Source organism: Mercenaria mercenaria, chromosome 12 (assembly GCF_021730395.1).
Source record: "Mercenaria mercenaria strain notata chromosome 12, MADL_Memer_1, whole genome shotgun sequence".
Classification (NCBI taxonomy): Eukaryota; Metazoa; Mollusca; class Bivalvia; order Venerida; family Veneridae; genus Mercenaria; species Mercenaria mercenaria.
Genome location: NC_069372.1, coordinates 26,297,274 through 26,415,058, shown reverse-complemented (window position 1 = coordinate 26,415,058; position 117,785 = coordinate 26,297,274). Strand labels below are relative to the sequence as shown.

The window sequence follows — 117,785 nt, the reverse complement described above, 5'->3', positions numbered from 1 at the left end:
AGAAAGCGTCTGCAGAATAAACACCCTACCTTTACTTTTTCCAAGTAAAACAACTCACAAACATGCAAATATTAGCAGAAAAGTGTCCTATATTATGTACAATTCATTCCACGAGTGAAATAGATATCCCTCATTAAGCCCCCGATTTTACACGCAAAAAGCGCGAAAAATAAGAAAAAAAATAAATCTACTGCTTTCAATACACCACGGAAGCACATTTTTGACACGAATTACTGCATAATCCTAAAGAAACAAAATATTATTAAATCAAAATTGCAATTTTTAAATACATGATATACATATTAGTGATTTACAGTCAAATTAATATAGAAGTAACAACTGATGTTGCAGCAGCAATAAAAAATGAAAATCTGATTCAATCCAGGTCTTGAAAATTGAAGTTGAAATGTCATCCAAGGATGAAATTGCCCAGGAATCCGGTAAGGAATTCTTGTATAAACATTCAGCGATCCTCATTTGATCTAAAATGGCCATTTAGAACTTATGGTTAACGCCCAATAGAGATCACACCTACACAGATGTGAATTATAACCTTATAATCACACCATGTCCCAAAGGGACAATCTAATTACGCCCAATTCCTACTTGGTACACTGCCAATTCCATCAAAGCAATTTGGTTGTTTTTCTTTTTTTCACTTTCATCAACCCAGCTTTTTGTTCTGGACCGCAGTTTAATGACGTTTTAAAGCAAAATCTAAAAACAATCCGATCAAACACCTTAGACCAACATAATTCAAAATGACATAACAAATGTAAATATGCTATTTTTTATAATACTGTTCATTTTTATTCAACGTATTTGTAAGAAACAGTTGAAAGATGCAAGAACTTATATCATCGATAGTCTTGTACTTTTCAGAATAAAAAATTTTTACATAATTTCAAATGAACCTGAGAACAGGCAACAAGGGTCTGGGTCTTAATTGCGGTATGATAACCAGGAATAAGAAACTAAACAGCACTATTTTGTAAGATTAAAGTCATTATACCGCTCTCCTTTTAAAATAACGGTTTACAAAAAGGCCACATCGCTGGGGCGCTACGCACTAACGACGCTTATGTTTCATTTTCAAAGTGAAAAAACAGTTTTCCATTTTTTAAAAATGCAGTTGAAAAGTTCTAAGCGGGATGGACTTATAAGATTATTGTGCAAAATATCAATCCAGTAGCAAGCCTAATAGAGTTTGAGATATACAAATTTTGAGTGTTATAATTGTAATAAGAAATTATGTCTAAATATGTACAATAATAGTATCAATCTGTAAAACTGTAAATCAATAATGTAAAGGGAAAATGTATACTGAATTAACCTATGTCATCATGCAGAAAGAAGGTAAATATGAGATTTTATATTTTTTTCACTTATTAAATATCTATAAACAAAAAGTGTCAGGCAACATGATTTTTCGTGAGTTGATCTTTTGATCATTAATTCATTTGGATGATTTATAGAAATGTTATGGAAGATTAATAAGTTATATTTTTTAAAGCAGTGGTAAACACTATTTCCTAACAGGACTCATCTACCCTATATAGCCGGAACTAAATAAAGATAAAACAACAAGCTTTGCTTATTACAATTGGAAACTCCACAGGTCCCTCAACACAACAAAAACGAAAAATGTTTGCAGGCTTGGTTTGATCGAGCCTGTTCATGGACGGAAGAGAAAAATGCATGCAAACACTATTGCCTAAACAATACAAAAAAAAGTATGTTCAAGGTACTATTGTTACAAATAAATCTAGAATAACGTATAGTCCAAGTAAAAGAACAACAAACTGTTTTAATGTCATAATATAATACAATTATGACTCTTGAGCCATTTGGATATGAGTGAATATTCACCGGAAGATGGCAATATTGACCGAGGAGGATAGCAGATACACATGATAGCTTGATTTCCCATTGTTCATAATTTTAACTATAGCAACATGACAGTTCAACTCCATTCTAATTTTAAAAAGTAATGTATAACTGGGAAAATCCACTAACCCAAGTAAACATGAAATATATTTTGAAAAGATGATGGACCGGTTTTCGGCCAATGACACTCAGGTAATTTTTTAGAACTATAATAAACAATATGTACAGTATAGACAAGCTCCTAGTCTATGATATAACCATTAACATTTTATGAATGAATATAGTGAAACTGAGCCAGTCTAGCCCAATGTCTAATTCAGTGTCAGATAATATTTACAATTCAGTTCATCTGTGAAAATATCTAAAAAGACCTGGTTTTTGTCTCTGTGAAATTGAATTCGACAGAAAACCAGACTGTCCGTAAGACAGCAAAGCCTGAGACAAATCGAAATACTTGTCACAGAGCAGGATAATTAATACCCAAAATGTTAAATCTCAAAAGAGTTTAAGTTCGGAAGGGACATAATTTGACCAAAAAACGTATCAGAGTATGACTATGATGCTATAACTAGTATTTATAACCCCGAAGGAAAACATGCTAAGTTTCAATTCAATATCTGCATTATTTTTGGGGATAGTAACTTGCATGTAAACTTTAACCAGAATTTTCTTCTAAGTCCAAAAGGGGGCAAAAATTTGTTCACCAATACATGTTAGAGTTATGGTACTTGACCCAGCGCGGTATGGAAATTGACCTAGAAAAAGAATAAATAAGTTTCAAAGCGATATATGCCTTTGGTAATAGCTTAATGAATTTGCCACAAGCAAAACTTTAACCAGGATTTACTAAGTCCAAAAGCGGGCATAATTTGCCAAAATACATGTCATAGTATGGGACTTGGTGCGATCAACTAGTTTAATAACCCCGAAGACATATGTGAAGTTTCAATTAAAATATCTGTAGTAGTTTTGGAGATAGTAACTTGCATGTAAAAACTTTACTAGAAATTTCTAAGTCCAAAAGGGGCATAATTTGCTCAAAAAACATTTAAAGTTATGGAACTTGACCCAGTGAGGATTTGGTAAATGGACCTGGAAAAAGAATAAAAAAGTTTCAAAGCTATTTAAATGCCCATTTGGAAATACAGTAAGAATTAGCCCACAAAACTTTAAACCAGGATTATCTAAGGGTCCAAAAGGGGGCATAATTTGCCCCAATACATGTCCGAGGTATATGGGACTTGGTGCTATCAACTAGCTTATAATATCCCCGAAAGACACATGTGAAATATTCATTTAATATCTGTAAGTAGTTTTGGAGAAATATACTTGCATGTAAAACTTTAACCAGATATCAAGACCAAAGTGGTCATATTATTTGGCCCCAAATAAACATGGTCCAAGTAATAGGAACTATGAACCCAGAAAGGTAGTTAATTGATCAAGTAAAAAAGAAAAAACTAAGTTTCCCACAAAACTATATGCCTTTTATAAATAGCTGATAAATGTACTTGCACACAAAACTTTAAACCAGAATTATCCTAAGTCCAAAAGGGCAAAATTTGGCCAAAATTAAAGGTCAGAGTTATGGATTTGGTGCAAATCACAACTAGTTTTAATAACCCCGAATACACGGGGGGGGGCGTGAATTTAATTCCAATAGCAGCAATATTTTGGAGATAGAAAACTTGCCATGGTACACTTAAGCCTGAATTTTCTAAAGTCCAAAAGGGGCATAATTTTGGGCCAAAATACCTGTCAGCGATATGGGACTTGACCCAGATGAATGGTATAATATGATCTAAGGATAAAAGGAAAAATAAGTTTACCATAATCTTATATGCGCTTTTATAAAATAGCAACCATTATGTACTGGCCGCGCAACAACTTTAACCAAGAGTTTCGGGAGAGTCCCCAAATAAGGGTGGCCATAAAATATATGGCCAAAAATGAGGTTAAGGATAAGTTGACTTTCGTGCTAACAACAGTTTTATAACCCCCGAAGACACATGGAAGTTTCAATTAAAGTATACTGCAAATTAGTATTTGGGGAGATAGTAACTTGCATGTAAAAACACTTTAATCCCAATGTACCACACTTATAAGTCCTAAAGGGGGCATTATTTGCTCAAAATACATGTAAGAGTTATGGAACTTGACCCAGTGAGGTTGGTAATTGACTAGAAAAAGAATAAATAAGTTTCAAAGCTATATGCCTTTAAATGATAGATGTATGTACTACATGCAAAAACTTAACTAAGGGTGACGCGACGCGACGCCAGGGTGAGTAGAATATCTAGACTATTCTTCGAATAGTCGAGCTAATAACGCAAGAGTAAAAATGAGACTCGTCTTATTTTAATAAGCTTTAACTAAAAATTAATGGACCGTACTGTAGCTTCTAAATGATATTCATATCATATCACTCCTTGATTAATTAGTTTAGAAAAAAAAAAAAAAAAAAAAAAAAAAACTTTATTATCACTAAAACAAAAAAGAATATATATACATTTACTAGAAAACAGAACGGTTCCGTTTTGTGAAAGATTGACAATATTTATGAGAAAAACTTGAGCGACCTGTGTTTTCGAAAAAGAAGCTGGAAAAGCCAGATGCCTGACCAAGATAATAATAATTATGCTATTTCAATACAGTGCTATCCCATTGAGACGTTGTTGTTTTGGATTTTAACACTGTTTTTTAAAGTATTTCAGATTTGTAACGATGGACAGTAACCTAACCAGTATTTTTAGATTATGTATTCAGTACAAATCTGTTCTCCGTAAGTTATTAAACTGTCAACTTCGCCACATGAATTAAAGGTGGAGGATGAATGAGACACAATGTTTTTGTTGTTTTTTTTCATCACGGAGAAACATATGTCGCGCCTGAGGATTGAACTAATGACCCTGCAACTCGTGTTTTCCCTATTGAGCTAAGAATGCAGGTGATCCATTGAGACGAGAGTCGGAAATATACCCTAAGTAGTTTCATTTCCCCCGTTTTGAAACATTACCCTGATCTATCACTCGAAAATTATTACCCGTGTTTTGAAAACAATGGCAATTAAACTGTTGCCACCATCAACATGTTACATGTTTTTACATACAATTTTTTTAATATATATCTTAATATATAGCAATAATAAGTTAATAGTGTGTGGTATATATTGTAGCTGTTTCAGTCTCCTATAATTTTCTAATAGAATGGTTTTGCATATGATTTTATGTCCTATAAATTGTAAGTGTGAATTGTATTTTAAATGAGAGGTAAACAGAGTATATATATGAGCCGTGTCATGAGAAAACCAACATAGTGGGTTTGCGACCAGCATGGATCCAGACCAGCCTGCGCATCCCGCAGTCTGGTCAGGATCCATGTTGTTCGCTAACAGTTACTCTAATTCCAATAGGCTTTGAAAGCAAACAGCGTGGAACCTGACCAGACAACGGGAATGCGCATGCTGGTCTGGATCCATGCTAGTTGCAAAGCCACTATGTTGGATTTCTCATGGCACGGCTCATATGTACTTACTCGGTCACTTACTTAACATACGTACATTCATGTAATCACACAGTCTCTTACTTAACACCCATACATGTATTATGTACTCACTTCGTCACTTACTCAGCATCTGTATACTCATAAACTCACTCATTCACTTACTGGACATAGGTACTTTCAAGCACTCACTTGGTCAGTTACTCAACATTTTTACACTCATGTACTCACTCAGTTAGTTACTCAACATTCGTACATTCATGCACTCACTCAACATCTGTACATGTGCACTTACAAGGTCACTTACTCAACACCATACATTCATGCATTCATTCGGTCACTTACTCAGCAGCCGTACATTCATGTACTCACTTAGCCAGTTACTCAGCATTTATACATTCATGTACTCACTCAACATCTGTACATTTACTATGTACTTACTCGATTAGCTCAGTAGGTAAGAGCGTTGGTCTACGGATCGCGGGGTCGTGAGTTCGATCCTCGGGCGGCGCGTATGTTCTCCGTGACTATTTGATAAACGACATTGTGTCTGAAATCATTAGTCCTCCACCTCTGGTTAATGTGGGGAAGTTGGCAGTTACTTGCGGAGAACAGGTTTGTACTGGTACAGAATCCAGGAACACTGGTTAGGTTAACTGCCCGCCGTTACATGACTGAAATACTGTTGAAAAACGGCGTTAAACCCAAAACAAAACAAACAAAAAAAAAAACAAAAAAAAAAAATGTACTTACTCGGTCACTAACTCAACAGCCGCACACTCATGCACTCACTCGGCCACTTCTCAACATCCATACATGCACGTAGTCACTCGGTCAGTTACCCAACATTCATGTACTCACGCAACCCCTGTACATGTATCCATGTACTCACTCGCTCAGTTATTCAACATTCGTGCATTCATGTACTCACTCAACACCCGTACATATATTATGTACTTACTCGGTCACTTACTCATTACTCAACATCTGTAGACTCCTGTTCCCACTCGGTCACTTACTCAATTTTCGTACATTCATGTACTTAATCGGTCAGTTACTCAACTTCGTGCATTCATGTACTCACTCAACATTTATACATGTATTCATGTACTCACTTGGTCAGTTAATACAGCAGTGCATGTGTTATATATAGTACATGTGTTATATATGTACTTGCTCAGTCAGTTGCACCACATTCATACATTCATGTACTCTCTTAACTTACTCATTTGATTTGCAACTCTCAGTTTGTTTTACATTGTGACGGTCAAACTGTAATATAAAAAAAAATTGACCAGTGATTTATATAAGGAGTCGTGTTGTAATGAAAGTTATAAACATTTTACATACATGTATTACACAATCTTATTTACCATAATTTTATCATTTGATAAGAGTCAAATTTTCATTTATTTGCTGCTTTGAAATTGCAATTTTATTTGTACAAATCAAGAACTTGAAAGCTTAAAAATATACGTTATGTTCTGTTCTGTCCTTTGTTCTGTCATTTTCTTTTGACATTTATAATAACACATTTGACCTAACACTCTCCACTGTTTCTATTTTTTCCGTGTTTTGTCAGAGTTGTACTGGAGAAAGGAAATATGATGGTTTCTAGACGAATCAAACTCTATGATTGCATACTTGCATTAATCCCCTTATTGTATTAAATACTGAGACTGTATTCTAGAGATAAAAGAAGTATACAATTCATGATTCAGAACATATAAGATGAGTTTGAGTACACTGTCAGATAAGGTCTCAAACCCACAACCCAGAGATAGGTAGATGAATGTTTTTGCTATGCACATGCGACTTGGTGATGATTGATTTATTTATTTTGCTTATGCACATGCGACTTGGTGTGATTTATTTATTTATTTACATTTAGGTAACAGCATAATTAACAAATGTATATCTTGCATTGTTTTTTCGATAGATATATCCCTATTTAATAGGTTCAGGCACCGAAAATTAACTTACCGAATATACAGAGTATTCATGGAGTGCTAGGTCAATACTTGTGGAGAATATATTGGTGCATTATATTTGTATTATTGCATATATAGACAAAACGTTCAAAGATTCTAAATTAAATAATTGTTGATAAAATAATGACAGGACATTAATATGCAAGTCAGTATAGTTTATTATTGAACTTTTATGCTTTCAATGAAATTTAATACCGGTACACTTTATTGAATATATATATATACATCTGACAAATTCTAAACTGTAAAAATCAGGAGATATAATTGTATGCTACTTCACAGAGAACTAAAGGAAAATTGAAAGTCTTGCAGTTCTTCATAGTTTTCTGCTGCTGGGGACCTGGGGACATGGGGACCCCATTTACATGAAATACAGGAAACACTGTCAGAAAGAGTCAGACAGAGTTATAAATAGCATGCTTCTGGGGACCTGGGGACCTGGGGACCCTGATTTGCAAGGTATACAGAAAATTTTTTCTAGAAATATTTGTAATAGAGTGAATATATCAAAAAGTAAATTATATACTAACTATAGATACTAAATAAATAGAAATTAAAAGTGAACTTAGATGATCAGATCTGGGGACATGGGGACCCTATATTGCAAGGTATATAGAAATACTCCGTAACTATTTATAAGTGATAAGGATATCTACTGTAAAATATCTCATGTACTAACTATAGATATTTACATAAATTGAAATGTATAGTTGGGGATGGGGATGAAACATATATAGGGCAAGCTTAAATTTGGTGTGGTCTTACACCAAGTTCTAGCCGAAGAAACAAGATACAGATGCCAAATATCAGTCTGCGCAGATATACATACATACGTTCCTGGCAAAGCATTTCAAAAAAAAAAATCATGTATTAACAGCACGTAAATTGCCTTGTTTGCACACGATTTTTCTCCCGTTAATGCATGTGCGGATCCAGTGACAAAAAAGTAGTTTTATGCAAGAATATCAAATAAAATGTGTAATGTTTTTTAATATAACATCAGTAGCAGATTTGCACTGATTAAAACTATAAAGTTATGTTGGTTGTCTCATAGCGAGGCTCATATGTTTTGCAGAAAGTGGCATATATGTATAGGTTACTAGCTTTTTATCGAGAAATAAAGACGACTTCTGCAGCGGAAATATTTAGACAAGTGCAATATTATTTAACTAAATAACAAGTGCATATGCCTCAGTGCAAAGCTAATAATTAGCTTATATTACATATGTATCTATATATATTAATATTGTAAGATAGTTATGTATTTGTTCAAAGTCTGGAATAAAATTGACAGAACTGACGTAAATAAAAAAACGTAATGTTATACATTCAAATGACGTTACCAACCCGATATTCAGTGAACGAAATTCAGTCGCCGATATGTAAAATATATAATGAGTAATATTTACCTGTGTAACAAAGCGGTGATATAAAAATAAAAATGTAGTATGACAGATAGTCCTATATTTCACATATTTTACAATGAAGAAAAAAAATATGTTTTTTAAATGAATTTTGACTGTATCCTGTATAAGAAGATACATGTATATTAAATTCTATATATGAATCATTTAATGAGAGCGCACATGATGTTTTTGATAAATGTTTTCCAGGTTGCTGTGATTGAATGGACAAAGAAAAGGGTGTTTATTTGAATTCTTGCTGATAATGGTAAATGGAGTTTTCAAAAAGGCCAGTTGGATGCGGTTTCAATATAAATTTTGCATTGCGAAAGCTTAACAAGAAAGATGAACTTGAAATTGACTTCAGTTATATGATACCTAATTTTTGTGAGAAAATCAACAGAGACACAAATTTATTGGCGGAGACGGAAAGGGACTATACCATCAAACGTGTAACAGCTTACTTTACTCTAAGTAAAACACTGTTTGTTTTAATTTATGGACCACAATGAACATATGTTATGATCCGTAATTGTGGCATGTATGCAATTTTGCGTTTTGTTCATATCTGATTCATTTGATTGATATTATTGTGTTGTTTTAGATGCTGTATTGTAAACTTCTATATAACAAAAACTGAATACAAAATCTCTTGCACCATTTATATAGTAATTTGCCTTATTAATTATAAATGTCTACATCTGAAAGGAACGAAAGTAAATCATTCTGCAAATGTTGTAGCTATTTCTAAAACTAAATGTATTCAAAATACCGTTTCCACGTAATATTTCTGTTTCAGAACTCATTTAAATAGAACATTAGAAATCTAATATATGATTTACCTTTAAATTGTTCTATTTGTATTATAAAACATATAACAGGATATTGATCAGCTAACGCGCGTATTAGTATCGTTATGTAATACAGTTTAAAGCACGAACCGTTGTCTTACTAATTAAATTAACTATTTTCTGTTGTATATATTTTACTTGTTTTCAGCATACTTCTGGTTGGTGCAGATTTAACGGCCCGCTTTGGTTTCGAAAGTAAATAGCTATTTATTATACTTGGCACATGACCTTTCCATTCATCATTTCTATAATGATCCTGGTCTGTTCAGCGATAGCCAGTCGTAGATTTCGTAGAGGTGGAGCGAGCTTTTGTTTCGCCAATAGTCCGTCTCTAAATTTTATTCAGTTATCAGGTGACCCGCCTCCTATTATCAAAATTGTTACCTGTATGCAACACGCCTTGCAATTAAGATTGTTAAATACTCTAGTGATTGAACGGTACTTTTATATTGTTGATTACATGTATATTATTATTTTTGGAGGGACATATGTATTTTATATCGATGTGTAATTTTTACATTTTTGCATGTTTTCTTACAAAAAATGTTATATTCTTACTTAATGAACATATGTCAATGTATTTCGTCCTTTTAGATATTTGAGAATTATTTGTTTAGTAATTTTACATATGTTGAATTAACATGAATGTTTTGGCGCGCTGCACTTATTAGTTAAAGCTTTTTTAGTATTCGTGGTACCCCATAGTTTTTGTCTTACATTAAATCTCCGACATTCCTACTGAAAAGATCAAACCCAATTACATAAATATTATAACACTATTCCGTACGCGTAAAGCACTTTGTTTTTACACTTTTGACACGGACGCGCTTAAATAGCATAGTGATCCTGCATTACATGTAACCTATCATAAAACAATACTAGGTTGTCTGGCAGCTAAAACCAACTCACTTAAAAACAAATATATTTTTTTCGTGTGTCCATCGAACTATAAAAAAACGGTTTAAATCATATCATTAACGAAGGCCAAATGTGTCATAATTTACTGAACTAGTGGTACATGTAGACAGGTTATTATTAGAAAATTATCAGAAATTATTTATAATGCATTCATACTGAGAACACTGTTATTGTAAATAGTGTTAAACCTTTAGATCTACGCATCTACATCTAAATAACAGTTCTGTGTGTCCCCGTTATATGACTGAAATACTGTTGAAAAGCGGCGTTTAAACCCAAACGGACAAACAAACTACCGTGTATAATTGTAAAATGTACAAAACTCGTCTTGATAACAATTTATGTTTCATGAAAAATAATTATTGTATTCAAACATGCTTAATTTTTACGTATTTGTATTTAATCAAATAACAAAATCTTAATGTATATGTTTCAATGGTATGACAAAAAAACTAGTGTTTACCTCAACAAAATATTAAATATCTTTTTGTCGGTCTGCTTTTAATGAAAAGCAGTTGGCAACAAGTAAACTTTTGATACAAGATACAGAGCATCAAATATCGACAAAATTTATCACGAAACAGGAAAACAGAGGTTTCCAGCCAGTGTGTTTATATAAGTCAAACCTGTCTATAAAAACACCTTTAGGACAGCTTAAACGTGTTCTTAGAGCCAGGTGGTCTCTATTCAAAGCCGGTCTTTAACAAAGGCTTGACCGTACACACCACATGTACACATTGCAAAGATTTATACTAGTTATATCTTGAACACACACACACATTTAATTAAGTTTAAATTGTTTAAATAAAAGTACACATTTTCATTTAATATATCCAGCTTTAAAGCTGCATTGTCCGTCGAAAATGTAAACTCTATTCAGTTTATTGAATTACTATCCTGGCAAATAATAGGCTTTAATGTCTTCTATTCTTGAACCCGTCTGGTTATGAGGTTCATTCTTTATTCCAGTTTTTGTGATCTGACTAGCTTTTCCCCGCAAATTAATTTCTTTGGTAGTTTGGAAAGTATGATTTACAAAGTTTAGCTTTAAAAACTAATTACACAAACCTAATGATAAATAATGTTTGTGAATTTATTATTCGGTAGTTGATTCGAATGTGAAGCGTGCATGTTTCATATTAAAAACCTGCATTAGCGCCTCGTTCGGGATTTTATATGACAGTTGCGAGTTAATATGTCGTACCCCGTTGATCTATTTACTATTTGTTTCTTTTGATACCTTACACTGACACAGAAGACAGTGTTTCGTGTGCTTGGTTTTGTATTTGCTGAGTTTTAGAGTTGTAATCCTTAGTCAATGCATCAGTTTGGGAAAGACCGAAACCGTTTATTATTTAATGGATTTGTGATACTATTAAGAAGTAAATAGTCATACACTTTACTACTTTACTATACCAAGTTTGTTTAAATTCTTGGATTTAATACTATTTTAAAAAAAGATGGAACTTGATAGATTAGCATTATACTGTAAAATACACTAGCTGTGTAAGATAAACTCTATTCTGAATTCTGTTACTTAATAGTTTTATACTGTTCAACCTCAACTGTTTACTTTTATTGAGTTACCTATTGAAATGCATAGTCATTGATTATGTGATAGCTGGCACTTGTAAATATGCTATGTATGCATTGCAGGTGATGCCACAATAAGCTATATCCTTAGGATGGCCGGTACATATTTATGCAATCTCGCCAGGCATATGTGTGTTTTTGACAACACAGAAAATGACATCACTCGACCTTCAGCTATTTCCGGAAGTAAATAAAATGAAAGTAGAAATGCTAAACTTGAAATTTCGATTCGTAGATAGTCAGGGGTCATGCGCATGGGTCACCCCGTCTAAATGTATGCGCGTGGATTTCTCTTTGTGAATTTTTTTTTTTTTTTTTTGCTATTGGGAAGTCAATTTTCAGCACGTTATTACGAATTAACATTACCTGGGCTTTAGTGCAGCATGTCAGCTTTTAATCTATGAAAAAATATTTGAGCTCTGGATAAACAGAAATCCCACAGGGGTCCGTGCATTGATAATTTTGGAACTTCATTAAATCGCTCAAAATGTCATTTTTGATGTTGTCTGAGAGTGTCAGTATATGCCTCAGATGTAAAATATAACCGTATTTGAGAGCTGCAGACCTAGACATTTCAAAAATATTTTCAAAAAAGTTTCGTGTAATAAATGTTGTTTCTACGGAAGCGTGAAGGGGACATCACACGCTAATACGTTTTAGTATGTTAAGGCTGCGGAAAGGATATTTCTGTTTTGTATATTTATCGTATATTCTTAATCATTATTTTACAATACATGCGCGATTATGCAAGGCCGCCATGCCGGCTTCTATATTCAAGCTGTTAGGCCGCCAAATTCAGCAAAATGCCTTTTCTGTTTCTTTTGTTTATACATGGTGCATTCAGGATCACGTGCATAGAATTTTTCATAGAATTAAGTTCCTTAATTTCGTTTAGACAATCAGACAGCGGCACCCCTTTGCAGCGCCTTCTTGGCTGTCACATGACTTTTCTAGGGAGCCTTGAGATTTTCTGACCTTTTAGCCCAGTTTATGTTTTACGAGTTAGCGCTTGGAATTTGATCGTAAAAAAATCCTCCTTATCCTCCCTTAATTGGCATTATCTGTTAGGTTTAATTTTTCGTTATAGCTTCTCTTTTGTGGGCCTACGCCCCGAGGCTGTGATTCTGGTGTTCTGGGTTTCCGAGAAATCTACCCTTACCTGTTATCTTTTGTACATCTTTTCTGTGAATTAAACGATAATTTGTATTGATCATCAAATGTATATTATATTCTATTATCGGAGGGTCACGTGTATTTTATAATGTTGTGTAAATTGAAGTAATTTTGTTCATATACTTTCCCCATGCTTTGTTATGAATTATTACTTAAATAAATACCATATGTTTAGTGTTTCATGGGTTTGGTTATGCTATAATTATTTGGTTAATAATTATATAGTTAATGAATTCACATTATATGTATATTGGTGCGCTACGCATATTAGTTATATTAGTAATACTAGTTTAAGCTGTAGTTAGTTTAAGGCAATAATAAAGCTCACAGTTACACCCTACTTGGTCGTTCTTTGTTTGTTTAAAAACCAAGCAACTTAATTTCTTCTTCTTCTGAATTTCAGAGTAAATTGCTGCTGTTCACTACACCACAATTATGCATAACGTTTAAAAATGGAAAACATGGAATCGAAATATTTGGTCGGGAATTCCCGATGAAATCCTACATGCTGGTACTTGAATAGTTTAAGTGAACATTTCCGTATGAATAACGTTTGAAAAATGCAAAACATCGAATCGAAATATTTGGTCGGGAATTCCCGATGAAATCCTACATGCTGGTGCTTGAATAGTTTAAGTGAACATGTCCGTATAAATAACGTCTGAAAATGGAACACATGGAATCGAAATATTTGGTCGGGAATTCCCGATGAAACCCTACGGCATTTGGTGATCAAATTCGTACAGACTACACAAAATGTCATGTTTTGTTATAAAAATGCCTTTATTTTGACCGCTGAAATACATTTTGGACCAAAACAGAAAAAAAGATTTTCCGTTTCTATTTTGGACAGTGATATATATATTAATTTTAAAAACGGTGTTTCGAAACAAAGAGTCATACTCGGTAAGGATACGATCGAGGACTAAATTCAGTATTACATTGTTTATAAACACTAGCGATCTATTTTTATTTAATTTAAACTTGGATTTATTAAAAACATGTAATGAATTTCACATGTCATAAGACGATATAAGTGCATACTTAATTGTTTGGGCATCATTTCGTTTTGTATCATGATACATGCATTATTTCAGTGCAACTGTGCTGGTTATTAAAGTATTTCTTTTATATTCTTGAAGGAGTTCATTTAGTTGGTAAATCCATGGTATGAAAGTTCTTTTTTCACAACTAATTTTGGTTTTTACCTGCTGACTGTTTCGGACAGTTCTCTGTCCTTCATCACGGGCACTGACTTCCGGTCATCTTCGACTGTTTCCGCCACTGCACGGGTGAGCGGCGAAAACGAAATCGTAGACGCATGCAAGCTTGTACCCCCCCCCCCCCCCTCGTCACGGTTCATTGTCGAAGATTGGCGCTTGATGTACAAGTGAAAGAGGCAATACATATCAAGCGCCAATATTCGACTATGAACCGTGACGAGGGGGCGTACAAGCTTGCAAGCGTCTACGATTCCGTTTTCGCCACTCACCCGTACAGTGGCGGAAACAGTCGAAGATGACCGGAAGTCAGTGCTCGTGATGAAGGACAGAGAACTGTCCGAAACAGTCAGCAGGTAAAAACCAAAATTAGTTGTGAATAAAGAACTTTCATACCATATTTCTTTTATATTTATTAATCTGGTTGAAATGTACTTTATTGCTTTGTTAATTCACGGCATGGTTGCATATAACATAGCATGAACTATTGATAACACAAATTGACTGGGTAACAAGTTCTCTGAACAATAGTTATAGTAGTTAAATATCGTCCTAGTTGTCTGATCTGTATTATACGTATTGCAAACTGGTGTGATTGAAATAAATAAAACATATATTTCATTAATATATTTAAAAAGTGTAAACAATAGGCAATTTTTTTATTCTAAAGGCCGTGTACATTTAGTAAATACGACCTATCCTGCGGTACCTTGTGCTACTCTGGCGCCACCGAAAGAAGTTCCGGTTCCGCCTTTCTTACCTGATGGATCGCAAGACAACCACATTTACCCAGTGGAAAAGACGGGTAAATAGTTTGTTTACTTTATAAAACATTATAATAGTAATGCCATTTCAATTTCGGGGGCCCTGTGGCCGTGTGATTAAGATCGCTGACTTCGAATCACTTGCCCCTCACCGCTTTGGGTTTGAACCTTGCTTGAGTAGTAGAGTTCGTTCACATGAAGAAGCCATCTACATGTAGCTGGCTTACGGTAAGTCGGTGGTTCAACCTAGTGGGCAACTCGTGCCTGACATACGGCCCAGAGGGGCATCCATGTAATTATGCCGTTGTCAGGCTAAACCCATTCAAACAAAACAGCACATTTTATTTACAAAAAAAGCTAGACAAATCAATTCTTGTTCGAAGTGTATGCGATAACAAAAGTGTAGTGTATATATTATATCAGGTTGTTTCAAAATTCGCCTTATGAAAACTGTCAATTGTTGGTTGTTTATATTCGTGTGTGAGTGTCTGTTATACATTTTTCTTGACTAAATGAGTTTACCAATGTTTCAAATACCAACATAACTGTACATACGTTCATTTTGTATTCACACTGTTGATTTTCCTGATGGTAAACATAGATACACATAGTTTTATATTTATATTTTTCTACACTAAAGTCTTACTGCTTTTTTGTAAGACATACGTTTTCTACCCATGAAAAGTAATATGTAATATGATCTTGATGAATAACCACTTGACCGTACCTGTAGGTTGTTGGCTAAACGTTACAAAGTGCAGAAATCATGCTGCATCTATTGGGACATACAGGGACATGTACGGTGAGAGATACCGCCATGCCGCTGACAATGAAACCATGTGTTTCCGACGAGCTTTAGAACAATGGAAGTTTTGTGGATCGCACAAGGATGAAATTGTTGTAGCAATTTATGGTCCTACTGGTAAATACAACGTGTCTTTGATCGTACGGTCAAGTAAGCTTATATAGTAAATGCAGCTGCGCATTAAAATTTGATATTCATATGTGCCTATTCATATTAAATTCGGCAAAGTGAAACACTTGTCAGCCATATAATACTTATATTTTATGTACTTCTTGAACCCGTGCAAATAACTAATAGTGATTATTGACAGGAAATTTCACTTGAAAAATTCATGTAAACTTTTACTCAGACATAAGGGCAAATTAATCTTTATCGTATACTAGTTTATCTGTGAATGTAACCAAAAGGTTATAAAGGTTAAAGTAATAAAAAAGTTATAAAGATAAATGTAAAAAAATGATTTTATCGGTCAATGTAATAAAAACGTTAATAAGGTTAATGCAATTAAAAGTTATAGTCACATGGCGTAATGTCGGTTTTGCACTAAGCCTATGGTCTTGTTACAATATATATATAGCCACTTTTTTCGTAATTTAATAGTTTGATATTGAGTGTATACATATACAATAATCCAATTAGTCCGACCTTTAAAAAGTAGATGCTTTTCTGGAATCACGAAATATAATGCCACACATTGAAATTAGAATATATGTCTTCATATGTATGAATAGATCACTTTCACTGTGTGAACATCATAAGGAGTGGCGTAGCTACGTGCGAAAATGTAAGACGTTGAGTTCATGTATGATAAATTTCTGTTATCTTACATGTGAAACAAAAATAAAATAATTTTATTTCATATTTTAAGGTATTTCTGCACGTCTGATAAACCGGAAGTATTGATGTAATACCATTTATCCAGATAACGTACAATCTAATATAAAAGAAAGTCGTTTTATGAATTAATGGTTACCTGTGAATAAATGTACTAATTGTCTGACTTAAGAAAGAATCTAAATATAAAAATGTAAAAACGTTTGACACGGTTAATAATTGCAAATAATGTTTAAAATAAGCTTGTAATGTACTGATCTTTTAAACAAACGCAATTTTCTAAAAAAAGAAAAAAAAAAAAACTCGCAAACCTTTACATTTTATTTCACCATATTTAAGACCACATGTTTATTTACGACTGTGAAAAATTCCACTCAAATCTACATCGTTAAAGAAATTATTTGCATAGATGGCCACTATAAATACTCAAGCGTGATATAAAGTTTTCAAATGACTATCAAAAGAATCAAACACACGACCATATTTTTATTTTACGATTTTTTCTAAGAATATTTTGAAGTTTTCTTTAGAAAAAAAAACAACAGGGTTTAATCAAATTCAGCATTGCAGAAATAATTTTGTCAATACGTGCATAATTATCTTAACTTAATATCACCTATTTCAGTCCTTCTTATTACCTTTGCATGTTTTAGTGTTTCATTCTGCTGATTTATACATGAATTAAAATATTTCACAGTGAAAATACGAGGTATTTTAATTACTCCAAAGTTCTAAAACTTAACTGTGAATATTTAATGTAACTGTCTTATACACCACTTGATAAACCATTTGATTAGGCAATGCTACCCTTGGCGGCGAAGGGTGCTTTATGGCATGGTACGGCTGTCCTAAACATGGAGGGCCGGCTGATGGTCATGTTAACACAACATACGGACGATATGTTCGTGATGGTTCACCTAGAGCTACAAATGAGGCGGGATGTTTAAGTAGAGCTAAAGATTTCTGGCGGTATTGTGGATCAAGCCCTTATTATCCAGTTACAGCTATATACCTTCCAACAGGTCAGTAGATAAGAGTTTAAGGAAGCCATTTAGATTTGCTAAAGCTATACAAATCAATGTACAGTAAAATTCCTACTTACGACCACGCCGAAATTACGACCGCACCGCTAATACGACCGATTTTGCAAAGAACGGAATATTTCCTTCTTAAAACCAATGGTCGTTTGTCCGAAAATGCGGCCAGACCGCTAATCCACTAATGCGACCACCAATTTCAGAACTGTTTGATTTTTTCACACTTAATTAATCACCGCAATTACGACCACTCAAATTTTTCTGTATGTTACTGCGAATCGCCGCGGGAATTAACACATGCGACATCGTGTTAACACGTTAAGCGTGTACATTGTGTATTTATCCGTTAATTGCTAACAAGTCTTTAAACGTTATCAAAACAACGTATCAAACTGTTTGATTGTCTGAAATTGTTATTTAAAGATGTTTGGTGTTTCACATCGCTATTTTAACATAAGAAATTGTTGAAATGATTAATTTGTTTGTAATTAGACGAATGCCCGCTGATCGAATTGACTGGATTAAAACGGATTTAATTAGATCTAAACGGTGTTTGTTTGTTATTATTCATAAAAATACGTTTGGGATTTCAGCGGAGAATGAAGTTTGAAAAGGTTTGATATTGATGTAATTGTCTTTAATTGAACAAAATTCAAATCATTATCAGTTAAGTGCGTCCTTAATTAATACACAGTTTGATCCGTAAGAAAATAAAGCTACATATAAATTGAACACTGTGTTTGCGGAATTCTACATGTATACTGTTTGTAGTCAATTTTAGTTAACTATAAATTGTTGTAATTAGCGATTTGCAGCATATGTCTCACTGCATTTAGCTTTCTTTGACGGTTAATATAGTTTGTTTTTCCTTGATGCTAAACATTATAATTATGCAATACAACAAAGATATTTTTTTCTACATGATTTCATTTTATAAAGGGGCAAAGCGTACATCAGGGAGCGGGTGTTGGATTACTCTGGACAAATGTCCTCAGAGAAACACACAAAAAATCTTTTATGACATCCAAGGAGCAACGTACTATCAAACGGGTAACAGTCTTTTTAAAACAATTTTATCGTCCAATTTTTCATAACATGATACAGTAAATGGTTGCGTAGGGATGGGGATAATTATGGTCCTTAAGTTTTATATTGTCGGAAATACAAGAGTGTACATATAAACTAAATTTAGTGATAAGAATATTCAGGGATAATAGTACATATAATAATGTTCACTCCTAAAAGCAATTTATACTTGTTTACTAGTCCGTCAATACATTTTACATATATCAACATCAAAGGTGAGTATTCTAGGTAACAACCTCTATTTTTAAGCGATTTGGAGTTAATTCAAATTAAATTCAACTATTCAGCATGTCTTATATTTCCAGTTTTATCATTTTTTGTCATTTACAATGTTCATATAAGCACTCATGTACCCTTACAATTTCTTTCTTTGTAAGAGTGGACACACTGGTCTCTTATCATTTTCTAACAACGTTTTCTGGTATTAAATACTAATAATTGTTCCTGTTTGCAGCTAGAACATTTTCATAAACATTGCTAACGATTTTATTTCCTGCGTTGCCGTTGTACGCTTGTTGATTATCAAGTAACTGCATTTGAATTAAGTTCCTGTTTGCAAAATAATAATATTTAGTTAAGTTCCTTTACAATTACTTAAATAAGGAATGAAAGAACATTTCATATTTGTAATACGTTTAAAAGAGTGGTATATTGTACATTATGTGAATGATCTACTATTATACCAACTTTATTTTGTTATAACTTATTTACAGCTGTAGCTTTCGGTTTGTTTTACAAGTGTTGACTCGTCGCCCTATTAGTAAACGATATAGAATTTAGTACCTGTCAAATTTCTATGTTCATTAAGTAACAAGGGAGTAAGTTTTGAATATTAATACAGCAAACACTCACTCATTTGACATTCATTTAAGTATTAAATCTATATCACTTTAAATGTGATGACATTTATATATAACAAATAAACAGTTCTTTTTTCTTAAACAAGGGTGAACGCCTCCACAAAGTGATATAATTCAGCACTGTTTGGATGAACGTGATGATGATTTAAATCCACACAAAAAATACAAAGACGCACTTAGACACTTCTGTGCAATCCAAAACAATAAACAATACCTTTTCTATGTTAAAGCATTCAAGTGTACGTCATTCAATATTTAAGTAACTTTACTACTAGCAGGTTTGAGTGGTGTAATTTTTTTTTAATCGTAATATCTTTTATTTATCTTTTTGTTGATAGATGAACATGAGTTTGCCTGCCTACAACGAGCCGAGTATTACTGGCGCAACTGTGGTTCAAACCCGAAATATCCTGTCACTGCCACGTACCGTCCAACTACTGCCAGCCAGACCTACCCATAACATGACAGCCTAGCCTTTATGTGTTTTTGTCGACGGACGCAGTATTAAAATAATAAAGTGTTCTACGTATTACTTTCAAACTGTTTTTATTCTTTATCAAAGCTGAATATATTTTTCATTATACTTTAATTTTTCTGGTAATACCTAAGACCTTTGTTGGAGGGTCCTGCAAAATGTTCTGTCATTGGTTCGGATTTCTAAAGTGCTACCTAAGTTTTATCAAAATTATTTTCATTATAAACCTTCAAAGTATTCTCCCTTTACCGAAACACGTTTTGTAATCTTTTTACCCAACTGAAAAAGCAGATTAATAGTCTTCGTTTGGTATCTGTTTGAGGCACTGACAAATTGAACTGCCAAGAGAACTCCTTGGTTTATATTTCTAAAAATTCTAAAGTTTATATTACAGAAAGCATTTTCTTCAGCCTTGGAAATATAAAAGTCACTTTGACTCAGGTCAGGTGAATAAGGCCTAAAAAAAAATTCTTTGTTTCCGGTAACAGGCGGAAAAAAAAATAGGGTACGTAGGTCGGATTTTTTTTTTTTTTTTGGGGGGGGGGGGAATATTTTTTATTAAGGGGGACTTTTCGGAAATTATTTTTTTGTCAAAAAATTATTACAAATAAGGGGGTTATGCCTTTAGAGCATCAGTAAGTTGATTTCTAACATTACTGGCTATGTTTAAAGCATAAAAAGTGCAGTTTTGCATCTTTTTGTTAAAAAGTTGAAAAAAATATTCTCCAAGGCCATAGGGTCGGGCCAAAAATTTAGGGTAGGTCGGGATACCGGAAACAAACAATTTTTTTTTTTACGCCTAAGGTGGATGGTTTACAGCTTCAGCCAAAAAGACTTAACAACATCGCACTTTTGAGAGGAGGCGTTGTCGCGTATAAGATGGACTCCTGACCATCCTTTGCTTGGACGTTTCTTATTGTAAAACATTTTCGCTTTCTTCAGTACAGAGTCTTTGTAGAATCGTCCTGTGTCCAGATGGACAAAACACTTGACAAAAAGTGAAGAAAATGACGTACAACATCTTTTTTTCGAATCTACGGGTCTCTTGGCAGTACAGGGGCGTTTTCGATCTTTTCGCTTCCATTACTTATTGTCAGCACTTCTCTGTGGCTCAAACATGTACACCCAGGTATTGTCATTTGTTTAACAAGTTAGCAGTATTCCGACTATCACAGCCTTTGTATGTTTTCAAAAGTTCCCGGGTACATTTAAGGCGTTGTTTCTTTTGCTCCTTAGTGAGCAAATGTGTTACCCACCGAGCGCAAACTTAAATCAGGGCCAACCCTTTTTTAAAATTGTTTACACACTGCCTTCTGATATGCCAGTACAGCTGGCTATATCTTTCGCCAACATACGCACAGCCTCTCCGATCGCAACTTTTACAGCAGCGATGTTTGCCTTGATAACAGAGGTTTTAGGCCTATCAGAACGGGTATCATCTTCGACAGATAATTTCCCTAAAAGCTTTAACTTACCCGCCTAAAAACTGCGCACATTGAAATGGTTGAGGTCCATATATACTACACAATCCATCAAGTATCTTTTTTGAATCTATATCAAGCCTAATGCATTTTCGTACATTTTACAATGTGTCAAGTAAATTGTTCAGTGTATATAACTGAATGCATTTAAATTTGAAATAACTCGGTCATTTGAAAAGCAATTTGCACCATATAAAGGATATGTTTAGCAATGGACCTACCATTCAAGTGCAATGGGGCATTTTAAAAAATACTTGCAAATGGGATAAAATTACAGAAGATCATTAGTGACAGAACTTTTTGCAGGTCCCTCGTAGCCGCAAATCATCTTTCTCGTAAACAGATCTGGTCATTAGTAAATAACAAGTCGCGATTTATTGGCAATAAACTGAAGAGTTTTCATTTGGTTTTACTGCGTTAAGTACATATATTAGTCATTCATACAAAAGAAATATATGCAACCATCTTAACACGTCATTCTTTCATGCTAGCATAAGACTGTCCCTATGTTTTAAAGAAGTTGTAGATATATGTATTGTGACATGTTTGATCTGTCTTACCATAGATTGCACTTGTTTAATTGATACTGTCCTTTAATCTGTCATTTATTTACATATCTACATATGAGCTGCACCATGAGAAAACCAACGTAGTGCATTTGCGACCAGCATGGATCCAGACAAACCCACGCAGTTTGGTCAGGATTCATGCTGTTCGCCTTCAAAGTCTATTTCAATTTGAGAAACCTTCAGCGAACAGAATGGACCCTGACCAGACTGCGCGGATGTGCATGCTGGTCTGGAACCATGCTGGTCGCAAATGCACTATGTTGGTTTTCTCATGGTGCGGCTCATATATTTATGAAACCCTTGTACAAGATGGCAAAATTGTCCTGTTTGCTTAGCTTAATTGGAATGAATTATTATGTTCGAATATTATTGTCCATTTAGCATGAATTTGTTATTGAGTTAGAGGACACTCACCATTAAAATGGCGATTTATTGTCGAAAAAAAAATGAGGCACAATAAAGTTAACGCTACAAAACAGACAGTACCATAATACAAGCAAAAATCAAGAAAGAGCATGAATAATGCTTTTTTTACGCTAACATACATTTAAAAGATTGTGGACGCCCTCTCCAGGAAGCTTGCATGGCATTAACACTCAGCACAGACAACTGATAACATATTCAGAAGCGTTGCATGTCGCCAAGTAAACCTACAAAATTATTTTCTTTTCGAAAAACACCGACCGCTCAAGGTCGCAAGGGGACATAAAGAAACTTGAGACCAGATGAACTGCTCGGGCGAGCCCAAGTGTCCAAGCCTTTTGTTCTTGAGCAGATGGTGTTTCACTGTACACAAGTATTTTCTTTTCGAAAAACAAATTACATTGTATCTGTACATGGTAATATCTGTACCTTCGAGTTCTCTATCAAAATAGTTAATGTCATAAACTTTCAGCTGTGAGAATTTAGCTTTTACCTAATTTTGGATTCTTATCACTAAACTGAAATGAGAAATTATATGCGCGTTTACACTCGTGACGACCTTTGCCTTGGTCATAAGGAGTTAGTCTCCAAACATATTCGTGTCTAGTTCGAAAATAAGCCCAGAAAGTGTTTTTTACTAAGCATAAAAGTAAATAAGATACATCATTAAACTGCCTGTTTTAAACTCTTTCTTTAAGTTTAGAGACCTACTAATGGGATTTTGTCAGCAAACGCCATCCTGTATTTAAGAATACTGATCTTATCTATATATTGCACTTCTAATGACACACAAAATGACCGATTTATTCATAGACAAATGTCTATGCCACAACAATCTCGATTTTGCAGCGTATGGAATGATTGTAAGTACTCTAAGCCTCTTTCTGTTTTTTTGGGGGGGGGGGGGGGGGGGGGGGGGGGGTGTTGATTAACGTTGTTAAAGCTAATGCAAATGTAGTGTAGAAACAATGAATATAATGATCAACAAATAGTAATTTAAACAAAGTCAAAGAATACATACATGTAATAATAAAGGGTAAATGATTTGCCGTAGTGTGATGTTTATTTAGATATAGTAATTGTTATAAGATTGGCTTATAAACGAATTGATATCTGCATTCTCTACATTGCAATTTTCAGAAATATGTTGAAAAGCGTAGTGTTGTTGGTTTCCTGCTTAACCTTTCGAACTAGTTTAGTTGTTTGTGATGTTCATGTTTTCGTAAATCCGCAGGGATCGGACCACAATGATGGGTACGTGAACATTGTAAACGAGTAGGGTAAAAGTATGTTTAGATAAAAAAAATACCATTTTGGATGATAAGCAGGAAGTTCCATTATCATTTGTCAAAGAAGAATTTTTCAAAGACATTTTAAATTATTCCATATCTGTTTGTTTGTTTTCGGGTTTTACGCCGTTTATCGACAATATTTTAGTTATGTAACTGCGGGCAGTTAACTTAACAAGTGTTCCTGAATTCTGTACCAGTAAGCACCTGTTCTCCTCCAAGTAACTGCTAACTTCCCCACATGAACCTGCGGGAGAAGACAATTGATTTCTGACAAAATGTCTTTTTATCAAATCGTGACGGAGAACATTAAGCTTCTCCCAAGGATGGAAACTCACGACTTCGCGATCCGTATTTCTGTGCTCTCCCTATTGAGCTAAGCTGGCGGGCTATATACCACAATATACACATTTTATGAGGAATGGGTAAAATTTCTAATTACATACAGTGGTAAGGTAAATATATACATATATAAAAATTATTCTTTTGCATGTCCAGACATTCGGATAAAGCGCCGGTAAAATCCATTTACAAAGCTTTGTCAGTGGCTGGTCAGTCAAAATACAACAATGAGAGTAAGTTATGAATGTCTTTGTCAGAATACATACACTGCTGCTGATTTCAAACAATATATATTCACCCATGTTTTATACTGTTTTATTTTATGCTTTACAGTGGAATACTGAAATTTATCAGTGAAATAATATTGATATTTTCACTGTTTCAAACAGTGAAAATATAGTTTTTATTTTTCACTGGTACGGAACTACACTTGAATGCGAAAGAATATGAATTATATAGATAATAGGTAATTCCTTGCAAAATATACTTCAGTAAAGATATAGATGTATAGAAATACTAACAGGATCCTAAATATATACATTCTATCATAATAAAATATAAAAGAAATCAGGAAACGTTATAGAACTATTTATAATTTTTCTTCAAAGATATCCTGACGTCACGACATAATGACGTCATGATGCGATGCACGTGACGTTGCGCGGACAAACTGGATATGTTTTTGTTAAAACCATTTAAAAAACATAAAATAAATAGAAAATTTGTTTGTTTTTAGTGTAAGATCGAAATATATTTCTCTCGTGAACACCATAATTTACATTTTCACTCGTGGCTGCGCCACTCGTGAAAATATTGCATTATAGTGTTCACTCGGTGAAATATATTTCGATCTTACACTAAAACAAACAAATATCCTCTATATCTTATCATTTAACTGTTTCCAGGATAAAATAATATTTTAGTTCGAAATTTGAATAAAATTTGATAGTATATGTAAAATTTTACCTGCTGAGAAAAAATCTTATAATTTAAATTTTGTTTTACTGCGTGCTAAAGAAACAGAGTAAGCGTTGTGTCTGTCATTTTCAGCCGTGTACATTGAACTGATGAAAGGGCACTATGACCTTTACAGAACTTTGGTTATTTCAAGAGATAACACAATCATTCGGTCTTACAATCACCAGGAAGTGCATGTGGTATATATCATTGCTTTATCTTATACACGTTTTAATACACATTGGACAAGAATAAAAAGAAATACAACAAACAAATTGTCTTACATGAATATAACTACGATAAGAGATATTTCGTTTAACCGACCATTACTCTGTTTATTATAGAAATTAAAGCAGACTTGCATTTCATAATTTACCAAATGTTACCTTAATTTTAGTGGAAGCACTCAACAATAATAAAACAAAGTTACGTCAGGGCAACAGAGCTGTATAAGCGTTGGTAACTTTGTGCGAAGATCAAAATGTATAGATAGCTAAGTTGTGAATATAAATTACTAGTATATTGTTTGTTTGCTTGAATGCTTTTGGTTTTTCGATAGTTTTGTAACGGCTGGCAGTAACTTTAACAGTTTCTTCTACAATCTGTACCAGCACTAACCTGTTATCCGAAAGTAACTGCCAACTTTTCCACATGAATCAGAGATAGAGGACGAATGATTTCTGACACAACGTCTTTTATCAATACTGGTTTCCCAGTAGTTTCCGGACCGAAATCGCTATTTTGTGCCAGTAACTTTCAAACAAAACATAGTAGAAACATAAATTTTCACAGAAAAAGCTAGGTTCTTCGTTAACACCATGCAGAATTCGTATTACACTTCCGTTGATAACACAAATGTAGATGAGGCCTCAAAAGGGGCAATTAATTCCATTAATATCTCAGTTAGTCCGAGTAGTTTTACGGACCATTCATTGTAACAGTTGTAACCTTCCTCTAAAAGCAAACATTTCCGATTTCGTTATATATATTCAAAATTAAAACATAATTCTAAGGCGTGATGATGATTTGAAAAGAATATTTCAAGAATTTAACAAATGCTAGATTTATAATACGCTCATTACAGTTACGTCTAATTACGTTTGAATGACGTTTGCAACGTCACGATAAAAATGACGGGACGTATTGAGCGGACTGGTAATATTACAAAAAAGAAATTAAGAACTTTTAATATAATTAACAACTTTAAAAAAAAAAGGAACAAGATCGCGGTCTCAAAATTGGTAGTGTAACGCCCTGACCACTCGGGCATGGTCACTGCTGCTAAACATTCGATTGATAGACGGTATCGTGGGTAAATCCCTGTCTATTTTGGTGCCTGTTTTTAATCGATGATTTAATGCCGTAGTATACTGTAGTGAATAGGTCGATTTTTTTCTGACTTTCATTGTTTTATTTTATTACTATCGGGATGTTTTTACTGTATAGTCTGTAAATGGGAGCATCATTGACTGACGTTTACCTTCAAGGGGCCTCAATTTCTGCGCATGCGCACTGTAACTGGAATTCCCCTGCAGTTGACAATCTCTTGTGTAAATATTACATCGGAGTAAATTAAAACAACCGGGATATTCAAATAATAAATAAGTTTGGTAATGGTAGGTTTTCGCTGCTATGTATAGGCAACAAAGGTCTAGATGATATTATATTGTTACCCAGATGCTTTACGACGGCGTAAAGTCTATACAGCACGAAATGTAAAAGGTCCGGAAAACTACTTGGGTCCGGAAACTACTGGGAAACCAGTAGTCATGGGCAGCAAACGTCTTGCGCAGGGATCGAACTCACGATCCACGATCTATAGATCTGCGGTCTTCCTATTTAACTAAGCGGATGAACGAAACCATAACTCAAATCTGTTTAAAAGGCAGATTATAAATCTTTATTGTACAGACAGGCGGTCATCGGATTCCAAGTACATTTGTGAAGCCCGTGACTGACCATGCCATTCTTTCAAGACTGCCAGCTAAAGCACATGCTCATGTAAGTAAAATTGTTAAGTACAGTGATGGAATGTATTTTTTGCTAACAAACGTTGACCTTTCTTATGTTTTTTTTTCTAATTTGGCTCATTTAAACAAAAATAAGCTAGTTCTCTTTTGCCTTTTCACACAACTTCATTATAACAACTCCTAGAACCAACTGAAGCAAACTGTATGGCGGGTGATGGCATGGGGAGGGGGGGGGGGGTCCAATTTGTTTAAAGAAATGTCAATTGTTTTCAGACGGAATCTATATATTAAGACGGTATGTTGTAAATGAAGTTTCAGTAAAACAGGTTTGGTCGAAATCCCTTTCTAGTTCATATTTCAACAATTTCAGTTTTTTTTTGTGTGTAAAATTTGGCATTTTTCTTACTAAAATGGAACTAAAGCCATCTCTAATTCATTATTTTAACCTCTTAAACATTTATGTTTTCGTTTTTGTCATTTAATTTACTCGTTGACCCAAACGAACCTTAGATAATAACAATGCTGAAGCAGGAAAACGTTTAACGGTAGTCATGAGGATTGCCGAACACTTCAGATTTTGCCAGTTGTCAGAATAAGCTCCTAAAGGTTGGAACGTTGTGAAAACAACATAACTAATGTCTTTGTGGAATTGAAGTTTTGCCTATTAAAATAAGTTTGACAAGGAAACAGATATCACTGTTGTAAAGAACTCGAAAAGAAACAGAAGAAGGATAGCAAGCATATAGTGGGTGTTTATCCTTTTTCCAACAGCCCTCTTGAATTAAGGCGGCGGTCTGTAAATATAGAATTAATCGTTTTTGTTTTTTTTCTTCACAGTTCAGCAGTTATCAGTATTTCGTTTTAGAATCAGTTTCTTAAATCTTTTTATAGGTTCGTGTTGTCAATCTACGAGATCTAAATGTTACTAATTTTGGGCAGATGGACGAGTACGGATCAAATGCGCACAGACATTCACCACTGGAAGTTTTCTATAATGGAGAACCTCTTCACCTGGCGAGATGGCCTGACAATGTACTTTCCTTCTGTGCTTATTCAGAAGGATTGTTTTGTATTGTTATGCCCCCGAAGGGAGGCATATAGTTTTTGAACCGTCTGTCGGTCTGTCAGTCTGTCGGTCTGTCCGGCTGTCCGCAATTTTCGTGTCCGGTCCATATCTTTGTCATCGATGGATGGATTTTCAAATAACTTGGCATGAATATGTACCACAGTAAGACGATGTGTCGCGCGCAAGGCCCAGGTCCGTAGCTCAAAGGTCAAGGTCACACTTAGACGTTAAAGGATAGTGCATTAATGGGCGTGTCCGGTCCATATCTTTGTCATCGATGGATGGATTTTCAAATAACTTGGCATGAATGTGTACCACAGTAAGACAACGTGTCGCGCGCAAGACCCAGGTCCGTAGCTCAAAGGTCAAGGTCACACTTAGACGTTAAAAGATAGTGCATTGATGGGCGTGTCCGGTCCATATCTTTGTCATCGATGGATGGATTTTCAAATGACTTGGCATGAATGTGTACCACAGTAAGACGACGTGTCGCGCGCAAGACCCAGGTCCGTAGCTCAAAGGTCAAGGTCACACTTAGACGTTAAAAGATAGTGCATTAATGGGCGTGTCCGGTCCATATCTTTGTCATCGATGGATGGATTTTCAAATAACTTGGCATGAATGTGTACCACAGTAAGACGACGTGTCGCGCGCAAGACCCAGGTCCGTATCTCAAAGGTCAAGGTCACACTTAGACGTTAAAGAATAGTGCATTGATGGGCGTGTCCGATCCATATCTTTGTCATCCATGGATGGATTTTCAAATAGCTTGGCATGAATGTGTACCACAGTAAGACGACGTGTCGCGCGCAAGACCCAGGTCCGTAGCTCAAAGGTTAAGGTCACACTTAGACGTTAAAGGTCATTTTTCTTGATAGTGCATTGATGGGCGTGTCCGGTCCATATCTTTGTCATTCATGCATGGATTTTAAAATAACTACGCATGAATGTGTGGCACAGTAAGACGACGTGTCGCGCGGATGACCCAGCTCTGTAGGTCAAAGGTCCTAAACTCTAACATCAGCCATAACTATTCATTCAAAGTGCCATCGGGGGCATGTGTCATCCTATGGAGACAGCTCTTGTTTAATTCCAACTTTAGTGCTAAATATCATTTTTTTGAGAATTAAATTCCTAATATAATAGTATTGTTAACAGAGTCGTATTTACAATATATTTTTTGGAGAGCTGTATGGTCAGCTGCTTTCTTATAATTTAGCTTCTCCTTTTGATCTTCTATTGATCTTCTGTCATTATTGTCTTTTAAGTTACACAATACACATCGTAAGTTTTCTTCCGAAACAATGAGTTACAATGAGTCTAGGTTCATCACAATGAGGGGCGGCTCATACTTCAAAGATTCTAGTCAGTGTAATAAGTGCAAACCTTTGACACATGCCTCTCACGTATCCATAATGATTATGTGTGTTTTGATAGTAAAGTAGTGAAATGCAGGAGCATATAACACAATGTATGCTTATAAACACAATAGCAAATATATTATTTTAATATGTGTTTAATACGTGTTTAATCTGTGTTTAGGAATATTTGGATATAACGGACGTCCTTGATGGAAGAAATGGTTTAAGATTTCGTTTCAATGCAACAATACCGGAATCCTGGCAAAATGAAAGTGATCCATGGGCATATGGCTACTGGTAACGTCATGCTTTATGATTAGCTCTTAATTATGCCACTGGAATAAGAGTCGCTTCCTTCGTGATTCTAAGAATATATACAAATATTATATCTCATGATGAAATGTTCGTAGCTGTTTCATATTACTTTATCATACTGGAACAATGGAATTCATATGATATTCTTTGTAACATTAGGTATGTTGGCTGGGCAGATCGTGGTGTTAAAATAAAATCGCTACATCCCGCCACAAAGACGGTTACATTGGTCCATAAGACACCACATGGTCTTCGCACAGGTTTGTAATTTGCACATTCTTGAGTATTTTAATGATATTCAAAGATTGGGCACACCGTGTACATAAAATCTAATGATCCCACATAAGATATATTCTAGCTGCAATGCCAATCTGACTTAAGTACTTGATCTTCTAAACGAAGATCTGAGAACGACTCATTCACATACGTCTTCTTTATATTTTGGATTTCCAGTATTGTTATTTTTATTTTTACCAATCAGACAACTTGTTCGAATGCCAAAGAGTAAGAAAAATGAGCAGTCATTCTAGGATTCGAACCCGGGACCCCTCGCTTACAAAGCAAGTGGCCTACCGACTGAGCTAACCGGCTATCTGACACAATACGACATAAAAATGATAAAAACCAAAAGATAAGGCTACAGGTAGATTTGCAAAACGTTGTAAGCTAAGCTCTGATTGGCTAGCGAAAGGGTCGTCAGAACGAGGCTATGAATAGGTCGTTCTCAGATCCTATGCGTAGCGTAATAGGAGATGTACTTTAGTCAGATTGGCCGCAATGCTAGGCTAAGTTGTCTATGAACTATTCCAAGCATCCATAATGGTTAACTTAATTTCAAGTCAATGCTGCAAAAAGCGCAGATCTGTATATTTCAGAATATGAATTTCATCTGAACTGAACTAGATTTTATGTCGAGTTTTATGTCGTTGCATTTGCTTTTGTTACCATCACGTGTGTTCAGCTTTCTGTCATGTGTAACCTTGTGTATTAAGAGTGGTGTATTGCGCAAAATTGCCTAATTCAAACTCTTCAGAAGTTATATATTTGTAACTTACTGTTTCAAAGCGTCAGTGTCCCACTGTGTTCAATTATTTGTTTTTTGTCTTCGTTTTACTATGTATGAATCATGTACCACCCATATATATCTATCCAATATAATTATATATATTGCTGTATGATTTTGTTTTAATTCATTTGTCCTAAGAAGATGGATGCTCCTTTTCATTCTGTACTTGTAAATTGTGTTGTTGTCAACGTGAAACTATGTTACGTATTTAGTTCCTATTTCCAGTTCTTGGTGCTTTCATTGTCATAAGCTTATCAGCAAAATAACTAAAACTGAATGTCGGGCATGAACAATGATAATTTGTCAGCCTATGATAAAGTAATACAATGTCAGATGTTTCCCCTATATGTTATATAACATCTTTGATAACACACTCGTACATATTTATCATCTTCTAGGTCACATGCAAGAATACTTAAATGGTGTTTCGAATAAAGAAGGCGGCTATTTTCACTTCGTTAACATATTGGGGGCGTTAGACCAACCGGTATGTTGTTCTTATTATCAGAACGCGTACCTATTTTTAATCTGATAGATATAGGGACTTTAGAGCTATAGCTAAACCTGAGTTAGCGGTGGCTGCTTGTAGTAAACAGCCACTTTCCTCTAGCAGCTACTCGGCTAACTTGCCAAGTTGATTTTTTGTTCTAATTTCAATTTATCTCAAGCAGCCAACTGCGATATGCAACCTGACAGTCACTACCCTAACTGACTGTCTAACACAGGTGCTGCTGCATATACAACGATTGCAACCAATGTGTATGGATTATAAAGAAACAAAGGAAAAGTAATAAGCTGTGCTTGAAACTTGTTGTATCAAATAACCGTGACTGACAAGTTTGCTTTCATTGTTAAAGCGTATTGGATAGCAATGTAACCTTCTATGCAAAATAAAGAACACTAGTTTATCCAGGAAAGTATATAAATAGTGAAAACTCGATTATTTGATTTTGCTGACAAATAATTTCCTCCCATATCATAATAAAGGTCATACACGTAAAAGTGATCTTATCTCTATATTAAGATAAAATAGCAACAAAATATGGTAAAATGCGTGCAGTAATGTTTTATATGAATATGACATAACTGGTACAACCAAATTATTGTTTCATCTATACGGCTACTTTTATAGATAGATTAGTAACCAATAATTTCGACAAGAAATCGTATATCATGATATAATACATTGTATTTATAAGTAGGTCGGCGTGGCGCCATCGAGATTATAATTTACCAAATCGCATTGTTTGACAAAATAGAATCTTTAAGTTTTTATACTCTGTCGGAAATGAATAACATCTTTTTGCACATATTTGTTTTATATTATTTAAGGGAGAATACTACATGGACAGAGTCAGTGGAAAACTTTACTTTTGGTTGCCAAATCATGATGGAAGTGCGAAAGCATCGGATTTCATTTATATTTCCATGATTAATGACTGTATAATGTGAGTCTTTCTTTTATGTAATGCTTAAACCTTACCCTGCTAAATTACTATGATCAACTTGTCCATCTTTCAATTTGGACAGTACCATTAACTTTTAAAAGGGGTGCTTACCAAAAAGATACTGACTGAGTGGCGAACAGTGCATGCACGGGTCGCAAAGGCAGAATCACTTGCCGCCAGCAGGCTAAGGGTTAAATATTCTAATATCTGATTCGGGTGATGACTGCTTTGTGAAGCACACTCCAACTAACATATTTTATCTTGCCTTCGTTAAATGATTTTAAACAGCATAATGACCGCTGTATAACAATGATAAACCTACGTCGAACTTTGAGTGGATGTATGTCGGACCTGTTAAATGAAATATGTCACACACATCAGCGATATTTCAGTAAAAGTATTTAATAGTCACACCGAACATTGCAATTTCTTCGATACCATTGCGGATGAAATTTGATGTTAACAGTCAATATACACTTCACATGTCTGTACCATATAGCGTATGTAGCCACGTCAAAAGCATATATTTGCAGAGAGTGTACGACATTAATTCTGAACCGTTTCTTCCTAAAACACGATCGAACAAAGCCAACATTGTTAAATGACTAACTCTAAACTAAAACATGCTCATAAGTTATTAATTTTAAATACAAATTCTCAGTACGGCACAAAATGGCTTATCATTTGTCTTGTGTAATGTAAGCAAAGTGATGTTATATATTCAACATATCGAAGTCGTTTTATGCTATGTTATTCTATATCTATTTCATTTATCTAATCGTAACGTTTATTTGCAACACGTGACCGTACAATATATTACCATATTGGACGCACGTGCGTACAAAAAAAACCTGTATTTTTTCCGTATTTGGACGGTTCAGCAGTCCCATTTTAAACATACGATAAAACCCGAAACGCGTGAAAATGTTCCGAATGTAAATCGGGTGAAGTAGGCGCTCTATGTACAGAGTTTGATTATGCGTCTTGAAAATACAAAAAAGGCAGAAATACAATATTCAGTGATACATTTTTAATTTAAACTAGTAAGATAAAATAGATATAGAATAAAGATGTTATTTAACACTGTACTGTACAATACGAGATATCATTTACTTTCAAGGATTAAGTCCCACACACAAAATGTGCAGTTGCTGGATTTTACTGTTGAAGTTTGCCGAAGAAGTGGTATTTATGCACCTAATGCGAACAAGGCGAAAGTTTGTAATTTGCAAATTCGAAATACAGGTAGGTAAAACGTACTTTAAATACTATGGACGAAGTATCTGCAGTTGTAAAGATACAGCAGTTTAAGTTGAAACTCGTATGCATGTCATTATAATAATACAGAGTTTCGGTTTAGCTTTAAGTGCCATGTGGTGTATGTAGTATTGTTATATTTTCTGGTCCTTTGTGTTCAAGGAGTCCGTGCAATACCCTGATAGGGGTTTGAAGAGTGTTGAAATTACAATTAACTCACATAAATAGACTCAATCAAACCGAATCTGATATTATTTTGCTTGTTTGGAGTCTATGCTTTCAAAGGATCAAAAAAGTTTATTCTGTATGTATATGCCTCAGACAGTACCTGTCTTCGACCATCTTGAAGGTCTCATTTACTTTATTCCATACATTTGTTAAGTGCCAATTTATTTTTATTGTATACAGTTCTAACATGTAATTGGCCATTTTCTTTTATTGTTTATGTTAATTATTTTCATTACATACAATTGTTAAATAACTATTTACTTATATTGTATACAGTTATTAAATGGCCAGTTACTTCTATTGCATACAATTATTAAATGGCCAATCTATATAAATTCAAAGACTTGTTTTCCCGGGGGAGTGTGGGGGTGGGGGTGGGGTTCCAGAATATACGGGTAATATACGGGGTTGTATATGAAACACATACGGGAAATATACGTCCCGTATTTTCGTAATATACGGATTTATGTATTCCCGTACATCAGACATATACGGGAAATATACGGTGTTGTATACGATCAGAATAGCACTTTTTAGAAATTCCCGTATTTCAATAATATACGGGGTATCGTATACGGAAAGCCGTATTTTATTAGCATACGGACTTTTAAATATACAAGCCCCGTACACGCCCGTATTTTAGTTTTTCCGTATTTCTTCCCGTATATGGGTAATATACGGGATCCCGTACACTCCCGTATATTACCTCTTTTTTCGCAGTGTTGTGATATGAAAAGGACACCCGTATCATATAGTAGATTCGATTTTTATGTTGTTATTAAATATTTCCTAGTATAGATCCCTCATATTATCATTTTTCAAGACAGTAATTTGCGTTTTTAGGTGGGATTGCAGCAAGTTTTACCGGAGCTTCTAGGGAAAGTGAAATTTCAAGATGTTATATACATGATACCTGCGGTGGAATTTGGATGTTTGGTAATATTCCTTTTATATTCGTTGTTATCGTTGTTATGCCAATTTTATATAGCACCATTTTCATGATAAAGTTCAAATGTGCCATACAAACAATATCCGCAGCCATTCATGGCACCAAAGTCACCCTTTATCAGTACAGACATAGAAATGCTGACCAGAGGAACAAAACGAATGGAAGTCCCCAAAATAAGAGAGAAAAATCTTTTAGATGCAGCCATGTCTGGCTAACTCAGCCTAGCTCTTTGCAAATACATAGCCTGGCTCTTTAACGTGATCGGTGTATAGCACCGGTACACACGAAGCCCTCTTTCCTGGGAAGAATCAGTTGTTGCCTTATAATTTTCACAGCTGGATACAGTTTAAGAATTATAATGAAACTTCATTTAAAAATTACTGCAACATTTTCATAAATTTATGTGCAAAAAAGGCCACTGTTAACAAAAAAATGTAATGAAAATTATCACCGCGGCACTTTTGGGCCCAGCAATAAGACCAACTTTACGGACAAAATCATTGAGATGGCTTATGCTGCTATGACTAACTTAATCAAATGTTTATAGAAAGGATTTAGTTTGTATGTCTCTTTTTGTTGCATATCAGTCTATTAAGTCTATATGATGATAACAAGAACTACCTTTATTGCTGTATCGCGGTCGTAAAAATCAATGTTACAGTTTCCAAGTACTTGCTCTCAGTACTGTTACATTTAAAGGCTCGTAATTCCTTCGCTTGTAATGTCGGCTGCCACATTTTTGGTTATGACCATAAAATATGCCCATTCCTCATTAAATCTAGTTTTCGATGATTGTTTTCTGATATTGTTTTTAAAGATTTGAATATTGATAGGTATAGTGGAAATATTAGTGAATCCAATCTTTATGATTACCTTCTTTTATTGCTTTAACTGAATAAGTAAATGTGTAATATTGAAAGTTAGGTAAATATGCATTTCATCTAAATGGACAGTTGCTTTATCAGTTTTTAAAATAAAATTAAAAGCCTTATGGAACTTTAATGGAATCTCTTTGTTAAAGAGGGTGCTAGTGGGTGTGTACGGTATTTCACATTTCATTACCGCTCATAAACAGACTCGGTCAGATCAAGTCTGCTACAATTTTCCTTACTTGTGTTCTGTGCTCCTTAAACATCTTCATAAGGATTTTACTCATTCGGATGAAATGATAAACATGTTATCAAAATACATTTTCAACCAATATACCTTGTGAATATAATATAAAAGTATATGATCATATTCTATCCCTTTCTAATATCAGATATAGAGTAATTAAATGGTGGTCTGTTTACATATGGCTTCACATTTTGTGAGTTTTATACATATACCTAACGTTAAAGTTACAAACATTTACAATGCCTTTATACTAGAAATAAAGGTTTTTGCCAATGTTACATTATTTTGCTTTGTTGCGTTCTGTGTTTTCATCTTTCCTAAGAATCTTCTTACAGATTGTATTGACTTGACTTTAATTAATGTATTTTTGAATTAAGAAGTCTTAAAACAAAACAAAGACAAAGAGTTATCTAATTCCATACTCCGTATGTTTTCGTTACAAATTAAATAATTAGTAATTTCAACCTTGCCACGAAACCGCAGAATCCATTTGTTATTTTTGTATTCTGTCATAGGTGGTAATAGACAGAAACTGGAGTCGTCAGGTAATGCAATCACCAATAACGAAATTACACGGTTTTCTCGTGTTGGAGTGGTTGGAAATTACGCTGTTACATTATATGGGATAGGACATTCTGTAAAATATAATCATATCTACGATGGAGGGCACGGAGCTATACAATTTTTGGTAATATGCACTATTTGCTGTAATATATACAGACGTGTTTCAATAATCATAATATTGAAAATGTTCTTAAAGGCAAAATTAAGTTGAAATTTACATAACATATTAAATACGAAAACAATGTAATATGGTGTAAAGCATTATAGACTATGAAGTGTGAAAGATGAACCATATTATGTCGCCAGCTATTTTCTTATGCAAGTATAGTAACTGAGAAGTAGAGACTTTGAAGTATGAACTATGAAATATGAACCATGAAGTGTGAACTATGAAGTGTGAATTCTGAAATTTCATTACTGGTCTTTCGTAACTTTGTAAGTTTGAAATAATCATTTATTTTCCAAACACTGAGACTCAGAAAATGAAAGTCTAATCGTAAGATTGATAAATCCCACCTGCTTTCTCCACGCCTCGCCACCGCTCCGCCCCGCCGCCGCCCCTCCCCATTCCTAAATTTGTGGCATTTGCCCATTAAGCAAGTATCCATTAAGCAAGTATAATGGAATGAATTTACTATTCCTTATTCCAGGGCAATGATATGACGATGGAACACAACTTGATCCACCACGTGTGTAAGAACACTGCCCTTTGCGGAGCTATCCGAACCGGAAATGACTGGACCTTTGTATGTCTTAAATAATCTTTACTTATCAGTTGATATTTTAAATGGAAACACAGATGCAAGTTCCACTCGATCTTTTCCTTTAAAAAAAATAAAATGAGCTTTTATTGAATTTGACCAGAAACAAATGCCTTTAATTGAGGAGAAAACGAATTCCAAGACAACGGTACGCTACATACATTAAATAAATATACATTGTATACTTATGTTCATAAACAGACACGTAAACAGGAATAAAACTATATAATAGTGTAATAAACGTGAAATAAGTTGAATACATTAATGTTTTCTTTACAGCGAGGCAATACAATACATTACAATATAATTCATCATACGTTACGATATGTTCCTGGTGTTACATGTAAAGCGGTACTGCTTGATGGGCAAGCTTCCGGCACCAGTGTTATGTTCAACTCTTTCTACAATGTAAGTTAATGTATATTTTCGTGTAATTCTGCATTAAGAGATATATGATTTAATTTTCTTAAAATGTGCATAGCTTTAGATTTGGAAAGTAAAAGACACTAATATTAAAGTACATCGTGCTAATTCAGTTTTATGTTAAATATTATAATCTTTTACAAATGAGATACATTAGGTGCAAAGAACGCAACCAATCAAAATGATGGCCTGCTAGGTTTGTTCATGAGAGGCAATAAAATGTGCAACACTCCTACGAATCTTTGCACCGACTTGTGTGGAATTCTTTTATAGATGAATTGAATAGACTCTACGATATTCAATGACCAGAAACTATAACAACACATAACACAGTATTTACCCTAAGGGATACCAAATGTTTAAAGACTCTATAGTTTTCACTCAGTTTTATTAACGTTTCGGCCTTAAGGTCTTTATCAAAATGACAAATTCCGAGAATTGCTCTACATCATGGCGTCTCATAATATAACAATATTTGAAATACAAAACCGGAACTGACGTAACATTATTAAACGTCAACGTCAAATCCTGCTAAAAAGCGATACACATTTATGATGCACAAGGACTGACAACTGGCCTCATGATATATGATTAAAAAGTTAGAGACTTAATGTGCAGAAACACATCAAGCTAGTGCAGTCCCAATGCTATCATGGGAGACAAATTAAAATTATATCCTAATCATTTCGTTGGCTGACTGACGACTGACTATTTAAGTTTAATAAGGGTCCATCCGCCCTTTAGGTCACAGTATAGCTTTTGCTATTTAGAGTATAGACCCCATCATTTCGTTGGTAGGACAATGAAAGTTTATATTCCATAGATATATTACAAAAAATAAGCTAAAACAAACAAAGATACCCATAAAATTTTGCATTCAACCATTAGGTCATTACTAAAAAGAACAGAAATAAATTTATAAACGAATAATTTATCATCAAACGAAATAAAAACTATAACAAATAGGCAAATTTTACGTATAAAGGGAAGTAATCACACACACAACCACACACACACACACACACGCACGCACGCACGCACGCACGCACACACACACACACACACACACACACAAGTTTCTCTATTTGTATCGGAACCAGTAAAATATGACAAATATGTATTTGAAACTCACAAATGTGCGTTAAAGGCAGAAAAAAGGACATGATATATAAAAGAAATACATATTAAGAACATATTAATGGGTCGCAACGACAATCAACCAAAATTAATACAAAAACGCTTACTTAAAACCAAAATACCTCCGGAAAAATCAATGTTACTTAATTAAGCATCAATTTGATTGAGTTTATTTATATTCTCTCCAAAGAACCACAAGTTTCGCTTTCGTGTTAAGTTCATTTGGCGCATCTGTCTGCAACTCGTGGATCCACTCAAGCTCCTTGATCTGTCGGTAGTATTTACTGTTTTCCTTCATGTGTTCTAACACCGACACCCCCACATCATCTATGCTATGACCAGGCATATTGAAATGTTCTGCTACTGGATTCGTACGTTTCAGCCGTATGTCCCCGTCATGTTCTCGCAATCTCTCCTTCAGCGATCTTGATGTTTCACCAATATACACAATTTTATCGCACATCGTTTTTAAGTTTATTTTTGTTCTTTTTAGTAATGGAACGCCATGATGTAGAGTAATTCTCGGAATTTGTCATTTTGATAAAGGCCTTAAGGCCGAAACGTTAATAAAACTGAGTGAAAACTATAGAGTCTTATAACAACACAGTTCATTACAACACAGTCTGTACTTGAATGTGAAGTATTATTTTGTTACTCACCTTAAGTATATACAGAAGACAGTGCATGAGTGTCTTTTCGTACTGAATTTATTAAACAATTTGAATAAAATAATAAATGCGAGGCTCTGCCAAGCATTTTACCAAATTTATTCGATGAGTTTATTAAACTCGATACGGGACGACACAAATGTAATATCCTCTTTCAGACAGTTTTTCCCGCTGAAACATAAAAATATCTTCTTTCCTAATAGACCAACTCAATTCGACCTCGACCACGTCTTTTATACTTAAGATGACGTGAGCGTGAAAGCTTTTTTACACAAGTGTATAACAAAAGTTATTAAATGGCTTTATTTCACTCCCATGACGTCAGATGTATGGTGAAATGCAAAATAAAGAAAGGCTGTTGTTTTCTGTTTATAAATACTCATACATACACTTTCTAAAAGTGTTATCAACCTTTTCATTCATTTCTTCACTGTAGTACAATGTATACTGTACGTACACTTGAAAAAAATTGGAGATGGCAAATCTAATATTGCCCTCCTGGAGTGAACCCTTATGGAAAGGAGCTTAATCTGGTGAAAAGTGTAGGTGAGGAAGGTGGTTTTGATTTAAATTGTTTGACTTATGGGAGAAGTGGAGGGTGCAGTCGTTTTGTTTTAGACGTATGTTGGAAAACCCTATGCAGGATAGTATATAAGAAGATTTTTCGCTCAAGACTACTCTTAAAATATTTTTGTATTTTGCACATACATGTAATTAAAACGTACTTGTTGAATTTGTTAAGCAACCCGTCTGCTATATTTTTCCACTACAGTTTCGTTTTGTTGCTGGCCTACCTTGTGATGCATGGCCTTTTGGCTTTCTGCTTCAGGGAAATCTACTCTTATTTTTTATTTTTCTGATTACAAGTTTCTGTCATTAACAATGGAGGACATACTGTATTGTCTATGTCCGTGTGCTCGTGCATGTTTGTGTACGTATGTGCGCCCGTCCGTCTGTGTGTATGTTTGTGTGTGCACTATGTTTGTGTGTGCAAAATATCGTGCCCGGCCAATTACTTTGTTTGGCACTGTCGAATTTTGAAATAGCGATCATAACAATGATTATATTCAAATAATTTGACAAACACATTCACCATAACAGGACAATTTATCACAGTAAAGACCCATAACCGTACCTTTAAAGTGAATGTCACATTTAAAAATCAAAGATAAAAGGTCATTTTATTATCTGCTCTTAAAATGTTTATGCATGCATGAATATTTAAATACATTGGCTCAAATATTCACCATGACAATATAACGTGACCCATTGTAAACCTATACCCCTATACCCCTATATTAAGGTCAATGTCACACATGTAAATTCAATAAATTGCATCTTCTTTTTTAAGCTGATTAATAACCCTTGTATGGATGGATGGATATCCAAGTAATTAAACACAAACATTTACCATAACTGAACAATGTGTTGCGTGCAAGAACTAGAGCTCTAACTAAAAGGTCAAGGTCACCCAAATATTTTTTCTCTTTTTTTTCTTGTTGGACTATAATTTTTGCATTTTTATACACATATATGGATAATGAAACAAGTGAGCACAAACATTCAGTATAGAGAGACGGTGTATAAAGTGCAAGACTCATACAGCTAAATCAGTGGTCAAGATCTTAGATGTTAAAGATTGATTGTAGTCTGGACCGGGTCTTGCGAAACAAGAAGTTACATATAATTTTGTCATTAAATACCTGTCAAAACATCTACATGCTTGTATATATAATAATATAGTTTTGTATACGAGATGGCTGTCATGGTGCTATATTACGTATTCATTCTTAAGGCGTAGGTTGTAAAATGGACAGTCAAATTGCTCTTCCGACGTAATTATTTCAATCAACTTTGTCTCGGCAGAAAATGCACCAATAATACAGCAAAATACATGTATGTGTACAACAACTTCCTTTGTGACTACATTTTAATGACGTATAAAGGGTACAAACCAACCTCAAATGTCATATACTAACACGATAATCACAAATGTCATATACTAACACGTTTATTGTAGAGTTGTAGAATATTTTCACAACCTGCTGCATTTTCCCTTTCTTTGTACAGAACAGATTAGAAACACTAACATTCGATAAAGTTCAGTGGCTTTTATTTCTGTCTGTCTCGTGTTTCTTTATTCAATATCTTATCCAGCATGATTTTTTTTCTTTTTATAATTGCGTTCAAAATCCATCTCATATCCTTACAAACCTTATTACACACAATTTCCTCAGAAGTTAAACCAATTCATGACCTGTCTACGGAAACACTAGTAAGCAAAGATTTACCTAAAGGAGATTAGGAGATTAGCAGTATTATAACAAAAAGGTGCAAGTCCCGGGGAAATAGCAAGGAGCGAAGTAAACACTAGTAAACAAAGAGTTACATAGAGGTGATTAGGAGATAAGCAGTATGCAACAAAAAGGTGAAAGTCCTGGGGCAATTTGCAAGTCCCGGGGCAAAAGCAAGTAGGGAGTAAAGTAACGAAAACATACATAATGAGTCATGTTCTACGTCAGTTTTATAATGATGTATGTTACAAGTTAATAGTAAGACTAGATATTCGATCAACTTTGTCGGCAATGTGTTTGCAAAATTACCAATAAAGCAATTTGCAATATTTACAAAGTGTTCATTATGTACTTTCAAGACATAGACATACAGTTTACTTATTACAGGTTCGTAACTTTATTTCAGAACTCGGTTCATATTTCAATTGGAGGTGGACGTTATAATAAGATTATCAACAATGTGATGTACAATGCTGATGTCCGCAGTATGGAGGTGGATGGCAGAGGGGCATTTCATTACAGTGCCGACCTTCATAAAAAACTACATGTAATATCATAATAAAATCTGTAAGAAGATCATTTTAAAGCATAGAACGCAAACAAACAAAATAATTGTACACTCGGTTTGGTTCAGTTTTTTCATCATAGGGCATGAAAAATGCAGCACGCTCCTAGTGCCAGCTTAAGCTGAATTACATCACAGTACAATTGAATGGACTCTATGATTCAAAAACCACTAGAAATTACATCACAGTACAATTGAATGGACTCTATGATTCAAAAACCACTAGAAATCATAACAACACAATCCAAGTACATGTAGACTATACATATATACAATCGCCATCTATATATATGTACAATCGCCATCTATATATATATGTACAATCGCCATATGTACTTAAAGACAGTACTGCTGTTGTGATAGTTAATAAGATTTGTACCTTTAACAAGATTTTATCAACCATATATGTCATATATCTGAGTTGCACTTAAATGAGATAGATATATTTGTGCCTATTTTCATATAGTGCCTGTATATCATAAGTTATACGCATGTTGTTACTAACAAACATCGAAAAGTATACATCATCTTTAACGATATTTACAAAGATTTTTTTGTATGTAAAGTTGTAACTGAAAAATTAACCCTCTCATATGATATTAAACCTGGCACAGTTTTGCTTTGGAACAGAACATTTTGGTCCTGTCTTTCGGGAATAAGTCAAGAAATTTCAAAAATAATTGTTATATTTATAATTTTCCTTGCCGGAGCTCTAATTTTATTTGCAATGAAATTGTCATAGTTTTTATGACATCGCGTGGGTGTACCATTTTTAATAAGATTGCGTTTATAGTCTGGGATGGTACATGTATAAAAGTAATACATCTGTTTCTAGTTTATGAACTTATTTTTGTCAGGCCATACAGTTTTCATTAGTTTTCGCTGATCAACACTTTGATCGGTATATTTTTCACAGATTTGTGATATGGGTATACTAAGCAGTATCTATCTTTCTTTTTTGTCAAAGAAAGCAGCCATGAGATGTCAAAATATAACAATCGTTATAACACTTCCTTGTCCGGGCTATAATTTTGCCATTGCAATGCTGGTCATATTTCAGTTACAACTATAATTAATGGTTACCAAAATGTTTAGCATGCAGTTGACAGGAACAAGATTCCATTTAAAGTTCCAGAGTAACAACACACAAAACGGATAGGTGCTATCTGGATTTCCAGACATAGCTGTTGATATTACGACAATAATTTCTTTGTCAAGTACAACTGTGTAACAATTACGATACTTTAAAAAATGGCTCTAAATTTTAAAAATTACTTTCCTTTTCAATTTTATGATACGAATTTCAATGAATTAAAATTATAAATAATATTTTATCGCAATATGAATTGTAGGCGATGCCATACAAGAGTGCCGAATGGAAGCTCCGATATCCTCACCTATCAGACATTGATGCCCTGAATGCCAGTCTGCCAGAAGGTAAGAGACGTTTTGCCCCGGATAGACACAATTTAGGTCTACACTTCTGTATAATTGTTATAAATATTGGTAGATGAAGTTGAATAAGGCAGAAGATGATTTCACTGGATTACTCAATTTAGTTGAAAGTTATATATTTACAACATTTCTTAAATGTACTGTAAAACCTTTGAAAATATTGAGAGACTTTAGTATGAACAGTTTCACATGCATAACTCGAGTGGTAACAAGTGTGAGAAATTATTAAAACTCGTAATATTTCATTACATCTTTATATTCAATTAACATGAGTAATACTACAAATGTTCACATGTAAAGCAAATGGGTAGTGTTACAGGATACGCCCTCCATAAAATAACACACCTTAATAAATATATTTGTTCCGATAAAACTTAAATTGTGTTACTTCTTTGTGTATCAATATTTATTTAACTGATGGTTTATAGTTTGATTTAATTTATATGTTATAGCAAAAATAGTTTCTTTCTATGTATATCTATTGATGGTTTTGATTTTAGGCAACCAAATCAGCCGGAATGTGATTTATGCAAGACCGCATACAGAATACATTCATGGAATAACAGGATATTTGACCAAAAATACATCCAGATATTTCAATATAACTCAGACAATATTAGTACGTACCTAAAGTTTGCAATTTCTTATACTTGCTTTGTTTTTGAATAATAATCGTCATTCCGTGTGTAGTTAAAAACAATGTTACACAATAATCGGTTATTTGTTGTGTTGTACTGATCTAATTACACTCCGAATTGATTGGTAAATAAATATAATGCTTTGGAATCCATTCATTTACATGTATATGTAGTATGATGTACTTTATCTGACGTGTGTTGTAACGCTGTTGGCTGTTAAATTTTCTCAACTTAAAACACATGTATGTTTGACATCGTGGGAGTGAAAAAGCCATTACATAAAATTTATAATACACTAGTGGTGTGATAAAGCTTGGACGTCGTATAGGAGACGTTCGTCAAATTGACTTGTTTATAAGAGTTAAAGAAACTTGAATTTTCGATGTTTCGGCAGGAAAATCTAACATGTGATAAAAATAATATTACATTTGTGACTTTCCACATTGAATTTATTAAACTCGAATACAGTTGGTAAATGCTCGACAGAGCCTCGCGTTTTATTATTTTATTCAATTTATTTAATAAGATCAATATGAAAAGACACTCAAATTATATCCTCTTTATGTTTATAGTCTGCGGGAAGCCAGGATCATTATAGTGTAGAAAACGGAGATCTGAGACTCAGATGTTCAGCTGCCGATAGGGCAACAAAAGTGAACTTCAAACAACCTCCGTCACCAAACGCTGTTGGACCAATATTTTTATTTTCAACAATTGGACCAGAGTACTTAAAAAGAGGTGATATAGTGTAAATAATTTTTATAAGAAGCAAAATGAATTCAGTTGAAAAAAGTCAAACATTTCGCAATAGGATTTGCATAACAGAATTTGTATGTCTGGTAGACCGCTGATTCTCAAAATATACACAGCTGCGTTATAAACTACCATTGTAAAAAGTGCATTTAGATAAATGATCACAAACTTTTATCATTTTTATTGTGTACGTTCAATTATTATATGTGCAAACTTCTCTAGGGTTAATAGAATTCAATTTTAGCAACTAAAACATCCATTTTAGTAAAATTATATAATTGTTCAGACCAAGGACGAGAGGCTTTAAAAACTTATTGTCTATTTTTGACATGTACTTTAACTACCTATATCATTTGTTGTGAAGAGCGTTTTACATAATTTCAAAAGTATGTTTTTCTACAAAGTTGTATATTATTGCTAGTCTTGTTATAGTTAAATACTTCGGAGCCAAACAGAATAATAGGAAGCTCGTGATTGAGTCTATTCATGAGACGTAATAAAATATGCAACACGCCACACTCCATTGCACCGGCTTAAGCGGAAGTCTAATATGTGCCAAATACAGGGAAACTAAGTAGTTATAGTAGAGCTTATAACTCTGTAAGACGATCTTTTGGAAGCATAGCACGCAACCAAAAACAAAACTAGACTCTGTTCGATTGAGTCTATACTGTAAAAATGAAATGTGCAACACCTAGGACTGGCTTAAGCGGAATTCAAATACAGTTAAATTAAATGGTCACTATAATTCTAAAGGACCAGAAAATATAGCAGCACTTAGTCCATGTACGGGAGGAGGGGTGGGTTTAGATTTACAATTGATATGCCGTCTGAAAATATACTTTTAATTCATATCATTTACAGTTATGTTCAAAATGTTCATATCCTTTCTGAACTTACAGGTCCGATTAATTTAGTAAATGGAACATATTCATCTAGACCTTGTACTACACAAGCACCGCAAAAGAATCCTCCACAACCGGCCTACCTACCAGATGGTTCACACAACAATGATCTTTACCCTGTTGAAAAAATTGGTAAAAAATAAGATATACTTGAGGGTAGCAATTTTAATTCGGTTTAAGAAATGTAAGTAGCTGTCGCATAAGGATTTTTTATCTAAGTATGTCACTTTTACCTTCTTGTTAAAAGATTTGAAACATTGCCTGCTTGCCTGGTAACAATATGGTCAGTCAGTTCGAAACTTGCAGAGATAATTTCGAAATTAATATATCCTTTATTGAGTAAATTATACCGAATGCTATCAGTTGAAACGAACATGTTTAACTATGTATGCATAATTGTTTACATTTCTGCATAAACATGGTTTGCATCCAAACAATGTCTTCAGTCTTGCCTTGTGTGTGATATACTGGGTTTTTCCTATTTATGGTCATGAAGAGCTATGAAGACCACATGGATAATAACAAGCCTTAGGATAATAATTCAGTAAAAAAAGTCACATTGCCAGAACGCATTCCACCTAAAACCGTTACGCTATATCTACATGAATATTATATATACATGTACACAAACACATAGACAAAATAACAAATGAAGACAACACGGACGAAATGAACAAATAAAAGGAACACAATGATTCACCGACTGAGAATGATCAGTGGAAAAACACCAATTGAGTGCGATGACCAAACACTCATTTTTTATTCCTACGATGTTCCAGACTTACAGGATAAAATTAATCCCTGTCCTGTGCATCTTTTAAAAATATAATGGAATCAATAGATACGACATGTAAATCCACTAATGTTCATTATATATCTTATAAAAAGAAAACCGAATGAAACATATATGCATGTACTCAATGTCTTTACAAAAAGCATAGCACCGAAAGAAGCACCACTAAGGGCCTTATGTAGCAAGTATGAAGAAGAAAAAGACACGTTAAACTCATATTTTGATATTTTCTTTGAATTTATATTCTAACTGATTTTATTGACCAATCTAACTAAAGTACAAGATCTTCTTAAACGTTAGATCTGACCGCCACCCGTTCAATATAATCGAATTTCCAATATTGCTATTTTTATTTCTCCTAATCTATTTTTGTTCCTACAAGCGTTTGGTTTGAAAAATTTTGGCTAACATTATCTTTAGAACTGAAGTTTCGTCATATTATGAACATAAGAACATGAACTTTTGTTTCTAAACACTCTCAAAAATTAAAAAATGCAAAATCAAGAAAACATCACGCCAGAGTAGGGAATCGAACACGGACCGCCGCGTTTTAGACCATTACACCATAGAGGAACCCGTTGGTTAAATATGAAGCTTTATAATTACGGCAGTTACCCCTGGTAACCTGTTGCAAACGCTTTTCAATTTTGAATGGAAAAAATAACAACAACTAATTCTATTTTTTTATTATTTTATTCCTTCGCAAAGAAAAACACGTGGACGCAGCCATAAGAATTATAAACCCGTGATAAAACTGAAAATCCAAGGTTAAATATAGAAATTTAAACTTCTATTTTCACTTTCAAACTGTTGAAAGCGAAGCTCTGATTGGCTTGAGGGAACGACGTCTGAACGTAACTCTCTATAATCTGTCTTCAGATCCAATGCGTGGCGTTAATTGGAGATGATTTTAATCAAATTGTTTTATTGATGTAAAGGTATATCAGAAGAAATTAAGTTAAACAAAAGCTTAACTGCCAACTGATGATTTAAATCCTCTTGCATTGCTTTTTTTATAGTATTGTATTCTTCTGACATTGATTAAAGATTGTCGTTGAAAGGTTGTTGGCTGAATGTTACAAAGTGCAAACATCATCCGGCTGCTATCGGGACATACAGAGACATGTATGGTGAGAGATACCGTAATGCTGCCGATAATGAGACCATGTGTTTCCGTAGAGCCCTTGAACAATGGCAGTTTTGTGGTTCTCATAGGGATGAAATGGTTGCAGTGATATTTGGCCCAACTGGTATACTATTCTAAGAAAACAATTTTAATGACTTGTTAAATGACAGTTTCAAATTATTTTTCTTACGTGTATGTGTTTTATGTATAATAATTCTCGGCGACGATATTGTTCATATTATACGAATGCCATGAAAATCATGAAGATAATTTAAAACATAAACCCCACATTTTTTACAATTAGGTGTACGGTGTTTTCAAAGACTTTAATTTTTTATATTATACAGTGATTTTATTTCCAGTTTTTATGATCTGAAACTAACATTTGTCCTACCTGCAAAGTAAGATCTGTGCATAATAATAATACTACATTGCATAAACAAAACATTTAGATAACAAAGTCAAAGCCACAGTCTCTTAGATAACATTGCCCATTTAAATGTGACGACGCAGTAGATACTCGTATTGCTCAAATAGTGCAAGCTTATCATGTATAATTACAACAAGAGAATGAAACAGAATTTATCCTGTCACTTGCAGTATTTTCGACCCGATATCAGGGTGCCGTATATCTTTCTTGATATACCGTCAGTTGATCATGTGACCAGTGATATACGGTCAGTTGATCATGTGACCTTATGATCGATATTGTTGTCATACGAAATTTTGCAACGAAACCATCATCATTGTGTTGGAAATGTCCGAACTAAGAAAATGAGTGGTCAAATAATGAGTTTTTATTCAAAAACGAAGAAGTTATTGCGATTTTGCCGGTAATCACGTCATTATATAAGTGACGTAATTACGAATATGACGTCATTAAAGCGGTTGTCGCACACTTATTTTTGTAAAATAAATTGCCAAATATCGGAAAATATCACCCGATAACCTCCTCCACCTCGCCAGATAAACTTTCTCATCTACGGCACTAACCTATTATTCTCTATATACTTAGTGTGTCCTTGGTCTTTAAAAACAACCATTAACCTTTTTTGTTTTTTCTACTAGGTTCAACTACACTTGGTGGAGAAGGCTGTATGACCGCTACCTATGGGTGTCCTAATCATGGAGGCCCTATTGGAGGGCATGGCAACACTACACTTGGAAAGTATCAACGTGATTACAATGGCGAAAAACCACATACTGAAGAAGGATGCTTATCGCATGCTTGGAATATCTGGCACTATTGCGGATCGAATCCTAAATATCCAATTACAAACGTGTACCTTCCAACAGGTATATCTTTTTTATTCTTTTTAACTTAGAAAAAATATCAAACATATCTCAATTTTGTTATAGTGGTAACCTAGCTATGTTATATTTTTTTATTTCTTTGGACCTAAAATGGCACCGACATAATTTTAGCAAAATATAGCAACTTTTCCAGCTTTGATGGCTAAAGAGAATATCGTAAGTGCCTCTCAAGCATTATTTGGGTACAGACAGTCACCGGAGCAGAAGCACCGTCATTTGTCTACGGCGTGATGTTTCTGAAAGGCAGCACTATAAAGTTGGGCATTGCGCTCACTGCTACAAGTACACACCCTCGTTGGTATGGCTGAAAAATTGTTAAAAATGGCAACCATTCGGAAACCTATACTCTAAACTTTTTATATATTTACTTTCATTGAATGAAAGCCTTTAACATCAAACTAGAAGTTAGATTTGCAATTCATGTCAAGCGATTTGTCTTTTTAATCGTGTACTACATTTGATATGTGATTCTTTCTTTCAAAGGTGCGAAGCGTACCGCAGGCGGAGGTTGCTGGATCTCCCTCGAACGTTGTCCCGCTGACTCACATATAAAAGATATATTCTACGACGCATTCGGATCAACCAATTTCCAGACAGGTTTATATGATTTTATTGAAATCAGAAATTTGCGAGATTTGTTTAAAGAAAATTCACTGTGTCAAAATATTTGCCAACAACGTGTCAAAAAGGTCATACTTTAACTTATGAAAGACGCATTTCAGTCTAGTGTTATTATTTGGCTTAGTAACGTTTAAAACTCTCAAAAAGTCTTTTTATCTGATTGTTTGTTATGTCAAGATATCATCAAATCATGTTAAATTCAACGTTTCCAATATATTGCAAGACAAGATCATATAGCAAATACGAGGTTTAAGGAAATTTGTTTGTTTATCTATTTTCCGAATATTAGAAATAATATAAGATAAAATAAAATTTACCGGCGTTTATGATTATATGTAGATGACAATTATCATGTGTTTTACTACATTACCAGCAAATACAATAAAAGACCATAATATCTATATAGCGCTACTTTATATTTGCTTTGCCACTATTGTTAACACGATATTTTTTATAGATGACAGTGAGTTTGCTTGCCTTCATCAAGCCGAATACTACTGGAACCACTGCGGATCCCAGGACAAATACCCGGTCACAGCTACTTATCGTCCAACAATAACCAGCAAGACTTACCCATAGCAAACACCTCTTTATAATTCCTTAAAAATAGAATAAATTGTCAAACTCGGGATGTATGAATTATGTATGTATTAAACAACTGCAAACGACAGAACAAAATTCAAAGCACGACGAAGCAGGCCAGGAACAATAATAAAAATGTTTCTTCCCTTGTGGGTTGGGGTTTAGTACTAATTGTTGTGTCCAATAATCAAACATTCCAAAGGAAAAGTATATCGACAAACTAAATGGGGCACACAGTGTGTCTCAAAACAAAACAGTCAAAGCCTCTTCCGTTAGAATGTGTGATACAATTAATGGAAACAAACTGTCAGAAATGGCTATGTCAAAGAATTTTTCGAATTTTTTAAATCATATTTCTATTATCTCCTATTTATTTCGTAACTTTTGTTTCAATTTATCCAGTATTCAAGATTCTATTCTTTATCATAGTCTCAACCTCGTACAAACAAAAAAATCATTATATACACATAAACACAATACGTATATGACTATTTAACAATATTTTATTAGCATTGAAAGACTTTTTATTGATGATACCACAGATAACATTCTTCATATCTTTTTATTGCATTACATTAATTTATGTAACCTCAAACATTGTACTTCCACCGCCTTCCTTCACACGATATCCCTATATCCCTAAAAAGCAATAATTTTTGTTCAAGACTACAGTTTGACAGAAGACGAAATCTCAAGACTCTAAGTAATTTACAAATCTTCTTCCATATATAAAGCTAATGTGTCAGTCACACTACACCGTAAAGCGTTAACGGACGCCAAACGTATAGAAAAATTGTGGCATTTTTCAAGCATCAAGAAGCAGGATTTTACTAAAGTTCTGACAAGGTTGTCAAAAAAGGCTATTTAATATCACTATTATAAAAAGGCTTTTTAATATCACTATTATAAAAAACACATAAAATTAGATGCAGAAACTCTTTTTCAAAGAGGATATTTGTTATGAATTCGAAACTGTGCATAATAAATTCGAGCAGTACAAGATTCTCACCCTCAAAGATACTGTTATTACCGGCAACACAAAATGGGAAACATGTCTATCAGCAGGAAACTCTTCGATATGTTTTTCTGCTCCAGGAAGCAGTGAGGCAACTCCGCCTCTAGATTTACACAAACCTGGTCTATGGCGTTTTAGTTTGATCATAACTAAATAGTAAGTTCTAACTTTGTTACCATATCTACCGGGGCAATCCAAGGAAAACATTAATTAAATTAAGGCAATCTGATAACTTTTCCGCACCTGTAACGTGATAAAACGTATTAGCGTCTGATGGCCCTTTCACGCTTCCGTAGAATCAATATTTATTAAGAAAATATTTCTGAAATGTCTAGGTCTGCAGCTCTCAAATACGGAAATATCTTATATATAAGTCCACGCGCATACATTTTGACGGGGTTGACCCCTGCGCGTGACCCCTGACTATCGACCAATCCAAAGGCGACTTTCGTTTTTTCAAGATTTGCATGTCTACTTCCATTTTCTTAACTTCCGGAAATAGCTAAAGGTCGAGTGACATCATTTTCTGTGTTAACAAAAACATACAGATCCGTGGCGAGATTGCATAAAAATGTGCCCGGTGTCCTAAGGATAAGGATTCTTCAGTATGTCTAGATAATTCTCAATATTGTATTAAATTACATTTACAATTGCTTAGTACAAACATAATGATAGTAGTTTTTTTTACATTTTTCAGATTTAGTGTTAGCCCACACTGTTATTCACTTATTGATTTGAGACAGTCAAAGTCTGAGTGTACCGAAAATCCCACGTCATCGTGCAATGTAATTTAATTAGTAAATCTGATTCTGTTAATATGTTTTTAGCATACAGATCGGCTCACGCGGAAGACCCACTTTCCGTTTTTCCTCGAAGGAAAAATCTTGCATAGCGAGGAATTTCTCCGAGTACTGCCTAATTCTGACTCGGAGTACCGACTGATATAGTTTTATTACTTTAGCGGAATTCCGTCGAGTCACTCCGAGAAATTACTTGACGGAACTCCGAGTCGAAATATACAGGTAACACTTTAATGATTTCCGGTATTTTATGGCCACTCCGCGCGACTCCGAGTCTGTAATAAACAATAAATCGGTCATTTCGAGTGCCGCGAAATGATTTGACGAAACTTCGAGGCAGTATTTCCTTACTTACGGATTGTTTTTACATAATTAGCTTTGTTTTTTTATTTGAATGTATGAAACTGTTGTGAATTTTGATATTGAAATAGTTTCTGACCATGCGAATTAGATTAAGAAGTATATCTATTTAATATGATAAACTAAATTATTAATCAAACGAAATTAAACAAACTTTGAAATCAACGCCGTTAAAGGAAAGTGATTTGTTAAATTTTGATATTTAAATAATTTCTGACTTTGCAAATTAAATCAAAGAGCTATAAAAATAAACTTTAAAATAACACCCGCTAAAAGTAAATTGTTTAGTATGATATTGAAATACATGCGAATTAGATTTAAAAGTAAATTTATGTAGAACGGGATAAATGATCAATCATATATAATAAAACAAATTTCCAAATGAGCGCCGTTAAAGGAAACTGCTTTGTTGTATGATGGTATAGAAATAATTTCTGACTTTGCGAATTTAATTTAGAAATAAAGTCATAAAAATGCACTAAATTATGAATACTTTATAACTAGATAAACTTTAAAATTACGCCCGCTAGAAAAGTAAATTAAACGTAAACAGAATTTCAAATAACTGCTGTTAAAGAATAGAGATTTGTTAAATATAATATTGAAATAGTTTCTGACAGTGCAAATTAAATTTAGAAATAAACTGATGTAAAATGGACTAAACTACAAACTATATGATACTAGATAAACGCTAAGATGATGGCCATGAAAGAAAAGTGACTTTTATTAATTCATGGAAATTATTGGAGAAATGATTAATTTTCATCATGAAAGCGGTCTTTCTTTTATTCATTTGGAAGGAATTATAAATAGGATAAAAATACTACTGCCGTATCACTCAAAAAGTAATAAAATATCATAAGTAAACAGAAAAATTTGGTTTATCTTAAAGTAAGATAAAAATACTTCAGTATTATTTTTATTTACAATTCAGTATTATTTTTATTTACAAATATTGTGTTATGTCGCGTACCACTATGTAAAATATAACCACCCTGCTTCGAGTAATCTGAAATCTGTCCTCGAAGTTACTCGAAGGCTCATTTGAATTTGTATACTAGGTAATAAATTATTCGTCTCGGAGTCACTCGAAAGAATTCCGTCAAGCGACTCGGAAACAAAAGAAACCAATATACAAATGTAGGTGTGTATTCTGCTAATTGGATTTCATCTCGAGTCACTTCGAGGACTTCCTTCGAGCGACTTCGCATAAATCCTCGGAGTCAGATAGCGAAAATCCTTGACGCAAAATGACTGACTCGAAGAAACTTCGAGTCGGAGCCTTGATACTCGTTTTGGCCATCCTCCGAGGATCGAGTAGAATGGGTTTTCCGCGTGAGCTGATCTGTATTTGAACAAACGTTAATGGAATTTGCATATCCTTTAGTCGCTGAAAACAACTATTTTTTAGTTGTGACGTTTTTCTTGACAAAAAAGGGATCTTTACAGATGTCTTTCCCTCACTCCTGACATCTTCTGACATGATAATATAATTATATACGTACGAAAATGCTTGACTTGAAATCACTTGCCCCTCACCGATGTGAGTTCAAGCTTCACTCGGGGTGTTCGATTCTTCATGTGAGGAAGTCATCCAGCTGGCTCTTGGAAGGTCTGTGGTATTACCCAGGTTCCCGCTCATGATTAAATAATGCACGGAGGGGCATCTGGGGGTCTTCCTCCGCAAGTCGCCATATGACGTAAAATTCTGTCGGTGCAACGTTAAACCCAACAAAACAAAAGAAAAACCAGGATGTGCTATACTACATGTATGTTTAAGGAGTATTGACTAAATACAGTCAAACTTGTTCGTCAGACTATGCTTTTTAAGAGAACACTTATTTGGTCCTTTTTTGTATTTTTGTATAATGTTTAATTAAGAGACCATTTGTTTTAAAAGAAATTTTTTGCTTCCGTTAGTTTGTCTCATAATGCAAATTGCACTGTATGCCTTTTCAGCTGTCTTTTCCACAAAAACTGGATTTTAGCAATAGCTTTAACATTATCTCAGTCCTGAGATCATGTCGGTGCGCACATTTAAGCACTCCTTGACGCGCTACCGAGAGTGCAATTTGACACGATCTTTATTAACCTAACAAGGCGCACTTCAGATAAGAATACAAAGACGCATTGTTGATTTAGCCTACGTATGGATGTGTAGATGATGCGGTACAAACTAAACAGTAAGAATTTCAGAAATCTACAACGTTAAATTTCCATTTATGTATAAGTATTATAAAAGTAGTCAAAACTACAAAACTTTTAAAACAAGTCACATTTTTTGTAAACAAAAATTCGGCTACATTAGCCTTCTTCAGGGTTCAAAATACCTACGACTGGATCCGTACTTGAAAGTACTAACGCTATAAGTGGTAAGTAAAACAGATGTTCTTCTAGCAAATTACTTTTCTTTTAACATTCAAGTTTTTTTTATAACAAATTCAATTAAATTCGTCGACCAATATTTCGTGTTATTTTATCTTTTTTATTTCAGGTTGCTTTAGCAATTGCTTCTACGTAACCTTAGCGCTTACTTTTCCTGTCTTTGCAAGTAGGTATCATTAAACTATCACATATTATTTTTCGAAGTATAAGGATTTGTTAGAGCAAGAGAGAGGGAATCATAATTCAGAATCTCTATTTATTTCATCTGTCATATTGTTATTATTTAGACGTTGTTATTAGAATCAATAGAAAACAGAAACAAAATAAACAGTGTAAAAATAAATGCAATAAATCGAGTGAACGTGTACGCAAAATCTTTTTCGTAGTCGAATAAGTTAACTAAATTAAAAAAGTGATCTAATGTTTTATCTTTTATACTTTCTTATTACGATTAGACAGTAAACCTTCCCTTACCTTACACCTTCGCAAACGATTGGCCCTGTCGGTTAAAGCAGGTTGCCTGTTACATTTCATTTAAAATTAGACATGTAGAAAGTGTGTATACAAACTTTATTTCAAAAAAGTGTTTAAACTGTTTGTCTTTAGTACACATAACTGTTTGTCTTTAGTACACATAACAAAAGCGTATTTTTCCAGTCATATACATTTACTTTTTGTACGGTACCTGAAACGAATCTTTCTTCTGAACTGCGACTTGTTCAATCTCTAAAACATGACATATTCACATTATGTTTTCATTTATGATAGACGATTTTAATACAAAACAGTCCTCAAATTATATAAAAATGCTCAGGGTAAATCAGCGATCAAATCGAGAAATGCTCATAATTTGTTTATTATTTGTGAAAAAAACGACGCCAGTCCAGGGGTTATCAGCACGAGAAGGTCGTGTGAGATGCATGTATTTGTACAATTTGGAACAATTAAAATACACCGCATAACAGACTAGCCAGGTTCTGGTAAATGCAGGTCATGCTAACAGAATTGTGCCGGAAATCTCATGTTTTATTGTATATATCATTTTAATCATTTTACATGGCAGACAGAATGTTTCCCTGATGTTGAATGTCAATATGAATTAAGTTGACATTTGCGTATTTGTCTTTAATATCAAGGTGGATTTATGCTGGACAAAGATGCCCCTGTACAATCAGGAAATCAAACGCAAGTCTGGTCAAAAACTACAGGTATGTGAAAAATTTCATTACTATTACTGGATTTTGAATAAAAACAAAATTGAATATGTGACAGGTCACAATGTTTTTCAAGAACGCAGCCTCTTTAAACGGTGTGTGTATGAATCTGTACAAATGAAAACCGACAACGAAAACAAAACAAACTAGAGCTATCACTAAAGGTGATGAATGTACCTCCCTCATGCACTGACACAGTACATTGCAATATGTCACACACAAGATTGCATAATTATGTGGACTGTATGTATACAGACTGTATGTATAAAGTATAGAAACAAAAAACAAAGTCCCATAACTATGCAGAATATTTATCTAAAAGAACGTAACATGTACTATGCACAACTAGGGTTGGTACTGATCACTTGTGGAAGTTTCATTAAATTATGTGCAAGGGTTCGGAAGATTAGGCGCGCACAAGATTGCATATGCAGACTCTATGTACATAGTATGATAACAAGAAAAAAAGTCCCATAACTCTGCAATTTTTGTTGTTGAAAGAACCTAACATGCCCCGTGCAAAACTACTGTTGTTACTGATCACTTGTGTGAAGTTTCATTAAATTGTGTCAAGGGGATAAGAAGAGATGGTGCGCACAAGATTGTGTCTACGTATATAGTATAGTAACAATAAAACAAAGTCCCGTAACTCTGCAATGTTTTTTTTCTGAAAGAACCTAACATGCCCCTTGCACAACTACTGTTGTTACTGATCACTTGTGTGAAGTTTCATTAAATTGTGTAAAGGGGATGAGGAGAGATGGAGTGCACAAGATTGTGTCTATGTATATAGTATAGTAACAAAATACAAAGTCCCATAACTCTTCAATTTTTTTTCTGAAAGAACCTAACATGCCCCATGCACAACTACTGTTGTTACTGATCACTTGTATGAAGTTTCATTAAATTGTGTCAAGGGGATAAGGAGAGATGGAGCGCACAAGATTGTGTCTACGGACAGACGGACAGACGGACGGACAGACAGACAGACAACCTGAAACCAGTATACACCCCCACTTACAACTTTGTTGTCGTGGGAGCGGGGGGGGGGGGTACAAAAAGAATAATAAAGGAACGCAGTCTTGACCCGTCTTGTAACGGTCGGTGGTAAAACTTCTACAAGGGAGTTTTAACTTTTGAATGGCGCACCAAACACCACTTTTCATCCCCATCATGGTAAGAACTGTAATAAAAGAACTCTGGGTTATGCATGTCGTAGCAGCAAATGACATGATACGTAAAAAAGCTTCTGTATATATATGGCAAACGAAATCCTAATGTGCCATATATGCCTGCACCCAACGCCCTTTAAAGAAACAGACTGTCAGGATACGAGTTATATGACCCAGGGAAGTGCCTACGCCTTTAGTATCTTGAACAATGAATTGGGTCCAATCGCTAAGGTGACTATGTCTTAGACTAGCTGACAAACGATGTAGAATGTCTTTTGTTAAAACGTAGAGCTGGTGATACCAAACATCTCATATATAGAATTTTCCTCTGGCTACCTTGCCTAAATGATCCGTGTACCAATGATTCGTAAATGATTTCTATTAGGAGCTAAACAATTCCAGGGATAAGGCAAATCACTAAATGTTTCAAACTAACAATCTTCAGTTAATAATAATAAGCTCAAACTCCTATAGGCTGGAGACTTGACTGGTCTTTTTGTTGAAGTTCCCGTCAGACAATGTCTTTGAATTAACAACATACGAATCCTATCGTTTAGATGCTCTGCGTCTGTCCTCTTAATTGAAGTTGTAACTCTATATAATGGCCCTGACTCCTGTATACTCAGCGCCTATATGCTATCACATGTAGCATTCCACTACCATATAGGTATATCCCTGATGCCTTGGCTGTACTTCGCCAATAACGCTGAACCGTCTATAAGCTGGAACTCTCCTACTACCTCAGAAGATTACCAAACTCTGGGTCTCTGTCTCAGCTTTCCGATGCTCAGCCTATATTTGCTATCGTCTATAGCATTCAACTACCATAAAGTAAAACTCATATGCACTGGCCCTATAGCTCGAAACCTTGTTGAAATTCTGCAACTCTTCTTTAGTCTGTGAACTTCAAACATCTTCTTTTTAATAATTTATCCGCCCTGACAGGGTAGTTGCAATAACCTCCTTATCAAGGTACTGTGATAAAATATTCGATGAATCCTCGATGTGTCTTCTTCGATCGCTGGATACCGAATGATCTCTCTGTCCTCCATATACCTATTTATACCATGCATACGTGAGCTTTGATTGGTGCTATTTATAGAACTTGTTTCTGATTGGTCCAAATTTATTTTACAACGAGTTCTTGCTCTTTCAAATATCTGGTTCCCTTTAACTATTGTATATGACATAATGCGTGATGCTGAGATCCAGCTATCCGCATAATGAGCCATAATCAGTCACAAATGACCAAATTCTATTATCAACAGCCATTCAACAATAATTATAGCAATGAAAGTATGAAAAGGGAGTCAAGCGCTATCTGTGCTTATGTGTAACATTATCAATACTGTAAAGCGGGTTATATTCGCGGAGGTTTAATTTTCGCTATATTCGCGGTCAACATTGATAGCGCGAAATCTAAACACCGCAGCTTTTTTGTTACCGCGAATAAGGAAGACAACTCATATACAAACTTTACTTATCAACATTATTGACTTTTTTTGTTACTTTACATTTTTTTTGCGTCAAATTGCAATGTACTGTGTCAGTGCGTGCGGGGGTACATTCACCACCTAGTTTTATATAAATTTAATAGTATATTGAAGAAAGAAATATGAAAATCCTAAATTTTATGATACTTATAAAAGATCGACTATAATTTTTAACCGAGATAAAACTTTGAACAACAAAACTGACATGAGGCGTCTCCATAATTGACGATAATTACTAACTATTTCATCTTTAACTTTAACAGATCTAACAAACACGATGACATTTTTAAAAAATTCATTCCGAGATATTAAAAATTGCTTTCTTTTCATTCGTGAAAATATTTAAATTTTAGAAAGGAAACATCAGATAGAACAATATTTTATTAAGTCGATAGTTCAGTGAGACCGATCCCGCTATTCGCAAAGGAGATCATTTATTATGGGTGTCGATGTAAAGCCTACTTTCGTTTCCAATCTACTTCAAAATTTGCGTATTTATTATTATTTGCATGTCTAGGAAGTGTGACTACCCTTTCTGTTGTTTACAACCAAAGTTTGTTATTCGCAGTCGAAGAAGTTTTCGCGAAATTAAGACACCTTGAATTGAAAACTCTTCAAAAAATGCGAACATTTGGCACCGTGAATATAACACGCTATACAGTATATCAAACATAAAATTTTTCTGACACAGACAAACAACAACAAAAAAACCCGTTAGAGCTGTGTGAAATTTGTCAGAAACTGTCCAAGCTGACGTTTTTGTCAATGGCGGAAAACAGATGATTGTGTGGTGTATCTCAAAACCGTCGGGTCATCATCCATTTTTATAATTATTTTTCCTTTTTCAATTTTTATCGACCAGATGACGCGATTCTAAGATGAAAATCCACAAAGTTAAAGGTAATTTGTAACCTTTTCCATTATTAAATAGATCTATTTAATGTAGTCTTTATTTTCTTCAGGAATAACATTATTACCTACGACTGGCTCTGCAGTTGAAAGTTCTACCGCTATGAGTGGTAAGTAAAACCACATAATGACCCTCACCTTATTTTAGGCTCCTTAAATAAATTGTGTCGTGTTAGAATACCTGATTTTGGCACTGGTAAATTTCAGAGAAGTACATTGGGAAATCATCCTTGCAATTCCCCTGTAAATCTATTGTGACCGCCGCCATTTTAACTGCTTGGGGATTTTCATATAACTTATGACTGGATGAGAAGACTTAATAATGATTCTTCTATCTTTTTGTTATTATTTAAGAATGACAGATCGGGAAGCTTATACGTTTGCTATTATTCTTAATCAGGCAAGTACTGTCAATACTTCTGTTTCAAATATGATTGGAGGGGACCTTGTTTATTGATAATCAGTTTCAGCTATTCGCCCCTTTCATTCTTTACCAACATGAATGTGAGATACTATATAAATTGAACTATTATGTAGCAATTACAGTATCAAACCAACAAAGCTGTATGTACTTTTTTTTTAAAATAGTTATCATTATACCAAAATATAAAATCATTTTTAAAATGAGACACCATCACGTAACTTTTATATTGCCGCAATAACAAATAAAATTATTCTTATAAACTCTTCAAATACTTGTTAGGAAATCTATAAGTGGCGGCAATAGGATGACAACATCATGCTTTCTCAAGCATTTAGATCATACATGCAGAGTACACAAATTTTCATCCAAGAAATGTGTTATATTTCATTTTAGTCTGTCAAGATACGGTCGACATTTGCAGTATGTATGGACGGACAGCTTGTACACAAAAGGTCTATGAGGCCTGGGCTAAGGCACACTGTGCTATGTACTGCGGGTTTTGTACTCCACCAGGTGAATACCGTAAACATTGTTATCAGTATGTTTACAGATAATTATACAGTTAAAACTTCTAAGACGAAAGCTTCTGTTCCATTTTTGTAGTGTGAACATGAATATTGTCATTTCTTAATCTTAATACCGTTATAACGATTTTATTGTTCTTCATACATTCAGCTTTCAAGCATTGATTTTCATCCTTTTCTGTTCATAGAATATTTTCTAGATATTTGGAATATTTCCTACGTAAAGTCAACCGCTTATTCAATATCAAAAATAATTAAAGCTTGCTATTTTTTTCTTTGGAATCAAAAAATGTTTCCCCATGTGATAAACCTTGATAATCATTACGAATACCATTTGTCCGTCATTGGCGGTCTTAATTAATATACCAAATTATACTGCTGGAATAATATTTTTCTCTTCTAACCGCTTGTCAAAATCCGATAATATCTATTTCTTTTACAACTTAAGATAATATTTCTTTATAAAGTTTTCGCTTAAAATGTTGCCCAATGTAAAAATTGTGTTTTGTTTTCAATACTTTAGAAAATTTCGTTGCGTTGTACCCCTGAATGTCCTTAAGTATGCTTCATATTTTCCATGTATCGATATTTGAAGCAGCCAGGACGGAGATGAAATTTCTTTTATACGAAATATAAGAAAGACAAAAATGGTTATCGTTTCAGTGCCTGTCACCAGTTTATGTGAGAACAAAATTGCTAACTGTGAGGAATACGACTCTGGAAATTTATGCACGGATGACTCGTATTATTCGTGGGCATATGAGAATTGCAGAGGATACTGCAAGTTTGGCATCTGCAATGGTTAGCCTTTATCACCGTTTTCTAACACATATGTTTCGATTGTCTATGGAAGTGATTATTGCAACATCGTTTGATTTTAATGCCATCTACTCATTATGTGGAAATATATTTCACACTAAGCGGCTCAATACGAGTTAATAGTACTCAAACGAAAGGGCGGCGCCCAGAATCATTTAAGGTAGTCCCGCACGTTTGAAACAAATATTGCTCGACAATGAAACAATTTATTAAGAGCCATTTTTGCTTGCAAAGCACCAATGCATCAAACGGAACTTCAGAAAGTAAAACAGATATCGTCTTGTGCTTAATTTTTGTTTGTAAGACCATCTTAATAGTAGCCCTCTTGTACTTTTCACAATTGGATCGTACTTTTGATGACATTTTGGTTTATAGAATTTTTCCACCATGCAGATTTTTATAATACTTTTCATAGCTGTAGAGAATCCTATTTTCAATCATGTTATAAAAAATGTATATAGGTTCTTATGCTTATTATTTTTCAGAATTTGATGAAATTCAATAGAGGGAGCTTACATTGTAAATTATTGTATTTTGAATTATTTTATATTAGAACCTACACCTCGTTAAAGAATTAACCTTAAGAAAAAACAGCTTAATTAGTAAGACAGAAATCTGCCTAACACTTAATACGCATGACATAATATATTCCAGGCAACATTTATGCTAACTGTTTAACGGTTTCTAGACATTATTCTAGATTTTTCGAACAAATGTTGTTACACCGTCACTTCCGGTTTAATCAACCGTGCAAAATTGCCTTAAATTCTTACAGTTTCAGTTGTACAGGTTTCAAGGTGACTAACTAATGTTCATAAGAAATAAGGTATTTACTAATAATCACTAATCCCGCCAATGAGACGTAATTCATGCTTGCTCCACTTATATTTTAGTTTGAAAATAGAAAGTTCATAGTGAGATGAACTTTGATAAGAATGAATTTAAACCGCGAAGTATGTTTTACAGACACAGACACGGACACTGCGTGTGAAGATAGAAATGGCACAGATTGCAAGCAGCTTAATGCGACGGTCAATATATGTGATGATATTCCACAAGCTAAAACTACATGTAGGAAATATTGCGATCTATGTAACGCCAGTAAGTGCGAATTATAATTCAAATGTATTGAATGAAATGAATACTTAATAATCATTTTGTCTCAAACTGAATCAATTTCAATCAACTTCGGTACAATACACTATTTGATACATGAAGTCTTACTTATGGTTGTATGTTCTTTATAAAAATCATCGCTAATGTGCGTTTAGAATTTAGAATCATTCGTTTAAATAATGAAAATCAATACACCCACAATCTTTTAAGTTTTAATTATATTTGAAAATTCTATTTACGTTTAGCTGACGGGGCTTGGTGTCCTTGGGGTACATGGTCGGCCTGCGATGTCACCTGTGGAAATGGCACACAATCAAAATCAAGACAATGCGCATGTGATGCTCCAGCTAATGGAGGGTTGGATTGTCCTGGTGATTCAAAAATGACCATTGTGTGTCCTGTCATATCATGTCCTGGTACGGTTATGAATGTTTAGATTAAAGTATAAATTATACGTTAATTTTCACCATTGGGGCAGCCTCCGTGGCCGAATGGTTAAGGTCACAAACTTTGAATCAATTGTGCTGCGCTGTGGGTTAGAAATATAGATTAGGATGTAGAATAATTTTAGTGAGGAAACCATCCAGCTGCCTTAAGGAATGTTGCTGGTTCTACCCAGACGTCCGCCATCGCATAAAATGTAGCCTGATAGGGCACCTAGGACCTTCCTCCTCCGTCAAAAGGTGGAAAACCGCCGTATGACCTATGATTATGTATCAGTATAACGTTTAAAACCTAAACTAAAATTGACATGACTGTGCAGAAAAGTACTCTAATACACATACAGGAGCCTCCATGGCCGAGTGCTTCAAATCACTTGCCCCTCACCGATTTAGGTTCAAGCCACACTCGTGGCGTTGAATTCTTCATGTGAGGAAGCCATTCTTCTTGATTTCGGAAGATCGATGGTTTATCCAGGTGCCCGCCCCCCGAGATGAAATGACGCAAGGAAGGACAGCTGCAGTCTTCCTCCACAAATAAAGCTTTAAAAGTAGTCGTATGACCTAAGTGTCGGTGCGACGTAAAACCCAACAACCCAACAACCAAAAAACTAATACACATACATTCTGAAGAATTATTTATAAATTCCTTTTGGCACCCTCTTATCAGATGATTTTAACAATTAATGCATTCATGTAGTGATGTAAAATTCAATAAAAATCAAATGCATCAATAGCTGCCATTTTGCTTATAGTATATATATCGATCAAGAAAAAGATATAGTATGTAATTTTTAAAAACATAGCGTTACGCTATAACGATGAAGCTAAACTGGAACTTTGTGTTAATGTCCCACTCTCCGGTGAATTATGGTACTACTAATCTAAGAACGGGTGCTACAAAGAAAGTAATTAAATATCTTAGCTCTGTTAGCCCCAAACACACATGCGACGGATTTTTAATACAATATATTTTTTGTTCTGTAATTTCTTTATTCTATAATATATACTTTACAAGCATATTGAGAATGCACGTAATTTGTCTTATCTGCTACAGTTGATGGAAGCTGGTCGAGTTGGGCTTCATGGGAAGGCTGCAGCGTCACTTGTGGAATAGGTCTACAAAGGAGAGACAGGACATGTTCTAACCCTTACCCTGGACTGGGTGGAAACCCATGCCTTGGTGATACTAGTGAAGACCGTATATGCTTTAATAAAGCATGCGCCGGTAGGTCATGCAAAAGTTTTAAGTCTGTGATTCTTTAATAATTTCCTCGTAAATTTCGGTAAAAATTAACAATATGTACTGCATGCACAATATATCTTGTGTCGGCATAAAAAGAAATTGTGAGGCATTACACTATCATTTGTCACAAAACCGTATCTTAATGGTTTTCTAATTCTACACGTGGATTTTTGTTATTATTTTCCGCCAAATGTTGACAATTTCTATTGAAATTAGACGCAATATTAAATAATACGTCACGGTAATAATAAGTTATGGTAAATTCATTGAACCGTGAAGTTATAATAAAGATGCCTAATTACTTCAGTACGCTGAAAATTAATGGAAATAAAATAATTCTTATGTTCAACTCTGTTAGATTAAATTAAAGACGCTGATTCTGGTATGCGAGGTACAATATACAACACTGGACCATTGATAGGCTAGTTCTGTTTGTCTTAATAAGCTACTGTATAGCTACTGTGCAGTACATAGATTGCATGTGATACTACTCACCTTTATATGAAACAAGTTTTCACCTTTATAAAGAATTTAGAAAGCCTGATTAAATTAGGGCTAAACAAACAAAATGATAAGATACAGCAGTATTTTTATTTTTTAATAAATCAAGTTTTATAACAATAATATCTCGTTATTGCTGGATTTTTATAAACAATAAAAGAAAATGCATTCAGACACCCTTTGTAAATAATAAATCATGTGTATTTTGAACAATGATATCTCTTGATTGCTGGATTTTATTATAAATAAAAGAAAATGCATTTAAGTCACACACGGAGATATATATATTCCCAAATCACAGTTCTTATACTATCATTCGAATGCTTTTGCAACTAAAAGTAAAGTTAAGTATATTAAAATAAAGTTTTCTTATAACTCAGTTCACATAACTAATTTCATAGTGATCAAGATCATAATAATTGAAAAAATAAAAAACTTTCTCTTATTTAGTTTTAAATAATTATTTTAATTTTTTATTAAATAAATGTGAGAGTTTTCTAAAAGGTTGAAAATTGCTTTGCTGTAAGAGTTATAACTTAATTGGTCAGGACATTACTCAACATAACTAAGCAATTACAATCAGTATATTATCAACTAAAATAATAAATAAATAAATGTGTATATTCGGGGGAAAAACTGCAATTTAATTAATACAAGAAACGCGGCAATGCCACGAAACCAGGTTTTCAACACTTTTCATAAGAATAAAAAAGTATACTGAATCACAGTGCACCACTTTAAAGCACAACCCTAACCCTAACCCTAACCTAACCCTAAACCCTAACCCTAACCCTTTAGTAACAATGACCTTGACCTTGATCCAAGAAACCCCAAAATCAATCCCGGGGCGAGTCACTTATATAGGAGATTTTCTTTGCCTTTAAGCATCCGTAAATAGTATCTATATTAACGTGAAAATTTCATATCAGTGTGTGACGTCACTTAATACAATTAGTTAATTGGTATGGAGATGTTCAAGGCTACATTTACGTCAATAATTATTCTCAGTCAAAATAACAAACTGTATGTCAGTTATAAGTCAAGATTAGATCGTAACTTAACAATTTTAACTTTGCATCCGGAAATATGTACTAGTCGTTTTGAGTACTAATAGTGGGTCCCTAGAGTCGGGTCATATCTTGTTCTCGCTGCTGTACTCCACCTTCTTGTTCTTGACGGATGTGAGCTTGGCCGCAAAATGCTTTAATGTCCACGAAGCGACATTCTTGAAGCTGTACTAATCACGTGACTTTAGGGCTACAACTGTCACGGCTCCGATTGCCATTGTTGTTACGTTTTATTTAATTAAATGGTGTGCCTATTTTGCATAGACAAATTTCATCAATTGACAGCGGTAAGTAAGGATTTAGAAGATTTAGAAAAATTGTTAGGCATGCTTGTATCGTATATTCTCAATGTGAATCTCGTGTGTCATTCAGACGGCGGGTGGTCTTCTTGGTCAGACTGGAGCACGTGTTCTGCCACATGCCTTGGAGGATTATCAAAAAGGACCAGACTTTGTAACAATCCATCGCCATCAACATTCGGTCATGATTGTATAGGAAACAACGAGGGTAGCAAGATCTGCAACGCTGTTCCCTGCCAAGGTACTGTATCATAAGAAATATAAAAAAAAAAATGTGTAAGAAGCTCATATTCGGTTCAGTTTTTCATCAAACAATTATGCCTTTTGCTTAAGCAAGAAAGTACACGGAACATGAGTCAGCATAATGCTTTGGTATCAAAACTGAGTTCAGTTCAACATTGGGAAATACTAATTTCAAAACGTACCGCAGTCTCTGTTTATGTACATAACGAAATAGAGGCAAAAGAAACATCTTCACAATGAGCAGGTTGGTTTGCTTTCTATAAATTATGGCAAACTTAATTACTTAATTAACTGTGTACATGTATTGAGAAACTTCAAGGCATGTCTGACTCAATAGTACCTTAAAATGCATTTATCTTAATAACAATATCTCGAGTTAGTTTCACTATTAATTCTTCGGTAGAATGTCGAATAGGATCATTTTGGGGATCATTTACATCTGTTAAAAGATGTTTTAGAAGCATAGAATTCAGTCAAGCAAAATAATAGCAAACTTCTTAAGACTATGTCTGTTCATGAGAGGTAATGGAAGGTGTAACACCTGAAGACGAAGCGAATAAATGAAGGACGCTTTACTTCAAACACATAACACCAGAATAAAGTTTTTTTCAACAACAAAATTTGCAGCAAAATCAAAAATATATAATAGTATCGGTTTAATATATTATTGATGGGAGGGGATTGTATATGCAATATCTCTTGTGCCTCTAGTGCTGGCTTAAGCGAACTCTTTATTAATATAAGATTGAATAGACACCATGATTTCGATGGACCAAAAATTATTTTAAAATGTCGTTGGATTAACTGATGGGGTGACGTTATTTGAAAGCATAGAACGCAACCAGGCAAAACAAAAGCGGATACAGTTTGAGTGGGTTTGTCCTTAAAAGGTACTAGAATTGTAACACCGTGTTCTTTTTTTTTTTGGTATTTTCCACATGTGTTCTATACGTACATATTGATATTAATATCAAGGCACGTTTTCGATTTCTTACAGAATTTGTAAATGTTGGAAATGGGCAAATTGTAACACAGTGTTCTTTTTTTTGTATTTTCCACATGTGTTCTATACGTACATATTGATATTAATATCAAGGCACGTTTTCGATTTCTTACAGAATTTGTAAATGTTGGAAATGGGCAATGGACCACATGGTCCAGCTGGTCAGCATGCGACTTCTATTGTGTAAAGGAAAGGACAAGACATTGTACAGGTCGCTACTGCAGTGGGAATTCGGAGATTAAAGAAAACTGTGATTTGCTAACTTGTTCACTAGGTATATAATTTGTTTGTGTTCACGAATTTAATTTACACAATACCACTTACACTACAATTTGGTAAAAGTCTGATTCAATCTGCTTGTTATAAAATGTTACTAAATTTGATTGTATAAAGTGTGTATATGTAACATGGACGACATAATGTAATGTATTGCCGCTAAATTTACTCTTGTTAAATCTTCGATTGACTTGAACGATCAGATCTACGAACACATATATGAAACAAAGGTCCAGAATTTGTATTAAAATAAATGTAACTGGATTCATTTTTTTAATATTGTGCAAAAGTTATTGAAAAGGTATAGGTTAAAACGAACGTTTAGTTTTCAAGCATGATTTGTCTTACAACAGACCTACGGGTACGCCTGGCTGGAGAAAATACTTTTTACAGAGGACGTGTGGAAGTGTCTTACGACGGCGTTAACTGGGGAACTGTGTGTGGTGGTTCTTTCAACCGGAATAACAATGGCGCAAAAGTAGTGTGCAGTATGTTGGGATACTCAACGTAAATATGATAAAAGCATTTCTTTCCATTTGAATTACAACTGCTTCAACAGACATTTCAGAGTTTTTCAGCTCTAAAATATCGCTTAGGGCCTTAATTTTCTAGATATGTCTATACTTTTCTTCATCTCCTTATAAAACTGAAATATTTGATACCTAAATTGACCATCTAAAATTATCTGAAGCAAAATGAAAACCTTCTGCATTAAGAGTTTTCCAATGCTTTTGCGATTTCATCAATTATAGTCCATATCAAAATCTCTACAGATAAATGTATACAGTAGAATTCAGTGTAAGTTTAGTCTACTTTTAACACTTTGATAGAGACTATATTGAAATTAATTTTGTCTTTTAGTAAATTCAAAGTCCAAGACTAGCCAAAAGGTTAAATCTCTTTTAAAAATTCCGAGTGAAAGAAAATTATATTCTCTTTATCATGAGTTTACCAAAACCATACCAAATATTAACCTGAAAGAAGATTTCATAATATAAAGAAACCTGTGCAGCATTTAACATCAATATTTTCCACCAAAGAATGCACTCATGGCAGGTGATATTGTTATAATTGATTGTCTTAATATAATCCTTAATGTGAGGCCCACACAGAAAATCGTTTTTATGGATTTCCAACGTAACTCTATTTCATTGCTTGCAACAATAACGAAATCTCAGACATGTTTTAATTATAAGAATTACATTTGATGACTGCAGATTGTGTTACCCTATTTGCAACAAAATACTCCTTCAAAATGTTTCAAAATCAGAAAACCATTTGAAACACTTTTAAATCAATGAAATGAAATGGTGATTATAACAACATTCTAAAATGATTGTAACATATATGTAATACAAGTTTACTGCAGTAATCTTTGTTATATTTTGCATTGTCTTGTCAAATAATATCAAGTTTTCTTTACATAAATTTATTCTCACTGACAAGAAGTACCTTTAGCTAAAAAGTCGAAATTTAAATATTTGCAGAATCGATTCTTTTAAGTCCGAAAATTTCTTGAATGAAATTGATGCATTTTTGATTTTGATACAACTAAACTTTCTGACAGCGCCTCGGGACAACTTATAAAATAGCTGCTTTTATAAGCCATGGAAAAAAGTGTATGTGGTATGTCGATTACAAAGAGTTTAAACAAAATGTAGGTCATATTTTGTCTGTCTGATCAGTCATTAGGAAAATGGCTTATGTAGTTTTTTTCTATTATTTCTGATTACCACTTTTTTGAGGTCTCAGTTAATTTGTCAATTCAGAACTGTTCACCTTAAGTCCTCTTGTGTAGCTACATCTCTATATCATAGAATTTGAATACAGATAAGCGTGAATTTATTCTTTGATACGTTTTCGAGCTACCTAAGAAAGCGTATAATATTAGTAACTATATCTTAACATATTGCATTAACTCAGAAGTTTGTTAGTTACAATTTCAAAGACTTTTTAACAAATCTTTTTCGTATCATTTTCAGGTATATAACTGTAAACGGACATGAATTCAACAAATATTTCAACTGTATACTTTTGCCTTATGATGTTTATTATTTCTACTTTAAGCTTGTTATCTAGGAAAAGGCAAGTGATATTTTCGTACACCTATAGTTTTCTTTAGATTTTAACGTATTAAAAGCATTTATAACTCGATTAAACAATTTGTGATACTCAGCACCTACCTATTTTACAGATCACACGCTCGCCTGTATAATGTAAATGGAGGTAGTGGACCAATCTACCTTGAAGACGTCGCATGTACTGGCTCAGAAAGCAGCTTACTATTTTGTAAACATCATCGCTGGAATACTCGAACCTGTGACCATTCAAAGGATGTTGGAGTCAGCTGTGTTTGAAAAGCCGGTCAAACTTTGATTTTCGTATACATTGTACATTCCTGTAATAAAACATCCATTAGAATAGAACTGCAGTCGTTTTTCAATGAAACAAGTTTGAATCCCTCATCGCCCGCGACTTATCTTTCACTATAAATGTTCTATTTAGCTATGGAGCGAGTAATGTTTTATACCTGCTGTTGGATTGTAGTCAAGAGTTATGCGTGATGTAAGTTCATAATTAGCTAGATTATCCTTAACAGCATGGGTTGTACTTCAGTTTGTTCTCAAGGAAGAAATGTAATTTTGCAATAGGAAACCAAAGTTGGTAACTTATTGCGCGGAAGTTGTTCAAAGTTGCGTTTATTCTTTACTTGTAATTCTGGTCCCATAAAGAGATAATGGAGCGAGATCATTTGTAAATATGTCAGTGGCGTATATGCATAGTGTAGGCCTATTCATCAAGTGATGTTTTACAAGAAGTCAGTTTAATGTTTTCTGTGTACCTGTATACAATGTGCGCGTTAAACTTAATCAGTAAGTTGCACAAAAGATCAAACTAGATCAACGTAAAAAAATAACATTTCTACAAACAGGTGATTATTCATCAAAGAAATCAGATAAAAATGGTGCATTGTCCAGTTTTGCTCACATGACCCGAACATCCAATATGGCCTATTAGAGTAGGTGGATGGTCCATCGTCCATTGTTTATCCTTTTTTGTTTGGTTTAACGTCGCAACGAGACAATTATAAGTCATATGACGACTTTCCAGGTTTGATGGTGGAAGAAGACTCCAGGTGCCCCTCCGTGCATTATTTCATCACGAGCGGGCATCCAGGTAGAACCTTACCTTCCGTAAGCCAGCTGAATGGCTTCTTCACATGAAGAATTCTACGCCCCGAGTGAGACTCTAACCCACATCAATGAGAGGCAAGTGATCTACATCCGGCGGCCTTAACCACTCGGCCGCGGAGTCCCCTCGTCCACAATGTACAAAAAAAAATCCCTAGAACTACTGGCCAAAAATATGCCAGATTTGGTTTGTACCATCCTGGCAAGAGGCCCCCTGAAGATTTTGCAAATGGTGGTACTTGGTTCCTTTTACGGGTAGCTAGAGCTAAAGATACGAGAATAAAGTTAAACAATCCCTGTTATAAACTGAAATCGATGAATCTTCATCAAATTTGATTTGCATCATCAAATAGAGACAATTAAATAAGAAATATAAATATATTTTCAATGACTTCTTCACATGAACCGCTGTATGAACTCCATCAAATTTGGTCTGTAAGCATTGTTCTTAGATCCGGTCTTAATTGCACTTATCCCGTTTGTGGCCAGTACAGCTAAAATAGAAATGTAAAAATAAAAAAATAATAAGAGCTTCAAGGACCTTAGTCAGATTTTGTTGAATGTACGAGCGTTTTCTTTATGTCCCCCACCTTTTTTTGAAGGTCAAAGGGGGAATATTGAAGTCCGTCAAACTTCGTGTCATGTCCATAACTCTGCTATCCATGAAGGAATTTTTACTTGACATAAATGTTCCCCATAATAAGACGACTTGTCAGGCATAAGAACAAGACCCTAAGCTTCAAGGTCAAAGTAACACATCGAGATCAAAGGTTAACGGGGTCTGTTTCGTGCCCGGTTCATACTTTGCCATCCCTGATGGGATTTTAAAATTGTTTAGCATAAATGTTTTCCATAATGAGATGTGTCATGCGCAAGACCCTGACCCTAGCTCCAAGGTCAAGGTTACACTTAGAGGTCAAAGGTTAACAGGTTTTTTTCGTATCCTGTCCATAACTCTTCCATTCATGAATGGGTTTTAAAATTACTTGGAACAAGTGTTCCCGATAATGAGACGACGTGTCATGCGAGAGACCTAGACCCCTGGAAGTCAAAGGTTAACATGGTCTATTCCTTTTCCAGTCCATAACTGTCATTCATCAAGGTATTTTAAAATTACTTGACACAAATTCCCCATAATGAGTTTATGATTCTTCCGCAAGACACAGACCCCTAGCTCCAAGGTCAAAGTCACCTTTGGAGATTTTCGTATATTTTTGTGTCTGTAATTATTTTATGCATTGGTCTATATTCCAACAGTCTGGCATATATATCCACCATTTCAAAACCTTGTGTCGTGTACAAAGTTTCAAAGTCACAGGCACGCAAGTTAACTTTCTTTTTTTGTACATGAAAGTATAATACGTGTTTTATAGCAGTTTTCTAACTAATTTAAGTAAGATGATTGGTATTGATAGATTTTAACGACATAATCCTCTTTAAATGTTATTTATTTCAGGTAACGACTCGTACTGAATGAGGTATACGAAATAAAATTTGTGTCATTTTATGTAACAGAAAACTTGCCTCGTCTTCGCGTTCGTTTAACAATCAAAATCCATCAATGTTCATGTTTACTTAAAACAGCTTGCTTTCATTGTTTTAATGTTGATATCTCTACTTAAATTGAGCTTGATATAAAATGTAAGTGTATGAGATTGTGAAATAACACGAGAAGTGAAACTCGGGACATTAGAAGAAATTGGTGAAACCAAACATATTTTACACTACCACACGCCTTGTTACTGTGTCGTGTCTACGATATGGCTGCTTTAAAAATGTTTCAATTTTTATTGAATCGAACTCATTATAATTCAATATATAGAGAATATTTCCAATTTTATTTTTTTTAAACGAAGTTTAACTTGGGTATTAACAGAATATAAGTTCATTGTAGATCTAATTATTTCATAGGAAAAACTACATCAAAAAGACAGCTGGCAACGACCTATCAAGCCACACTACAAAGACAACGAAGTAATTTTCGCAATCAGTAGTTTATTTCACATTTTATTCCCTACATGTTATTGATAATTTGTATAAACACTATGATATTAAAATAAGTTACAATTCGCAAAAAAAAGACTGGTAGCGTGGATGAATTCGTCAATGGTACAATGGCGTGGCTCCAGGTGATCTTAAACTTGTTAGCGTCAGATTGAGGTGACGGGAACAGAGAACATTGATCTTGTGAGTCAATGGCTAGTTGACAACAACTTCTTACGACATGAACCATACGGTTCGACACTGCCTCAGAAGTTTAAAAATAATGCAAGTTCAGTTATTTAAAACGACGACAATAGTACGTTAAAGTTTCTTTATCCTTAAAATGGAAACCTTATTGCATGATCATACCAAAACGTCGTGTAATATCATTGATTCTGCGCCACCATGTTTGTCCTCTTTGAATATTGGTTATCTTTTTATGGTTACTAGCTGACAAACTAATAAGTACCAGAAATTATTGAAGAAAATGTTAATGCCTACAACGCAAATAATTGAACAGAAGGCATAATGATAAGGGCGACTTTGCTGTTGGAAGGCATTTGTTCTCTCACACGCAGTTCAAATGTAAACTATAAACCTGGGTTAACCTGGGTTAAACCTAACCCTAAGTCAGTATACTGTAAACTTAATGCGTGCTTAAAACAAATAAATGAGAATAAATATTTGTGATTTACTGTTCCAAAAGTGAAAAGAGAATTTGATTCAAACCCTTCTGCTACGATATATACTAGGCTGTACACTGTTGAAAATATGACCACCACAGATTAACACATTTTCACTTTTTCATGCTTATGATTAATTTTAACTTCTTTTTTTTTTTTTTTTAACAACTTACTTCCGGTAATGTATGCAAGTTTTAATTGTTTTCTTAACATGCGTTACCGTGTTCATTTATATGTTATAATTGTTAGTAAAGAAATATTTCTAAAATTAAGTAATTAAGTCAGTGAGTTCATGTAAAGTAAACTCTAACGAGTTCATATAAAGTAAACTCCATGATATGCCACCTGCCTATTGATAATTCATATCAACTTTATTTCTTTGGTCAACATTTGATAATATTTGGTACTGATAATATATGAAACATTCTCAAAAATTTGCGATTCCTTTTTGTGTTGTACTGTCATTCATTTGACATTCTTAGCTCAGTAATATAGTCATTTAGTAACCCTCTATGTGAGGACAATATAACCACAATTGTCCTTATTGTTGATATACATGTACAAGTCATGGGCTTATTAATGGTGTACATGTCATGGTCTTTATTGTTGGTGTACATGTCTTGTCATTTTTATGTGCATGATATAATTGGCTTTTAATTATCATATATGTTGTTTTACGTTCTGTAATGCTTTAAATTAATTATTTAGTTTTTAATATTTATCTGATATGATTGCCTAAGATAGCAATCTCTGACCATTTGAAGTAACAAGAAGAAAAATAACGTGGCCGCCACATAATTAAGAAATTATGATCATTTAATAAGCCATGCATCAGTTTAGTGCCAGAAGGACTCATCAGCGTACATATGCTAATGAGACTATCTGGAATTCAACTGACACACGTATTTGTTACTAAAATCTATCTGTCTAGCTATCTGTCTATTGACGAGTTGAACGGAATTCATTTTCCCATCACTATAAACGCAAAGTTTAGAAAAAGTTTGTTTGTTTTATTGTCCATTGAAATATTATGTAATATTCTTGAGTTTTTTGTTTGGCTTTATAATTAAAACATAAATGCCGTCAGCAATGACTTTTTATAAAAACACATTCTTTAAGCAAACCAAACTATCGGGTTTTATCCTCGGAGAAGTGATATCACAGAGCTTAAGTTTACGTGAGCAAAATGTCGTTTAATGGATAGATAGATCGATCTTTATTTTTCCTCCGATATTGAAGATTTTAACATATGTACAAACAGAGAAAATATATACATTATATACAGTTTACTAGTCATGTATCAATGAAAATACGGAATAACATTAAATGAGAAAAAAAAAACATAAATAAAAAATGAAAAATAAACAAAGAAAGTTGGCAGCCCAGTCATATTCAGCCCAATTAATTAACATGAAATTGACTAGTAGCGAAACCGAAAACAAACTTTAATAAGTTCGAACATTATGCACTTATTGGTTAAAATGTACTTAAACCTTTTTCATGTTAGAGCTAATTATATTTCAATTATAATGCATCGTCATGAAATGTTTCAGTTTCGGTACTTCCCATTACTTTCACACACCGTAAAGTGTTAACGGACGCCAAACGTATAGAAAATTTGCGGCATTTTTCAAGTATCAAGAAGCAGGATTTTGCTAAAGTACTGACAAGATTATCAAAAAGGACTATTTAATATCACTATTATAAAACAAATTTAGATGCAGAAACTGTTTTTCAAAGAGAATATTTGTTATGACACGAAGCATAATAAATTCGAGCAGTACATGATTCTCACCCTCAAAAATACTGTTATTACTGGCAACACAAAATTGGAAAATTGTCTATCAGCAGGAAACTCTTCGACATGTTGCCCTGTTTCAGCAAGCAGAGAGGCAACTCCACCTCTAGTTTACACAAACCTAGTCTATGGCGTTTTATTTTGATCATAACTATGTAAACAGTAAGTTCTAACTTTGTAACCACCATTTACCAGGGCATACCAAGGAAAACATTAATTAAATTCAGGCAGTCGGATATGTAAGCATGGCTTCTTCAGTGTGTTTAACAACAACTTGTTATGCTATCATCTTGATACATATTAATATTGTATTAAATTATATTTTAAAAACAAATGCATAGTAAACACATTTTTTTTTAATTTTGCAGATTAACCTTTAGCCCAGACTATTATTCACGAATTGATTTGTGACAGTCAAAGTCTGAGTGTACCGAAAAGCCCACATAGTGCAATGTAATTTAAGTAGTGAATCTGTTTCTTGTTATACTTGAAGCACATTTGAACAAACGATAATAATTACAACTATCACTCAATTAATAGATTTGCGCGTTTCCGATTGGCTGCTTCAGCACACGTCACCAACTTTCATTTCTCAATGAAGCCGTCACGTATTCATTAGATATAATTAATTTTCATTATTCTACGGACTACTTTTTCGTTTCTGGGTCACGCAGTTTCAGTTTCAATTCGCCGATATAGTACATTTTCTGACCATAAGTCATGGAACACAAAATAAATATATAATAGGAACCATTTGTTTTTATTTACTTCCTTTTAATCGTTTATTAAACATTTATGCATCTAGCGTTCATCTATGGCAAATCTGTGTCACCGTAGTTAAACTCTTTTTATAACTCTCGACCTTCGTTCGTTTAACATCCTTTCGAGCACTGTATATAATTGCTGTTAATACACATTGAAATGTTTGTATAATTGAAACGCACAGAAATAAATCTAACATTAAATATGTTTAACTTTTTTTTTTCTATTTCTTGCCTTCCTTGGCTTTGAAACAATAAGTAAAACGAAACACCAATGCAAGGTGTACTCATCGAATTGGCCATTTTGTTGCGAATGTCAACGCGTTTAATAACCCGACGCATCAGACTTAAATCACTAAGGTGTACCAACACTAAATGAAGTGCCCTACCAAAAAGTTGGCTATATCATACGAGTAGCCTACTTTTTTCATGTCTATAGTACTTTTTCTGATTTAACATTATCAGGTTATTTAAACATTTTTGTATTTACTAAAATTTCAAAACTAAAAAAAAAAAAATATCGATTGTTGAAGGAACTATCGGCGATTGTTATTGGACTTATCTATCGATGCATACTATCAGGACACTCAGGATCGTAATGCATCGATATTTCAATGTATCGTTACACCCCTATCCAAGACAAAACAAAATACTGACAAAGTGGGGAATAAATCTATTTCAAGGTAAATGTCGTGATACAGCAATATATTAAGTAAAAAAACATCTTTATACTTTATCGGTATCTTCCATAAAAACTGAAGACAGTTAATCTTGTCTTGACAACATGACAGCTTGCACAGCCAGACCATCATTCGAACCAGGAACCTACATAAAACACAAATTACCATATGTATTTTCCACAGTGTTGGACTGCCTATTGAGCAATCTGGCCAGTGAAAATGCAATATGCTAGCAAAAACATAAGATTATTTTTCGACTTCTGGTTTATACAGCTAAAACGGAGCATTAAGATGGAAAACAAATGGTATGAGGATTTTCATTGATCATTCCACTAAATCACCTATGCATTAAAGCTGATTTACCACCTTTTTTCTAATTAGCCCACTGAAATTTTCACAAAAATATTACATAAAATCCTATTTTAGCTTTTAACAAGCATGGTCATAAACAAATACAAATTAGGCGTAGAAACAAAACTTTGATTCCGGTACTGCAGTATCTTGAATTTCACCCACAGTTGAACCACATCAGCCTTCAGATGAGGAAGGCATGGAGTACATTTCTCTTACCCATGAAGTGAAAGAAAAATCAAATCAAAGTGACGTCACAAATTAAAAGAAAATGTATGCTATAGAAGGTGACAGTGAAAATTGTCCTATTCAGAACTTGAAGGCTTGTATGCTTACTGTGACCCAAATGCGGAAAAGCTATTTTGCCATGTAAATATGTTTGTCAGATTTGGTACAACACTAAACCAGTCAGCATCAAACAATTCATCAGTTTTATGGGTGATATTTCTAGAAATGCACGTCTTGACACAGGGTAACTCTGTTTTCAAATAATTTTAATTCCACTTTTTAAACAAATTTAGCTTCTAATAAAAGAATCAATATTAAACATTTCACATAGATATAATAATTGAATGTTACTTTTCTGCAGTCCATTATGTATAAACTGTCAAAACGTTTACGACTAATTGACATAAACATCGAAGATTGTTCGTTATTGTACGGTACCATTGCATTTTCTGATACACCGCACACTGCCTTCGTGCTAGTGCAACCAAGGGGCTAGATGATGCCGGATGTGAGCTCCGGCGTATAAGGCTTATGGTCGGATATCGTAACGAAGCTTCTTTTGGTCATACAGCAGAGAAACGACAACAGAGCAGAAAATGTATGTCAAAAATCCTCATCGGATTATCAACTGGCACCAAGGAAAATTCTCAGCTAAATTCAAATGCAGTTCCGGTTCCCATCTCGGATGGTCCAAATTTAATCCAACCTATGAAGATAAAAACACCATATGCCGACAAGATTCCAAAATTGGAATGTTAAATCCGTCTTCATCACATTTAACAACTGCATTTTTACTCTGCAAAGTACCCTAAATACTTAAATTAAGCTCAGTTATTAAAACTGAAAACAATTTCAATTTGAAAATCAGATTCAGAATTATGTTTACCGGTATTTTGTTATCTTGTTACAATTCATTGTTCCAGTGCTAAATTTTCCATACCTGGTCTAATTCATACAACACGGGTACATAATACTTGTTGACCTGTTGACAGAAATAAATTGATATATACATATGTGGACAGATGAATTAATTTAGTAATTAAATTTAATTTTAGACCCATGCAAAATTTGCCAAAAATGTTCAATTTGTGGAGTGTTTCCGCGTTTATTATTTTGTGAAATGTAGATACATTTATTGCAATAGACAGACATATAACGAATTAAATTCGCTATTATCCATTCAAAGTGTTTCCTTGCTCCAGTTTCCAAAAATATAATTTCCAAATTTCAACTGTCAGTCTCACTGACCGACTCTGACACGTGTATCTCCAATCAGCCTTTCAAATAAATTTCTTGGACGTTATATTCATACAAATAGAAAATCTTTGATAAAAGTTCCAGTTGTTAAACCTCAAATGCCATCCTAGCAACCTCAAAAATCCGATTTTAATTTTATCAAGCCTAAAACTCCAGACCGTCACAATCGCGACGTTGATATCGGCCATCTTTATTTTGCTTTTATGCAAATGAGTCGTTTGCTTGCGTCCATGACGACAAAATTAATACGCGTAACCCCAAGTACTCTTAAAGCAGCTGTGTGAAGTTGGCTGAACAAACAACATACGCCATTAAAAAATTTTGATTGTCGTCCATTGCGCGACATAATGTCGTATGTCGTGCACTGAACGACATTCAATTTTTTTTTGTCAAAGTTCGAATGTCGTATGTTCAATGTCGTTTTCTGCACGACATTCAACATTTTTCAAATGTCGTATGTCATATGGCGTGCAATGAACGACATTCATTTTTTTTGTCAAAGTTCGAATGTCGTATGTCCAATGTCGTTTTCTGCACGACATTCAACTTTTTTCGAATGTCGTATGTCGTATGTCGTGCACTGAACGACATGCAATTTTTACGTAATACGTGCACAAATGATTCCTAGTTTTAGTATAGGGAGTCTGTTTGTTTCCAATATTGCAAAGAAATGTTCTTTTCCTAGATGTACATACAAGTTTCTGGGCCGAAAAATGTATATAATTGTTTCTATTGACTGAAATGCTTCGTTTTCGTATGTTATATCGTTCGTTAGAGTTACGCGGTAGCAAAACTCTTAACAATAACAAAATAGTCAAATGAGAATTTCAAGCGTCGAAGTCACACGGCGGTAAGTAATTTTCTCAACACAAGTTATTATTAAATCATCTACTGTTGTCTATTATAAAGTTATGCATTTATATAATGGTTTTCAGTAAATTATTTGAATATAATAAAATCTAGAAAGTAGATCCCTCGGAAGCTCTGAGAACAAGGCAAATTGTGAAAATTGCAGACTCGGTTTGATCGAGTCTGTTCATGGGCAGTAATGGAAAAGGCAACACTGCCCACGCCCCTTAGCACCGGCTTAAGCAGTATTCAATCTTCAAGAGTTGAAATCGATGACCCCGAAGGACCAGAAAATATAACAACATAAGCCTTCTAATCGTAAAGTATATTCTTTATATATAAGAAAGTAAAACATTGCCGAAATTCTGTTACAACTTGACATAAAACATATAATCCGGATTTGAACATGGCTACAAATGCGATTTTGGAAAACTAACAGGTACGAATCCAATTAGCCTTAAGAAATGCTGGTCAGAATATATTGGAGCAGTAAAAATCATTGACAAAATAAAGTGACTGTCGTAGATAAATTCCTATACGTCTAGCTTTTTACGATAGAAGAACATATTCAGTAATGTGAATTACTTTTATTTTTGCAGCAACTGAGCTACATGATGTTCTGGGGGCTTCCATGGCCAAGTTGTTAAGGTCGCCGACTTGAAATCTATTGCCCCTCACAAATGTGGGTTAAAGCTTCACTCGGAGTGTTCGATTCTTCATGTGAGGAAGTAATCCTACTGGCTTACGGAATGTCTGTGGTATTACCCAGATTCTCACTTATGATTAAATAATGCACGGAGGGGCATCTGGGGTATTCCTCCACAAGTTGCCATATGACCTATAATTATGTCGGTGCGACGTTAAATCCAACAAAACAAAAGAAAAAACCAGGATGTGCATACTACATGTATGTTTAAGGAGTATAGACTAAATACAGTCAAACTTGTTCGTTAAACTTTGCTCTTTAAGAGAGCACTTATTCGGTCCTTTTCGGATTGTTAAATAATAAATAATGTTCCATGAAGAGACCATTTGTGTTAAAAGACATTTTTTGCTTCCGTTAGTTTGCCTCATAATGCAACCCATTGCGCTGTATGTCTTTTCAGCTGTCCTTTCGATTAAATCTGGATTTTAGCAATAGCTTACATTATCTCAGTCCTGAGGTCATGTCGGTGCGCCCGTTTAAGCACTCCTTTGACGCTCTACTGAGATAGCAATTTAACCGGATCTTTATTGAACTTACGTGGCGAACTTTAGATAAGAATACAAAGACACATTGTTAGTTAGCTTACGTGGATGTGTAGATGCGGTACAAACTATATATAAACCGTAAAAATTTCAGAAATCTACAAGGTTAAATTTCCATTTATGTATAAGTATCATAACAGTAGTCAAAACTACAAAATACACGAGTCACATTATTTTTAACCAACGTTTCGGCTACATTAGCCTTCTTCAGGGTTCATAATACCTACGACTGGATCTGTAGTTGAGAGTACTTCCGCTATGAGTGGTAAGTAAAACAGATGTTCTTCTTGCGAATCACTTTTCATTTAACATTCAACATTCAAGTTTCTTTTTATAACAAATTCAATTTAATTTGTCGACCAATTCTTCGTGTTATTTTATCTTTTTGTTTTTATTTCAGGTCGCCATAGCAATTGTTTCTACGTAACCTTAGTGCTTACTTTTCCTGTTTTTGCAAGTAGGTATCATTAAACTATCACATATTATTTTTTGAAGAAAAAGGATTTGTTATAGCAAGAGAGAGGGAATCATAATTCAGAATCTCTATTTATTTCATCTGTCATATGGTTATTATTTAGAAGTTGTTATTAGAATCGATAGAAAACGGAAACATAATAAACAGTGTAAAGATAAATGCAATAAATCAAGTGAACGTGTATGCAAAATCGAATCGAATAAGTTAACTGAATTAAAACAGTGACTTCATGTTTTATCTTTAATATTTTCTTAATAAGACAAGACAGTAAACCTTCCCTTACCTTACACCTTCCCAAACGATTGGCCTAAAATTAGACCTTCGGGTACGAAGGGCTTTACCTCAAGGCATCGTAAGAATGTGGTACATATCTTTTTAAAATGAATGTAGAAAGTGTATATACAAACTTCATTTCAAAAAATGTGTTTAATAAACTGTTTGTCTTTAGTACACATAACAAAAGCGTATGTTTTGTCCAGTCATATACATTTACTTTTTGTACGGTACCTGAAACGCATCTTTCCTCTGAACTGGGACTTGTTCAATCTCTAAAACATGACTTTTCATTTATATATTTATATAGACGATTTGAATATAAAACAGTCCTCAAATTATATAAAAATGCCCAGGGTAAATCAGCGATCAAATAGAAAAATGCTCATGATTTGTTTATTATTTGTGAAACAAACGACGCAAGTCCGGGTGCTATCAGCACAAGAATGTCGTGTGAAATGCATGTATTTGTATAATTTGGAACAATTAAGATACAATTAAAGCATATCAGACTAGCCAGTTTCTAGTAAATGCAGCTTTTGCTAACAGATAGCCAATAAATTGTGCCGGATATGTCATGTTTTAGTTTTGTTATATCATTTGAATCATTTTACATAGCAGACAGAGTGTTCCCCTGATGCTGAATGTCAGTATGAATTCAGTTGACATTTGTGTATTTGTCTTTAATATCAAGGTGGATTTATGCTGAACAATGACGCCACTGTACAATCAGGAAATCAAACGCAAATCGGGACAAAAGCTACAGGTACTTGAAAAATTCATTACCTAACTGGATTTTGAATAAAAACAAAAGTAAATATATGATAGGCCACAACGTTCTTCAAGAACGCAGCTTCCTTAAACAGTGTGTGTATGAATACGCACAAATGAAAACATACAACGAAAACAAAAAGAAAAAATAAATGTAACGATCGATGGTAAATCTTCTACAAGGGAGTTTTAACTTGTGAATGGGGCATTTTCATCCCGATCATGGTAAGGACTGTAAAGAAACGAACACTGGGTCATAAACATCCCTTGTGCATGTCGTAGGAGCACATGATATGATATAAAGAAGTTAAAAATGCGTCTGAAAATATATAACAAACGAAATCCTAACGTGCCTTATATACCTGTACTCAGTGCCCTTTAAAGAAACAAACGAGAAAAAAGCCATTTAGGGTTTGTGAAATTTGTCAGAAACTGTCTAAGCTGACATTTTTGTCAATGGCGGAAACCAGATATGTGGTGTATCTCAAAACCGTCGGTTTATTATCCATTTTTATGATTATTTTCCCCGTCTTAATTTTATGGACCAGATGATGTACTTTTAAAATGAAAATCCACAAAGTAAAAGGTAATTAGTAACCTTTCCCATTATTAAATAGATCTATTTAATGTAGTCTTTATTTTCTCCAGGAATAACATTATTACCTACAACTGAATCTGTAGCTGAAAGTACTACCGCTATGAGAGGTAAGTAAAACAGATGCAACTTATTTTTCTTTAAACATTAAAGTTATATATATATAGTATATATCAGTATATATATGAGCATTCTGACTGTTTTGCAATTTGTTCTGTGTGATGTTCAACGTTATGACTTATTCTGCGAGTAGGGATATTCTGCACACATTATTTGCATATTCTCATATTCGGTGATTTTGTATCAAACACTTTGAGTGACTTTGTATGTTAACCACTTCATTCAAAACAGGAAATATATTTACTAAGCAGTAAACCATAATATTTAATATATAACATCCCTCCTTACCGTGTTTAAACTCTTCATCAGAATTTGACTGAACCTGGTAATAAATTACCATGAAATAATAACATTTGCTATTTCAGAGCTTCCTTAAAAAGCATAAAATAAATTAAATTTTAATGATCTCAAGTAGTATAAGGTTCTTTAACACTGTTCTGTACAGTACAGAGATATATTTAGACGAGTACCCTGCTGAGAAAACGATACTGGACGAGCCGCTAGCCGAGTCCAACATGGTTTTCCCAGCTTCAAATATATCTCGTATTATACAGTACAATGTGTTACAACCTTTTTTCATTCTATATTTTTTTTTATTTTAGTTTAAAATAAAAATGATTCACTGAATAAATTCAGTCTTCATATATTCACAGAAAGTATTTCTGCAATCAAACTTTGATATAGAGCTCCTATTTCACCCGATTTACATTCGGAACATTTTCACGCGTCTTGGGCTTTATCGTATGTTTAACATGAGACTGTTGAACCGTCCAAATACGGAAAAATACAGGATTTTTGTACGCACCTGCGTCAAATACGGTGATATATTATACGGTCACGTGTTGCAAAATAAAAGAAAAATATCGTTCACGATTGGATAAATGAAATAAATGTAGAATAACAATTTGTATTTTAGTTCAGATGCGAAGGAATTATATAATTATATGATCGTAACTACAGACAATGGCTTTATTCAGGAGACTATCATTGTTTGGCGTTACCTGGTATATCATTTCGGATATAGGACGATATGATGGTTATTATCTATTCTTGACAATATCAAATATTTGTCCGTTTTGTGTGGTTGTACTTTCAAGTGCGCCGCTTAATTGTTACGTATTTAAGTGGTTTTATTGCATAATAACACGCGCCTAATTTTAGGCTCCTTTATTAAAAAGGAAAAACAAATCGTGTCGTTTTAGAATACTGATTCAGGCACAGGTAAATTTCAAAGAAGTACACTGGGAAATCATCCTTGCAATTTCCCTGTAAATCTATTATGACCGCGGCCATTTTAACTGCTTAAGGATTTTCATATAATTTATGACTGGATGAGAAGACTTAATAATGATGCTTCTATCTTTTTGTTATAATAATAATTTTAATTATTCTATTATTCTTAATCAGGCAAGTACTGTTAATACTTCTGTTTCAAATATGATTGGAGAGAACCCTTTTTATTGATAATCAGTCTCAGCAATTCGCCCCCTTCATACTTTGCCAACACTATATTTGAGATCATATAAATTGAACTATTTTGTAGCAATTGCGGTATCAAACAAAAAAAACTGTATGTATTGGTTTTATTGCTATTTTCATTGTACAAAATTATAAAATAATTTTTTGAATGAGACACCATCACGTACGTTTTATATTGCCACAATAACAAATAAAGTTATTCTTACAAACTCTTCAAATACTTGTCGGGAAATCTGTAAGTAGCGGCAAGGGGATGACAACATCTTGCCTTCTCCAGCATTTAGGTCATACATACAGAGTACAAAGACGTTCATCCATCAAATGTGTTATATTTGATTTTAGTCTGTCAAGATACGGTCGACAGTTGCAGTATGTATGGACGGACAGCTTGTACACAAAAGGTCTACGAACCCTGGGCTAAGGCACACTGTGCTATGTACTGCGGATTTTGTACCCCACCAGGTGAATACCGTAAACATTATTACGAGTGTTTACAGACATACTTAGACTTTCTAAGAAGAAAGTTTCCGATCCATTTTTTGTAGTGTGAACGTGAATATTGACCTTTCTTAAACTTTATTTTAATAACGACTTTATTGTTTTTCGAACCTTTAGCTTTCAAGCATTGATTTATCAAGCATTGATTTACTTAATATACGTCCTTTTCTGTTCATAGAATATTTTCTAGATATTTGGAATATTTACTACGTAAAGTCAACCGCTAATATCAAAAAAAATTAAAGCATGCACATTCTTATGTGGAATCAAAATATGTTTCATCATTGTGACAAACATTGATAATCATTACGAATACCATTTGTTCGTCATTGGTGATCTTAATCAATATACCAAATTATACTGCTGGAATGATATTTTACTCTTCTAACCACTTGTCCGATAATATCTATAGTTTTACAACGTTAGATAATATTTCCTTTTAAAGTTTCTGCTTAAAATGTTGCCAAATGTAATATTACTGTTTTGTTTTCAATACTTTAGAAAATTTAGTTGTATCCCTGGATGTCGTTAAGTATGCTTCCTATTTTCCACGTACCGATATTAGAAGCAGCCAGAATGGAGACGAAATTTCTTATAAACGAAATATAAGGAAGACATAAATGGTTATCGTTTCAGTGCCTGTCACTAGTTTATGTGAGAACAAAATTGCTAACTGTGAGGAATACGACTCTGGAAATTTATGCACGGATGCCTCGTATTATTCGTGGGCATACGAGAATTGCAGAGGATACTGCAAGTTTGGCATCTGCAATGGTTAGCCTTTATCACCGTTTTCTAACACATATATTTCGATTGTCTATTATTGCAACATCGTTTGATTTTTCTGCCGTCTACTCATTATGTGGAAATACACATTCACACTAAAGCGGCTAAATTCGAGTTAATAGTACTCAAACGAAAATGCGCTGCACAGAATCATTTAAAGTAGTCCCGCTCGTTTGAAACAAATATTACCCAACAATGAAAAGATGTATTAGGCCATTTTTGTTTACAAAACATCAATGCAACTAATGGAATTCAGAAAGTAAAAGAGAAAACGTCTTGAGCTTGATTGCTTTGTAAGACCACCTTAAAATAGTAACCCTCTTGTACTTTTCACAATTCGATCGTACTTTTGATGACATTTTGGTTTATAGAATTTTTCCACCATGCAGTTTTTTATAATACTTTTTATAGTTGTAGAGAATCCTTTTTTCAATCATGTTATAAAATAAAATGTATATAGGTTCTTATGCTTTTTTTTTCACAATTTGCTGAAATGCAATAGGGGCCGTTATATTGTATCTTATTTCATATTATTTTATAAAAATATTTTACATTAGAACCTACACATCGTTAAAGGATTAACCTCAAGAAAAAACAGCTTACTTAGAGACAGAAAACTGCCTAATACGCATGGCATGATATATTTCAGGCAACATTTATGCTACCTGTGTTACGGTTTCTAGACATTATTTAAGATTTTTCTAACAAATATCGTTACACCGTCACTTCCGGTTTAATCAACCGTGTAGCACTACCTTAAATTCTTACAGTTTCAGTTGTACGCATTTCAAGGGGACTAACTAATTTTTGTAAAAAAACAGATATTTACTAATTATCACGAATCCCGCCACCGAGACGTGATTCATGCTTGTTTCACTTATATTTTAGTTTCAAAATAGAAAATTCATAGTGAGATGAGAATGAATTTAAACAGCGAAGTATGTTTTACAGACACAGACACGAACACTGCGTGTGAAGATAGAAATGGCACAGATTGTAAGCAGCTTAATGCGACGGTTAATATATGTGATGATATTCCACAAGCTAAAACTACATGCAAAAAATATTGCGATCTATGTAACGCCAGTAAGTGCGAATTAAAAGAATTATAATTCAAATGTGTTGAATAAAATGAATACTTGATAATCATTCTGTCTCAAATTGAACCAGTTTCAATCAACTTCGGTACAATACACTATCTGATACATAAAGTTATAATTATGGTTGTGTGCTCTTTTATAAAAGTCATCGCTAACGTGCGTTTAGAATTTAGAATGATTCGTTTAAATAATGAAAGTCAATATACTCACAGTCTTTTAAAGTCTTAGTTTTATTTAAAAATTCTATTCATGTTTAGCTGACGGGGCTTGGTGTCATTGGGGTACATGGTCGGCCTGCGATGTCACTTGTGGAAATGGCACTAAATCAAGATCAAGACAATGTGCTTGTAATGCTCCAGCTAATGGAGGGTCCAAGTGTCCTGGTGATGCCAAAATGACCATGGAGTGTCCTGTCATATCATGTCCTGGTACATTATGAATGTTTTGCTTAAAGTTTAAATTATATGTTAACTTTCACTGTTGGGGCGGCCTCCGTGGCCGAATGGTTAAGGTCGCTGACTTTCAATCAGTTGTGCTGCACTTTGTATATGAAACCTCGCTCAGGACGTAGAAAGTTTTAAAGTGAGGACACCATCCAGCTGGCTTGAGGAATGTTGCTGGTTCTACCCAGGCATCCGCCATCGCATTAAATATTGCCTGATGGGGCACCTAGGATCTTCCTCCTCCGTCAAAAGGTGGAAAGTCGCCGTATGACCTATGATAATGTGTCAGTGTGACGTTTAAAAACTAAAACTGACGTGTGCAGAAAAGAACTCTAATATACATAAGAAGCCTCCATGGCCGAGTACTTCGAATCACTTGCCCCTCACCGATGTATGTTCGAGCCTCACACGGGTCGTTGAATTCTTCATATGAGGAAGCCATCCAGCTGGCTTTCGGAAGGTCGGTGGTTCTACCCAGGTGCTCGATGAAATAACGCAAGGATGGACAGGTGTGGTCTTCCTCCAACATTAAAGCTTTGAAAGTCGCCGTATGACCTAAGTGTCGACAACAACCAAACAAATAATTAATACACATACATTCTAGTGAATTATTTATAAACTCCTTTTAGCACATTCTGCTACAGTTGATGGAAGCTGGTCGAGTTGGTCTTCATGGGAAGGCTGCAGCGTTACTTGTGGAATAGGTCTACAAAGGAGAGACAGGACATGTTCTAACCCTTACCCTGGACTGGGTGGAAATCCATGCCTTGGTGATACTAGCGAAGACCGCATTTGCTTTAATAAAGCATGCGCCGGTATGTCATTCAACAACTTAACGTCTATGATTTTTTAATTATTTCCTCATGAGTAGATTTCAGTAAAAATTAAAAATATGTACTACATGCACAATATACCTTGTGTCGGCATAAAAAGAAATTGATGAGGTATTACTATTATTTGCCACAAAAATATCTTAATGGTTTTCTGATTCTGCACAGTTTTTTGTTGTGATTTTTTCCAAATGTTAACACTTTCTATTAAAATTAGACGCAATATTAAATAATACGTCACAGTAAAAATAAGCTAAGGTAAATTCATTGAAGCATGAAGTTACAATTTGAATAAAGATTCTTGTGGAGAGTAAATTCCTAATAACTCCAGTACACAGAGAATTAATGGAAATGACGTAATTCTCATGTTCAACTCTATTAGGTTACGATAATGATTACGCATCCGTTAATATGAACGTGAAAATGTCATATCAGGTGTGTGACGTCACTACATACATCATGTTAATTGGTATGGTGACGTTCAAGGCTACATTAACGTCTATACTAGTAATTATTTTCAATCAATATAAATAAAACTTGTGTCAGTCAAAATTATATTGTAACAGTTATTAAATTTAATATGTACTCGTCGTTTTGCGGACTAACAGTGCGCCCCCTAGAGTCGCCGTTGTGCTCATACTGATTTCTTGATACAGTTGGAATAACCTATAAAAGCTACACTCGCGACATAGTTACCCTAGCAAAGTAAGTCCACCTTCTTGCTCTTGATGGGTATGAGCCTAGCCGCAAAATGATTTAATGCCCTGTCAATGACACTACTTTCCACAAAGCTCCAAGCTCTAGGCTGTACTAATCACGTGACTTTAGGGCTACAATATCGTATCTGTCGTGGCTCTGATTGTCATTGTTGTTACGTTTTATTTAATTAAATGGTGTGCCTATTTTGTATAGACAAATTTCAGCATTTGACAGTGGTAACTGAGGATTTAGAAGACTTAGAAAAACTGTGAGGCATGCTTGTATCGTATTGTTCACAATGTGAATCTCGTGTGTCATTCAGACGGCGGGTGGTCTTCTTGGTCAGACTGGAGCACGTGTTCTGCCACATGCCTTGGAGGATTATCAAAAAGGACCAGACTTTGTAACAATCCAGCGCCATCAACATTCGGTCATGATTGTATAGGAAACAACGAGGTTAGCAAGATCTGCAACACTGTTCCCTGCCGAGGTACTGTATCATAAGAAATATACAAAATGTGTAAGAATCTCGGATAGGATCATTTTGGGGATAATTTACATCTGTAAAAAGATGTTTTAGTAGCATAGAATTCAGTCAAGCAAAAAAGTAGCAAACTTCGTTAGACTAAGTCTGTTCATGAAAGTATTGGAAGGTGTAACACCTGAAGACGAAGCTTTACTTCAAACACATAACACCAGAGTAAAGTTTTTTCAACAACAAAATTTGCAGAAATATCAAAAATATATAATAGTATTGGTTCCATATATTATTGATGAGAGGGGATGATTATGTGCAACATCTCTGGTGCCTCTAGTGCTGGCTTAAGCGAACTCTTTCTTAATATAAGATTGATTATAATACTGCAAAATTTCTAGGATTTTCATTGGTTAACTTGAACGTTATATCAAACCGTGTACCCCGTGAGCGAATTTCCCCTTCAGCTGGCCCCTCTACACTGACGGTGTATACGGAAAGTGAATATCGATTTTGATTGGCCGTTGCGCGAGGCCATTTTCCAGCTTATATTAGAAACAAGCTGGCGGACGTCTCTCGATTCGAAAATTAACTCAATAATTACCCTTCTTTGAGATTGTTTCATAATAATCATATCAATCATGGAGTTATTCTGTACCTTAAATAAAGTTTATTTTCTGAAAAGATCGTCATTTTGTAGTTATTTATAGAAGACAAAGGAGTAGGAGTCATGTTTGTCTTGTCAATAATTGCAATATTCACCAATTGATTTTAAGATACACTGAAGCTTGTGTACAACGGGAACTTAAACGACTGGTCACTGTAGATAAGTCTGTTTAGTCTGCATCAACTTATTAAATAAACAAAATGAATTACTCTCATTACACATTCAAATAACTAAATGGTATCACTTCATAGATTCATTTCTAATAAACAATAACAATACAGTCTGATAGCTTGAGTAAGCAAATTTCATTGGAGTAATAAACATTGACGACATCAAAAAAAAAAATTAAAAAATGAATATAACAGCAAAAAAATTAAATTCAACAGGAGTTTTCTTTAAAAACAAATTTACAATACAAAATAAATTCAACAGAAGAGTGGCCAAACCAGCACTTGCCGCTTAGTTTAGTCCAACACATCTGACGCAATCCTATGAAATATTGAGGTAATTTTTTTCGTATGGGCAATATCCCCACTCTCGTCAAACACTCAAAAGACCAAAATAGTAGAAACAATTTCTGATGAAATTTTCATCGCTGTCGACGCTTTGCATGCTATAGATTCAAATGCCACTTAGGCCTATGTCACGAATTGGCCATAAATTCGAATAAAACTTACATCGAAAGTGGATTCAATTCCTCAATGATTTATGTAAAAATTATCAAATAATATCCAAAATTACAAATTTTCTGGTGATTTAAACCTATGTATGTACTGTACACGATTAACGCTTAACGTGTCTACACGCCAATATCGCGCAAATGATAAAACAAATAACATTCAATACTCGTATTACTTCTTTATTTGTTTCAAGTATTTCACATGAGTATTGTACCTCAATAAATTTATCTGAAAGATCGATTTTTAGTTATTTATAAACAAGAGTAGGAGTCATTTTGTCTTGTCATAATTGAATATTCAAATTATTAAGATACACTGAAGTTTGTACAACGAACTAACGATGTCACTTAATAGTCTGTTAGTCTGCATCAACTTATTAAATAAACAATAATATCATCATTATCATTTAGAACCTTCATAATAACTAAAATAGCTGTGTAGTATATCATAATAATTAGTAAAACGAATGAAACTTTCAACAATTATATCTCAGAGTAATGAACAGCATTCGCTTATTAATCAAATCTGAATGAATCATCAACATGAAAATTCCGCATCTCGAACACCAGACTTAAAAAATTGTTAATTTTCATGATCGGATATAACAACGTTCCTATTTACTCAAACTATATCAGCAATTTCTGAAATATGTGTAATTAATGAAAGTAAAGCAATTAGCCCAATGTACAATAAAATGAAGTGACAATAATACTGATTCATTCTTATTTCAATTTCAATTATAGATTACAACTATTTTTCTCAGAAATGTCTAAGTAAAGATTAAAGTCTGTCACTGGATATTACTTTGACCATTGACATGACCGCACTATTAGTAGCACGTTACAGTTATATGAAGCAATAAGTCTTTCATTAAAATGTTTCTTTTAATAAATTCAATTTCTGGAATAGAATTTTCAATCTAATCACAAAGTCAAAGCAATAAATATATTTGATGACAATACTTAGTATTAGTAATGACTTAGCAGGACTTTTGTCATATGACACAGTGAATTTAACAGCATTACTGTCCTGTAAGTGACTTCATAAAATACATTTATTAAATCCAAATTATGACCGACTGTAGTTGAAATACCAAAAGACAAGAGTTTTTACCATGGTGTATTTATGAAACCATTATTGTCTTACTGATCGTAATGTTTGCTCGGTGTCAGTGTTTAGGTTGTATCTAGTGAAAAATGTTACATTCCATATGTGTGAAAGGTGCCATATTTCTGTGAATAGGTTATTCTTTGGCAGTGATTGGCCAGAAGGTATCATCATCATTGGCTATACATACCTGCCATTAAATGTAAAAAGAATATTTTATTTCAAAGACTACACAAAGTGTATTTTTCCAAAATTACTTTTAAATGCAACTGAAGTGCATAGATATTCTAAAATAATAATCAAAGTTTAGAGGGATAGGTATCAACCTTTAGTTTATTTTGAACCTTGTATTTGTCAAATTTTCTCGACATAACATTTAACAACAACAGCACAAATGGTACGCTTTTTATTAATGACAGAAATCTATTATGAGCAGCACCATTTTACACAAATAATGGTCAGACGAACGAATCACCTTATCATCTAAATTAATTTTAATTATAGTAACATATTTTCACAAAATAAAACAAAAGTCATCAATAAATTTGTTATCAGAAGGCTAGAAACCCCCAATAGGTCAAGCAGAAATACCTACATTTCTCTTATGATTCCTGGATTCTGTTTCTGAAATGATTTCTGGTTCAAGTTCAATGCAGCTACAGCAAGTTGGATAACATCATCTGATTGCACTTAGATAATCTGACATCTAACATTTGATTTTTTCCTAGATTTCCACGTTATATGCACATCATGACATATTCATTCTACTTCTTTTATGTTTCAGCGCTTTTAGACGATTATTTTATTGATGAAAAGAGCGCTGAAAAATCTGGTAAATAATAATGTTAAAAATACGCGTGACCCGAGGCTGAACAGCTGAGATTCAACGAATATGCAAGTTTTACTACAGTAATCATTTACTACATAAGTACAGAACAAGTTCTTACTCTAGAAACACGAAACTAGCTCGAAAATTTACTTAAAACATCTATAATTCCGTTTGTATGTCCAATTTCTTCCGCAACCATTATTTTCGTATATTTCCGCGTCTCTAACGGAAACGTATGAAAAAACAAGGCGTGGAATGAGGCAGCAAGTGGTGAATTGAACAAAATAGTAATATTTGTCAATCTAAGGAAAATCGTTGCTATTGAGACCAAATACGCAAATTTGCAGTATTATAAATTCGTTATAAAGGTTTCTGACAGGATATACGGTTGGCATATAGCCTGCTAAGATTTATATAACCCTCGACTGTCGATTACAAACCACAGTTAGGCTATAATCCCACCGTATATCCCGTCAAAAACCTTTATAACTAATAATAGCCACCATGATTTCGACGGACCAAACAAAATTAAAATGTCACTGGATTAACTGATGGGGTGACGTTATTTGAAAGCATAGAACGCAACCAGGCAAAACAAAAGCGGATACAGTTTGGGTTGGTACTAGAATTGTAACTCAGTGTTCTTTTTTTGGTATTTTCCACATCTGCTGTATACGTACGTACATATTGATATTAATATCAAGGCACGTTTTCGATATTTGTACAGAACTTGTAAATGTTGGAAATGGCCAATGGACCACATGGTCAAATGTTGGAAATGGCCAATGGACCATATGGTCCAGCTGGTCAGCATGCGACTTCTATTGTGTAAAGGAAAGGACAAGACATTGTACAGGTCGCTACTGCAGTGAGATTTCGGAGATTAAAGAAAATTGTGATTTGCGAACTTGTTCACTAGGTATATAATTTGTTTGTATTCACGAATTTAATTTACACTTTTAACATTTTATAACAAGCAGATTAAAGTGTGTATATGTAATATGGACGACATAATGTAATGCATTGCCGCTAAGTTCAGTTCACTCTTGTTAAACCTCCGGTTGACTTGAACGATCTGATCTACTAACACATATATGAAACAAAGGTCCAGAATCTGTATTAAAATAAATGTAATTGAATTCATTGTTTTTTATATTGTGCAAAAGTTAGTGAAAAGGTATAGGCTAAAATGAACGTTTAATTTTCAAGCATGATTTGTTTTACAACAGACCTACGGGTACGTCTGGCCGGAGAAAATACTGTTAACAGAGGACGTGTGGAAGTGTCTTACGATGGCGTTAACTGGGGGACTGTGTGTGGTGGATCTTTCAACCGGAATAACAATGGCGCAAAAGTAGTGTGCAATATGTTAGGATACTCAACGTAAATATGATCAAAACATTTTTTTCCATTTAAACTACAACTGTTTCATCAGACATTTCAGTTTTTACAGCTCGAAAATATCGCGTAGGGCCTCAATTTTCTAAATATGTATATATACTTTTCTTCATCTCCTTATAAAACTGAAATATTTGATACCTAAAATGACCATCTAAAATTATCTGAAGCAAAATGAAAAACTCCTGCATTAAGAGTTTTCCAATGCTTTTGCGATTTCACCAATTATAGTTCATACCAAAAGTCTCTACAGATAAACATATTCAATAGAATTCAGTGTAAGTTTAGTCTACTTTTAATACTTTGATAGAGACTATATTGAAATTCATTTTGTCTTTTAGTAAATTCAAGTCCAAGACTAGCAAATAGTTTAAATAACTTATAAAAATTCCGTGTGAAAGCAAACTATATTGTCTTTATCATGAATTTATCAAATCTATACCAAATATTAACATGAAAAAAGTCGTTTAAGATTTCATAATTATAAAGAAACTTGTGCAGCATTTAACATCAATATTTTCCACCAAAAATGCTCTCGTGCCAGGTAATATTGTTATTATAATTGATTGTCTTAATATGATCCTTAATGTGAGACCACACAGAAAATCGTTTTAATGTATTTCCAGCGTAACTCTATTTCATGCTTGGAACAGTAACGAACGAAATCTCAGACATATTTTAATCATAAGAATTACATTTGATGACTGCAGATTGTGTTACCCTATTTGCAACAAAATACCCCTTCAAAATATTTCGAAATCAGAAAACTATTTGAAACACTTTTAAATCAATGAAATGAAATGATAATTATAACAACATTCTAGAATGATTGTAACATAATTATATGTAATACAAGTTTACTACAGTAATCTTTGTTATATTGTGCATTGTCTTGTGACTCGAATAATATCAAGTTTTCTTTACATAATTTATTCCCACTGTTACATATTAAGAAGTACCTTTAGCTGAAAAGTCGAAATTTAAATATTTGCAGAATCGATTCTTTTAAGTCCGAACATTTCTTGAATGAAATTGATGCATTTTTTTTTATTTTGATACAACTAAACTTTCTGACAGCTGCTTTTATAAGCCATGGAAAAAAGTGTATGTGGTATGTCGATGACAAAGAGTTTAAAAAAAATATAGGTCATATTTTGTCTGTCTGATTAGTCATTAGGAAAATGTCTTATGTAGTTGTTTTTTTTTTTATATTTCTGACTTCTACTTTTTTGTTGTCTCAGTTAATTTGTTAATTCAGAGCTGTTCCCCTTAACTCCTCTTGTGTGGCTGAATCTCTATATCATAGAATTGGAATACAGATAAGCGTGAACATATTCTTTGATACACTTGCAAGCTACCTTAGAAAAAGGATAATCATTTAGAACTATATTTTGATATCAACAGTCTGACAGTTACAATTTCAAAGACCTTAACAAATCATTTTTTGTATCATTTTCAGGTATATAACTGTAAAGTTAACGGACATGAATTCAATAAATATTACAACTGTATACTTTTGCCTTATGATGTTTATTATTTCTACATTAAGCATGTTATCTAGGTGAAGGAAATGTTCGCACACTTATACTTTTCTTTAGATTTTATCGTATTAAAAGCATTTATAAATCGATTAAACAGTTTGTGATACTACACACCTACCTATTTTACAGATCACGCGCTTTCTCTTATATTGTAAATGGAGGCAGTGGACCAATCCACCTTGAAAACGTCGCATGTACTGGCTCAGAAGGCAGTTTGCTATTTTGTAAACATCATCGCTGGAATACTCGAAACTGTGACCATTCAAAGGATGTAGGAGTCATCTGTGTATGAAAGAAAAGCCGAAAAGTCAAACTTTGATTTTCGTATACATCGTACATTTTACATTGTACATTACTGAAATAAAAGATCCATTAAAATATAACGGTAGGCATTTCCTTTCTCAATGGAACAAGTTTGAATCCCTCATCGCCAGCGGCTTATCTTTCACTATAAATGTTCTGTTCAGCTATGCAGCGAGTTATGTTTTATAACTGCTGTTGGGCTGTAGTCAAGAGTTATGCGTGGTGTAAGTTCATAATTAGCTAGATTATCCTTAACAACATGGGTTGTATTTCAGTTCATTCTCAAGGAAGAAAAGCTATGTAATGTAATTTTGCTATAGGAAACCAAAGTTTGTAAATCATTGTGCGGGTAATACTGTAGCCTGGCTCCCTGGCTGCATGGTTATTTTTGTTATATAAATACTGCAAGCAAAATAAGAAAATCTTAAATCCTCTAAAATAGCACATTTTACCTGATGGCTGAACCATACAGCCTGGTGAAAGTTGGACAATGTAACCCTAGATTACCCTTGTAAACTGTTAACTACTGAGAACCATATCAATTGAAATCCTACCTGATGACAAGTTCTCCTTACCAATTTGTTAAGAGTCATTTGAGAAAACATCCAAGATGTTGTTATTTTCTGGAAAAGTATGATATTGAGCCCATTCATGATTCAGCAGTTTAATAATAAATCAATCTGACTAAAGTACATATCCTATTACGCTACGCATAGGATCTGACAACGAGCTATTGATAGCCTCGTTCTGACGACCCTTCCGCTAGCCAATCTAAACCTAACTTACAAAATTCTGCAAGCTTTAAAAAGCCTGGGCTTTTGATATCTACAACTTTTATGTCGAAAGATGTCAGATAGCCGGTTAGCTCAGTCGGTATGGCACTTGCTCTGTTACGGAGAGGTCCCAGGTTCGAGCCCTGGATTAACTGCAAATTTTTCTTACTCTTTGACATTCGAACAAGTTGTCTGATTGGTTAGAATAAAAATAGATTTGCGAAAATTAAAATAGCAATACTGGAAATCCAAAATATACAGAAGACGAATGTGAATAGGTCGTTCTCAGATCTTCGTTTAGAAGATCAAGTACTTTAGTCAGATTGATAGTAAATGTAAGTGTGAAAATACTGTATATGGATAATTAGCTGGAATTAACATAAACTCAGGATATTTTTATAAATTTTAGGTTTTATTAATTGTTAATTATGGAAACTCAACCTAAAGAAAGCGTTATTGTAAACTTAACCCCTACATCAAAAAAGTTCAAATGTATTCTATGTGCAGAAATGAAAGAAAACAGAAAAGAAAGACAGCGCTCGTTTCATGGTCAAGCAAAAACAGACTTGTGGTGCATTATTGAGTGAGTTAGGGTATTAATATTTCGGAAGATGACAACAGCGAAATTTGCTGTAGAAATTGTGCTCAAAGCTTTACACCACAGATAAAATCGCTACGTATGATTCGACTACGTATGACTCGCGCGTTGCATGTAGAATGTTTTTAATGTACATTTATATTGGGCATATATTGGAAAATTGAGAAAATATTTAAATAAACAAATAATGGAAATAAAAATGTCCAGTGTCATTTAGTAAAACTACTTTTTTGGTGGGAAGAGTGTGGCGTCGACGAGGGGCGCACCCTGCGGTCTATTAATCCGCTGTACAAATTCATTACTTGTATGTTAAATAGGGCTGACATTTTATGTGTTTTTCTGTCATGCAGTTTGTTATGTTGCTCTACATACATTCTGATTTTTTTATTCATTTATATCTTGATTTATAATATTTATACTATGTTCACTCTGATTTGTCATTATGTATTATCATTGTATGCTACACATATATGTTTATGAAAAACTTGGAATTTATTTCTTGCAAATTTTCAGAAATCGCATTTTTCTGCTTTTCTTTTGATAGAGATTTTTTTTTTTCATTTGAGTGGAGAACAAAACCTGTATTATGCTTATGGATGCCTTTTGTAACCAGTTGAACTACACTAAATATGCTTACATAAAGCAGAAAATATGAGAAATTTGGCGATCGTTTGGTGTCTTTTAGTGGAACCAGGATCGGGTTACACAAAACTGTCTTTATATGAATTTTAAGTTTATAAGTGAGTAATAGCAATAAATGTTAGTTTTTTGTGTGTATTATGAGAATGTGATTGATCAATTAATCTCTAAGAAGAATTTATTATTTGTCCATGTGAAAACTAATATTCTATTTTTGACTGTACATCACAAACAGAATGATGGTATTATACCTTATCACAACACTTTTGCAGGTATATCAGTAATGAGACTTTTGCAAATAAAACAAATCATCAAATCATCAGATATTATATTTTCTCATGCCTTCAAAACATTTCTCGGGCTATAGCCTGTATTTTCACAGTACACTGTAATTGGATTGTTGAAAACAAATCCAGTAAAATTATTATAGGGGTATTGATTTGTATCATCATGTAGGCTTTTAGCATAAGTATTTAACAAGATATTTATCATTATTATACTCTGTTTACATGTAAGACCCATTTGCTTAAATCATTAAATTGTTTTAATTTACTGCTGTCATTTCATATTGTACTAGTTACTACAGTGTACAATTAAAATGATCTTTGATGTTTCTTGTTGACTATCCTTTTTCCATTATTTATTTAATTTAGCTAACTTTTGCCTTGAAAAATCATGACAAAATGATATAAATAATTTCATTCAAACTTCTTTATGAAGTGTGCTTCATCCACGAAGATAGGGATTCAGGGCCATGTTCTTTGACAGATTAATTAGCAAAGATCTGTGTTCACCAAGCAACGACTCTGGACTAGCAAAAACTATATGGCTTTGCCTTCATGTACAGTAAACCTCACTTATAAGGAACTCGGATATAAGGAGCACTCGGTTATAAGGAACAGTTTTCAATTCCCCGATCTAATTCCTTCTTTATTCAATGTAAAAATCCTCGGTTATAGGGAACTCGGTTATAAGGAACACTCGGTTATAAGGAACACTTTTTCCAGTCCCAAAGTATAAAATTCAATAGAAAACACCTCGGTTATAGCGAACAGACATAAAAAATAAAATTAAGTGAAAACCGGAAATAAACAGCAGAATCGCTGATGACATCAGAGTAACGCCAGCACTTTTACGCGCTTTCATGGACATGAATAAACACAAATTATTTCATTTCTATGATATTCATGGATACGATTAAAAGAAAATATATAATAGCTTCATTAACATTTAGTAAATACTAGAAGATAGTAGACTTATATTTACTCAAAATTATGTACTAGAGCTACATGTATTAGGGTATTTCATGTTAACAATAGTGAACGGAAATCAGTCACAGTCACGGTCATACTATCCTAAACAAATGTGCTAATTACGCGTGATTAACAATGGCAAACAGTCCAGTTTACCAAATTTCCAATTGTAAAAAATAAAGCAGGTGCTAAAATGGACAGTAGGAAACTATAGGTATAATTTACACTTTAATCCGTATGTATGGCACCGTTGTCTAGTCGCAATACACTGTATGTCAAAACACCCTACTTTTAATCTTAATGGGTAGTCTAATTTAACATTTTTGTAATAAAAATTTGAACATTTATTTTATATTAGTATTGATGCCTATTCACATAACATGCAGTCGAGCAAGGTAAGGGGAGTAACTGCAACATATCTTATAGTCATAATGAAGCGCTCTCTAAAAAGAAGATAGAAATAACCGACAAAAAGTAAACACAAATTACGGTCATTCTTACCGACGTACATTTTGGCTTAGGGTTTAACGCCATTTTTCAACAGTATCTCAGCCACATACATGCAGACCTTACCATCTCTCCAGGAAAGGACCTGTACTAGACTTGCAACTTTCTCACATAAAGATTCATGGTCGGTCCGAAGTGTGAGAGTGAGCCCTTTTCAAACGTTAGTCAAATAGTGTTCGCTATACAAATTGTGTTCGTTATACAAACCTCGGTTACAAGGAACTAGTTCGCTATACGGATATAAGGAACCTCGGTTATAAGGAACAATTTTTAGAGGTCCCAAGCTGTTCCTTATAAGCGAGGTTTACTGTAACTGTTTTATTGTATTTCACTTCATTGTTTCCTTTGTATATATCCTGTAAATACATTGCCTTTACCCCTCTTTTTTAGTTGTTGATTGGCTTTTCATAAGAGCCAAGAGGTGACACAACAATAATGGTACATTGTGTGTTGTCATTATAGAAAAAATCAAATGCAAATGGGGCAATTTCAAAAGTTTAGATTTCCTTTTAAATATCATCCTTTTACAACATGCTCTTGGTTTGGTCTTATTTGTTCATATTTTAACTTTTTAGACTTTTAAGTATAGCTTCGCCCATTTCTCCATTAAAAGTGTAGTTTATAATGATCTAATTCTTGAAAAAAACAATCACATATCCTCTGTCAAATATGTATCCCTTTTGTATGAAAGCACATTCCTGTTGTCTGATAAGCCAATACAAGCTGAGGGAAGGCCATTAATCGGTAAATTAGCTTCGGCTCATTAAATGATGGCAAGCACATGAAACCCTTAGATAACATGTCACAGTGATAGCAGCTGATTATCACTAAAAGAAAATAATGGGAATTTGTCTCACAAATTTGTAAGACACTATAAGCCAACTTTCACCAGTTCCTATGTTCGGAGCCAGGGGCAATAACAAATGTCAATGTAAAACAGCCTGCTGGAGCTACTTTTTCTTAATGAATAAACTTATATATATATGTAAATAAGAACAAACATACGGACGGGAGCCAGTTTAGTAATACTCCGAAATTGTTCAAAGCTGCGTTTATTCTTTATTTGTACTTCTGGGCCCATAAAAAGGTAATGGAGCGAGATCATTGGCGTATATGCATATATATGCTACACACAGTGTAAGCATATTCATCGGGTGATGTTTTAGCAGAAATCAGTTTAAGTTTTCTGTGTACCTGTATACACTGTGTGTGTTAAACTTGAATAGTAATTTGTATAAAAGACCAAACTAGATTAACGTACGAAACAACCATTAACATTTCTACAAGCAGTTACTTACAAAGTAGCGATTATTCATCAAAGAAATCAGAAAAAATGGTGCATTGTCCATGTTTTGTCCACCTGACCCGAACATTCTGGGTGGCCTATTAGTGTAGGTGGATATTCCATCGTCCATTGCCTATCGTCCACAATTTACATAAAAGACTTCTTCCTTCCTAAACATTTAAACAACTTCCTCTCATAAACTGAACTCGATCGATCTTCATAAAATTTGGTTTGCATAATCAAATGGGGACATTCGGCTAAAAAATATAAATATCTTTAAACGACTTCTTCACATGAACCGCTACTGTAAATTGATTGCATACGGTACGATACTGCCTCAGAAGTTAAATGATAATGCATGTTCAGTTATTTAAAATGACGGCAATACTACGTTAAAGTTTCTTTATCATTAAAATGAAAACCGCATTGCATAAACATACCAAAAACGTATTGTAATCATAGATTCTGTGCCATCATATTTGAATATTGGTTATCTTTTAATGGTTACCAGCTGACAAACTAATAAACTCCAGATTATTGAACATTTGAAAAAAATGCTTACAACGCACATAATTGAACAGAAGGCTTAGTTGTAAGGGCGAATTTGCTATTGGAAGGCATTAATTCTCTCACACGCAGTTCAAATGTAAACTAAAAACCTAGGTTAAACCTAATCCTAACCTTAAAACGTGCGTAAATCTAATAAATGCGAATGAATGTTTGTGCTTTACTGTTCCAAAAGTGAAAAGAAAATTAGATCCAAACCCTTCTGCTACATACTAGGCTGTATACTCTTGAAAATGTGACCACCACAGATTAACATATTCATAATATTTAAGACTGTCATAAAATGTCATATTATATGATATGAAATTATTTTACTTTATTGTAACTTCTTTTTTGCTTTTAACAACTTACTTCCGGTAAGGTATGTAAGTTTTAATTGTTTTCTTAACATGCGTTAGAGTGTTCATTTATATGTCATGGTTTTGAAGTGCTAATATTACTAAAATTAAGTAATTAAGTCAATGAGTTCATGTAAAGTAAACTTCGTGATATGTAAACTGCCTACTGAAATTTGATATAAACTTAGTTTTGTAAACTTTTGGATCCACATTTGATAATATTTGGTACTGATATTATATTCAATCTTCTCAAAACATTTGCGATTCCTTTTTGTGATGTACTGTCATTCATATGGCATTCTTAGCTCAATAATATAATCATTTACTAACTCTCTATGTGAGGTCAATATAACCAAAATGGTCCTTATTGTTGATGTACATGTCATGTCCTTATCAATGGTGTACATGTCATGGTCCTTGTTGTTTCTGTACATGTTATGTTTTTTATGTGCATGATGTAATTGGTTTTTATATGTTGTTTTACGTTCTATAATGCTTTAAATTTAATATTTTGATATTTATACAAATAGTGATGTCTAAGAAAATCTCTGAAAATGTGAAGTAACAAGAAGAAGAATAATGTGGTTGCCACATAATTAAGAAATTATGATCATTTTATAAGCCATGCATCAGTTTAGTGCCAGAAGGACTCATATGCTGGTGAGGCCGTCTGGATCCCAATTGACGCAGTATTTGTTACTAAAATCTATCTGCCTAGCTGTCTGTATATTGCGCTCCGTACGAGTTGAAACGGATCCATTTTTCCATCACTATAAAGGCAAAGTTCCGGAAAAGTTTGTTGGTTTTAGTGTCCATTGAAATACATTATACAATTCTTAGGGGTTTTTTTGGGCTTTATAATTACAACATAAAAGCCTGTCAGCTATGACTTTTCATAAGAACACATTCTATCAGCAAACTATTGTGTTTTATCCTCGGAGAAGTGACTTGATATTACAGAGCTTTATGTTTACGTGAGCAAAGTGTCGTTTAATGACATTGATGGAGTACACACTAAAACTAATAACTCAGCTCGAACATTCAGCACTTGTTGGTTAAAAGATACTTAAACCTATTTCATGTTCAAGCTAATTATATTTCAATTATGATGCATTGTCATGAAATTTATAGATGTTTCAATTTCGGTACTTCCCATTACTTTCATAACTTTTACTGTTTAAGAGAATAATTGTTTTTCGCATTAGCTTTATGATGTCCAAAGTGTCGAGCTTTAAGTAGTTCCCACACTATTGGATACTTGTTTGAGAGGCCTACTCATCATTTTTTATCATATTTTTACATCCGTGACGTGATATCGCTATTACACAACGCACATACATGAACTAGCTTTTAACTGAACAGGCTAATTAGTTTATTTAGTTGTTTAGTTTACATGTACTAGTGTTTTACTTTTAAACAGTTTTACGAGAAATGCATGGACATTTTTGCAACAAGCGAGTATTTACTTGGTAGTTTTTGTTGTCTTTTTTGCAAAGGGACAAAGATAACATTGCATTGCCTTTTAATTATGTAAGTACACTTGTTGTTCTAACTTCAGCTTATGACTGGTAGTGAATTACATTTTATGCGTTCATGCATGTAACTATTTATTTATTTTCTACATACTCAAGTGTCATCAAAATCTATCTTTACTTTAAGACTTATCACAACGTAGTTTCCCCCTCACCTACCGCAGATCTTTGACAAATCAGGTGTGCAATCCGGTATTGAAATATGTTAATATGTGTTACACTTTTAAATTAGTATATCTTAAGTCTTGGACGACGTTAGAAAGATATTTTTTGAAGATAGTACTTAATAAATTTATATCTACTTAATCACTGAATTAAATCTTCACACATATCGTTTACACTAGAATAAAATGTATAAACATCACAGGAAATGATAGATACACTACTGGTATTTCATACGAAAAATACATTTCCGAATGTTTGTTTTTAAACCATACGTTACGCTACAGTGATTCCAAAGAAGGATGGGACCCCAAATTCCTAAATTTCGCGGTCATGGAAGCCATTATATACACGTACACATCTATACTTATATTCTACGTAAAATACAGCAAGAAATTTGTTTTATACAAAATGTAGATATTGAAATTGAAAAGTGAATGCAGCTTAAGCTAGCCCCCAAGCCCACCAGACTTGTTGAAAAGACATTAGATATCAGATTTCAGTGAAAGTATTTGTTAAAACGTTTTCAATATATCTCATTAAGAGAAAAATCAAGTAAAACAAAAATAGATCTACTATACAAAACCACTTATAAAAATGTATTGGACAGTTAATGCAAGAGTTGATATTGAAATGAAAATGATTTTATGTGTATTGAATGAATTGATATATCGCTCCAATGTTTATATGCGTTCGATCTGTTTAATTCAGATGTACAAGACCTGGTAATATGCAAACGAAGACTTTGTGAACACGTTTACGGTTAAGAGAGATTTGTTGAAAATCGCCATAATATGAGTTGTCTGATCCCTAGACGATAGAAGATGCGAAAAGTTTACAGTACAACAACCAATTTCTATTTGACATATCCTTCAATGGTTTTATGCTGAAGGTTTGTTTCTACTTACAAGTGCAAGATCGAATAACAAAGGCATAACTTATTTCCGTAATACTACCTTTATATATTAACACATTAAGACTAAAATTAGCATTCAATTACAGTATTCATTGCTTTTGTTTTTGTCAGTTTTTACCCACGGATCCACCAGGATAAAGCGTAAAGCTATTACTGTTTAATATGTAATACATGTACGCGCGATTCTTTGGCAGGTCTCCTTTTATTGATGAAAACATAAAATGCTATTTCACCTATCCGTAATTTTTGTTTTATTTGATATTGCAGGAAATAAAGGAAAACGGCAATCATCAGAATGCATTTCCAAATTAACATTATCCTCTTCGCACTGATTGCTGTCCCACAGATAAGCCAAAGCTATCCGGACTTTATTCCATACAGTAAACTGTTCGACCAAAGTTATTTAGAAGACGTCGTATATTTAGCGACATACAAATCACAGAATACGACTCATCTTAGTATTCATGAAAACTGTTCTCAATATGTTGTTCAAGACGAAAGGTATATTAACTGCTCGGGTGCAGGGGTTGATCATATACCAGATTTGCCTAAAGCAAGCTTTGTTGTTGATTTATCAGGGAATAAGATAGAAAAAATACCTGAAAACCAATTCATCCGTCTCTACAAGTTATATTATCTCGACTTATCGGACAACCCACTGGTATATATAGACTTGAATGCCTTTAGTGGACTGTCAAACTTATCCAAGTTGTATATTCGTCGCTCAAAGCTCTACAAATTAGATATTTACAAAGTTGATAAAATGCTTTCTTGCCTCCCCATGTTGACAGTGTTTGCTATAACGCTGCAGGAAAACATAAGTCTTGGTTTGCACTACTGTCTTTGTCCTGAAAGAATATCAGTGAAGGAAAACGCACCTCTTCGTTTTTTAACATCTGTACTTAATCTTGAAATAGACTCTAGCCATTTTAAAGGAATCTTAAGTTCAACGTCAGACAAGTGGAAAACAAAATATCTCAAAATCATTGTTACAGGCTACTGCTTTTACAAGTTATTTCACAAAACCTGTTTCAGAAATGTCCAATATCTACAAAATCTCTCTATAAGCTTTTCATATCCGAAACTTAAGGTCATTTTACCATTGTCCTTCAGCATAGTATCGTTCTCTAACAATACATTTGATAACAATAAATATATGGAAAGTCTTAAAATACAGTCAACTTCAAAGCTATCTGATTTTAGATGGTTTATAGATGATTTTGAATTGTCAGATCATCTCAGAAACATCACAGTCACTGTAAGTCAATTAAAAATGTTTAAATATCGCAGTGTCCAAGGAGTTAACTACGGATCGGATCCAAAGTTTTCCCTTAAGGAAGCATTGTCTCCTCTTCTGATGTCTAAATCTAAAATAGAGTCTTTAGATATATCAAATAATGGTTTAATCGGTAGAGAATCTGAAATGTTTTTTCCTCCAAGATTTTTGAAAATCATAACTGCACATCATAACTGTTTGTCGTATTTGTTCGTGACTCAGTATCTGCATCTCGCCTGGTATTTACAAGTTTTTGATGCAAGAAAACAAAATTACTGCCTCGGAAAAGGTCAAATGAATATGTACTCACGAAAGAACCTGCCTATGAAAATGGGATCCATTGAATCAGTATTAGATCGTTTAATATACACTCATTCTGTATATAGAGTTGATTTGTATGAGCTTAACTTTCTGCGCAAGATCAAGTACTTAGATTTGTCATGGAATTCCAATAAACTAAATACTAAGGTACTTAGACGAGAATTTCTCGAAGGGCTTCCAAATCTAGAGTATTTCGATTTAACTGGATATACTATTGAATTCCTGGAAGAAAATGCAACATTTCATAAAAAGTTGAAGTATTTAAATATGACGTCAAATGCACTTTGGAAAATGGGATGTAAAATCAGTGAAAGATTCAAATTTTTACCATCTTTAATCGATTTGCGCTTAAGTGATAACAAAATATCATGCCTGTCTAAGGATGCATTTGTAGGTTTAAAAGCAGTTCAGATTATTGACCTGAGTAAAAATGATATAGAAAACTTTGAATTTTCGTTGAAGCATCTACAGAATATTCGATTATTGAACTTGTCAAACAACAACATTCGAGTACTTACGAAGTCGACGATGGACGATTTGGATGCAATTCCTGCAGTTGCAGTTGATTTAAACCTCAATAAACTTACATGCAACTGTGAATCACGTAGTTTTCTTAAATGGTTACAAAATGAAAGGAAACGTTTTGTAGGACTGGATCGTTATATGTGTGGATTTAACAATAATTCTTTTGTTTACTTAACAAGCTTAAAACAGATAACCGATGACCTTGACCGCTCATGTTCCTCACACTCATTTCTCATTGCTGCATGCAGCTTGCTTCTCGCGTTCGTTACTTTTACTATTTTAGGAGGACTCGTTTATAGGTACAGATGGAAGTTACGCTATATATATTATATGTCAAAGATTCAGATAAAAGGTAGGGAACGTGGAGAGGATTACGAACAACTTTTTGACTTTGACGCTTTCATTTCCTATGCCTCCGACGACTTTGAAGTTGCAAGAGTTGATGCAATTGAATATCTCGAGCAAAAGAAATCATTTCGATTGTGTATACACGAACGAGAATTTCAGCCAGGAGAATCTATTGCATATAATATATCTAAAGGGATACATAGCAGTAAAAGGACCCTCTTATTCTTTTCAAAATCTTTTCTCCAAAGTGAATGGTGTAAATACGAGTTGAATATAGCGCGAATCGAGTCCATGTACACAAAACGAAGCCTTATACTTGTTATAATGCTAGAAGGTATACCCACCGGGGAAATGACAATTGAAATGATGGACTTCGTAAAGACATACACATACTTAGAATATCCTAAGAACGGCCAACAGGAAGACCGAGATGTATTCTGGGGCAAGTGCGCTGACTTTATCAATGGAAGTTAAAGAAAAATCGGTACACTTGAAAATGCTTCCATTTTATGTTTTACTCACATACACATGTATCATTGTATCATAACTCGGTTTTCTTTTTAACATCAAATGTTCAAAAGATCCTTGCAACATGTAAATATTTCAAAGACTATCCTTTCATATATAAATAGGTCTTTCATTGTAATCAGAACAGGCCAAACATTTATGTAATAAAGATGACAAAGACAGAGAAAATATGTACAATGTCAGCTAAAAGGGTTCCATGGGTACTAAATATTTGATAAAATACTTTTAATATTTACAATTAACCTTCTTATATTGCTTCTGTTAACAGAGGAAACAACTGTCTGCGAACAATGCCCATTTTTCTTTGTGTCGTTTAAACTTATCATTTTAGATGTTATTTCTGTTTCAATATTTATTCTTACATGTATATATTTGTACCTAGATATCTTCATAAAACGTTTGAAACACGGGATAGCTTTCTTAATTATGTAGAAACTTTTCTGAAAATAATAATAAAATGTACGGCATTTATGTTGTGAACTTAATCACATTTAGCAAAACATATGTCCTGTAATTTTGTATTAGTTGTATTTCTGTTTGTAGAATGAGTGTTCTAAAATTCTAAATTAAGAAAAAAACATGTTACTTTATACTCTTAGCGACTATAGTTGCTATGTAAATTTTCACAAAAATATTTAACTAGTAGTATATGGATAAAAGTTGAAGTATGTATTTTCTGGAAAGGTGTTTGTTCAGACCTTTATTCTATTTAACTGCAATAAAAATCGCCGTTTGTCCACGTTTGCTATTTCCAACGGGTTCACTTTAGTTTCGTTTTTGTTAATCCTGAGTCATAACAATACAACCTTAGCAAGTGATCCGTGCATATAAAATTCATGGTAGTGAAATGTGTAAAAATTATGTATTCAAAAGTATAGGTAACATTTGCCCCATGCCAATTACCGTTAATATAATTATCTAAAGTATTAAAAATGTATCTAATTTCAATGTCATAAATCATTGTCAGCATACATTGTCTTAATCATTGATCTATTTTTGATTTGCTTGAAATGTTTTAAGAAAAAGTCATTTCGAATTATTTACACGGATGTTAATGGAATCAGCTATTATTGTACAGCGTAGATTATAATTGAAACAATCTATGTATAAATCTGTGTTTGTATATTCCGTCATATCATGTACTTTTGTGTATAACCCATTTGAATTTTATACAAATGTATGAATAAACTGATCAAGGTTTAACATCATTATTGATGTTAAAAGTCTCCCTGTTTAAAAGCATATCCCAAATTTATTCTTGTTTAGATTTTGATTTTAGTGAATTGTTATTGTACCGCATATGGTAAGGTGTTTGTACTGTTTGATTTATCCAATCACAAAGTTAATTTTTAATTTCGATAATGCAACATTGGTTCTACGACAAATTTCTTTTAAATTCTTGAAACACATTTTACTAGTTTATAGTTAGTTCTTAACTTTCAACATATTGTTGCGTTACTTCTCCCATATAACGTGAATTGTCCTATTTTGGTCAAACAAAACTAAAACACAGAGTATAGTAGCAAAAGCAGTTATTTATTTTGCAGCACAACATTTCTATTTATACAAATCACAATTAAAACTTCTCAATATCATTCATACAGCAATCCATACCTTAAAAAAATCAGAACAACTTTTCCATGATGGCCCGATATCGCTCACCTAAGCTGAGTTTAGTTGCATGCTTAAACAAATTTCTTTCCTTACGCTTCACTAACAAAAACTAGGTGAGTAGGTCATGGTAAAGTTAGAGGTTATATTCAGGGTTAAGATAGTTAAAGCTGTAGTATTGAATATCAGTATTCAAAGAATATTAAAATAGTGGTCAATAATTTCTATCCAGTACTTTCAAAAACAAGAAAGTAGGTCACTAGGTCATGATTAAGACAATTCTAGATGAATATTGAAATGTGTATCAAACATTATGTGTGTGGTCTAAATTTCTTTTCCACTGCTTAAAAAACAAGTAGTCTATGTAAAACAAGGGACCACCTTGGCGTAGCCTATATTGATCCCACGGTCATGATTTGAACAATCTTTGAAGAGAACCACTAGAGCAAAACACATACTAAATATCTAAGCTCTGGGCCCTATGGTTTAAGACATCTTTTTTAAAAAAATTTTTCCCTGTACAAATCTACTTAAACCATGTGACCCCTGAGGCGGGGCTATATTTGATCCCAGGGGGATAATTTGAACAATCTTGATAGAAGACTACTAGATGATGCTAAATACCAAATATTAAAGCCCTAGGCTAAGTGGTTTTGGAAGAAGATTTTCACAGTTTCTCCCTATATAAGTCTTTATAGAAAATGTGACCCCGGGGCAGGGCCATATTTGACCTAGGGGGATAATTTGAACGAACTTGGTAGAGGACTATTAGGTGATGCTACATACCAAATATTAAAGACCTAGGTCCTGTGGTTTTGGACAAGAATATTTTCAAAGTTTGTCCCTATATAAGTCTTTATAAACAATGTGACCCCCGGGGCAGGGCCTTATTTGACTCTAGGGGGATAATTTGAACGAACTTGGTAGAGGACTGTTAGGTGTTGCTACATACCAAATATAAAAACCCTAGAACGGTGAGCGATCACAATAGCTCGTCCCGAGCACTTTGTGCTCAGGTGAGCTAAAAAACATTCTAAGCTTATAATTTATACCCTTACTCCTGTGCATTAGGGTAGTGTGCAAACATGCGATAGGGTGGTGTGCAAAATATTTGCCCTGTGCGACCTTTGTACAACACAACCCTTGTGCGGCACGACCACTGCGCGGCGCAACATTTACAACATAACTCTTGTTCGGCCTCTGCTCAACTATGAGCTGCCCAACCTATTCGCAACATTTGTTTTAAACATTTTTGCGCAAGAACCTAGCATGCGCGACCCAGATGCGCAAACAGTGTCCAAATTGCACTTCTACTGCATATTGACTAGTAGTCTGGGAGGCAAGGTCCAAAATTTTGAAAAAAAAATGTGTCCGGCATGTTATACAAAATATTTCTACACCATGTTATAGGGGAAGGTCCACTACTTATGAAAAGTGAGTTTGGCCATCTATCCTCGCTTGCAAAATAGGAGAAATCCAAGATGGCGTCCAAGATGGCCGCCAAATTAAAGAAAATGGACACAATATGGTAATGTCAGCAGCATTTTGAATTAAATCAAATTATGGTATTGAAAACAACTTAAATTGCATTTACAGTGTACAAGTCCACAGAAAATATGTTTACAGATATATACAACCTCAAGGTCAAGGTCAAGGTCACGTTCAAGGTCCAAAGGTCAAATTTATTTAATTTTTGGCTATTTGTCTATTAACATTAGGTATAAAATTAACACTTTACGAGAAAATCAACATCAATGTTCATTGATATGTACAACATATATGTGTTTTCAGTCTTGAAACCTTTCAGCTCCATATTTTCACCACCATGGAGAAATCTAAGATGGCGACCAAGATGGCCGCCAAATTAAAAAAAAGTGCACAAAATACGGTAATGTCAACAGCATTTTGAATTAAATCAAAATATGGTATTGAAAACAACTTTAATTGCATTTACAGTGTACAAATATACAGAAAATGTGTTTACAGATATCTACAACCTCAAGGTCATGGTCACACTCAAGGTCAAAAAGTCAAACTTATTGAATTTTTGGCTATTTGACTATTAACATTAGGTATAAAATTAACACTTTACGAGAAATTCAACATCAATGGCAATTGCTATGTACAACAGTAATGTGTTTTCAGTCTTGAAACCATTCAGCTCCATATTTTCATTACTGTGGGGAAATCCAAGATGGTGACCAAGATGGCCGCCAAATAAAAGAAAATGGGCAAAATACGGTAATGTCAGCAGCATTTTTAATTAAATCAAAATACGGTATTGAAAACAACTTGCATTGCATTTACAGTGTACAATTCCACAGAAAATGTGTTTACAGATATCTATAATCTCAAGGTCAAGGTCAAACTCAAGGTCAAAAGGGCAAATTTATTGAAATTTTGGCTATTCGACTATTAACATTCGGTATAAAATTAACAGTTTAAATTCAACATCAATGCTCCTTGGAATATACAACATTTATGTGTTTTCAGTCTTGAAACCATTCATTCAGCTCCATATTTTCATTACAAGATGGCGACTAAGGTGGCTAGCATTTACAGAAAAGGTTTAAATAAGTATGAACTTAAATGTAAATGAAGTATTTGACTTTTATCATAAGTAACTGCACAAAGTACAACTGAAAATGTAGTAACCAGTGCAACAGAAGCTAAACCTGCAATCAGATGTCAAAGGTGACTTTGCTTTATTATCATATCTTTTCATATACTATTTCAGCTCACATACTGTTTTAAGTTAACCCCAGTTATTATACAAACATAAACAAACATATACACACTTTATTACCAAGAACAGAATAGCGTGCAATGTTCAGTATGTGCCACTCCAGTGATACACGTTGCAAGTTAAAGAGTCTAAGTTTCCTTCCTGTATTATTGCATTTCAAACACATCTCACCCACTCTATTTATAATGGGAAATAGCACCCAACCTTGCCGGCAGATCAGAGTCTACACTGTTCCCTCCTAACTCAGCAGGCAAGGTTTTATTTTTTGAAATTGAACAGCATAGACTGATCAGCTGACATCATTTTATTAATCCCCCGCCGTGGCGGAGGGATTATATGAATGGTCTGCGTCCGTCCTTCCGTCCGTCCTTCCATCCTTCCGTCCGTAACAAATTCGTGTCCGGTCCATATCTCCTAAACCCCTTGAAGGATTTTCATGAAACTTGGGTCAAATGATCACCTCACCAAGACGATGTGCAGAACTCATGAGTCAGCCTTGTCGGTTCAAGGTCAAGGTCACAACTCAAGGTCAAAGGTTTGAGCCTGCCATTTTGTGTCCGCTCTATATCTCCTAAACCCCTTGAAGGAATTTTATAAAACTTGGGTCAAACGATCACCTCATCAAGGCGATGTGCAGAACTTATGAGTCAGCCATGTCAGCTCAAGGTCAATGTCACAACTGAAGGTCAAAGGTTTGAGCCTTCCATTTCGTGTCCACTCTATATCTCCTAAACCCCTTGAAGGAATTTTATAAAACCTGGGTCAAATGATAACCTCATCAAGACGATGTGCAGAAATTATGAGTCAACCATGCCAGCTCAAGGTCAAGGTCACAACTAAGGGTCGAAGGTTTGAACCTTCCATTTTGTGTCCACTCTGTATCTCCTTAACCCCTTGAAGGATTTTCATCAAACTTTGGTCAAATGATCACCTCATCAAGAACTCATGAGTCAGCCATGTCAACTCAAGGTCAAGGTCACAACTGAAGGTCAAAGGTTTCAGCTCTGTATCTCCTAAACCCTTTGAAGGATTTTCATGAACCTTTGGTCAAATGATCACCTCATCAAGACGTTGTGCAGAATTCATGAGTCAGTCGTGTCAGTTCAAGGTCAAGGTCACAGCTAAAATCAAAGGTTTTACCCTTTCACTATCCATAGCAGTGGCGGGGGATTTAGCTGTCTTTCAGACTGCCTTGTTAAGATGGTCAGGGTCTACACCAGTTGGCATGGGTAGATAATTTAAGCACTCTTAACGGAAAAAATTGTAACACTTACAGTAAACATTCGATACCAAAACTAAATGTCGGAGCTTGTTCATTGTATTCGTTTAACACAAAATGCATACAATATATTAAAAATCTTAAAGTAGATAACAAGAAATGTAGTCTTATACATATATCCCTTTGAGAAGTGAGTGATAGGTGTTGTAATCATAACTTAAGGAATAATTACGTAAGGCAATATATACCATTTTAATAGTGATCCACTCTGAACCTGTATCAATTCTTGTACAAATTATAAATTGATAGACCGATTTATAAATTTTTATGACAATCTCGCTATGACATCTTTTTTCGACGGCCATTTCTGTATCTTAAAATATATATGTCAACCGTAGTATTTTATATTCTTCCATTTGATTACAGTCTTGTAATGTAATATTGCAGGTACATGTACTTGTGATGCAAATCAAAACCAAAGTTGTAGTAAAACTGTATAGATATAGCGTCATCAAGTTTTGTTATATAAAACATTAGGCCTTCAACTTCCATTTAGTTTGACAGTATGCCTAATTATTAGGCAGAACAATATTTTAGAAATGCACATGAAGAAATACATACCAAAGGTGTTCATCAACAGATCAGTTCATTTTCTATGCCCATCTCATTATGTGCTGCGACATTTTTTCCACATTTATATCAGAAATAAATAAGTCTGCCTTTTCCACATAATATTATGTGTAATGTTAATGTATGTTAATGAATATCAATATAATGTATGTATGTAGAATTATATGTTAAATTTATACCCGTATTGCAGTAAAGCACTTAAAACTCCATACAATATTTTCTCTTTGTCTAAATAAAATGCTAGGCTGATATCCTATGCACATCACTTTAATGATATGCATTTTCTTTTTTGTTTCGTCTTAGCCTCACACTGGTTATTCGGGTACCTACTCGTGTGAGCGATACCGCTCTCGTGTGATTTATGTACATGTAGGTTGTTTAGGGTATATAAAAAACAATGCCAACGTATGACACATATTTAAGAATGTTGAACATTTTAAAGACAGATTCGTCCGAGGCAATGCATTAATTCGCACTGGTGAAAATATCAGTCCTCAAAAATACTGATATGACTATAAAATTTGAAGAAATGTAGCGAAATTCCTGTATTTTGACGTTTTGAGACGTATTTTTCTTTGTTCAAAGTTGAGATAACTGAATTTGCCACTCACCTTGGTAGAACTATACATACTCAACTACAAAACGTTTGGATCATGTACCTGCAAGTTCTTTTTGTTAATAAAATTTCAGTTATATGCATCCTGTTGCTGTTTTTGATGGTACCTCTGACGATGGATGAAAATAAAGAAAGATACCTACCCGTTTGCACATGGGTACCGTCCTCGTTATGTCAATGAACATTTATAAAATCTCCACGCAGCGATTGCTTCCGCATACGGTACACTAAATAAACGCAATTGATGGTAATATATTGCTTTGAGGATCTGGAAATAAGAACTGGAAATGTGAAACCCGACCTTTAGTAAATCTATTTGATTAGAATTTTAACTTTAAAGATGTAAAGAATGGGAGTGGACCGTGTTAGCAGTATTTCACCAATATTAAATCTTCCCTCACACTCACCCTCTATTCTACGCATTCTATCATCTTGCCTTCTTGAAGTTCTTCTTTTTGTCCTTCAGTCTCATTATGAAAACGACCAAATTTGTCTCAAACCGAGCAAAAATGCTTATGTAAAGACCTTCTTATTCTTCCTGAAAGGGAAAGTGGACCGTCTCTCTGGGCATGTATTCGTTTAGGGAGGTGCTCCGGCTTCATAAATCTGCCTTTTATCGTATCTTGTAATATTCGCCTCTGTTCACAGGCGCACCGTCCATTAAGGTAGTGCTAATTACGCGACTTGTTTACAAGTACATACAATATACACTACTGTATAAGTGTCTTACAGGTGACTAACTGAAGAAACAGAAGCAGATATGGAAGTCTGTGTATTCGATTCTATCTCTTTTTAGTGTTTGTTCAAACACTCCTCACAGCGGTTGTAAATGTTAAATGTACGTCTAGGGAGGAAATCTGTGAGATTCAAGATTTCAAGATTTTATTTATAACTAGGCCCATACGGCATCAGCATTATAATAACAACAAATTCAACGAACACTAATACATAAAATAAAACAGTAGTTTTACGGTCATAATAGATCTGATACAAATATTTTGTAAGCTAAAACATAGAAGATGGTGTACATTTAGAATTAACCAGGTTGAAAACATTGTTTTAACTGGCCAGCAAATAACTGCCAGTGACAAAGACCTATCCCTACCTAAAAATTTGAAGTATTTTCTGTACAAACAATGCTAACTTAAAAAGAAGAGTACTATCATTACTTTGAAATAAACGTTGAAATGACATTACATTTGACAGTTGAAAGTCATTTGGTATATATTTTACTCTGTCCAAATCAATGTAGGTACATTCTAAAATAAGAATATTGCGGAAATACACTGGTGAAAGTACAGACTGATTCAACCAGAATTCAGCAGATCCAAGTTGTTCTAAAGATTCTTTTACATATGAAATCCAAGAACAATAATTTACAGTTTGCCGATGGAGTCTATACATGAACCTGTAAAGTAGACAGTTTATCTTTACTGGTTTACTATTTAATAAATTGTACACCAATAGTTCAATATTCGATTTCTAGTTATAATATCTATTGGTAATACCCCAAGCTCACCAAAAACCATGACATAAGGTGTTGACTTTTTAACCTTCAGTAATGTTTTTAAAAATATAAGCTGAAAACTTTTAACAATGCTAACATCACCACATCCCCATACCTCTGATCCATACAATAATATTGGTTGAACCACAGACTCAAATGAATGTAACTGTGAATCAATACTAAGCTGCAACTTTTTCAACAGAGCATACATAGCCTTTCTAGCTTGGTCAACCAAATATATCTTAGTTTTATTGAAGTTACCATTGTAGTTAAATTTAATTCCTAGATAACTGAAGCCATCTACTACTTCAAGTGCCGCATTATCATAATAAAAGGTAGACTTATTTTGTACTGTTCCATGTGAAAATAAAAAACAACCTTACTTTTATTTGAATTAACTGTAAGTTTCCAAATATCATAATATTCTGACATACATTTAATGCAGATTGTAAATCATTTTAAGATTCTGCAAATAACACTGTATCATCTGCATAACAAAAATAGCTTGAAGAACATTTCTAAAATATCATCACTTAGCAGGTCCTATACATTGTTTGGTAATTCTACTAGTCCTGAACAATAATTAGACATATATGAGACTAAATCATTCTAGAAAACAGAAAATAATATAGGTGATAAATTTTCACCTTGTCTTACACCAGTTGAGCTAATAAAGAAATTTGATAGAAATTGGCTACTCTTTATACAAGATTTGGCTTTATCATATATTGCATAATATACAGCCTTAAAGACTTTTCCATCAATGTTATGCTGTAGTAATTTATTCCATAAACACATAAGATCGACAGAATCAAACGCTTTCTTGTAATCCACAATGGCACAATATAAGAGCAGATTGTTTTTTATACTTTAACTTACTGCCTTTATAGTAGGGTGACAATCGAGTCAAAAGGGCTCTATTTTTAAAGTTACCCGGACCCCCCTGTACAACAAGATAAGTTATATACCAAAATGTTCGTAATAGACAGAAGTTTCCGAAACTACCGGCATAAATTGGCATAAATGGTGGCATTCTGAGAAATCCAAGATGGCGTCCAAGATGCCCGCCAAAAATTTAAAATATCATTTTTTGTAATTTTGTGGACCCCTTTATAGCACATAATGATTTTGATTAATTTTATGTGTTAAATATGCAGGAATACATACTAATATGACCATTTATTGGTAAATTTTGTGAATTTTCTATCCATATTGCCCAAAAATAGACAAAATTTTGCCAAAAATGGTTAAATTTAAGGTATGGGTGGCGTTTTTAACACCAAAACAAAGGGGTATACGAAATTTGAATAGATTTGTGCTTGGAAGTCAACTGTAACCTTCAGGTAATAAAAATAGTTACATTACATAAGAAAAGAGGTTAAATACTTGAATCCATAAGCTTTCATAAGTGGGTGGGGTAATTTTGCATGCGTTTTAGTAATAAATGCGTACACTGGTACATTTTATATTTTTAAACTATATAATAAACTTTACCTGTTAGCTTTGGTTGCTCTGTGTGCATAGTATATATATATGCTACATTTAGGCAAAAAGGAATGTACTATTTGAAAGCGAAAATCAAATATGGCTTCCAAAATGGCCGCCAATTACACTGAAAATGGTCCATTATATGGCTAAATTTCATTCATA

The 117,785-nt window shown here is 33.9% G+C and overlaps 5 protein-coding genes across 6 annotated transcripts; all 5 read left to right on the top strand.

The window, feature by feature from the left end:
- Positions 1 to 15,108: 15,108 nt before the first annotated feature.
- LOC128547282 (uncharacterized) lies at positions 15,109 to 20,455 on the top strand. Its single transcript, XM_053519507.1, has 5 exons — positions 15,109 to 15,342; positions 16,035 to 16,223; positions 17,738 to 17,962; positions 18,917 to 19,027; positions 20,262 to 20,455. Exons 2-5 carry the CDS (start codon positions 16,097 to 16,099, stop codon positions 20,381 to 20,383), a joined length of 585 nt encoding a protein of 194 aa, XP_053375482.1. The 5' UTR covers positions 15,109 to 15,342; positions 16,035 to 16,096; the 3' UTR covers positions 20,384 to 20,455.
- Positions 20,456 to 23,659: 3,204 nt separating this feature from the next.
- On the top strand, positions 23,660 to 50,881 carry LOC128547281 (uncharacterized). Its single transcript, XM_053519506.1, has 24 exons — positions 23,660 to 23,734; positions 24,012 to 24,125; positions 24,659 to 24,735; positions 25,553 to 25,659; positions 27,371 to 27,460; positions 28,321 to 28,461; positions 30,038 to 30,153; positions 30,331 to 30,431; positions 31,636 to 31,724; positions 32,570 to 32,685; positions 33,806 to 33,930; positions 35,014 to 35,106; positions 36,751 to 36,923; positions 37,450 to 37,545; positions 37,840 to 37,968; positions 42,489 to 42,629; positions 44,000 to 44,084; positions 44,603 to 44,721; positions 45,313 to 45,478; positions 46,396 to 46,530; positions 48,253 to 48,441; positions 49,386 to 49,613; positions 50,115 to 50,228; positions 50,710 to 50,881. The coding sequence occupies exons 2-24, from the start codon at positions 24,016 to 24,018 to the stop codon at positions 50,829 to 50,831; spliced, it is 2,862 nt and encodes a 953-aa protein (XP_053375481.1). The 5' UTR covers positions 23,660 to 23,734; positions 24,012 to 24,015; the 3' UTR covers positions 50,832 to 50,881.
- A 4,215-nt stretch (positions 50,882 to 55,096) lies between these two features.
- Positions 55,097 to 70,566, top strand: LOC128547280 (coadhesin-like). The gene is made up of 13 exons (XM_053519505.1): positions 55,097 to 55,192; positions 55,504 to 55,560; positions 56,531 to 56,602; positions 60,236 to 60,292; positions 61,000 to 61,119; positions 61,794 to 61,931; positions 62,916 to 63,050; positions 63,311 to 63,481; positions 64,563 to 64,733; positions 66,692 to 66,859; positions 67,980 to 68,138; positions 68,494 to 68,647; positions 70,335 to 70,566. Exons 1-13 carry the CDS (start codon positions 55,171 to 55,173, stop codon positions 70,495 to 70,497), a joined length of 1,587 nt encoding a protein of 528 aa, XP_053375480.1. The 5' UTR covers positions 55,097 to 55,170; the 3' UTR covers positions 70,498 to 70,566.
- A 10,627-nt stretch (positions 70,567 to 81,193) lies between these two features.
- On the top strand, positions 81,194 to 96,308 carry LOC128547279 (hemicentin-1-like). The gene is made up of 13 exons (XM_053519504.1): positions 81,194 to 81,434; positions 81,570 to 81,626; positions 82,612 to 82,683; positions 83,337 to 83,393; positions 85,225 to 85,344; positions 86,017 to 86,154; positions 87,118 to 87,252; positions 87,524 to 87,694; positions 88,339 to 88,524; positions 89,561 to 89,728; positions 93,724 to 93,915; positions 94,226 to 94,379; positions 96,065 to 96,308. The coding sequence occupies exons 1-13, from the start codon at positions 81,428 to 81,430 to the stop codon at positions 96,225 to 96,227; spliced, it is 1,620 nt and encodes a 539-aa protein (XP_053375479.1). The 5' UTR covers positions 81,194 to 81,427; the 3' UTR covers positions 96,228 to 96,308.
- Positions 96,309 to 103,528: 7,220 nt separating this feature from the next.
- Positions 103,529 to 109,478, top strand: LOC128547278 (toll-like receptor 4). 2 transcript variants are annotated; one of them, XM_053519502.1, is made up of 3 exons: positions 103,529 to 103,728; positions 104,604 to 104,823; positions 105,076 to 109,478. In XM_053519502.1, exon 3 carries the CDS (start codon positions 105,104 to 105,106, stop codon positions 107,750 to 107,752), a length of 2,649 nt encoding a protein of 882 aa, XP_053375477.1. In that variant the 5' UTR covers positions 103,529 to 103,728; positions 104,604 to 104,823; positions 105,076 to 105,103; the 3' UTR covers positions 107,753 to 109,478. The 2 variants fall into 2 exon arrangements, with proteins under 2 accessions (XP_053375477.1, XP_053375478.1); XM_053519503.1 differs by lacking the exon at positions 104,604 to 104,823.
- The last annotated feature ends 8,307 nt before the right edge of the window (positions 109,479 to 117,785 follow it).

Coding starts and splice junctions, on each gene's coding strand:
- LOC128547282 (XM_053519507.1), top strand. CDS start 16,097: ATGTACGGTGAGAGATACCGCCATGCCGCTGACAATGAAACCATGTGT. Junction 16,224..17,737: donor AGCAATTTATGGTCCTACTG/GTAAATACAACG, acceptor CCATTTGATTAG/GCAATGCTACCCTTGGCGGC. Junction 17,963..18,916: donor AGCTATATACCTTCCAACAG/GTCAGTAGATAA, acceptor CATTTTATAAAG/GGGCAAAGCGTACATCAGGG.
- LOC128547281 (XM_053519506.1), top strand. CDS start 24,016: ATGTTGAAAAGCGTAGTGTTGTTGGTTTCCTGCTTAACCTTTCGAACT. Junction 24,126..24,658: donor GGATCGGACCACAATGATGG/GTACGTGAACAT, acceptor TTGCATGTCCAG/ACATTCGGATAAAGCGCCGG. Junction 49,614..50,114: donor AAACGTGTACCTTCCAACAG/GTATATCTTTTT, acceptor TTTCTTTCAAAG/GTGCGAAGCGTACCGCAGGC.
- LOC128547280 (XM_053519505.1), top strand. CDS start 55,171: ATGATGCGGTACAAACTAAACA. Junction 63,482..64,562: donor TCCTGTCATATCATGTCCTG/GTACGGTTATGA, acceptor TATCTGCTACAG/TTGATGGAAGCTGGTCGAGT. Junction 68,648..70,334: donor AGTATGTTGGGATACTCAAC/GTAAATATGATA, acceptor CCTATTTTACAG/ATCACACGCTCGCCTGTATA.
- LOC128547279 (XM_053519504.1), top strand. Junction 82,684..83,336: donor AATCGGGACAAAAGCTACAG/GTACTTGAAAAA, acceptor TATTTTCTCCAG/GAATAACATTATTACCTACA. Junction 88,525..89,560: donor CTTTAATAAAGCATGCGCCG/GTATGTCATTCA, acceptor TGTGTCATTCAG/ACGGCGGGTGGTCTTCTTGG.
- LOC128547278 (XM_053519503.1), top strand. CDS start 105,104: ATGCATTTCCAAATTAACATTATCCTCTTCGCACTGATTGCTGTCCCA.